The sequence below is a fragment of the Theobroma cacao genome, chromosome 3 (genome assembly GCF_000208745.1).
Source record: "Theobroma cacao cultivar B97-61/B2 chromosome 3, Criollo_cocoa_genome_V2, whole genome shotgun sequence".
NCBI classification, from domain to species: domain Eukaryota; kingdom Viridiplantae; phylum Streptophyta; class Magnoliopsida; order Malvales; family Malvaceae; genus Theobroma; species Theobroma cacao.
Genome location: NC_030852.1, coordinates 25896081 through 26004365, shown reverse-complemented (window position 1 = coordinate 26004365; position 108285 = coordinate 25896081). Strand labels below are relative to the sequence as shown.

The window sequence follows — 108285 nt, the reverse complement described above, 5'->3', positions numbered from 1 at the left end:
ACTTGGGAAGACAGGTGTCGATATGTCTCTTGCTGAAGGTCAATTTAAGCCAGAAATCTTCCAGTCTAGTGAAGCCCCCACTATTGTTTTTTATTGCTCAAAAGCCAAATACTATCATTTGATCATGTTCAACTCACCTTCACTTTAGCCTTTTAGGTCTTTGGTGTGTAGTTAAAACCTTTATAAAGTAATATGCACGAGCGACAATTAATTAATCATAATTAAGTTTTGCATCTCATATAAGGGATCTTATGCTGATCGTCGTAGAAAGAATGAAGAAGACTTGAAAGATCAACTGAACTCTCCTCATCACTTTTGACTTATCAGAAAGAAGAAAAACCGGAAAACCTCGATGGGGTTTGTAGGGGCACAGCAACTATTCGTGGATCCACCATTTGCGTTAGGGATATTGACAGGTGCGGTTGCTTAACCTCAATGTTTCCACTTTCAGTTTCAACCTCCGACAGCCCCCACACCCTGTGGACAAAGCCAAAATGCTGTGGTTCAGGACCATCTTGCCGATGTCACTTACAAACAAAAGGAAAAGTGGTTTATGATGAGATTATTTCTTTCTTTCTTTTTTTCTTTCTTTTTTTTTCCATGACCTTGTGTCCATGTATTAGGGGCCAGATAAGAGCTCAAGATTCGAATCATAAGTAGGGACGGGAACATGTATTTTATAATCAAGTACCTTATATCATTTGATTTGATTAAGTAAAATTAAGATATTTTATAATCAAATTTAAATAGTAAAAATATTATTTGTCACGAATTCGGGTAGGGTTTGGTTAGTAGTTTTAGGATACCTACAATTTGAACTTGATTATCAATAATAATTTTAATATTCAATTTGTTATGAAATATAATTTGAAAGAATAATTATAAAGAAAATATAAAATAAAATATTTAGAAAGAGTAAAAAGATCTTATTTTAGTGTTTATTTATAAATAAATTGAGAGGGCCTATTTATAGGTTAATAACCTCTTATCTAAGTAGAATTTGTAAAATGAAGATGATACTAAAAGATTAGATGGATAAATTAAATCTTAATCTTCATCCAAGCTAATCTACATTCAAATATATATANAAATATACTATATATATATATATATATAAAACCATAAAATAGATATTCACAAAAATAGTCATAACACTCCCTCTTAAATATCTATTGTATTAAAAATATGTTTATTAAAACTTTACAAAGAAAAAACCTCATGAGATAAAATCCAAGTGAAGGAAAAAAAATATATAATTATTTTCAAGAATACACTTTTAAAATATTGTCTCATTTAAAACCTTATCAAGAAAAATCTAATGGAGAAAATCTTGATGAAGGAAAAGAGTACCTTTAGTATTTTGCTCATCTGACGACTGCATTATTAAAGATATTTAAAACTACGCATTCCAATGTTTTTTATCAATTTTTCAAATATTATAGTAGAAAGGGTTGTGGTGAACAAATCTGCTAAATTGTCACTTGAACAAATTTGTTGAACATTACTATTACCATGTTCTTGGAGATCATAAAGAAGAATTTTTTAGTGAAATATGTTTTGTTCCATCGCCTTTAACATATCCTTCTTTTAACTTTGTTATGCAAACAATATTATTCTCATATAATGTTGTTAAAATTTCATTCTTAGTTGATAAGCCACATATTTCTTGAATATGTTGAGTTACAAATCTTAATCAGACACATTCACGACTTGCCTCATAAACTGCTAAAATTTCTACATGGTTAAAAGAAGTACTAACTATAATTTGTTTCACAGAACACCATGACATAGTCATAGCTCCACATATGAATAAGTAACATGTCTGGAATTAAGCTTTGTGTGGATCAAATAAATATTTTACATCTACATAACCAATTAAATTTAATTTTGATACATTTGAGTAATATAAGTCCATGTCTATTGTTCTTCAGAGATATCGAAGTATATGTTTAATTCCATTTCAATGTTTTTGAGTTGAAGAAGAATTATATCTTACTAATATTTACAACAAATGATATATCAAGTTGTGTATTACTGGTAAAATACATTAGTGCTCTAATATCACTAAGATATGGTACTTTATGACCAAAAAATTCTTCATGATCCTAACGAAGTTGGAAATGGTTTTTTTTTTTTCACATCTAGTGACCTAACAACTATTGGTAAACTCAATTGATGTGTTTTGTCCATATAAAACATTTTAGCACTTTTGCTATATAATTTGATTGATGGATAAAAATTTCATTTGTTAAGTGCTCAATCTAAAAACTCAAACAAAATTTTAGTTTTTTTTTTGTCAAGATCTTTTATGTCAAATTCTTTCCTTAAGTAATCCACGACTTTTGATAACTCTTCAGAACTTTCAAGAATGTTTAGGTTATCAATATAAAAAGCAATTATGACAAATTTATATTCGAATATTTTTATAAAAACACATAAGCATATAAGATCATTTTTATAGCCTTCTTTCAACAAATATTCACTAAATCGATTATACCACATGTGTACAGATTGCTTGAATCCATATATTTGATTTAATTAAATAAATTTCTCGATGATTCAAATTTTGTTGACCATTTTGAATATTTCTTCCTTTTCTTTTTTGAGGATTTTATTTTAGAACCGATTGATCTTCCACCGCTTCCTGTGTGCCTTGTCATATAGGGACATTAATTTTAATAAGAGCTTTTGCAGATAGTATATAAGATTTAGTTATTCTTTTTACCTCAATAAATACATCTTGCAACTAATTTGCTCTATTTTACAAATGAATTATATTTTGAATTTTAAGTTCAAATTGATTTGTGTGATGATCAAAATTAAATAATGATAATGTATTTCAAAATATTTCCTTTTTCAACTGCTTATTTTCTCTTAGTAATGTTAGAAAAATTATTTTATCAAAATGACAACTGACAAACTTTGTTATGAATAAATCTCCTGTCGAGGGTTTTAGATATTTAATTATAAATGGAGATTCATATCCAACATATATTCCTAACTTCCTTTGAGGACTCATCTTTGTGTGTTATGGTGGAGCAATTGGAACATATTCCAGCACTTTCAAAAATTCTTAGATGAGAAATATTTGGTTTTTGACCATAAACTGCTGAAAGGGAGAATTTATAATTACTCTTTGACCTCATGCATACAAGTGTTGTTGCATCCAAAATGACATGCCCCAAACAGAAATTAAGAGTTTAGATTCTATAAGCAATGGCCTTGCAATCAATTTGAGGCATTTAATAAATGATTATACTATACCATTTTGTATATAAATATGAGTAACAGATTGTTCAACAATTATTTCAACTAATATGCAATATTCAGTAAAAGCTTGAGACCTAAATTCATCAGCATTATCAAGAACAATTGTCTTAATTACATAATCAAAAAAATGTGCTTGCAAACAAATTATTTGTGCAAGTAATCTTGCAAATGCCAAACTGCAAGTTGACAATAAGCACGTATGTGACCAATTAGTCGATACATTGACTAAAATTGTAAAATATGTAAATGGTCCATATGATGGATGTATGAATCAACATATATCATCCTGAATATGTTTAAAAAATGTAGAGGATTCAATCTCAACTTTAGCTAGTAATGACCTTATAATTCATTTACATTCTAAGCAAACAACACATGAAAATTTATTAGATTGAAAAATCTTCTGATTTTTCAATGGATGATTACATGTATTTCAATAATTTTTCACATCATTATTGATCCGGGATGGTCTAACCGATCATACCAAATATTAAAATCATTAGTAAACTTCTGGTTTTCTATAGCATAAGTTTCAATCATTTTAGTATTCATGTAGTACAATCCATAGATCAAAATCAGGTAATTTTTTTTAATGTACACTTCTTACCTGAGATAATAATTATAATATAGAAGTATTAAGTATCTCTTTCATTCGTTGTTCAATATGATATCCATTCAGATAAATATCTTTAAAACTTAATAAATTTCTTTGAAGACATTAAAAATAATACATCCTCTATTATAAATTTTGTTCCTCAGGTAGTAAAATATTGACTCTTTTAGAACCTTCAATTAATCTTATACTACCAGATATTGTATTGACATTGGTTTTTTCTATTGTCAACTGAGAAAAATATTTATTATCTTTAAATATATGATGCATTGTAGCAATGTCTACTAGACATATATTTACATCATGGAACTTGGATCTAACAAAATGAATATCCATATTTTTCTTCAAAAAAATAAGATCTATACAATAAGAAGCTTATAACTTAACATGAAAGAACATTAAATATATAATTAAAATACATAATAAGAACATATCATTTAAATATAATGAGAAAATATTAAAATATCTTCATAATATAGTTATACTAAAATATACCAACTACTATTAAGAAATTTCATTCTTGGATATTTCCATTACCAACATCTTGATGTGTTATATCAACTTGGTCATGGTTAGCTTATAGTGATGCTTGATAAAATTCAAGACGAACAATAGGTATATGACCAACGGCTTTGACAAGATATCTTCTATATTTTTTTTTATTTTATACAACTTTGTCTTTTTCTTATATCTCTTTCACTATTCACTCACTTCTAGTGAGTTAAAAATATTCATCTATTCCTATTGAGTTAAAAGCATTCATCTACTCCTGATGGGTAAAGTTATACGTCCACTATTAAAGGGTAAAGTTATTCTAAAAATTAGAATAGTGATTAATATAAATTACTATAACGACATCTTTCATGTTCATAACCATAATTGTTAAATGATATTGCATTCATTTCAAGAAATGGATAAATTTATAATTTTTCATTAGTAGCTTGTTATTGTGCTCAATAATAAAAATATTACACAATAGTAAAATTTATATTAAGGTTGATTTTTAGAGAATGAAAACATCAAAAAGATATCAAGTCAATTACCGATTTGCTACAACTAAAAATTAAAAACTAACCATTTAAATCCTTTTAAAGCTTAAAAATGATAAAAACAAAATAATACCAATGATATACCTGATTTGCTAAAACCAAAAATCAAAACCTAATAATTGAAATTTTTTTTAAACTTGAAGATGATGAAAACAAAATAACACCAAAACTTGAGAGATTAGAAAATCATACTGATAACGTATTATGAAATATAACTTGAAAACCAACTATAAGAGAAATATGAGAAAAAGTATTTAGAGGGAGTAAGAATATCTTATTCAAGTGTGTATTTATGACTGAAGTAAAGATAAATAAGCTAATAACCTCTAATCTAGATAGAATTTATAAAATGAAAATAATACTAAAGGATTAAATGGATAGATTAAATCTTAATCTTCATCTAATTTAATTTACATTCAAATCTATATATAAACAAAAATATTCATAACAACATTTTAGTTTTTTATATATTATTTTTTTAAAATTTTTTATAATTTGTGTAATACTTACTAAAATTCATTGATTGTTATTAATATGATTTTAAATTTTAATTTATTTTTTTATAAATTTAATTTAATTTATTAATTTAATTTTTTGTTATTAATATATATAAATATTGATTTTAATGATATTTTAATCAAATATTTAATGGATAATATTTAAGATATTGGGTACGAGGTTGGATAATAATTTCAAAATTCAATCGGATATTTATAGAATTCAAAGATCTTATTAAAACATAGAGTTCATATTAAGATACCCAAAAAATAACAGATAACTTATCCCGTTAACATCCCTAATTCATAAGATACTTAGCAAGTTTGACCTACTTTTTAAACTATGAAAAAAAAGCCCAACAAGCTTGATTGCTCATTCTTCTAGCCTAAGTTTGAACAGAGCTTAATGCTTCTTACCTTTCATGTGGTCTAAATGTGAATCTTCTCTCGTGACTTGAGCTAATATGAGCTGAAAAACGAAAAGAAATCATTAGAGATGGAATTTCTTTATAAATTCCTAGTAGAGTCACAAAAGATTTTACTACCGACAAAGCTTCCAATGTATTAATATTACAGCTTACTTGCAAGTTGCCAAAGAAAGATCATGTGTTAGACTCATAAATGGACTTTGCCAGAGAAAGATTTTGAAATTTCAACTTTTGTTTGAAGCTTTGTTAAGGCCTAAGCCCAGTCACTGGAAGGCTTGCTCAACGAGAAGTGTTATCTCAGTCCAAGTTTTAATTAGTCAAACCCCAGCACCTCCCAACGCAAGTTGTTGGTGAGAGTGGTGGAGCAATCATATCCTCCTCCAAAGGCGGACAAACAAAGCAGATGGGAATGTGTCATGGTCACAAAACATAGCCTTGAAAAAGGCAGTAAATCAAGGGAAATGCAGTTGGACTGGATTCACATCTTTATCATGCATTCAATTATTAGTGGTAGTTCCTCTTGTCTGATTTTCATCTTTTAGTTACCGATCAAATCCCGCATTTTTCCATACAGAAATAAGATAAGCACCCATAACTTGGCAAAAATACAAATCACAAACTCCCAAATGAAAAATATGCTTCGTTTCTATTCAGTTACAAACCCAAAAACATTTCACAGATCAACCAAAAGAGAAAAAGGCTTAAACACTATATAACTTAAGACATCGCTTCCATGATTACAGATCGAGCAAAATCAAAACAACAAGAACATCAACATAAATAATAACAAAAAAAAAAACTATTAAAAATGAGAAACTAAGGGTACAAAATCAAAGATCATTGCGAAGCATAGATGTGAACTCCAATGGCAATACAAAAGACAGTAATGAGACCGAAGTAGATAATAGCGTGGACAAGAATGGAAGCTCCACTAGTTTGCATGTTCCCAAACTCGACAACCTTGTTTCTGCCAGGTATCTGAAACAATAGTCCAGGACTCAACAGAACGAACAGCACTGTTGCTACTAAGACAGGACCCCAATCTGCCATTTGCCCTCTCCCCTGTGGTTTTTGATTTTTGCCAGAAAGAATAAAGATTAAGAAGAGGAGAAAAAGTAAAGTACAACGAGAATGTGAAAAAGGTTTTGGAAAGAGGAAAGAAGAAAAGAGTGATGGCAGTGTAAAGGAGATGGGGCAGAGGATACAGACGAAGCGAGACGGGTTGCCTTCACATTGGATGCTTCTCGGGTGTCGTGACACGAGCGAGCGAACGTGTGAGGACTCTCCGCTGCTTGTGTTGTGATTCCAACGGCTGCGATTATCTTGGGTTGGGTCCTTTCGGATTTCGCTCCTTTTCATAAAATAAAATAAATAAGAAAGATTTTTACCTTGTTTAATTGAAATCTTAGACTTGATATTTAAAGATATTGAGAAAATTTGTGTGCTCATTTTCATTTTGTTTATTTAGATAAAAAATAAACAGTTATTAAAATATTAAAAGAGAGAAAAATGGGATCATAGTATTGGGCTAGTGGGTCAACTTGGTTAAGAAAGCCTTCAAGTTTAGGCCTTTATGTTAGCCTTAAACCGTGGTTGCGGCACATGCTTTTCACCAGATCTAGCTTGACTTTTAAGTCAACTTTTGTCAAGCCGAGTTCAAAGTCCACACAACAACTCAATGTGAGCTCGTGTGATGTTACTTGTCACTAACAATTTTTTTTCTTACCTCCAAAATTTACCATAATTAGAAGAATATTTATTTAGTGTTAATTAATTTAGATATTTACACTCAAATATTTAATTTATTAATTAATATAATTTTTTTATTTAAAAAGCAAAATCAATTCCAAAATTTTTACAAGTTTCATCCTTAATCAAGAAAGAAGGAAGCCCCTAACAACAGCTCAATGTGCAGACCAAACCAACATAGCCAAATACAAATAGAAAAAAAGCTAGAGTCTTAGGGAGGGACTAAAAACTGAAAATAATGTAAAAACTTAGCAAAACTCTTGAATTTTAAAAAATTCTCATAGTTATTAAATCAAGATATGTATCATATATTTAAATTTTATTTTTAAATATCGCATATCGTGTATCATAAAATATCGTAAAATATGATAAAAAATTAAAATTATTTTTAAATAACATGTAAAAGTATAAAATAAAAAAATAAATTTAAAAATGTTATATTTATTAATATGATTGAGGATTATATGACACAAATTAAAAAAAATTATTGTTTTAATTTAAACTTTCAACATGCTCTTTAATAATATATACTTTTAAATAAGACATGTATTTTTCATGTTAATTTATTAACTAAAAGTTAAAAAAATTAATTTGTGGAAATAGACAAGCTGAATCTATTTTTTTTCTTTTTATTTTAAGTCTAAATTATGAATTTTAAAATCCACAAAAATAATTTTTTATGTTTCAACTAAAAATAAATAAATAAAAAGCAGTTTTTTAGTAATTAAGTCGCATAAAAAATCCACAAGAAATATATTGTTCAATACTTGATCGATACACTTTTAACATATTGATTGATATTTTTTTTGTTAATATCATATCATACGTATCATGTTACATGTTTAATAAACATATCCTTATTTATATTTAGTATATGAATACTTTTAATTAATTATATTTTATTTATATCTATTCATATAATTATAAATATTTTATATTTATACCACACAATTAAAACACAGGAACATGAATTGTAAAATCTAAACAATACCAATGATAATGCTTAATTATAGCTGCATGACATGTCGCGCTAGGTCAAAATTATTGAGTAGCAATGAAGGTATACCTTCAGAAGTAATATTTTATAATCACCTACGAAAACAAACACTATCGACTAGACCTGACAAAATTACCATTTACTTGGAAAAAAGAGAAAAAAAATTGAGTGATTGTAATTAAGGGTAATAAGAAAAGTAAGAATGATTTTTCTTTGACCTTTTAAACGAGACATTAATTTAGGATAATAACTAAAGTATGCAAACAAGATGATATTCATGGGATGGGATGGAAGGAGTATTAAGTTTGGATCTTATTTTTAAACATTTATATAGTTTTTATTTACATAAATGTTTTTTTTCCACCAACATTGTTAAAAGAAAAATGGAGGCTAACAAGTTAGAAACCCAAGCCCACAAGATGGCCAAGCCCTAGAAAGGATGGGTGAACCAATGTGCCAAAATTCCGCACTCGTTTAGGCCTTTAGCTCTCAAAACGTATTTTCTGACAATGACAATCAAGGCGATATCAAGCATTACCAAAATTATTGTTAAAACCCAATACTAATTTTATCAACTTAACAAAGCCACGTCGCATATTCACCATTTATATGCTTCTATTAATTGGTCGGTTGGCTCATTTGATAAATAATCTCCTTAAGTTTTGAAACAAAGCTTAAAGAATTTGTTATAAATTATTTGATAACTAATTTCCTCAATTGTATTTTCTATCTGTATAATACATAAATCGATATATTTGCAGCTTTATTGCAGACTTAGTAACTGATAATTAAATCCCAATTTCATCTGCAACCCCTGTCAATTTCGATTGCCACAAATGGCAACTTTCACAAATTGAAAAAAAGAAAGAAGGAGAGAAATGTAGCATGACTATGACAAAATACCTTAATTTGGAGTCAACCATCAAGAAATGACACGACCAGTCAACCGCAAAAAAACAAAAGCCTCACACAATGAAAAACAGAGCAAAGAATTACTATGCAGTTTCTACAGGGGAGAGATGATGAAATCACATAGAAAACACAACCAAACTAAATAGAAAAGAATAAAAAAAAAAAAGTTAAAATTTAGTGCCAACCAGGTCTCATTGGATGATCCCTTCTGTTTCTGCGTACAAAAATTAGCCAGTGTAGATGCGGATGCCGACTGCCAAAATGAGGATAGTGAAGAGCCCAAAAAAGAGGATGGTGTGGATCACAATTGCTTTCCCGTTGGTTTTGAAGTTGCCAAATTCCACAGTCCGGGTGTTTCCTGGAAGCTGGAAGAGGAGGCCAGGTGAGAGAAGTATGAAGAGCAATAGCCCTATCACAATAGGCGCCCAATCCACCATTGCTGAGCCTTTGCTTTGCTGCAAGAGTGTCACTGGAACTGGAACAGTCAAAGCAACAACCAAGAATGCTTACAAGAATTGCAATGGAACATTATAAGCATATGGAGAAACAAAAAAGGTGAATTCGAGGGTATTGTAAGAGCTTGATGTCAGCTTGTTGCTATGTAAAAGTGACATGGGACCCGCTACACTAAGCCTGGTTCGATACTTTTGCTTTGGCATACTTTGAATATAGAAGTCTCAGAGAGAGCAAAGTTTCCTACACAGGGGAATGGCAGAGGCTGCTTATATGTTGAAATTCTTTCCTTTCAATGAAAGCATTATAGTATGGCATCCAACACCATTAGATTGACTAATTTATGAATGTAGTTTCTTGAGATTGTCTTCCTTTTTGTTTTTTTTTCCCTATCTTTTGTTCCAATAGAATACATAGGTAGGCATGCAGCAGCAGCACCACTAGTTTTTCCCCTACTTAAGTCTCCGAATCTCGCACGTTAGGACAAAATTCTTACGCAAAGGTCTCTTTCTTTCGTCCAAAGAAATGCATCCACGGGTTGGTGACAAAAGAAAGCTAACCCATTGGGTCACGCATCTCCCCCTTCTCTTAGTATCCAAAATAAACCGTTGGCATCAAAATTCAAAGCCAAGGCTTGACCATTAGCTTTAATGGGCTGTTTGTTATCCAGGAAACGGCAATATGGTAGTGAGAGAGTTATAGACCCGCTAACCTGGTAAGACTGGACATCCTATATATTTTTATTTCGCCACTTGCACTGTGGGTTGCTGTGGCAAAGGAAACGTTGTCAAGGCAACAGGTACCGGCAACATTGATGGTAGAGATAAGAAGCAAGGTATTGGTTGGACTAGTGTTATATGAGGAAAATGTCTCACCTAAATTAAATTGTTTTAGCCTCTTAAGGCTTTTTACATAGAAAATGATAAAAAAATAAAGGGGAAACTACAACAAATTGTTTTAGCAAGCTTGCTTACTGCTATAATAAAATATTCACTATGAAGGACCAAATGGCAATCAAGATTGCACTAGAAGGGTTAGTCACATGTAGTTGCCACAATGCTGCTTGGGCCTTGGAAAGGTACATCGCTCACAAGCGATGGGCTAGCCAAAATATTTTACCTTCAAGGTTCAAGGGACTTTTAGATGTATGAATCTATATAGGTATAATATTTTAAAAAATTTTAAAATTTTTTTATATTTTTTATATTTAATTGAGTTTTCATATTTTTATTTTGAATCAACTAAATTTTTATATAGTTAAATCTTTTTTATTAATAACTAACTTAATTAAAATATTATTTATTATTTTAATATGTATGACGTCAAAGTAATATTTTAATATATCATAATTAATAATGATGTGACATATTAATATATTGTAATTGATGACTTAATATATTAATTTGACATAATTACATAATTATGTAATTTTTTTATCTTTTACATCAACGTTATGTCAATATCATGTGGATATAAAATGACAAGTGATATTTTAACTAATAATAATTAATTAATTTTTTAAATAACGATGATAATTAGTAAATTATTAACTATAAAAATTTATTTAATCTAAAATAAAAATATAAAGATTTGATTGAACGTAATAAAAAATAATAATTTATTTAAATTTTATTAAATAATTTAAAGACTTATTTGAATATCATGTGAATTATGCATATGATCTTTTAAAATGTGAAACTAATATTATGTATTACAATATTTTTAAAGGGTTAATCAGACCAATATTATTATCATCGTGCTTTAATTAATTATTACCAAGTCAACTAAGATCCGCTCGCGTGATGTATGACCGTGGATTAAAATAATAAACATTCAATGATACGACTTGTCTGAAGTAAAGTCTCTTACATATTTTATTTCAATTTTAAGTAAAAAAAATGATAAAAATAATGAGAAAGAAATCTGAAGTGGACCATCCATTCTGTTCGTGCTAACTACCAAGTTTAGAAACAAAATTTCCCCAATAAGGTGTTTATGTTGTATTTTTCATCTCTATATTTTAATATTTAATATAATAATAAATAGACGTATTTATCATATTAAAAATTTAATTTTTTTCATGAAGTCAAGTTTTTCTTTTGGTTAAATTATATATTGATAAAACAATTTAAAAAGTAAAACATGTTAATTACTTAAAAATATATTAACATAGTAATAATGTTGGCAAAAAGTCTTTGTTTTACGATAAGTGACCACAATTAAATTTTATAATATATTAAGATTCAAATTTAACACCGGTAAATTACCTTTTACATAATAAATGAATTATTAAAATTAAATAATATATTACATATTTATATAAAAAATAAGATAAAATTTAAACAATACTATTAAAAACGTTTACTTTGAAATAGAGAAAATAATTTACTTGTAAATGGAAAAGCTCATTATTGATANATATATATATATATATATATATATATATATATATATATATATATATATATATGTAAACAAACCTTTTAAACCATTGCCAAAAGATTTGTAGTTTACCTTTTTAAAACAAAAAAGGAAAAAAAATAAAAGGTCGTTGGAACATAAAAAAACCGTTAAAAGGGTGTAATTACTGTAATTTACTTTGTTACTGCTACCTACGATTAATTACAATCGAAAATTCGAACTTCTTTCTCAAAAATTGGAAACCTCGCGAAATCCCGTCAAATTGGAGCAATTTCAGTTAAAAACCAGCCCACGTGCCAAAGTGTCATTGGCTCCCCTTTTCCAAATTATTATTACTCTTCCCATTTGTTAGGGCTTCGTTTCCATTCTTTCTTCTCTCACCTCTCTCCGGTCGGTGCATTTTCCCGGAAAATCCAAGTTTCCCGACGAAATTCCCGACCGACGATTTGTTCCTTTTTTCTCGAATCTCGAAAAATCTCCCGCTTTTTTGAGGCCAAAGAATCTTTACTTTTCTTTCCAATCGCTTCATTTTCCCGCTTCACCTGTCCTTATTTTGCTTTGTTAATAACTCGAGCTGTAATTTTAAGAGGATTTAGCGATTTGATTGGAATCTTTGTATTTGGCATAAAAATCAAATAAGTTTCAAATTCTGGTAAGTTGTTAATTCATTTTATTAATTTGTTTTTACTCGTTTCTTTCGTATGAGAAATTGGGAATTCTATACGTTTAGCAGGTATTGGAGATGGCAAGTCAAGGCGGTTCATCGAGACGAAGTTTATCAGTGGTAAACTCGGCGTCAGGGAGGAAAAAAACATCGGAGAATGTAGGTTCTGACTCTGGCCGAAAACTTTTACCATCTTCTCGTCCTATGTAAGTTTTTATTGCGAGAATTTTATTTTTTGCTTTTTCTCATCATTAAAATAATAGTAGTTTGTTTTGAAACTTGAAGAATTATTGAAGTTTTGGATAAAGAAAACTTTAAAGGTTTTCTTTCTTTCTTTCTTTCTTTCTTTTTTGTATGTGTGTGCGTGCGGGTGATGTGCAAACGGCACAATTTAGTTCTTGGAAGTTTTACTTAGAAAAAGAATTATTGAATTTGAAGGGATTAATAAAGGCTATTAATTATACTACTAGTGTTTATCAATTGTTGTTGAAAGAAAGTAATCTTTATTTTAATTGTTACTGTTTGTATAAGGTTAGCTGCTTTGAAACTACCCGTTCAGAGATGCATTACTGTAGTTGCATTTGTCAGTGCTTTTGGATAGTTCTTTTGATATCTTTCTGCTGATTATTCTTTAAAACTTGGTGTTAGCTCTTGAATATTGACTTGAAAGTGCAAGTGTGTGCCTATTTCGGGTGGCTGCCATTTGCATAAGGGAATGAGATGTGGACAGCTACATTCAACATGATAGGAGTTAAAAGGCATTAGCAACTATGATCTTTTTTTTCCTCTTTTTCTTGTATGTGTTGCCTATGTTGCTTGGTTTCATATCAAACATGGGAATGCGTCCAACATGGGAGCATTCATTTTTTCCCTTATATTTGGGGGGTCATATTCTCTATTGATAAGGATGTGCACACTTTGAGGGGTCGTTATGTGTCTGACACAGGTTTTGCTGTAAAGTTGAAGAATTGGTGCAATATGTGTTTTGCTGCTAGTTGCACTGCTATAAACATGAACGTTCATTTCTTCACTCTAAATATGCTCATCCTCTTGAGACTGGCTTCATTCTTTGAAATTTTTATTCTGGAAGAGTAGAAGCAGCTTGCGAAGACAGTGGACCTGTACATCTATTTTCTATTAACCATGCTACTTATCAAAAAGTCAAAGCAGTCATTAATAATTTGTGAAAGTTCATGTTTTAAATGTTTATATTCTGTCAAATCAGAGATGACAAATGGTTACTGATTCTAACTCATCTAAAATTTCAGCTTGAAAAATTAGTAATGGAACTTTTTGTTTTGACTTGTATATTAATAGGGGACTAGCTGGAGAACGTACTGTGAAGAGGTTGCGACTGTCAAAGGCCCTGACGGTACCTGAAAGTACAAGCATTTATGAGGCTTGCCGTAGGATGGCTGCTCGTAGGGTTGATGCTTTATTGCTTACTGACTCTAATGCATTACTTTGTGGGATCCTCACAGACAAGGTATGACTTATATCCTCATGGACAATTTCGAATTTCTATACACTTAAATCTCAAAATATAATGAGACAACTAAATGAAGCAAGAAGAATGTTCTTTCTTCTTAATTTATTCTTTTGATTATACGTTTGAAGGACATAGCAACAAGAGTGATTGCTCGGGAGCTTAATCTGGAGGAGACACCAGTTTCCAAAGTAATGACTAGGAACCCCGTATTTGTTCTTTCTGACACTCTTGCTGTAGAGGCACTCCAGAAGATGGTACAAGGTTGGCTTTTTGTGATGGATATCCACCTTACGTGATATGTTTTCTCATACCTTACTCTTTGAAATTGTATTGGTATTTTTCTGAACAGGAAAATTTAGACACTTGCCTGTTGTAGAGAATGGGGAAGTCATTGCTTTGCTCGACATAGCTAAGTGTTTGTATGATGCTATTGCTCGAATGGAAAGGGCAGCTGAAAAGGGAAAAGCTATTGCTGCAGCTGTTGAAGGTGTTGAAAAAAACTGGGGAACATCTTTCGCTGGTTGGTGGATAAAGTTATCTTTTGCCTTCAATGGAGTTGTTATGTGTGCCTTTTACTCTTTTACTTTTGGTCCTTGTATTATTCATTTTGTGGTTTTAGTTTAGCTATTAGCCGGCGTGTTTTGAGTCAATGCTATCTTTTGGGATGATATGCAGGTCAGAATACATTCATTGAGGCACTTCGAGAGCGTATGTTCAGGCCCTCACTGTCTACGATTATTTCAGACAATTCAAAGTAGGTAATACTTTCTTATATATATATATGTACGTATGTATGTGTATATATACATACACACATATATGTATGTATGTATTTATGTACATGTATATCTATTTGGTGCTTTATGCAACTTCTGTACATAATATTTTGTTCACACCTGATATTATGAGTAGCTTTGCTTAATAACATGATGCCCATCTTTCAGGATTGTAACAGTTTCACCAACTGACTCAGTTTTAGCGACTGCAAAAAAGATGCTTGAATCTCGATTAAGCTCTGCAGTTGTGACAGTTGAAAACAAACCACGAGGAATTCTAACGTGAGTCTCTTTTGAATCAAATTGTAATTCAACATTGTTCCATATATTGCTTAGGAAGAGAAGGAAGGAGCATTGCCAATTTGTTTTTATTATATCTAAATGTTACAGTTGTCAATGGTGTAAATTGTAATTTATGCCTTTGATACTTCCAGTTCGAAGGATATATTGATGCGGGTAATATCACAAAATCTGCCTCCAGAGTCGACACTAGTGGAGAAGGTATTTGCCTCTTTTGGATTTATTTCCTTTTATGTCCATAGAATTTTATTCTTATGACTTGACTTTATACACTTTGGTAGCAGATCATCGTTTTTAACCTCTATAATAAGCACATTCTTGAATTCTAATAATTTTGCCTTTGATTTAATGTACAGGTCATGACTCCTAACCCAGAATGTGCAACAGTTGACACACCAATTGTTGATGCCTTGCATACCATGCATGATGGGAAATTTTTACACCTTCCTGTGGTAGATAGAGGTGATATTATTTACTATCTTGCGAAGAATAGAGTGTTGTATGTACATTGAGCTAATTCTTTATAAGTTTGTGTGGTTGGATGCAGATGGAGAGATAGTTGCTGTTGTTGATGTACTCCACATTACTCATGCTGCTGTTGCCACAGTAAGTCAAGTCAGTATCGTTCTAAGACTCTGGTGTTCTTGAAGTAGTAGAATTACAGGATAAGTAACTGTAGTGTATGAACAATTATTCCAAAGCACCTAACAAACTTGTTTAAATATCTTTGTAGATGGATATGAGAATTCTAAGAAGTATATAATTGTTTTTTTTTGTTTTTGATAAGCATGATGTTTTTGTTATTGTCTCATCATTTTCTTCAATAACTAGGTTGGGAGTACTTCTGGAATCAATAATGAGGCTACCACAACAATGATGCAGAAGTTTTGGGATTCTGCAATGGCCTTACCTCCCAATGAAGATGATGATGAGACACGAAGGTTTGTTATTTTGATGTCTTTCTGATTATATAGTTGTGATTTGTGCCATCAGTGTTGATTGACATGTTGATAGTGATATTTCAGTGATAATTCCTTGAAGCTAGCTTCTGATGGAGGGGAGACAGCAAGATCTCTTCCCTATCCTTCGTCCAGTATGCCAAATACATTTGGTTTCAAAATACAAGATAAAAAGGGCCGAATGCACAGATTTACTTGTGGTATGCTACTAGCTCTATTCATGAGCTAGGCACCTCCATGAATATGTGGCTTTTGATTTGCATGTGGCACATGTGCATGTTTGTTTTTGCACTTGTCAAAACTTTGCAGCCTAACCAAAGCATTTCTTGGCCAAGTTAACTTATAATGACACTAGCTTCAAGAATTCATCCTTCATTTGGTCCAGGTTCTGATCTTATGGTTAATATCCGTGTATGATTTACAGTTCGTTAGTGGTGCTGCATTGATAGCACTTTTTAGTGGGATGATAGTCCAGTATGCCAAATACATTTGGTTTCAAAATACAAGATAAAAGGGGGCGAATGCATAGATTTACTTTGTGGTATGCTACTAGTGCTATTCATGAGCTAGGCACCTCCATGAATATATGGTGTTTTGATTTGCATGTGGCACATGTGGATGTTGTTTGTCTTTTCACTTGTCAAAACTGTGCAGCCTAAACATAACATTTCTTGGCCAAGTTAACTTATAGATGACACCAGCTTCAACAATTCATCCTTCATTTGGTCCAGGCTCTGATCTTTTGGTTAATATCTATGTATGATTAACAGTTGGTTAGTGGTGCTGCATTGATAGCACATTTTTAGTGGGAAGATCATGCCATTTGGCACCAAAGCTGAGCATTATGTTCAGGAGATATTATAGGAGAGATTTAATTCTTCATCAACTCCCGGCATTTGTACCTACCAATTGGTCTAGAAAAAGTGTATTTAATAGGTTTTTTGCTTCTTGCTTCTGGATACAGATACACGAAGTATGACAGATCTAATAACTGCAATCCTTCAGAGGCTGGAGGATGACATTGATAGGGACAGTGTGCCTCAAATTCTGGTATGATATAGGAAAAAATATTACTTTATGATGATTAATTTGGGTATTTAATTTTTTTCTCAGAAATTTATGCTAATTGGTGGGGTCACTCTGCAGTATGAAGATGAAGACCATGACAAAGTTGTATTGTCATCAGACAATGATCTTTCAGCGGCTGTGCAACATGCAAAATTAGTTGGTTGGAAGGTATGATTAGACTGTGTTTTTATATGGATGTACACCTGGTAGAGCATTTTACAGTGGACTTCACTCTGACTCTTCATTTCCCTAACAATAACATACAATTTATGATAAAAGTTTGACATGGATAGGACTATATGACTCTCTAACTATATGGAAAACTTGTAAAATTCAAATTAATAATGTTAGACAGATATACATGTCTGACAGACTGACTTGAACTCAAGTGTAAGCTATAGTGGATATTGGTGGCATTAGGCGTTAGTATATTTCATTTTTTTCTTCTCAATTGGAAACCTTGAAAGGTCTAATCCCTCTCGCAAATTTTACGTTTCCAAGTGTATCAAAGAGAGTTTTAGAATCAGCATCTAATTTATAGCAGCGACAACTTTTATCGAATTTGTCAGCTTAATGAAGTCATCTGATTGATGATTTTTGCAGGGTTTGAGATTGCATTTAGACTATTCGGGAAAACAAGGTCGTCGAAGGGGTTCCAGTTCGGGAAGTTTGGATTATGCTCATTCTGATGCTTGGGCTGCTGCATACAGTGCTGTTGCAGCGGGGGCTGCAGTAGCTGCTGGGTTGGGCTTGTTAGCATACTTGAGGAAAGCCGGCAATTAGCATTGTTAAATACTTTGCCATTTTATAAAATGAAATATGTCACGGGCAATGCAACTTTCTTTTGGACTGAATGGTCAACTTGGGTTTGGCTCGGAGGCAATCCTTGTGCTTGATTTCGTTTTCCCTTTCTTTTGAGTCAATACTCATGACTCAACAGTATACCAAATCAACAAATCATTTTTTTTCCTGGGTGCTGCATGTTGCATAGCTTGCAATGTTGAACTGCGGTTGTCTCCATTTTTTATCGCTACAAGTTTTGCAGCTGTAACGGTGGAATTACCGTGTATAAAAAATAAACAATGCCATTTTGATGAAATACAATTTGCTTCAGATTTTCCAAGTTTGGACTCCCTGGATTAGGAATGGCAACTTAAATACATTGCACCCGCAGACAAGGTCGAAACACTGGGAGGCAGTCTGAATTCCAAGCCATATAAACGGGGTTAATTACGCCAATAATTAATTGTATACAGTTTAGAATTTTGCACCATTGATGAGTAATTGATCAAGGAGTACATGTAGGCTCTACTCGGACTCATGCAGACCCCATATAATTCATGGTTAGGATTAGTAAAATTGATTGTAGTAGTTGACACGAATCTTATCAATGTTCATTAGGCGCCAGGAAGCTTGATGTAGATCACTGATTAAAGGTAGTAAAGCGTTGTGGGAATAACTTTTTGTCACTTAGCCTTGCCAGATGACAATCTTTAAGTCGAAGCCGTGGACGGAATTGGTTGAATTTCGTTGCTTCTTTAAAACGATCAGCCAAAACAAAGAGACGTACCAGTGTAGGATTGTAAAGTTTCACGTTTTCAAGCGATGACAGCTCTGGCAGGCAGCACGTTGGGTAAGTGTGAATTGAGGGAAAAAGAACGTTTCCTAGATGATAAACAACAAAAATTATGATTTAAAAGGTTGCTGTCTTAACACTAATTTATGGAGTGGAGTTCAAAGACCATGGACAGGTAGCTGCCCCATGGTCACTGTGACATAACTCTAACAAGCTCAAGAAGAAAGGTTACTGCCAGAAGTACAAGAAACCATCGTGTGGTCCAAAGGGTTCTCGAAATATCAATCTCTAATTTGTATTACGCACCCAGGAGGCAAGGACAGATCGCCATCGCCATAAATGGGTATCTGAAGAGAATCCAATTGGAGCAGCAAGTGATAGCCAAATTGTAAAAAATGAAGTTAAGGAATGGAACATGGACCGCAACATTTTTTTTTTTGTGGGTTTAATGAATGGTTAAAATGGTTGAAGCTTGGAGCCCTCCAAATCGCCTCTAGTTTCAACTGTCGGTTTGTGGGTCCAATCGCAGCCTATTCACGCGGTGGTTGCGCTGAGCTCGTCGCTCCCTTCAATGCCTGATTTGGGTCTCGTGGTACAATATTTTTGACTTCTTTATGCTTTTTTTTTTAAGTTCTTTTAGTCGGCTTCTTAGACCAAAAGAAGAATAACAATACAGTGATTTCCCACGTTCCTTGGTCTCTAAGCGAGACAGTAGCGCCAAAGAGCACATAATTTATTGGTCCTTTCCCTTTCTCTCTAAAGAGGTATGTGATGCAACAACGTCATCTGTTCACCGTAAAACATGGTTAGCCTAGTTAATGACTAGATTCCTGTCGGGGCCTCCGCCTCAGCCAATGGAAACGAGAAAGGCTGAAAGGTGCAGACACGCCTTCAACTTAACTGTCTCCAATTATTATTATCTAACTTTATTTTTAGGCCCTCCCATCAACGAGAGGAAAAGTTAAGAGTGGTGTTTGTTGCATCAAATCCGAGATTATTTAAAGCTCTAGGAGGATTATAACATGCATCACGTGTTTGGGGATGGAACACTAAACATACTAATTAATCTGAAATGGAGGTATTAAACCTTCTATTCTACTGCTACACCTTAATCATTAATTAATTTGTTAAACTTATTATTTATTAATACCCCCGCCTAATCTTGCCCAAGTTTTTCCCATCATTTCATGTTCTGTTAGTGGAAGGGATAAAGCAAAGCGGAGTAGTGTTTGTCCTATCTAAAGTAAAAGAAACGGAACTTTTTCAGTGAAAGAAAATGGATTAAAGTTAGGTCAGGTAGTGCACTTGCACTTGGTCGGGCCGGGATTCCAGGGTAGTGATGGTGTTATACCTTAATTGAACCTTTAGTTTGGTAAAATGGGTGGCCTTCACGGTGCACACCTTGGTCTCTCCGTCACTTTTCTTCTCAACTTTTTCTCTCCACTACTTCAATTTATACTCTTCTTTCCTGTGCTGCTGTCTGTTGGAACTTGAGAAGATAGGAGGATTAAGAATAGTTATAGTTTAATCTGAATCCATACCCATCTTCGAAATAACAAGTGTTGCCATTTATATTGTTCTACTTAAGGAAATGAGATTTAATATGAAAATTTTTCCAATCATACTGTTGCTGTATACTCTACTGTTTTTACTATACAAGGAGTAGTATATTACAACTGTCTAATCAATTTTGTATGATGTGGGAATTGATTATTTGATGGGGAAGGGGAGGGGAAAATCTTGGCGTTGCCAGCACAATGACCGCTGTCTCGCTCAAATAAATAACCAAATGGCGACTGTCATAGTCAAATACAGTTGACATTCTTGATTCTTGTCTTCATATTAGACAAAGTTTCTAACATTTTCTAATTGCTTATTTGCCCTTTCCCCGTAATTTGGTAATTAGCAAGTGTAATTTTAATAGTAGTTAATCTATTTTTAACTTGTTGCACTTTTTAATGGAAAGTGAGGATACATTTCTTTTGCTGTAATTAAATTATAATTAATCAATCAGGATTATAAATTGTACAAAAATTATTGAAAGATTAGGTGAAATTTATATTTATGAATAACGAAGTAAAGAATCTGTGTCACGAGAGTAACTGAAAATGCTACCAAAATGAGTGGGAATTTGACCAATGCTTAGTCCAAAATCCCAACCCACTTACCCATTTAAATCATAACTAACCTTTCTCCGGAGAAGAAAAGTTCTAAATCAACTTATACAAAAAGGAAAGAATCAAATTTAAATCCTTGATAAATGGAAGTGAAAAACATAACCGATTCCACATTCCAGATGTCGTTTTCTCAGTCTCTTTATTGCTTTTTTTTTCCTTTTTCTTTGAATATATTAAGGAAAAAAAGCATTCACCATTGTAATTTGTAAAGAGCACAAAACCAGAACCTTCTTTTCTTCGCTGTGGGTCTCTCCTTCTGTATCTGATGTCCTTGTATACTGATTTTCTCTCCTCCCTTCTCTACACTGAAAATATCTAGGCAAAGACACTGTCTCTGTGTAGTAGTTTTCTCTTTTTTTTTTTCTTTCATTTGTTACCATTATAGGATAAGTTTAGAGGTTCTTGGATTCCTGGAAGCCTACTATAGAAGCAAAGGGGTAGCTCCCTGAGTATCGAGATAGTAAAAGAACAATCTTTCCCACAGGTTTCAATGGGAGGATCCCAAACCAAGGCACCAACTTCATTTTCCTTCATTTTCTTGCTGTTTCTCACGGTGTCATGTCTCTTCACACCACTGGGAGCCCAGCAGCAGTCACCCATTAAGACCATAGTGGTGTTGGTGATGGAAAATAGATCCTTTGATCACATGGTTGGGTGGATGAAGAAATCCATTAATCCAGCAGTCAATGGGGTGACAGGGGATGAATGCAATCCCGTTTCGACAAAAAATCCAAACCCAGAATCCATTTGCTTCACTGATGATGCCGAGTTTGTGGATCCGGATCCAGGTCACTCTTTTGAAGCTGTGGAGCAACAGGTATTTGGCTCTGCCTCCATTCCTTCCATGTCTGGCTTTGTGGAGCAAGCATTGTCAATGTCTCAGAACCTCTCTGAGACTGTCATGAAAGGTTTTAGGCCTCAGGCTGTGCCAGTTTATGCTGCTCTTGTAAAGGAATTTGCACTCTTTGATAGGTGGTTTTCTTCAATTCCTGGCCCAACACAACCCAATAGGTTATTTGTGTATTCTGCTACTTCTCATGGCTCAACAAGTCATGTTAAGAAGCAGTTGGCTCACGGGTACCCCCAAAAAACCATCTTTGAATCACTTCATGAGAATGGTAAGGACTTTGGTATTTATTTCCAAAACATACCCACAACTTTGTTCTATAGAAATCTGAGAAAATTGAAGTATGTATTCAAATTTCATCAGTTTGATTTAAAATTTAAGAAAGATGCTAGGAAAGGTAAACTTCCGAGCTTAACTGTTATCGAGCCAAGATACTTTGATCTTAAGGGATTGCCTGCTAATGATGACCATCCATCTCATGATGTTGCCAATGGGCAAAAGCTTGTCAAGGAGGTGTATGAGACATTGAGAGCAAGTCCTCAATGGAATGAGACCCTTTTGGTTATTACTTATGATGAGCATGGTGGGTTCTATGATCATGTCAAGACTCCTTATGTCAATGTCCCCAACCCAGATGGAAACACTGGCCCTGCTCCTTCTTTCTTCAAGTTTGACAGGCTTGGTGTCCGTGTGCCGACAATCATGGTCTCTCCTTGGATCAAGAAAGGCACTGGTAAGTTGGATTTTCATCATTTATTTTCAGCTTGCCACTTCTAGGTTCTGCTATAAGCTTTGTTATTAGAATAGAATAGTTCTGTGAAAAAACTCATACCTGTTCATAAGAAGACATTAAGTTTTCCAAGCCCGTTTCTGTTTTTCCTGCATTGAGGGGTATTATAAGTTTATTTTGTCAAAAGGCGCTTAATTTTTGAGATTATATAGGATTTGATTTGGTTGATCTTCTTACTAAATAGCCTAATAAGTAAGACTCTGAATTAATTGATTGGGGTATGTTTAGGCAAGTGGTTATGGTTTTGACTCCACTGATTTTGACAATTGGGTGTAATCTTCAATTGCCACCTTAACTGAAGATGTATGTGGATTAGTTAATAATAATGTCTTTAGGCGCTTGCTGCTGTACCTTTCTAGTGATTTTAAATTAGAATGTTGATTCCGTAATTCTTCTTCTCTATGCTTGAATTTCTGCTGTTTCTTGTAGTGATAAGTGGTCCAAAGGGACCTACTCCAAACTCTGAATTTGAGCACTCATCCATCCCCGCAACAATAAAGAAAATGTTCAACCTGTCCTCCAACTTCTTGACTCACAGAGATGCTTGGGCTGGCACTTTTGAGGAGGTTGTTGCGGGGTTGACCTCTCCCAGAACTGATTGCCCAGGTATTTTTTCCGTTTCACGCAATTGGTGTGGCAAATTTAGGATCTTCTAGCTTGGCCTAGATGGGAAAAAGGGCAATGTATACTCAAAGTGAGATGAAAAAGGGAGAAACTGAGTGGAAAGAGAAATGAGCAGACTAATTAGGTAAAAATAAATTTAAAATAAATCATATGGATTTATTGGATCTTCTGATCATGTGGAAAGTAAAAAATCAATGGACAGATTGGTGACAAATATATGGAGCATCCATGATTGGCTTATGCTAATTTGAAAAGGGCAAAATATCATTCTAATAATTAGAGCATCAAAGTTTTGCATGATGAACTGAAAAGAAATTTATTAATTTATTTCCTTTGAATTAAATGCAGTGACATTGCCAGATGTAGCACCTTTGAGGACAACAGAAGCTAAAGAAGATGCTGGTCTCTCTGAATTTCAAAGTGAGGTAGTTCAACTAGCTGCGGTTCTTAACGGTGATCACTTCTTGAGTAGCTTCCCTGATGAGATGGGCAAGAAGATGAGCGTGAAAGAAGCTCACGAGTATGTGAAAGGAGCAGTTTCACGATTTATAAGAGCAAGCAAAGAGGCAATCAAGTTGGGAGCAGATGAATCTGCCATTGTAGATATGAGATCATCACTTACAACTAGATCTTCAATCCACAACTAGTTGAATCTTCTCCCCTCCATTAATATCTATCGACCTTTATATCTCTCACATGTTATAGAAATGTATTCTCTCATTAAATTTATCAAGTAATATGCTATAAAACTAGGTATTTCTGTGAAAAGAAGTGTGTCTGAATTATAAATGTGTGATGATATCTCCATATGCTGTGGAAGTGATGAAAGTGACAGTGTCAAAGTCCCTTCTGTAAATAACTGCTTAAGGGCTACTTCAATTTGTAGAAGTAAAATGGTTTGTGCCAAAATTATAGAATCCACCTATGCTCTTTGAGGAACTTGGTCTGGTACATTAAGAGCGCCGTCTTCCCATGCTTCACAAGTAACTAGTTAATTTGTTGCCATATGACCACCAGGCTTTTAATTCAGAACTGGCGTTTTGCCAACATCTGGTCGGCATCTCGACACGAGGATTGTGATAGCTGAAGATGGGTCCTAGGCTCTTGGCACCCTTACATTTTAGGTTTGCTTTGCTTGCGTGGTGGGAGAAGAGAAGAGGCAGACTGGGCTCCTTCACTCCCGCCTTGAGAACTAATGGCTACCAGCCTGCACGCCATCAAGCAAGCTCATAATTACCGGAAATATATATATATATATTGTCCACGATTCTAAGAACCTTCATCCAGCTATCCATTCCAATTGGGATTAGCCCTTAAAAACGCAAATTATTATTTTCACCCTTGGCCTTGTGGTTTGATGAAAATTGCAACTATTATTTTTTAGTTAATCTCTGGCCAATACAAAAATATATAGTCAATCACTTAAAATGTAAAATTATATAAGATAAGATCATAATTTTCATGAACCCCTAAAAAAAATTCATCAATTCACCCAATGGCTTCTGCTTTCTTCTACTTGAATTACAGTACAAATAACCATGAAGAAAATTTTGATCATTCAGTTAAATTTACCACTTGCTGGTAATAGGAGTGGCGAAAAACTTGACACCACATGGTTAACAAGGATTTGGTTTGTGTCTTTTCGATCAACGACAGGTTTGAATACGAGTTTAGAACATAATCCTCCCCATCAGTTTCACGTGAAATAAAATTTTGAAGATGCAGCAGAGTGGCGACCGACGATGACTGCGCTTGTAACAAGACAAGACAGCTAACAACTCCATGAAAATAACAAATAATGGGCTACTAGCCCCCAGTACTAACACCAAATAGCACAATAAACAGCATCCATATTGGCTTACAGTTGATGGGCCAAAAAGCAATTAGCTAACATCCTCGCACTAGCAAGAGAAACACGTCCAAAGCTACATACTAAATCAACTTCTCGCAGCTCATTTTGCTCAATTAGGAAGTGCCACTGGTTCAATAATCACGCAGGGCTTCTCCTTTGAGGAGCAGCTTAATGCGTGAGATACAGCCATGGTGAGCTCAAACTCATAATGAAAATGAAGTTATGCCTATATGTATTCAATCAAGTGATCACAACAATGAATCAAGCTACTTTGTACTTGATGGATGCTTGGTTCGAACTACACTTGTCTGTAATGTTAAACTGAATGCATACAAGGCAAAAAAAAAAAAAAAATTCTTGAAGGGCTCCTTTTCATTTTTCTTTTTGGTCATACCATTTTTCTGCCCTCCAATTGCTCAAAACCAAAGTGCCGCTCCATCCCAATGAAAGACGTATACATAGAAGTAATCCTGGCATTCCGTAGAATGAGTGATGGGAAGACAACAACATCATCATTCAAAGCAGACACCTGAGTTCATGTTCCTCTCCTAGAGCACCCTTTTCAGCAACCAAGATGCTTATCCAAACTTTAGATTGAACAAGGACTTTGCCAAGTAGATATGTCTTTAATAAGGTCCCGTAGCTGGTCTATTAGAAGCTTGAGGTATTCATTCTTGTTTGCAAGCTCCTACATAGAAAACCACCATTTTAGTTGCTCTTTTACAGACATTAAACATTGCTTCTTGATGAATCAAGACTCAAAATTAAACAGCATCAGAAAGAAAACAATCAGCTAAGAGCTCCCCATTTTAAGACTTCCAAGAATCCATGAACCATCACCAATTTATAGGCTTTGTAAACCTGATATAATCGAAGTAACAACACTACTTTAAAATTTGAAAATCCACAACAACCCAAATCCTGCCCCCTTCTAAAAGAGTGGGTGTCATTGCCACTAGTGTTTTAAGGGAATATGAACTGCATTACCTAAAGACTAAAATTATAAACATTTTCACTGCAAACTACCTTTCTTAGATTAGAGGCTTGGTCTTCCAACTTGTCAATTTCTGCTTCATCTGCAGGACTGCTTGCAGTTGAACCCGTTTCAAATGCCTTTGCCTATTTAAAGATTAAAAAAAATACACCAAATATAATTCAATTCTTATTCCTTGAGCTAATTGAAACACATTAAAAATCCAAATAATGAAAATAACTTTCCTAACAATGTAGCAATAAATATATTAAAATTTGTAGCATGATACTCATTCAAAGTAAAGCAGCATGAATATAGAATTTTTGACAAAAAGCCTAATTCCTAATTAACAATTTCAAAGACTGGCTCATTTGAATGATGAAATCAGGCTCTAAGTAAATTCCTAAATTGCCTAAATAATACTCATACTCCCCACCCCAGAAAAGTTCCTAACTTGAGCTGTAAAAGCCCTAACTTTCTCAATACCTTTTGAGAATTGGGAATAGCGGCAAGCACAGCGCGAAGAGAAGCGACGGAGTTCTTATACCTCAGGCGAGCCTCATCGAGAGCACCATTGCCGCTACCTCCGATTCCACCCATCTCCAAGTGATGGCCGCCATCGGATGCCGAATCACCGTTGGAGAGAGAAGAAGGGCCGTTGGGTGCAGCAGTGTTGGCAGTAGTAGTAGAAGAAGCGGTTGTAGAATTACTTGAAGAAGGGATGGTGGACCACAAGGCAGGGTTGCAAAGCTCGTCGTTCATGGAAGAGAGGATCTGGAAAGCTGCTTCGATGGTTTCTTCTAGATGTTTCAGGCCTTCTGCTGCTAGCTCCTGTGTCGTTTTGGTGTTGCTGCTTGTTGGTGTTGTCGCATTTAAGGGATTTTCTTCCATTTTCTTAAAAAGGGTTTTTCTTTTGTCTTACCACTTTTTCAGTTTGGTTGCCGAGAAAATTTAAAGTGGAGGATGTCCGGGTTTTTCAAGTTCCTAAACGAAATCAAATCTATGTGAGCCCTATCGTAACGTTGAATATGAAGCTAGTGATTGGGATAAAATCAGAGCACAAAAAATTTAAACAAATAAAAAGGAGCGTCGACAGCAGGGTTCGAACCTGCGCGGGCGAAACCCAACAGATTTCAAGTCTGTCTCCTTAACCACTCGGACATATCGACGTTGCTGCTCGTGTTGTGACGTATTTTTAATCATTGTTATAAAGATCAAATAATGCTTAATTGCCCAAAATCCAAATTAGATATGACAATTCGTGTTTTCGTGTCTTAAACGTGTCAGACACGAAATACGTTAAGGTTAAACACGACACGTTTAATATTCGTGTCTTAAATTTGAAACACGTACACGTACACGTTTAATACACGTGTAACACGACACGACATGATTAACACGTTTTACACGTTTATTAAACGTGTCAATATACAACACGACATGATTAATAACACGTTTAACACAATTAACACGATTAAATAAAAATATTTATAATTAAATATAATTTTATTATTTAAATTTAAAATCTATAATTATAAAAATAATTATAACAAAAAAATAATAATAATAACATCAAATATAATAAAATTTAATATAAATAACATACATAAAATTTATTATCATACATAAAGTTAAAATACACATTAAATAATTATTAAAAAATTATTTATATAAGGTTAAAATAGTTTTTAACTATTAATGTTTAATAGGTTAATAAACGTGTCATGTATATATGTTTAAATACGTATACACGTTTAAACACGATAACACGATTAAGTAAGCGTGTTTAAACGTGTTTGTCATGTCTGACAAGTTAAGACACGAAAATTTTTGTGTCTTAACGTGTCAAACACGATTAAACACGAAACACGTTAAGGGTAATCCCAAAATCTATTTAACCCGTATCTTCTCTTGTCATGCTAACGTGTCGCGTCCAAAATTACCAGGTCTAATCCAAATTATAACATTTCAACCGCCTGAATTCATTTCTTATTTAGAAGTAAATTGTTTCAGAATTTAGTTATGCCATGAAACTTAGCTATAAACTTCTTACTGGAAATGTGTATTTTGACAATCAAACAGTGTTAAAGTTAAGCAGGACTAGTATTTTTTCTTATTTTCTAATTGACTCTGCTTAAAAAAGTTAAAAAGTGTGAAACGGTGCTGTTTTATCCTGGTTGAGACACAGAACCAGAGAGAGAAACTTGGAGATGTGAGCGGAGGAGAAAAAGGATAACAGAAAGTAACAACCATGACCATTACTCTGATTCGTCAGCTCCTCCCTCTGCTTTCTTCACCTTCCAAACAACCAACACCCTCTGCAACATTTTCTCAACTGCAAATCTCAAAGAATCCTAACCCAAAACCCATTCTCTTCTCTAACTTGCTCTCTCTAGCCCTCACTTTAACCTTGAACTCCCCACTACCTTCCTTGGCCTTTCCTTCTGTTAACTCTCTGTCTTCCCCCAAACTTCCACCCACCACCCCTTTTACTGAGGCCAAGTTCTTGCAGCTTGGACTGGAAGATGGGTCTGTCTTGAAACTTTTTCATCTTTTTAATTGGTTTAAATTAAGCAAATATATTAAGTTTATTTTAGTGGTTTTTTATTGATAATAACGTTTTATAAGTTGGAAGGAAATGCTTTATCCCTTTGCAGGAAAATTAGGCCTTGCCCGTCCACAAATCCAGGTTGTGTGTCAACAAATGCAAAATCATCATCTTTTGCTTTCCCATGGATTATTCCCGAGAATTCTACAGAGAATGCGGTTCAGGTTTGAGAAATTTATTTTTATGCCTTTATTTCTGAATAATTTGTAATGTGAAATTGTCATATTGACTTACTTTTGAGCATGCTTCATTGCAGGAACTGCAAGAAGCAATCCTAAAAACTCAGAAGAATGCCAAGATTGAGGTTGTTGAAGATACCCCAAGTGGTAAGTAGACTGAAAGCCGTATACATGCAGACATGATGTTACAAATTGGCATTTGAAGTGGAATAATGGATATATCCAATGTGCATGAAGTTCAAGTGTGAATTAAAGGCTTTAAAGATAGTTTATATGGGGGAGAAAGGAAGAAGGACAATTGAACCAAATTGAGAATAAGCTAAGGCCTTGTAATCTTTTATGTTCATATATTTGAGTAGACTGAGATATCGAATAATTTACTGACAACTGTTAAACAAATGATCAGGCAAATATTTACTAGCCGAGGTTGATGGAGCGTTTGGCCGGGACGTGCTGGAGTTTTTAGTGAAGGGAGATGTTGTTACTTACAGGTCTATGGCCGAGAAAGTGACCTATATTTACCCTTTCACAACAGCAATTGGTGACTCAAAGGGTCAGGAAGAGAGGTTGAAGAAGATCATAGACCAATTAGGCTGGTATGTTCCAAGTTTTGATTCCATGGAATAGGCTTATGTCGTTTTCCCTTATCAATATATATCCACTACTTCAATTTCTTTTTCTTCTTCCTGGGAGAACAATTTTCATAAAAATTGGAAAAGCTATTAGGGGTATATATGGAAATGAATGGAGAATGGTGACTGTGGAAGTTCAGTTGTAATTTTATGGCATTTTAGTGCATAGAATTTGCAGTTTCACCTGCAAATTCATTGACGACTCACTGTTTTCATGACTTGTGAAATAATTGGTAAAACTAAAATGGTATCCAACTTAATATTCAACTGAAAGGAGTCATCGCTTGCAAGTCTTCAAAGTTGCCATAGTTTCAAGGTATAACACATGTACAAAAACAAATGGCAAGCTGTCATTACTTGGTGAAAACGATTTGTTCATCCACAAGATTTCCTAAGCAAAGTCTTGAAGAAAAATCTAGTCGACTTTTCGCCTTTCAATCAATCAACAAGTTGGTTATTGAGATACTACTTAACTAACATGTTTGAAAAATCGTATCTCCTTTCTCATATGGTGTAGGCTTACCCAGTAGGAAGCCAATGCAAGAAAAATAAAGAAAATTCTGTACCAATTGGCCAATAAGGAGTTAGGAAATATATAGCTATGAATTTTGTGATTCAACATTGATCTAAACAAAGACATTGAGATGATAATCCAAAAAATGTCTTTGGCATATTGGTTTCTTCACTCAATAGCCCAACTAATCAAGGTAGTGAAAGGGATGAAAAGCAAAAGGAAGAGTGGAAAGAGTAAAATAAAAGAAAGTCCACAGAAATTGGATGGCTTGGATAGATGATGCGTGTAGTGCATGCCCCGTGGAAATGGAGAATTGTAAATCGAATTGAGAAGACTGTTAGGAGGCCACCAGTTGGCCTTCATGTAAAATCCAAAAAATATTCTCCCAAAATACTTTAAAAAGGATATTTTAATCCTTCTTGTTTCAAAATTATGTTTTTTTATCTTTTATTATTTAAAAAAATTATATCAAATATTAAGTCCTAAAATACATATAATATCAGATTTAATTTTATTAATTGTTGATTAATGGAATTAATAGTAAAAGATTAAAAACATCATTTTGAAATAAAAATATTAAAATATCGTTTAAAATATTTTTAAAAACTTTTTAAATTTTACCCACCAACCTCCTGTCTCTTTCTTTTGTTCATAATGCAGTCAAGGAATGACGTACATCATAGTGGAGAATCATCCGTTCTCAAGCTCACTGTATAAAGATGGCTGAAATTCTGAAATTAAAATTCACGTTGGTGGATTAATTTGATTGGACCGTCCATCACATTAAGGTAGATAAAATATTGTACCAATTGAGCTGTTCTCGTCCCAAATCTGTACGTGGCAGAAAGGGGTCCCCACTCTAGGAAAGCTATAGTACAAAATTTGGCTTTTTTTTTTTTTTAATCTTCAATTTATTTATTGCCCCTAAATCGCCGTCCTCTCATCTACTGCTATTTGTTTAGGCTGTTTGAAAGTTATTAGGTGATGTTTAGTGCTTTACAATATAATGTATTATAGGTAATGTGGTTATAAGTAAAATGATTACAAAAAAAATAATATTATAGTATTTGATATATAAACAAAATAATGATTAAAATGTAGAAAATATAATATTATTTGGTTTACAAGTACTTTGCTAAAAATATAATGTTAATTTTTAAAATTATCCCTATTTATTAAAATACAAGCTTACTATACTTGTATTTTTTATTGTTAATTTTTATATAATATCATCTCTTAAATATATTTTTAATGTCATATATTTTATTTTTATTTTTTATAATAATATTATATATTTTATTTTCATTTCTTTAATCTAATTTTTTATATTATATATTATATTTTAATTTCTTTTACCTATATTATATAAATTTTAATTTCTTATATTTTATTTTATTTTAATTTTTAATTCTTATATTATATATTTTATTTTAATTATAACATTACAAAATGTTTTTAATAAAGTAATAAACTTGAAGGCTAAAAATGTCTTTAATAACATTGCAAATTGCAATGTAATGTGATTGCATTGGTTTTGAACTGCAATCACATTATATCCTTTGACTGTAATGTAATTGTATTGTAATCTTACATTACAGTGGTCTGTTGTAAAACAAACACTATAATATAATTTAATTAGACACATTGCAAGGAATGTGCTACTACTTTTCTCATACCAATTGCTACCTTATTGTAGGAAAATTGTGAGTCTTGAGACCAAGATATGAGAAACATTTTCAAGATGGGAACATTTGACACAACTTTTACTTCATAGCCTTCCAAAAACATAAAATGTAGGCATGAAAAGCTAATTCCAATGAGGTCTTGGCAATTATGATGCTACTAGTATTATTATTAGTCATATGGGAGACGTTACCATTATATATTTCCTTAGCACATGCTTGCCTCATATAATACTCTCTTGATGTGAAATATAATTTGAAAGGACATTAAGAAAATTTTATTTAAAAATATATATTTATAAATGAAGTAAGTGTCTTATTTATAGACTGATTATCCTATTTAGATAGAATTTACAAGATAAAGATAATGTTAAGAGATTTGATTTAGATGGATTAAATTTAAATTTTAATCTAATCTAATCTACATTCAAATTTAAATATATATAATCAAATATAAAAATTTAAAGCAAATTATACTCCTATGTTTGACCTGCGGGGCTATTTGGCCTATCTTGACTGCTTGGTCTAGTTTGGACTCTTGGGTGACGACATAATGGACATTCATACATATATTCATAACACTCTCCCTTAAATATCTATTATATTGAAAATATGCCTCGTCAAAATCTTACTAGGAAAAAATCTCTTGAAAAAAAATTTGAGTGAAGGAAAAATAATACATAATTATTTTTAAGAATACGCTTTTAAAATATTGCCTCATTAAAAATCTTATCAAGAAAAACTAGTGGGAAAAACCTTAATTAAGAAAAATAGTGCAGTGCATATTTTACTTTCTTTAATGGCTATATTATTTAAGATCTTTAAAACGACACATTCCAATACTTTATACCAACTTTTCAAATGTTGCAATACGAAGATCTTTCGTGAACAAATCTACTAGGTTGTCACTTGAATAAATTTGTTGAACACTAATATTACCTTTTTCTTGGAGATGATAAGTGAAGAAGATTTTTTTTGTGAAGTATGTTTTGTTCTATTGCTTTTAATGTATCATTCATTTAATTGAACCATACAAGCAGTATTATTCTCATATGACGTTGTCGAAATTTTTTTTCTTGGTTGACAAGTCACACTTTACACGAATATGTTGAGTTATAGATCTTAACTAAATACATTTTTGACTTGCCTCATAAATTGCTAAAATTTATGCACGATTAAAAGTAGTAACTATAGTTTGTTATACAGAACCCCATGAAATAACCGTATCTCCATATGTGAATAAGTAACTTATTTGAGATTGAGCTTTGTGTGGATCAAATAAATACTCTGCATCTGCATAACCAATTAAATTTGATTTTGAATACATGTGAGTAAAATAAACCCATGTCCATTGTTCTTCGAAGATATCGGAGTACATATTTAATTTCATTCCGATGCCTTCGAGTTGGAAAAGAACTATATCTTGCTAATAAATTTACAGCAAATAATATATCAGGTCATGTATTGCTAGCAAGATATGTTAATGCTATGATTGCACTAAGATATGGCACTTCAAGACCAAGAAATTCTTCATTATCTTCACGAGCTTAGAAAGGGTCCATTTTCACATTTAGTTACCTTACAACTATAGGTGAATTCAATGGATGCGCTTTATATAGAATCGTTTTAGCACTTTTACTATATAATTTGATTGAAAGACAAAAATTTCATTTGTCAAGTGCTCAATCAAAGGCCTAAACAAACTTTATTTTTCCAACGTCTTTCATTTGAAATTCTTTCTTTAAGTAACCTACAACTTTTGATAACTCTTCGAGAGTTTCAATAATATTCAAATCATCAATATAAACAATAATTATTACAAATTCATATCCAAATCTTTCTATAAAAATACACGGGCATATAAGATTATTTTTATAGCTTTCTTCAACAAATATTCACTAAGACGATTCATTAAGGCAATTATATCACATGTGTCCAGGTTGCTTTTAATCCATATAAATATTTATTTTATTTGATCGAATAAATTTCCTAAGAATTATGTGCTTCAAGCAACTTAAATTCTTTATGGATTTTCATGTGGATATTGATATTAAGTTAGCCATATATATAAGATGTAGCTATATTCATTAGATGCATTTCAATCTTTTCATGTATTACCAGACTAATTAAATACAGAAATGTAATTGCATCCACCACAAGAGAATATGTCTCTCCATAATCAATACCAAGTCTTTACGTAAAACCTTCTGCGACAAGCCGTACTTTATATCTCACAATCTCATTTTTCTCATTTCATTTTTACACAAATAGCCATTTAGATCCCACTAGTTTTACACCAATTGTTGTATGGACAATAGGTCCAAAATTTCATGTTTTGCAAGTGAGTTCAATTCCGCCTTAATTACGTCTTTCCACATTGATCAATCATTTCTATGTCTATATTCTTTAAAAGATGTAGGTTCAAGATCCTTATTTTTTTCATAATATTGAGCGCTATATTATATGTGAAAATATCGTCCATATTTATTTCATTCTAGTTTCATATTTTCCTGTCATGACATAATTTATTAAGATCTCTTCATTTTTAAAAATTTTAGGTGTTTGAATTTCTTTTGAAATTTTATCAATTATGTTAGGGGTTTCTTCTGGAGTTTTTGTTGTAACACACCCAACTTTGATAAACACTATTAATGGTTTGTGTTATGTTGCATGAGGAGTTAAGAACATGCATATGAGCATGATTATGTGGTTAAGGATCTTGAATGATGAAATGTTTGTTTTCGATGAAATTAAGATCTTGAGCTATGATAACTTTATGATATAGAGTTATTTGGACTTAATTTTTATAATAATTTAGCTTAATTTTTGTGGTAATGTATAGAAATTAGTAAGTTTTATTTAATTTATTTAAGTTAGTTAATTAGGTGAGTCAATTTAATCTTAGTTAATTTTGTGCTTAAATTGGTGTTAATGTGCCTAAGATATGTTATTATTGATTAATTTGTTTATTTTGTGGGTGTGCAATTAAAAGGGTGAAAAGTTGTCAAGTTAAGTGCTCATGAGATGTAGACTTCCACTACACATGTCTCGGTATTTTGATCATGACTTTCTATACAGAACTCCAAATGAAGTGATTCTTAGACCATTAGAAATTGAAGAGAAAAATATACAACTTTTATGTTTACTATTTTGCTTAGTTCGGCCTGAAAGGTGGTTAAAAACCTTGTCAAAATTAAAGCACTTCAGCAATCCTAGAGAGATCATGACTTTTGCAAATTAAATGGTCAAGGCTACGGCCTTGGTGGAGGTAGGCCACGGCTCGCGTAGTCTAATGAGGAAATCCTGGTTAGAATTGACTTTTTTCTTCACCCAACTTGACCCAACTTTAAAGCCTTATAAAAGTAACTTTTCGAAGGACTTTTAGAGACACGAAACACTTGATTTAGAGCTAAGAATTAAGTCATTGGAAAAAAAGGTCTCATTAAAGCTGAGAAGAAATCAGGGGGATTTAAGAAGATTTGGAGATCAATATTACAATTCATGGGTTTATTTTATCTTTTTGTTATTGTTTTATTTTCTTGGTTTGATTTTGATGTTTAAACTTAATTTGATGATAATGTGTGCCTTTATGGAGAACTAATTTATTTATCTAAAATTATGATTGAACTGATTACATAGTCTAAATTATTTATCTCTTTTTTGCCTATGTTTTGATGGTTTTTAAGTTATTTATTCTATTTTGTTTTTAATACTTCCAATTGCTTGATCACTAATTAGATTAATCTAAAAATCTAAGTTAAACCTTGACAAAAGAGATTTAGATAGACCTTGAATAGAATAGCATATGATCAATGCAATTAGTTGATTAGGTAGTTTAATTTGCATGTAGGATAGACATACACCTATAAGCCATGCATAATCAGAATTAAATCATGAACTTAATTAATCTTTCTTCAATTTATTTTGCATAGACATATAGTAAGTTAATTAGGAAAGTTATTTTTATAAGAACATCGACAAAGACTTGTAAATAAATTAGGACTCTAGGTTAGCAACATAATCCGTTAAACTAAGTTAAGAGAGAGAGAGANGTTAGCAACTTAATTCGTTAAACTAAGTTAAGAGAGAGAGAGAGAGAGAGAGAGAGAGAGAGAGAGAGAGAGAGAGAGAGAGAGAATATTCAGATGAAGTATTGAGGGAAATTATAATCTTAGGTCTAGTAATCAATCAAGTTTAATAAAATAATTTTGCTAGGTAATTTTAGATTAGATTTAGGTTTTAAGTTTGTTAAATTTGTTAAATTTAACTTTTTTTAACTTAATTTTTGTTATTTAAATAAAAGTAGAGTGTTTCAATTTTAGTAATTAACAAACAGGGATTAAAACAATTTTCTGTGGGAACTATACTTTACATCATCATTATATTACTTATTTGTGATACGTGCACTTACGTGAAAAATCAACAACAAGCTATGTTATGGCATATTTAGTTTGGATATTGGGTAATACGAAACATACTAGCTGCATTGAGATGAATGTTGAGACAGGAAATGATTTTATAAGTTTTGGCTTGCAGTCAAGCAGCTTAAAATGCTAGAAATTTACATTCTGGGAAAAATGCCTTAAGGAAACGTTTTGTAAAATTTCTATCGATACATTCAAGAATGTATCGATAAATTTAGGCTTGAAGGCATTTTGTTGAAAATCTATTAATAGAAGCACCTCACGTATTGATAGATTTGTGAAAAGAGACATTTTGTCAAAAATGTATTGTTAGATTTCCTCAATCTATCGATACATTTGAGGTAAAGACCATTCTGTTAAAATTGTATCGATACATTGACACATGTATCGATAGATTTGAGGGAATTTTGTAAAAATGTATCAATACATTTATAAAGGTATCAATACATCACTGTAAGTCAGTAAAAAATTGAAAAGGCTTTAGGCATTCCACCTATTTGAAAACACAAGGAAACAAAAGTTCTCCCTCTCTGCACTTACAAGCTTAGACCCCCTAGTAGATTGGAGCTAATTTGGAGTATTTGGAAGCTTGTAAATTCATACTTAAGGTAAGATCAAGCTTCCTAACACTTTGAACTACATTTTGATTGATTCAAAAAAAAAAGAATTTGGCTATGGTTTTAGCTCAATTGATTCCCTCTAGAGCTACTGAAATTTTGGAGTTCTTAGAAGGTTAAAATCAACTACAAAAGGTAATGTTCTAACTACCTTAGGCCTTGGAACCAAGAGGAAAATGTGAATTAAGATTTGGTAGTGAGACTTAGAAATTATCTAAGTTGTGAAATGCTAAAATGCTTTGAAGCTAAGAATTTAGCTTTAAAGCATTGTTGTTGAGCTGGAATCCAACTAGAATTAAGGATTTGTAAGCTATTGGTAAGCCATGTTGGTGAATTTTAAGTGAATGGGGCATTTATTTAAAAGCTAGGGATTATGTATGTAAATTGAAATAAATGAGTTATTATAGGAATGCCTAATGTTAATAGAGTGCCTAGATGAACTATACCTAGGTTGATGGTTCCTTATGAGCTACTGTGCAACTGTGCTTAATAACAATTTCTGTTTAATATAGGGTGAGCCATTTAGTGGTGAATGTGCTTGGCTAAAATTTTCTTTAAGGCTAAGGTCTATTGACTGTGCCATTGTGCTTGCTCAAGTTATGGTTCAATACTCTTATATTGTGATTGCATATGAGTATTGTTGATTTTACGAAATGAATATTACTTGTTAACTATAGAACTTGAACTATGAAAGATTATTGAATTGCATATAATGGCTATGCGTGTATAATGTCAAATGGCCAAGAAAAATAATTTATGCACATGTGATGGCAACAAATGCTAATGTTTATATGGTTTCGTTTGATGAATGTATTCCGGACGAGATGGTATAGTCTAGTTAGAAGGTGTCACGGCTCTTGTGGTTTGGTTTACCATTGATAGCTTAGGTTTCAGATGTGTCTTGTTACCCAAGAGGACCCTACGTTTGTTACCATCTTGATTACAATTTATGACTATCGAAAAGTATTGGTAAGTACACCACTCACTTGTAGACTTTGATGAGTCTTGATGAACGTGGTAAGTATGTGATAATATTGGACTATGGTTAACGGAGGGTAAGCCGATTAAACGTGCACTTACGTACTCTGAGAAGTCTTGATTAAATTTTATGTTATACATATTTATATTTATATTGGCATATCTTGTATTATTGGATATGAATAATATACCTCTATTATGCTTGTTTATTTTCTGCCCATTTATTGGTTAGTAAGAAACTCACTCAATGTTTGTTGCCATGTGCAGATAAATAGTTTATGGGGATTCTTGTGTGGGAAACAAGTGGCTAACGATTTTCAAATAGAATGACACTTTTGGCATCTAGTAGGAATCTAGATCTACAAGTCCACTCCGTTGGTTTTGGTATAAATGTTGGTTGTTTTAGTGATGGTGTTTATATTGCCTCTGTGATGTATAAACTATAGTTTATCTTGTATGCACTTGGACCCACCATGATAGCTAATGTAAGGCTATTGTAAATAGCACATGGATATACTCTTGATGATTAAATGTTAACAGCATCTTGTGAATCTTATGTTGAATATATGACATGAAATGCACTGTTTAAGTTTGTAAGCTATGGAAATGTCTATTGGTCTACTTAAACTATGTGAGGCTTATTCAAGAGTTGAAGGCGTTGCTTGCGAGACTTGAGCGCTAGTCACGGCCCTCGAGTTGGGTCGTGACATTTGTTTCCTCTTCCTGACCATTTTGTATATATGCTCTCTTTTTTTTTTAGAATTTTATATTTGAAATCGATTGGTTTCTCATGCTTCTAATGTGCCTTGTCTAATGAGGACAACAATTCTAATAGGAGCATTTGCAGTTGTTATACGAGATTTAGTTATTCTTTTTAGATCGGTAAATACATCTAGCAACTGATATGTCATATTTTGCAAATGAGTTATCTTTTAAGCTTCAAGTTCATATTGATTTGTACAATGATCAAAACTAAGTAATAATAATAATGCATTTCAAGAAATTTCTTTTTCTAGTTGCTTATTTTTCCTCCCTTAATATTGGAAAATTTGTTTCATCAAAATGACAATCAACAAACTTTACCGTGAATAAATTTTCTATTCATGATTCTATGTATTTAATTATAAATGGAGATTTGCATTCAACATATATTCCTAACCTCCTTTAAGGACCCATATTTGTGCATTGTGATGGAGCAATTGGGATATATGCTGCTTATCCAACAATTCTTAAATTGGACATATTTAGTTCCTAATCATAAACAAATTGCATATGAGAGAATTTATAATAACTTGTAGGCGTAATGGATACAAGTGTTACTATATGCAAAATGGCATGTCCCCGAGTAGAAATGAGGAGTTTAGTTTTTTCATAAGCAATGGTCTTACAATTAGGTAGAAGTGTTTAATAAACGATTCTACTGGACTATTTGTATATTAACATAACTAATAGAGTGTTCAATAGTTATTTCAACTAATATGCAATATTCATTAAAGGCTTGAAATGTAAATTCACCAACATCGTTAAGACAAATAGTCTTGATTGCATAATCAAGAAAATGTGCTCACAAATGAATGATTTGGGCGTGTAATCTTACAAATGCCAAATTACAAATTAATAATAAGCACACATGTAACGATCTAATTGATACGTTGATTAAAATTATAAAATATCTAAATGGTCTACATAGTGGATGTATGAGTCCACGTATATCACTCTTAATGCGTTTCAAAAATGTAGGGGATATAGTCCCAAGTTTAGCTAGTGATGGCCATATAATTAACTTGCCTTAAGAACAAGTAACACACGAGAATTCATTATATTAAATTTTTTTTATTATTTTTCAATGGATGATCACATGAATTTTTAATAATTTTTGGTATCATTATTGATCCGAGATGACCCAACCGGTCATGCCAATAGTAAAATCATTAGTAAATTTTTGGTTTACTATAGCATGAGTTTCAATCATTCTAATATTTTTGTAATATAATCTAGATAAATATCCATATTTTTCTTCAATAAAATAAACTACATTTATAATAAGAAACTTGCAAGTTAATATAAGATGCGATTAGATACATAATTTCACGTTTAAAAAAAAATAGATATATAATTTACTATGAAAACATATAATAAAAACATATTATTTACTTATAATGAGAACATATAAAAACGTTTTCATGATAAAATTATATTAAAACATATCAACACATTATTTAAGAAATTTCATTCTTATATATTTTAATCATCAATCACATGATTAATTCCTCCTTTAAGGTGGACAAGAAAAACAACATCTAAATGTGTTATATCAACTTGGTAATAGTTAAAATCATCTTGAACAAAATTTATTTTACTTTTTTTTCTTTGAGCTTTCACTAATACTTGATAAAGTTTAACAAAATATTTAAACATATGACAAGTACGCAACTAATGACCTTTCATGTCATATCAATAACAGACATTTTCTATATTCTTTTTATTTTGTCTACTTTTGTTTTTTATTTTTATATCTTTTCACTGTTCATCCCTTACTTCTGGTAGGTAAAAGTATCCATTCACTTTTGGTGGGTGAAGGTATTCATCTACTTCTCATGAGTAAAAGTATCCATCCACTTCTGGTGGGTAAATGTTTCCATTTACTTCTAATTGGTAAAGGTAAGCAGCCACTTTTGGTGGGTAAAGTTACCCATTCACTTCAAGTGGGAAAAGATATCCATCAACTTGCATCCATCCACTTCTAGTGGCTAGTGGCTAAATGTACATAACCACTCTTGATGGATAAAGGTATCCATTCACTTTTGGTGAGTAAAAGTATCCATCAACTTCTGGTGGCTAAAAGTATACAACCACTTCTTATGGGTAAAGTATTCATCTACTTCTGGTAGGTAAAGTATTCATCTACTTCTGGTGGGTAAAGGTATCTATCCACTCCTGGCGGGTAAAGGTATCCATCCACTTCTAATAGTTAAATGTATTCTTAAAGTAATGATTAGTGTAACCACCATGATTGCAATTTTTATGGTGACATTTTTCACGTCCATGATCATAATTGTTAAATTGTGTGGCACATTGCTGGAAATGGATGAAATTCATGATTTTTCATTAATAGCTCATTATTTTGCTTAAACACAAAAAGATATGAAATTCAAAACAAAACGTATTTCAAATTACCCAAAGTATAGTATTTTTCACTTGTTATAAAAATTAGATATCATACAAAGTCAATTTTATATATTCAGTTTAAAATGTCAAATGCAAAATCTCATGGTATTAAAGATAGATTTACACATGTTAAGTAAAATCATAGTCGAAATTCAACAAAAAAATTATATTGGGAAAATCATATTCCAAAATTAGAACAAAAAATCATATATATATTCATGCTCAAATTGATTTAATAAATTAATGGACAAAATATGATAAATACTATATGATAGCAAAATTCACATTAAGGTTGATTTTCACATAATGAAAACACTAAAGAGATATCAAGTCACTTACTTGATTTGTTAAAACCTAAAATCAAAAACCAACCATTGAAATCTTTTTGAAGCTTGAAGAAATGGAATTTTGACTTTGAGATGATGATGAAAACTAAATGATACCAAAACTTAAAGAGATTAGAGAATTGTGCTCATAACGTGTTGTGAAATATAGTCTGAAAGAACATCTATGAGAGAAAAGTATTAACAAAATAAGAAGATCTTATTCAAGAATATGTATTTACAAATGAAGTAAGATGCTTATTTATAGGCTAATAACCTTTACCTAGATACAATTTATAAGATAAAATAATGCTAAGAGATTTGATTTGAATAGATTAAATTCAAATTTTAATCCAATCAAATCTACATTCAAATCGAAATATACATAATCATATATTATAGTTCAAATCAAATTACACTCCTATGTTTGGCTTACTTGGCTATTTGGCTTATCTTGGCTACTTGGCCTGATTTGAGTTCCTAAATCGTGGCATAATGGACATTCATATATATATATTATCCTGTAAAATTTGAATGTAGATTGGATTAGATTAAAATTTGAATTTAATCCATTCAAATCAAACCTCTTAGCATTATTTTATCTTGTAAATTCTATCTAAGTAAGAGTTGTTAGCCTATAAATAAGCATCTTATTTCATTTGTAAATACATATTCTTATATAAGATATTCTTATTTTGTTAATATTTTTCTCTTATAGATGTTCTTTTAGGTTATATTTCACAATACGTTATTAGCACAATTATCTAATTTCTTTAAATTTTGGTATCATTGAGTTTTTGTCATCCAAAATTCCATTTCTTCATATTTCAAAAAGATTTCAACGGTTGGTCTTTGATTTTAGGTTTTAGTAAATTAAGTAAGTAACTTGATATCTTTTCAGTGTTTTCATTATGTGAAAATCAATTTTAATGTGAATTTTGCTATCATATAGTATTTATCATATTTTGTTCATTAATTTATTAAATCAAATTGAGCATGAATATATATATATATATATGATATTTTTGTTCTAATTTTGAAATATGATATTTTCAATATTTTTTTTTGTTGAATTTCAACTATGATTTTACTCAACAAATGTAAATCTATCTTTAATAATCAAATATTAAAATTCAAATCAAATTACACTCATATATTTGATTTATTGGATTATTTAACGTACCCTAACTACCTGACCTGATTTGAATTCTTAGATCGTAATATAATATATATTCATAACATCTTTGCCTATATGTAATGTTTTCAAGAAAAAAAGGAAAAAGCCATTGTGGTCGTTTCCCTTAGCCTCCAAAATTCAACTATCACGTGCAAAATGCTACTGATAAGCCCTTCAAACAAAAAGTCTTACGTAGAATAGTAGGATTCGTGTTGTATTCATATTAATTGAGGGCAAGTAGAAAACACCGAAACAGCACGTGTTCAATTATTATATGACAGCTTACGTATGTTGATTATAGTATGGTCATTTTTAAAAGCAGCAGGCATTCACGTTGCGATGTTCATAGGATTAACGGCTCACGTTTTCACTTAGTAAAGGATCTTTCCATTGACTATCATGATTCTTTGGAGATTTTTTGCCCTTTTTGTTTGGGTTACAAGTTACAAGAAAATAAGAGGGGAAAAGACAATCAAGCCCAATATGTATTTGCTGAATCAGGGTCAAAAGCTACTGTTATCACACCTTTCATCTTATTTCCAACAATAATTCTCATCTACTTTTCAAATGCTTATCTAATTAAAATCCAAATTGGAATATCATCCCATCTGTTTATCTTCTCAATCCAGCTGCTTTGACTAATTAATTAACCTCACAAGCTAGCTTTCATTAATATATGTGTATATACATATATATATATATATATATATGTATTCAACCATTATTATCCTAATAATGGTTGTTAGGAGCCTACATGGTTAGGCCATTGATCTACAAGGTTAGCATTTTTTTTACGAAAAACGACAAAGCACCGAAAGAATAAGTGAGCGATGGAAAAGCAAACTGATAAGCTATGTGATACGAGAACGTAAGAGAGAGAGAGAGAGAGAGTGCAGTTATAATGACCGTTGGTCAGACCATGAGCTATTGTCCTGTTTCGTAATTCTAGTTTCCACAAATCGTTGAAATAGAAGAAACGTTAGTGGCAAACCATTCAATCAACAAGTTACCCCTTCCGTCTCCACACAAACTGTGTCTGAACAAAGACTCCTTTATCATCAATCAACTTGAATCAATCCCAATCAAAACTCTCTTTGGGTCAGTTTTACCTTTTTTTTTCTTTTGTGTTTTGCTGCTGACAGAGAGAGAGAGAGAGAGAGGTTATGGAACAGATACGTGAAAAACTCAAGGCCTTTGTCAACAACAGATGGCTGGTGTTTGTGTGTGCAATGTGGGTTCAGTCATGTGCTGGAGTTGGCTACTTGTTTGGAAGCATTTCGCCGGTGATCAAAAGTGCCATGGGCTACAACCAGAGGCAGATAGCTATCTTGGGTGTGGCTAAAGACTTGGGTGATAGTATTGGCTTTGTAGCTGGAAGCTTCTGTGAGATCTTGCCTATGTGGGTGATTTTGCTCATTGGGGTTGTCCAGAATTTTGTTGGCTATGGTCTGGTTTGGCTTGTTATTGCTAATATACTGCCTGATTTGCCTCTCTGGGTGGTGAGTTTTATTCAGTTTTCACTTATCTTTGGATTTTAAATGACAAAGTTTGGTTGTTTGCTCTCTGCTAGGAAACAAGTTTGACTTTTTCTCTCTTTGGTTGAGAAGCATTTTTGGATTAATTTTTGTGGGTTTTAAGAAATTTGATTTCTCTTCTGGGATAAGAAAATCTAGTGATCTTTGTCATTCATGTTGAATTATTGATGGTGATGATAATCTAGTTGCTCGCAAGAAGGTATCCTTCTGTGTTTTAGGGTGGAGTATGTGTGGTTGGTATCTGATTTGATTGTTTAATTAACTGAGAGCCTTAAGCTTGGCAATTGAGCTTATAGTTGTAAACCGTGATATGGTAAATTTTGTAACCTTTTCCCCTAAATTAATAGTTTATCTCAAGATTAATGGGTTAATCTAATTGACAGAAGGATCACTAACAAGAATTGGGTTTCAGTTGATAAAGCTCCTGAAATTTCACAAAAGTTGTTAGTCCATAATGTGAAAAAATTCTAATACCATCCATAACAGATTCAACTGTATTTTGAATTACTCCTGCAATTTAGAGTCAATTCTTCAACAAACTGATGGCAGATTGGGTGTATGATTGTCTGGATGCACTCGTGAATCATGGACTTACATTAAAATCATATCTATGTTGCTTTTAATTTTTGTTGATCATGTTCCTCAATTCTGTTCTGATTCTGATTGTTAATATTGATATTGTTTATCTGATTTTTCTTTTCATTTGTTTTCAACAAAAAGAACTTCATAATTTTTCTCTTCATCATATCTCTATTTAACAGAAAGGCTTTGGGCTTATCCTGCATTAGTTTTAAAATTTAAGGGTACAGCCACAGCAACTTAATCAATCTCATACTCATTTTTTGCTGCAGTGTCTCATTACTAATGATGGTCAAAAACATATTGAGTGAAAGACTCTTGAAAATGAATAAACTTGATTAATTGATTTCCTTTTTTTTTTCTCCACACTAACTTGAGACATGTCTTAGGCCTCTAAGTTATGAACTATTTATCCTGTCTTAGCTGTTGCCTATTGAGATGTCCGTGCAAGCCTGTCAAGTTGAGGCTAAATCTTTCGAGTATATAGACTTGTGTTAGTAGAGAAAGTTGGTTATATAAAATGAAGGGACTGAATTAATGACAAGTTTATCCAAGAGTTGTTCTTTTTTCTGGTGGAGAAAAGCAGTTAAGAATATGCTTCTTTTCTATACTATGTGTTCCAGGACAGTATAGTCAAGCACCATACCCTGAGATTATAATTGTTAAAATGAATCTCGTTTTATTTGTTGAGACCTAAATATCTAACTGAGGAAATACATCCTTTTTTCATACTTTAGTTAAAAATCTGTGGACCATCTTTTGCTGTTTCCAAGTTGAAAAATGTTAATCAAGTTTTGCTTTGCAGCTGTGTGTCGCTATATTTGTGGGAACAAATGGTGAGACATACTACAACACAGCAGCTCTAGTTTCATGCGTGCAGAACTTTCCCAAAAGTCGGGGTCCTGTTGTGGGGATACTTAAAGGATTTGCTGGCTTAAGTGGTGCAATTTTGACCCAAGTTTATACCATGATTAATTTTCCTAATGAAGCGGCACTCATCTTCATGGTTGCGGTTGGGCCATCAATAGTTGTTATTGCTTTGATGTTCATTGTTAGACCTGTAGGGGGACACAAACAAGTCAGGCCTTCTGATGGTTCAAGCTTCCTCTTTACATATAGTGTTTGCCTTATTCTGGCAGCTTATTTGTTGGGAGTATTGGTGCTCGAGGATATAGTTGGCATAAATCAAACTCTGGTCACATTGCTTGGAGTGCTTTTAATCATTCTTATATTGCTTCCAGTTATAATTCCTATTTTATTGGTTTTTGCATCGGAACCAAGCCCTCCAGTAGAGGAGAATCTTCTTCCCAAGCCAGAGAAACAAGAATCAGGTAGGTTTGAGCAGAATGAAAATGAGGTCATTCTGAGTGAGGTTGAAGATGAGAAGCCTCCAGAAGTGGACTCTCTTCCATTGTTAGAAAGACAAAAACGAATTGCACACTTGCAAGCAAAACTGTTCCAAGCAGCTGCAGAAGGAGCAGTGCGGGTCAAGAGAAAAAGAGGGCCACGTAGAGGAGAGGATTTCACCTTATTACAAGCACTGATAAAAGCAGATTTTTGGCTAATGTTCTTTTCCCTTGTACTGGCTGCTGGATCTGGTTTGACAGTTATCGATAACCTGGGTCAAATTTGCCAGTCTTTGGGGTACAGCGATACGAGCATATTTGTATCCATGGTCAGTATTTTTAACTTTCTTGGTCGTGTTGGTGGTGGATACTTTTCTGAGACTATTATCAGGTGAAAACAAATTACATTTCATCCAAATGTGCCACTTCAGTAATTCTCCTTCAGCAGATACTGGCAAATGATATGCTAATCCTTGTTTTTATGTTTTATATTTTACCAGGAAATATGCTTTCCCCAGACCAGTTGCCATGGCTGTGGTTCAGGTTATAATGGCATTTGGACTTCTCTACTATGCTCTAGGCGGGCCTGGGCAAATATATGTCACAACTGTGTTAACAGGACTAGGATATGGTGCCCACTGGGCTGTTGTGCCAGCCTCAGCTTCCGAGCTATTTGGATTGAAGTCTTTTGGTGCCTTGTATAATTTTCTCGCACTGGCAAGTCCTGCTGGTTCTCTAATATTTTCTGGTGCCATTGCTAGTGGTATATATGACTATTATGCAGAGAAACAAGCTAGCCTTCGACAGCCAGTTTCAGGATCTCTGCTCACTATTCCTCTTCGGGATGATGATTCACTAACTTGTGAGGGTTCCATATGCTACTCTCTCACTTGTGCATTAATGTCAGGAGTTTGTATGGTTGCAATGGTGTTAAGCTTGATCGTTGTTTATCGGACTAGAAGTGTGTATGCTCAACTCTATGGGAAGTCTTGCAATTGAGTTGCAAGGAGGAGCCACTATAGCTTGTTTTTCTTTACTGTCAACCTGAAGAATTTGTCCTTATCTATGTGATCGGATATGTTGCAGAGGGAAGAAAAGTGGGCAAACATTTCCTTTTCAAGCAACTGCAAACAAGCAACCGGAGATGTTTATAAGGTTTTCAAAATGAGCTCTGCAAGTTGTTTTAATGTTGGATGTATATGGTTCAGAAGGCATAGTTGATTCTTAAACAAGAATTAGAGGATTTTGGTCAAGAGGTGCAGGTTATTTCTTTCACCCGTAGACCATAACCAGGATCTGCTCAGCCAACTTATGTTTGTAATGTAGCCACCATGCCTTATAGATGGTAGAGTTAGAATATTTTTCTTAAGTCTTCATTTCTTATTATCCTCTGTTTTACAGAGGACAGTTAGAAAGGCAAGTTAAATGTGACTGGGCCTGCAGTTTGCTCATAGTGACTCCTCATTTTACAATGTTGTCATAATTTAAATTGAATCTTGTTTTTCTTAATGGCAGTATAATTAGAAAGAGGGAGAAAATGTTATAAATGATGTACATACAATTAAATATACTTTGTAAAGATTCTGTGTCTATCAACTAACAAGCGTCAATGGCAATTAGAAGAGAAGTTGAATGCAAAATACATTGTCAAGGTAGTTTAAGGTGTTAATTAATAGTATTTGATCACATTGCTATAATAGTAAACTAAAAATTTTAATCCATTTCTAATTTTTACTATTATTAAAACTATAATCTTTGTGCCTGCATCTGCTGCTCAAGCTAAAGGTAAACCATCCAAGCCAACACACGTTAGAAAATCAAGAGAGAGCATGAACTGTGAAGAGAGGGAAGCCTTGAGATGAAAATTCATGGTTCTAAGAGAACAGTGCTGCTTCTTGTTCTGCAGTAAAAGGCATGGGACTAAGAGACAGAGGCATAGATGAAAAAATGTGGCTGGCATTGCACTCTAGATGTAATCTGTGGTTTGTTACATCTAGGTGACGGTTCAACAAGAAAGATATTGTCTACTTCATCAAATTTTGGGTTCATACTTTTGCTTTTTCATCATTTTGCTCTCATCCCAAAATATGTTGTGAAATCAACGTCTCCAAAAACAGTTTGCTTAATGAAGAACAGGATGCTTGTATGAGATATATCTGCAAAGAGATATATGCTGAACTGAAAGCAATGGTTTTCTCTGATATTTTCTGCAGATATTTTCCGTTAGAATTCATTGAAGATATACCAGTTTGCACTAGGAAACAAAAAAGGCCAAATTTACATTAATTAGAATCTCATCTGGCATCTGTTCATGGTGTTTAGCCAGGCCATGCCAGTATATTGTTCATTCAAATTTCACCCAAAAGATTACATGTCGAGGTTTCACATAAATTACATCGTACAAGGAAGTTAATGTAAACGGCGAATGCAAGGCAGCTCTCTCTGTATGAGTAGGGCAAATATCCTTGGTGCAATCTTTTGCATGAACATTAATGGCGACCATAGCCAAACTAAGTAACCCAATTACATATTTGGCAAACAACTCAGATATGAATAAACTCCCAATCATATTATGTCAGAATAGGATTTACAGTTCCAACAAAATCCTAAGAATTCCAATAATAAATGGTAAGATCATTAACTTTTATATATGGACGCTAGCTCTTTCCAATAAAGTCATGATGAAGCTCATTTATGCAACGGTAACTGCTCTGCGTTATAGTCTCTGGAGAAAATTCATGTCCCTTACAACCAGAACACAACACCGCACACTTTTTGTTACTAGACTAAAAGGTGTGAAGAAAATTTGAACCTCTGCCCTGTTTTCTTCCATGAAAAGGCACTTTCTTAGTTGTGGGATGTAAAATTCTGCTCATTGTAAACAGTGATCTTCTTCTGTTGTTTCCAGTTTGTTTTGCACTGGTAATGAACTCAGAAGAAATCCCATGTCAGTGAAAGAAAGAGCAAAACCTATTGTATTCAGTATCTGATCTTACAGCTAGGCATACAGCTTAAGCAGGACATCTTAGTTGTATTTTTCATCCAAATAGCAGTAACAGCAAAGAATTCCATATCTGGTGTATTGAGTCAAATTGCAGGATTAAATGGAAAGTAAAAGGAAAATGTAACCGTCTAAGGAGCATGTATGCAATGTAAGGCAACCTTCCATCTGTGGATAGGATGCATTTTGGTGACATGGTGATGAGTCATCCTGTTCCGCACCTCCATTCTTGGCAACCATAGCCATAATTTGGTAACTGCAAACATTTTTTTGGTAACCCACTCAAATGTGATTCCACTACCAATCATTAAGCAGCAGTTGGATTCTTCCTTTAAACCAAAAATCCTAAGAATTCAGTCATACAAGGGAAGATTATAAATGGTAAAGAAAATGCTTGCTAGCTCTGACCATTGAATTCATGAACAAAGCTCAATTATGACACAGCAAACACTGCTTTTATTTGGCTTGTACAATAATATGAAGGAAGGCGCATTCCTTGAATTGACTAGATACATGATAAGTATTGGGATGTTAATATGGAAATTGTCAATTAATTTGCTCAAAATTAACAAAAAGGTAAATTGAGGCTATTGCTTAGTATGGCAACTTGGCAATGTCTAACAGACTTGACCCTGGTAAGGAAAAATTCCATTGCTACATTGAATTGAGAATGATCAGCCACCTATTCATTTCAAAAGTTCTATATACAAAAAAGGCAAAAAAAAAAACACCAATCATAGAGAAAAACAATTCCATTAAATGTAGATAAGTTCTAATTAAATTTGCCTTCTGTTTCTAGCCAAATGGCAATGTATCCATTAGCCAGAGTTAAAAGTTAACCATGGTTAGGGTTTTACCATATACAAAACGGTCAGGTTTATGCCTATATAAATGAATAGAAAATGTTTTTTTTTTCATATACCCAGTAATTATATAGTGTATTATGCCTATTGTCTTATATGCATTCTCGAAATTCAGGTTTTTACACTTTTTATCTTTCAGGTAAAAAAAGTCTGCAAAAATAAAAATTTGGGTGGGAATTCTTCAATGCCGCCTCTGAGATTGAATTCTCTGTAAATAGGTGATTTTCCTTCCCCTTTTTTATATTCTCTGCAAGCTAAAGTATACTCCTTTTATTTTGCTTTGCATGCAATTCTTTTAGAACAAAAAAAAAAATCATTCTTATAGCCATTGATTGTGAACTTGTGATACAGGTTTTTTGGGGTTTTAATCGGAATAATAATTACTGAAATGAGGCGAATTTGAATGTGGAATGTGTAGCTATTGATTAAAGCTTTTGGCAATCTCAAATACTCTGTTGAATTGTCGGTTTTTTGTTTTAGCCAATATTCAAGTCGATTGGTGTACTGGATTTTTTTTCATTGCTTTTTGTTGTTGTTTGCTATTTAAATTGTATTCATTCATTCAATTTGAATTTGGTTCTAAAAAGGGTGTTTAGTTTCGATGTTTGAAGTGAAAGTTGACAACTGAGAATTCAGTTTCCAGGAGGCAAAACTGAATTATGATCTGTTTTAGTTATTGAGGAGAAGTTTGTATTGTTAAAATGAAGAAAAAGACTTTGCAGATGGCCATTTGTTTTTGTAACTTGATACATTCCATGTCTGCATTGTGATCATATTTTTAGCAAGGTGTTTTTTTTAAATCCATTATGATTAGTTTGAAAGTTCGGTATTCAAGTTCGTTGAAGTTTAAAAGGATTAACTTCCCGCGCATTTTTTTGTTATTTCAATTAATAAATTCTCAGATAACGAAATTTTGTGCGACATGTTGTTTCCAAATTTGTTGCTTATTTGAAAGTTCGGTAATATAGTTTGTGTAGTTTTAAATGAATGACCTTCCCGCGCATTATTCGTTATTTCCGTTGATAGATTCTTGGAGAAAGACATTTTTGGCAATTTTTTTTTTGGTGAAAGGATATTATGCAATGTTGAGTACAACCACTTGGTGTCTTGCACAATTAATTGCAGTCTTGTAATGCTTGCAAAAAAATTTTGAACCTTGGATTTAGATTTTATATTTTTAAAGTGAGAATCTTTTCTGATATTGTGTTGGCTGACAAATGCAGATAATGAACTGAAGAAGGAAATAGCTAGCAGTTAGAGGCAGGCAGAGAGTCACTAGCATAACTATAATGGATTCTAACAAAGACGAGGCCATCAGAGCTAAAGAGCTCGCTGAGGAAAAACTTAGGGAGATGGATGCTGCTGGGGCCAAAAGATTTGCTTTGAAGGCTCAAAACATGTATCCCGAGCTTGATGGTCTTCCTCAGTTGCTTGCAACTATTGATGTGTACATATCTGCAGATATGAAGATCAGTGGAGAAGTGGACTGCTACCGTGTGCTTGGTGTTCAACCATCTGCCGATGAGGACACAATTCGGAAACATTTCAGGAAGCTGGCTCTTATTCTTCATCCTGACAAAAATAAATCTGTAGGTGCAGATGGGGCTTTCCATATTCTGTCTGAAGCTTGGAATTTGTTATCTGATAAAGCGAAGAGAATTGCTTATGACCAGAAGCGTAACTTATGGTGCAGTCATACAAGTGTTTTATGTGGGAAGTCATCTTCATTGGCACCAACCAGTCATGAGGGTTTCCATAATTTCAACAACACTAGTGATCAGAACAATGCTACTTATTCCAGACCTGCTCCTCCTCACTCAGCAAGAAATGATACCTTTTGGACAACCTGCAATACCTGTAGGATGAATTTTGAGTACCATAGAGTTTATGTCAACTTGAATCTTACTTGTCCCAACTGTAGCACTCCCTTTAGAGCTGTTATGAAGCCAGCTGCACCTGTAAATGGTAGTTGGCCGTATACTCCATCAACGGACTGTGTTCAGCGACAGACATATCCTCAGGTTCATAATACAGGTCCGGGGATATTTTCTGGCTTGCATTCATTTACAAATATTTCTCTGAATAGATCAGGAAGTAACATAAACATGGCTCCACCGGCTTATTTCACTGCTCAAGTTGCTAATTTTACTCTTTCAGCCAGTGAAACATTAAAGAGTGGGCACAAAGGGTCACAGTCACAGACAGTCACCATGGGAGAGGGAAGCCTGCCAATGAAGTTTCATCCTTCTCAGAAGCTAGATGAAGGTTTAGGTACTGGGTCCTTAGATTATATTTCCAGTTTTGCAGCAAAAAGCCACAGAAGTAAGAACAGGAGGCCCTTCGATCAAAGTGAAATGGGGAATCAACCCATGGGAAAGGAGCTCTCGAAGCAGGATATTCACAATATGCTGACGAAGATCGCTAAGAAAGAAATCTGCAAGAAGCTAAATTCATGGCACCCAGCTTCTCTATCAAATGCTTCAAATAAACCAAAGGCTTTTCATAAGGGGATGGATGAGAAGGATGAAGGAAATGGGAAAGATGCTCTAAATATGAAATCGGATGCACAAAAATCCATGGAGTTTGTGGATATCAAGTCTAGCATTCAGCCCAAAAAGTCTTACCCTGTCGATGCTGATGTTGAGCCTGCTACAAAGGAACCTGATCCAATGTCAATGAATGTTCCAGATCCAGATTTTCATGATTTTGACAAGGATCGTGCAGAAAGATCATTCGGTCAGAAGCAGGTTTGGGCTGCTTATGATGATGATGATGGGATGCCTCGTCTTTATGCAATGATTCATGATGTGATATCATTAAAACCATTCAAAATGCGGATGAGTTGGCTTAATTCTAAAAGGAATGTGGAACTGGCTCCACTAAATTGGATTGGTTCTGGCTTTTACAAAACTAGTGGAGATTTCCGGATTGGCAAACATAAAGTTAATAGGACTCTTAATTCTTTCTCACACAAGGTGAAGTGGTCAAAAGGCAGAAAAGGAGCAATTCAAATATATCCTAGAAAGGGAGATGTTTGGGCTCTATACAGGAACTGGTCCTCTGATTGGAATGAGCTGACACCTAATGAAGTGATACACAAATATGACATGGTTGAGGTGCTTGAAGATTACAATGAGCAAAATGGTGTTGCTGTTGCCCCACTTGTTAAGGTGCCTGGCTTCAAGACAGTGTTTCAGAAGCATTCCATGCCAAGTAAAACCTGGATGATTCCAAGAGAAGAGTTGTTTCGGTTCTCTCATCAGGTCCCTTCTTATTTGCTCACAGGTCAGGAAGGTCATAATGCTCCGAATGGTTGCTTGGAGCTTGATCCAGCAGCTACTCCTTTGGAACTTCTTCAGGTATTAAGTGAAGCTCAGGTGATAGAAATGGAGGAGCTTACTGAAAGAGGTCGGGAAGAAACTGTTTTGGGGGATTTGAAAAGATCTAAAGAAAAAGAGCTGGTGGAGAATGACCAAGAAATGAAACCAAATATTGGTGTAGAAGGTGTTGGACAAGCCGTCATGGAAGAAGAGGAAAATAAGAAACCTGGGATGCTTGTTTATGGTAGAAGACAGCAAAGAAAACTGGAATGCCAGAGGAATCTGGGTGATTAGGGATTTGTTAAGGTGAAAATCCAGGAATTTAGAATGTTCATAGTTTTTTCTCTGAGTCTCCTCAGCAGTCAAATGCAGCTCTGCAGAATTCAGCAAGCTGCATACAGGGGGGACAACAAAATCACATCAAAGTTATAGGGTCTTCTTCAAAACTGAGTTTAGGTATATCTGTTAACCTGAAGAACGTTTTGAAGATCAACATAGGTTTTGTTCTTTCTTTTTTCTTTTTTTTTTCTTTATGGGTCAATACACATTCCAAAAGGAACTCATTGTTTGCACCTGGTCAAAAAAACAAACAAACAAACCCTCCAGGAGCTGCCCTTCTCTTTTTTTTTTCATGGAAAACTACAGTTGTGGTTCATGTAGGCTTTTATTTCTCCTTAATATAGCAATTTGGAAAATGTTTCAGCTTGTACATGGTGATTCTCTTCAACTTTTCCTGAATCCTCCTCCTTGATTGTCTTGCTGTTTCTGTTACCATGCCTGCCTGTCGGTTGCCTTAAAAGCACCCTTAACATAGCTGGTTATATTCTAATGTTTTGCTAACATTTATTAAGACTTTAAAATCCAATCGTAACTGATGATGTGGCATATGAATTATTATTCTTTTGACATGCTAACCACATGAATACTTAAAATATTATCTTATTCTTACATGCTATTTCCTCAAAATGCTCACAAGGTTTAAATGAGTGTCCAAGTCTAATAAATAAATAAATAAAAAATACACTATAAGTTGACAAAAAAAGTAATATAATTTTATAAATAACATAATAGTCGAATTCCAGATGTAGACATTGGCTTCAATAATTTATACATATCCAATGGAAGGCATTTTCAATATTTAAATATTAAACTATAATTGATCAATTTCATAGTAATTAACAATATATATTAGAAACTGGTAAGGATGTTCGACCCCATTCTTTGTGGTTGTGCATGGGGACCCATAACAAGCACATGAAAGGGACACCACCATTTTTATATATATTTTAAACTATGTTTTGGTCAAGTATGCTATGCTTGGATGAGAGGAACACTTGACCTGAAATTGGAAATATATATATATATATATATGTATATGTAGGCCCTTCAATCTCTTTTCCTATAATGCAAATGCCCTTCCAGGTTTTGCCAAAGCTAAGCTAAAAGATTCACTAATTATAATACAATATGAACGGTAATAAAGATCCTTTTTCCTCCCCACCTCCAAAGAAACAAAACCCACTCTTTTGCCAGGCGCCACAGATATCATATTCCTTCATTTGACTAAAGAGGACTAAATAATAGGCGACTCAGAAGTCATACCTCTACTTTCAACTCTTCAACCATAAATGTAAACATCATAAGGGTTTATTTTAATCTACGTTCATTGCCCTTATCATTTGCTCATCTTCCACAAAGAGTCCAAAGTAAAAGCGTAACAACTAAGTCGCCGACTTGTATGATTATGGACCGACTCTTTTTTTTGTCTCAATTCATTCATTTAAGTTAAATAATAATAAGTTGATTCTTTCGCTTTTCTTTTGCTTAGATTTTCTTATCCTTGGTTAAAATAAAATAAAATCATATATTTTTTCATACAACTATTACAAAATTAATAGAAAAATATATTTAATTGCTATCAATTACGAGATACTCAAATAATCAAGATTGGTTGCCCACCAGACTGACGGTCTCTTCCGTATAAATTAATAGCTACAACATTAGCCTACCCGTTTTCATTACAATGACATATGAGGCAAGTTTAAAATGGGACTAAAGTCTCCATCTCCGTACAACTTGTTTTGTCCGAAATCCAAAAATAAAATCTATCTGTCTAAAATATATTATTTTACATTTTGATCCATAAATTTATACACTTAATTGATCCATCTAAATAAAAGGGATCAATTAATATTAAATTAACATATTTAGTTAAATAAAAACGTAACAAACATATAAACTTTAGTTGTAAAATTTAGAGACTCTAACTTTGATTTATATATCATTTAATAATCCACAACCCAATTATTAAAGGCCATTTCTTTTTTTTTTTAATGTAGACTAATAAATAAGATAAAAGACGTTGTTCCTTTTTTCTTTTTTTTTGAAACGAAAAAAAAAACAAAGAAAAGAAAAAGCAAAGAAGAAATAACATAAAAAGAATCAGCTGCAGTGGCTGTACCTTATCCCATACATCTCTGACCCTTGACAAAATCCAGCACCACCATCCTCATCTCCCACCCTATCCCTCCGATCAACCCATTCCATCCCATCTCCCCACCCAGCGCAAAAAAAAGTGAAAAGAAAAAAAAAAAAAAGGGGGAAAAAAAAAAAAGAAAAGGAAATTCAAAACTTGTGATTTTCCCCCATTTGCCCCAAAATCTCTCCCTTGCTCTTCAGCCAATGGACAGCAACCAGCAAGCTCAGTCCTCTTACCCACCTCAGCCTCCCACTGCAGCTATCACCCCTACTCCTTCCACCACCACCTCCGCCACCCCTCCCCCTCCTTTCCACCACCTCCTCCAACAGCAGCAGCAGCAACTGCAAATGTTCTGGTCTTACCAACGCCAAGAAATCGAGCAAGTCAACGACTTCAAGAACCACCAACTCCCTCTTGCCCGCATCAAGAAGATCATGAAAGCCGATGAGGACGTCCGCATGATCTCCGCCGAGGCTCCCATTCTCTTCGCCAAGGCCTGCGAGCTTTTCATTCTCGAACTTACCATCCGCTCTTGGCTTCACGCCGAGGAGAACAAGCGGCGGACGCTTCAGAAAAACGACATCGCAGCGGCGATTACGAGGACCGACATTTTCGATTTTTTGGTGGATATTGTGCCCAGGGACGAGATCAAGGACGAAGCTGGATTGGGTGGGATGGTGGGGGCCACGGCAAGTGGGGTGCCGTACTATTATCCTCCGATAGGTCAGCCTGCGGGGGGTCCTGCTGGACCTGGTGGGATGATAATTGGGAGGCCTGCCGTCGATCCCACCGGTGGTGTTTATGTTCAGCCTCCTTCACAAGCTTGGCAGAGTGTTTGGCAGACTGCAGGGGCTGAGGATGGCTCGTATGGCAGTGGAGGTAGCAGTGGTCAGGGGAATCTTGACGGCCAAGGGTATGTGGAAGGCTTTTTTTTTTTTCTTTGGTGATTTTGAGATTTTTCACGTTCTGGGGTTTTTCTTTTTGTTAAAGTTTTGTTTTTTTTTTTTGTTCTTTTATTTATTGATTCCATCCAAAATTTCTGTTTTGCGTAAACTCTTATCTTATTGTAGAATAAGAAACATTTGCTAGAGTGATGTTTAACTTGTTTTGTTTGAGATTCTAGCCTATTGGATAGGGGCTGTAGTTCTATAAAACTATTTCCTATGCTTTGAACTTTGGTTGCTGCCTTTTAGTTTAATTGAGCATAATCATTGCAGTTCTAGTGGTGGAAAATTAGATGGTTGGCGTGTATTGTTGATATGTCTTGCTTAGGCATTGTGTTTCCCTTGCCAAGGGCTGGTTAATGACATCAGTGGATTTTGTTTATTGGTTAGGGTATGAAGATCCCATTTGGTGGATTGAAGTTGCTAGATCTACAGTTTAAATTACAATTTTTTGTCAATTTATTTCTTTGATTTTGAGACAAATTTGGCTTTAAGATAAGTGATTGTTTATATTATGGCTAAGCAGTGATGGACTGATGGTAGTGATGATATTGCTGATATTTCATTGTAGAACACTACATGGATGCTACGAGTAACTTGAGCAGGCATCCTTTGGATGCTTTATTTAGTTATATAAGATGAAACATAATTAGTTTTGATTCAATCACTTATGGAGATGGTTTCTATCTAGGAAAGCTTGAGAAAAGAACAAGAAGAGCTTGCTTAGAATGAGAAATTATGTTAGTTAAATCATTAATTAGGTGGTTGTCACTCAGGAAAGCTTGAGAACAAAGTAAGGAGAGTTTACTTGGAAGAAGATGGTTGAGACATTTTCTAGGAAATGTTGAATATTGTCCGATGACAGCGAACAACCTTCAATTTTCCATTTCGATTTATATTCAGTGTAATTTAGTTCCACTTCACTCATTTAGTTCCTAGCAAAAATTGGTAGGCAATAACTTCTTGAGATTGTTGGTAAACTTAAAGGGGGTATGGACAAGAAGAGTAAAGAGGGGGGAGGGGTGGGGGTGGGGGTGGCGTGCATGTCTTAGCCATTCTTCATTGCTGTTTTTTTTTGGGGGGGGCATGGTTTCTTTTTTAGTTTTTTATTAGCAATTCAGCAACATGGTTGCTGACTTGATTCCTTAAACTAACATTAGACTTTTTTCCTTAACCATTTCGCAACTATGATACATATAGGTAATCTCAATGGCATGATTGGTTTTAGCACGTTGCGTTCTTAGCACTTTCATTTTGTATTATACTGTCTGACTTTTCTTTTAATTTTTGCATTGTTGTTAAATTATCATTTTGCATTTTAAAAATGCTTGTATTCTTGACTGTGGTTTGATTATATATAAGAGGTTGTGGATCATGACTGCCTTTTGATTATATATAAGAGGTTGGTTTGGGTGTAAAGCACCATCAAAACATGATTTGACTTAAAACCTTGAACAAAAAAGGGGGAGAATCTCAACTGTTCTTTTTCATCTGTAGAACTTATTTTACCTAGGACAAATTCTAAAACCTGCCAACCAGCATTCGCCTTTTCCTGGCTGTGGTTTTATTTTCATTTCCATATAGAAGGTTGCAAACACCTTGCCCTGCTCCCATATTGGGGGTGTGTCTTTTGAGATAAAAGCTAGGACAGGAGAAGTTGAATAGTTATGATACAATTTGAAATGTCAACATATAAATAGTTAAATGGTGATTCTACTAGTCTTTAAGCCATTTGGATGGATGTTCTCTTTTCATGTATCGAATAATGCCTTTTTTAAAGTATGTTGCTCTGCTGTTGTAAGTTATGGTCTTGATGTTATATTTTGTTTGGACCGTTAATTGTCGTGTTGTCTATTGAAGGAAAGAGGATTGCTTTATTGAATCATTCTTCCTCTTTTGCATTATGACCTGTTAATTTATCATGGTTTCACACTGGCCATTGTCTAAAGTTATTTTTGTTGTTTCCTGCAGCTAAGCATTTCATTGGTCCAATATGGTGCTCAATGGTGTGGCAAACGTGTGCAGCTCGGCTGATGCTACTAGGAATTTTGCTTGCGTATGATTTATGAATGCACTTGTCTGCTATTGTTTATGGAAAGCTTCCTTTAATGTAATGACTTGTTTAGAAACTTCTCAAGACCTTAACTCATTTAGTGCAGCAAAACAATTGCTTGTTGCTATGACTTGCCTAATCATATCTAATGTGCAGTTCTGGGTTAATTATCCCCTTGTTGTGTTCTAAAGGATTCTGTTTATCTTATATCTTCATGTGAATGGACATCTTAAATTTTCTCATCCTTCTTTTTGGAGAATGATTAATGGGAACAACTTTCTTTTTCTTTGTGCTCTTTGTAAGCTTGAGTAGAACCCTCCCAGGGGTATCCCTTTGGTCTTTAGGTGTTCACTATGATCAACAAAACAGGGGATGAGGATTTAAGAATCATTAGCCCATAAATGTTGCAATAGTTGTAAGAAAATTATCATAAAAAAGCTACTAATATTTATCTGTATGTAAGATCATTTGACCAGGATCTGAATTCTACTGGTTACTTTTGCATTCTGGGGGCGGCTTTGAGTATCGCGTCTTATCAGAGCAGTAGTCATAGTACATGTATTTCGTTCTGACATGATCATATGCTTTTTGATCTCTGGGTTTTAGCTTCCAAAACTCCTCCCTGTTCCACCAAAAGTGTGAAGAATAACATTTCTCAACGGCATAGTCATGTAAAACGCAACCATCTGCATTGAATTCTTGGAGGTAGGCTTTGAAAGGTGCTTGATTCCAGTCAGTTCTCTTTCCACCGGATGCCCACCCTTCAGCATTCCATACACTTCCCTCTATTTGCATTGGCTGGTTTGGATAATTTACTCCCACTTTCCTGTTGTTCTTGAAAACCCTGATTGGCACATTGTCAACATAAAACCTGAAAGTTGAACATTATTTGTTATGCCGTTTGATGTTTGTTATGGAGTGAAAAGAAGATATTTAATCGTACACTATTTGATACTGGTTCCAAAGAATCTTGTAAGAATGGAAATCTTTAGTGGGATCAAACCAAAGATGAATTCTTTGCTCGCGACCTCCTTGACCGTTTGCAAACACGTTTGTCTGTAATGTATATGGTGCAGTATCGTTTCCCAAGAGCTCAAAGTCCAGTTCATCGTGATCACTTGAACGTGAATGAAGTTAGCTGAAACCACACCAGCATGTTACCATCACGATCAAGAATATCATAATGATTCAATGGAAAGAAATACATATATAGTTACATAGAATGCTGTAAGAACCCCTGTTGAATTCTTGTCTGGTATTTTCATTCTGATGTGAAAGAACCCTGATCCGTATCTCCACTTGGTCTCAAAGCCAGACCCTAAAGCACAGAAAACACCATTAAATTAACAGAAAACACTCTATCAGTGATGAAGGCAACAGAACAAGTTAAGAACATGAACCAGAAGTTTGGTCCAATGTAAGCTGGATTTCTGTTTCATTGTTAATAATTAAGGCATGATCAAATCCCCAGGTGACATAGTAGTTGGAGTAAAAGCTAGCACTGTTACGAGCTTTGCTTGTTTTTGCTGATGCAAGAAATAGAAAAACGAAGAGACCCAGAATCCAGGATTCCATCGAGAATTGTGAAAGTCTGAATTACAAAAGTGTCCTATATTTATTCAGCCATGTTTGCAATTTTAGTTTAATACGTTTGAACACATGCCAGAAATATGGGCACGCCTAATATAACTGAATGGACAATGCAATTAATAACAAGCACATGAAAGTTTTGCATTTACTTTTGTCTTAAACCTAGGATAAACAAAATGTTTTGTCCTTTAATCCCATAGAGATTTTAATTAGCATGCCTCACAAATCTCTTTTAATGAAAATTTTCATGTTTACATGATATTTTTTATATTTTTAATAACATATAAAATCAATATACTAACAATATATCAAATATAAATCTTTATAAAAGACAAGTTATGCATGACCTCATGAGCAAATTATATAACCTAAACAACATTACCAACAATGAGAGAAATAAGAAAAAGCAAAATAGGGATCCATATGTAAAGGGGTACAGAAAATATTGTCCTTTTACCCATAGTCTAAAATATGCAAAAGTTTAAGTTAATGCATTTATTGGGTATCAAAGCCAGGCCTAATGCTGGTCCAGAAATAAGAAAAGGTGTGTAAGCCTCTAAAATTGTGGGCGGCCCAGAGGCCCATGGGCAACTATCCTGTGGACTTGTTCTTTGTTCATGGAGAAGAAGGCCAAAACTGGCTTCCCAAATTTGACTCGAAAAAGCCTCCTACTACTACCCAACAAAACTGCCTCGACGTTTCTATGAGTTGCGTTCACATTAGGCAATCGCCTCATAAAAGATCTCCATATTTTTCTCTTTTAAGATTTCATCTCGTTGCTAGGTGTTGAGAGAGAGAGAGAGAGAGAGAGAGAAATGGACGCCCTTGACTCCGTCGTCGATCCTTTGAGAGACTTTGCCAAGGACAGCGTCCGCCTCGTCAAGCGCTGTCACAAGCCCGATCGCAAAGGTATCCCCTTTTTCTTTGCTTATGTTTTTCTTTAGATCTGTTAAATTAGGGTTTATTAAGTATCTGATTTTCGGAGAATGCTGATTCTTTGCATGCAGAGTTCACGAAGGTGGCGTTCCGTACTGCGATCGGTTTTGTAGTGATGGGATTCGTCGGATTCTTCGTTAAGCTTATCTTTATTCCTATTAACAACATCATTGTTGGCTCCGCTTAGGTAATTATCCAGTTCTATCTTGTTTTTAATGCTTGATTTGTTTACTCGGTTTTTGGATGCTTGTCGTATCTGATTTTGCATATGGATGATTGCAATACTAGTTTTATGGTTCTTCTCATTTGCATGACTCTGAATTAGGGGTTTCTTCTTGTATTTATGGAAAAAAAAATATAGTCAATTTGCGAAAGGTCTAATTTTGAAGCAGATGCATTTTTCAGAAGCATCATTAGCTGCTACTATGTTCTGCTTTTTACGAACAATATATTGGTTTTTAAGCCTAACCCGTTTGGTTTATGGGATATGGCATCTACTGCTCTGGAATGTTAAAAGATGTGGCAGGCTTATTGTTTCTCCAGGACCTTTTGGTGGGTTTGTGCAAATGCCATGTCTTTTGTTCTATATGCATGGCAACTTCATTTTCTCTCATAAACTAGCAGTTTCACCCTGATTCTTCGTTGGGTTTGAAGATTAAGACTATTTCTAATTTCATCATTTATTTTTTGTTGATCTGGACTAGTGATGCTATGTTGGATCTGAATTTATTTTTTGTTGATCTGATTAGTGATGCTATGTTGAATCTTGGATCTCAAAACTACCCAATCCTCCCTGGTTTCTATAGATAAATAGAAGAGTGTGCTTTGGTTAGGATAAATGAGTTTATAGTTTACCTTTTTCCCTCACTGATGATGAATTTTGGGAATACTGCTTCTATTTTTATTTATTTATGGAAATACTGCCTCTATTTTTATTTATTTATGGGAATACTGCTTCTGAGGGTCAAATGGTGTTATGTTTTTTTCCCTAATTTAAAACAATAGTTGCTATGGTCCTTGTGTATTTTTCATTTTCGGCCCCCAGGAATAGATATGAAATTTGATCTCAGACTTCAGTTTTCCTGCTGTAGTCTTTGATATAATTAGGCATTTGGCAGTCTTTGTCATCATGGTGTGGGTAAAAATTCTGAGATTAGTGAATCATATAACAATCGATGTTTCATTGCATTATTTGAGCATTTACTTGAATATTAATGTTTTAGACCGAAGTTACATGTAAAATGAATGACAGAGTTGAACTACAATTTGGTATATAAGGTGTTGTATAACCTTTGGCATATGCAAGAATCAATATGAAATTGATAGTATAGCTGCTCTTTATACTGTAATATCCTTAAGTTTTCTTTAGCTCATACAGGTCAACATTCTTGGTGATCAATTTTGCTGAATATTTATGTTTTGTTGTTCTATAATTGTAAGGGATTGATTTGGTTTAAATATATAATTGCAGGTTTGTAGACATTGCTGGAGGATGTGACCATTATGATTGGTTGCAACTTGTCATCAAAGAGGAATGTTAGAATACAGCGTTTAGCGAACAGCCCCTTCCCTTCCTTATAAATGTATTGAGTTGAAATAGAAACCTTGAATCTGAAGTCAATTGGAATTTCTTTGAGCCTCTGTAATAGATTCTGATTAATTTTGCCTTTGACTTCAGAGTGTTTCTTATTGTGCTATTTCGAGAAAAAGAAACAAATGATGAGGAAATTCCTCCTTAACAAACAGTAAGTGCTTTGCAGTCTTTCACATGAATCAAATGGAAAATAATTTTGCCTTGTGAGAACCCAAAATTTGGTAAACCAATATTCATATTACGTAATTATGCATAGACATCGTCCTAATGAATCGTTGTTGAAATGAAACACCAATTTTCACCATAAAAACTCGAGCTTAGTTCGAGACCCTAACGTCAAACAAATTGAATCTAAAATCCTGAACGGTGCCGGTCACCTCCCTTGGATTTTCACCTCTCAATGTATTGAAAGTAGAGGCAATGAATTGCCAACCCAGAAACCGAGGAACAAAGGAGGAATTGTTCTAATTAATTTATTCCTTGAAAGACTGTGACCTGCAAATCCAGAAGCAAGTAACTTGATCGGAATTGCCACTTGGGTATGGTAATGCTCTCTTGTTAAAGAATTGTTCCTTTTAATTGATTAGTGACTGTTAACTGCAATGCCATTTTGGACTAATTGCCTGTAATGAGTAGAAATAGAACTTGTCTAGTTTTTCACCCAAGAAACTTGATTAATGCATGAAAGTCCACCTGGTACAGCGGAGAGCGGAAACATGCCCTCACTTATTACTTACATTTGCAACAATTCCAAATTCCCAAGTTAGAGAGAAACCTAACTCTTTATGCCTTCTTTTGTGTGTCTATGTGTGTGTGTATTAGTTTGAAAGGCTTTCTTTGTCGAATTGGTAGCATGAAGGTTATGCTTTATAATTGCATCGATCCTGTGCAAGAAATTTACACTGGAAAGAGAAGCCAAAATAATATTCAATGCTTCTTGGAATGATATCCGAAACTGCAACCAAGCTTTAAACAACGTTTAGAAACTTACCACAATTGTGATCTTTCATGCAATAATTCAATCATAGTTATTTCATATATGGGGAGCATCAACTAGACAGGTTTTGCCTGATCCCTGACCCAACTCCTTTTATTTGTTCGAAATTTCCCAAGTCCAAAATAGGTATAGATATGGCTCAACTAATTTAAACATATGACGTATTCACATAAGCTAATCCCGCTTTTCACTCGGTGACCTGAGATGAAGATGTCGTAGTATCAAAAGATTTCTTCCTGACCAGAAGACAAGTTATCCTTGATGGTTGAGCGTGTGTATTCTCCAGACTACACAAAACAAAGTCAGGCCTATGAAGTGCAAGATTCAGTCGATCCTGTCCCACAACTAAGGCAGTTGCATCGAGTAGAACGTGCCATGAATTCCTGTGAGCTTCTGAAATCCAATGCATCGAGTAACGCATTCCATTTACATCAGCTGGATAAGAGAACAAACCCTTCGGGCTGTGCTTACACTTCCTCCTAAAGTACTGGCTAAGTTGTGATCCCTTGATTCTCAGATCCAACCATGATTCAGGGGCCAGGATCGCTTTTGCTTCCTTATAAATGGCAAACTCCCGTATGTAATCCATCTCTTCACCAATGATTGTCATGTAGAAGTTCCCTCGGAAAAAAGGGTAGCTTTCTCCTACTAGCATCATCGCATCCTTGTAGTTTGGAGTAAACAGAACAAGATAGTCATCATCTCGTAACCCGCAGTGCCTCAAAACTTTGTTTCGAGCCTGGATTTCAGGAATTGAAATGAAACTTCCAGGAAAGGAAGATTTCTTGGTCAGGATATCGAGCAGTCTTGATGCCTCCAATTGGATCCTGTCCAGGTCGGGAAGATTGCTTCCAAAGGAAGGTGTGGAGGACTCCCTAAAATTACTTTTAGGTGATTTTCTTTTATCATCAGGTGCAGGCTCAGAGGACTCCTCATTGATACAAAGACTAGAGAGATCCATATTTTCTATTTCAACTTGTCCTGCATACTGTGGGTATTTTGCCAAGACATACTGTTCAACATATACCCTTTCAGTGTTTGTGATGGGACCTGACCATCTGAGATCAAGACCGTGGAGTGTTGATATGGCCTCAGCTACGATATGCGCTGGAATAACAGTATGTGCTTTCTGTTTTTGTCGCATTTTAAAAAAAAAAAAAGTCAAATATTCGATATACAGATTTGCAGAAACTTGTAAGTCAAGAAAATGGAGGGCAAAGTAAAGTATTTTACCTTGACAACCATGCTGCTTGGTCTGCTACTTTGTATGGGTGATTTTGGTATCGATGCAAAAGGGGATTCTTTGTGTTCACTTTCCATCATGTCCTAAATTTGTTGTCAGATACTTCAATGAGAATCTTGGAAGCTTTTGCTATAGACAGTTTGCCGGGTAACTTGTTGAATCATTAACAGTACTTACCTTAGATCCTGCATGTGAAACCACCTGATCTTTGTTGCTACAGCCCATAGTACCTTGTCTCTTCTCCACTCTCCAGCATTCAAAGATTTGTCTTCAGGCCAATAAACAGCAGTTGTCAAGATTGAGGAACACACAAAAAGCGAGAGTGACAATAGAGGCGTGAACCAAAACTGCTCTTGAAGAATAAGGAGTTATTGTCCTCAAAAATTAAAGATGCAGAGTGAGGAGGGAAAAGATGGGGGAAGAAAACGAAGAAAAGTAGGTTTGAATAGAATACCAAGCCAAACTAAAACATTTCTTGCTGCAGTTGCAAGTCCATAGCTAAGGGTAAAAAAAAAATTAAAAGTAGTAGTTTTGAATAAACATATGCCGACAATGACAACAGCAATCCTCCATAACAGGGGAACTCAGGAGGTAGATGAGCAGACAATATTTTACTGCCAGAACCGTGGTTCAGCTAAATATTCCTTAGCACTAACACGTGTTCTGCGATCATTAGTCGAGTTCAGGACTCTGGCTCAAGTTTTTTCCTTAATCAAACAGCCCAAGGATGGATATCGAAATGGAGTTGAAATTCCTCGCATGATATTCCGGAATGACAACAAACAAGAAAAATGGATTCAATTATAGAGGAAACGTCACCTTGGGAATTTTAAAATCTTGAATGGAGAGTGACCATTTGAAGTATTGTTTATCTAACAAAGTTGGTGGGAAGGGAATCCTGGGGCTGAGGAGACCAGCGGGATGGGAGTCAGCCTGTTAAAATTCATTAAGGTAAAATGTGAAAGTGGTGACTTGAGCCTCCTGAGATGTAAATATTTATGGATCTAAATTATCAAATACAACATAGGCATCACTACACTACAGCATCCTAAAAGGCCATTCAATTCCCTTAGCAAACAAGTTAAGCAGTCATCAAGATGCTTACGTACATGCATGGAATGGAAAATTTGTTATATACCTGACACTGTTCTTTGAATTTTGTTATATTTTACTTAAGAAGAACCAGTCAATCTCCCAAACTTGTAACAAGGGAGCCTCATGTCATCCATTGAGAGAGGGCCATCCTTACTTATAGGTTTTGATGCAAATTTCAAGGAACAGGAAAATGAAGCTATCATATTTCCAGATGTGATATCATTTTAACCTATTCTAACATTCATGAGAAATTATGGCACAAAGTAGAAAAATAATTCAAACCAATTCCAAGACTTCAGCATTGAATTGACATGAGCAGAGATTTCTTAAGCACCCCAAACAATATTACTTCAGTTTGCCCTTACCTTACAAAGATTATGTTCATGGGGCAAAATAACAAGTTATTCCAGGGTGGTTTCGATATTTCCTTGATCTTGTTTCTCACTAGAGAAGGTACCGAGAGAACATGTCATTCAGTTCGTTAGAAACAATGATCAGGCAGACAGTCAGCAGAAGAAAGAAATTATGCTCCTCGTAGAGATACCTTGGATGAGAGCTTACAAAGAGACAAGGCTATAATAAAAAGCTTATTTTATGTGCAAATTGGCATTTAGAGTAATCAGTGGGAAATGTTAAGCTTCCAGGCTAGAACAAACTTATTTAAACACCTATATTTCAGTTGAACCCAACTGCTCAGATGCATTAATTTACTCATATTTGTAATTAAGAGCATAATCTAATTATTCTTTTAAACCAAGTCTTTAAACAAATCTGTCCCTTGGTTGAAGTTTTCGTTATGTGACTTTCCCTGAAGCTTCTATTGAAAAGGACAACAAGGCTTTAAATCCACACTTTTGACTCTCTTTCTCTCTCCCTCTCACTATCATTCATCAAATATTCTTCTATTTTTATGATCATTAGTTTGATGATTTCTTTTACTTGTTGCCTAGAGAATTACAGCAACACTGATTTTGACTCTGATAAATTAATCATCAACCTTTTATGAGCTGTCAATAAAAATTTTGGGCAAATTTCTGAGAAACCAAATAATATAAATAAACAACTACTGGTTTGAATGTGCCACAGAAAAGAACAAGACAAGTTTGAAGAGATTGCTTAAGCAACCACAAAATTCCCTACTCTTTTGAAGTCTGTTTCACCTTTACCACTTGAAATTTTGCTTTGGTTTAAATGTTTGGGTTTTCTTCATCTTCTAGGTAAATTGGACTGTTGAAAGTACCACTGCACCTACTTATTAACAGTTTTAACAACCAAAAAGATTAGAAAAATTTTTGATCAAGTATTTCTTCTTTCTTTTTTTGGAAAGGTGGCCATTGGCTAATAAAAAAACAGAGGAGGTTTGATGTCTTTATGCAGCAGTGGGGGCATAATGAATTCAAACCTCTAGGCAATACTCTGCTGAAAAATACCCGGCAAACTACACGAGCCCTTGGAATCCCAAAGACAACAAAAATAACTCAAACACAGCATGTTATCAATCACTTCCCTATCCAAACACATAACATAACTAACAAAAATACAGGACACAGACAAAAACATGGACTCCTTACTAGGACCTCTCACCTTATCAATACAACCAGAACATATCAATTGGAACAGTAATTCATATAAGATCAAGAATGCAACTTCCTCCACTAACTCTTTTGATCAAGTATTTCTAATATAATTTAGTCAATAGTTAAGTCTCTAAAAGGAAAAGGTCATAAGGTTTAATCCCATGCTCCCTAAACTTTATTGCAAACAATTATTGATAATTCTCCCCAAAGCTGTTAATCTTATTCACTGCCATCACCTTTGGACATTACGATGCATATTCTCTTATACACTCCTATTTTGAGGGGATTGTAGGACTTTGACTTGACCGTAAACCTGCAGAGTAATTCCCACCCTTCAAGTGGGGCAAATACTATGAACCAAACAGCTTATGGTTTTGGACCACACATGATTGGATCCATTCAGACTTTCCTGAAGTTCCAAAGCCGAAAGAAGCATGCCAATAGCATGTATGAAATATCACAATCCTCCAGCAAACAGATGGAAAGGTTCATTTTTGCACATCTTGGTTGGGACTTGGGAAGATGGTTTGCAAATTGCAATGCATAATCCGGAGCTGGGCTGGAAATCTGCATGCGCAAGTCTCTGGCTCCTGATCTTCTCTCTGTATGAGCCTAGCTAGGACCCCAACCATGGCTGGGCCTTAGCCAACAAAACAACAAACCTTACAATTTCGCATGCACCATGCTACTGTACTAAAATAAGAAAGTAAAAAATGATTGAAAGAGATGGAGCAACAAACTGGAGGAGCCTCCTTCAGCATCACGCATACCCACCAAACAAGCTGAAAACAGTTAAGATACAAAGATGAACCAATCAAACAATGCCCTAAACGTGCCTATGCTTGTGCCGGATCCTGCAAAATGATAGAAACACCAAACCTTAATTATTCTTTTTCTTTACGGGTAGTAGCTTTAATTGCTAAAACGCAACGTGGCAACCGATGCAACTAGGTGACTGGCTGACAGTTGATAATAAAGGAAAGGTTTAACACTTGAAACAAAAGCAAAAACCATTTCTTCTTCCTCACTCAAGATGATACGAAGATTGATAACATAATAACAACCCATGCCATCAAAAACCCACAATTACCCTGTGAGGAGGATGTGATAGTAGTGCCCGTAAGGTGCTGGAAAAGGAAAAAAGCCAAGGAAGAAAATGCCTCCTGAAGTTTCTCATTTCCGTGCCCCTCAGATCACTCCTTCGGTTCAGTTTTCTATTACTGCAGCCTCAGGTTCAAGCCCCAAATTTTGCAGAGCAGCTAGAAGGATGAAATTCTCTGGAAAGACACTACTCCCGGTGCTTATTTTCATCCTCTCATGCCTTTCCATTCTCAGACTTCTTAAAATCGCAATTACTACTTCACATTCCACATCTCCAGCTTCTGCTTTGTCGTCGACTCTTCAACAGGAGTGTTCATCTCCTTCTGAATGCAGTGAGGTTACATCAAATGCACCGGGGGTCTCCCGTCCGCACAAATCCTCCGCCAATGCAACCCTTCTCACCCCAAAAGAATTCAAGCTTCTTTCAAATCTCATTACCCGTAAAGCACCCTGTAACCTCCTAGTTTTCGGGCTTCAATCGCAGTACCTCAACCTCTCATCAATAAATGCAGGAGGCGTCACTCTTTTTCTCGAGGATGACCCTTACAAGATAAGTGAAATCAAAGCTGATTCTAATGGAACTCGAATTCATAAGGTTAAGTACCAGGTACCAGCTAAGAAGGCATACAGCCTGCTCAAGCATGCCAGGGGAAATCCTGCCTGCGCACCAAGCACAAGTCTGCTCCAACAATCAACTTGCAAATTGGCATTGAGAAATTTACCAAAAGAAGTTTATCAGCTTAAATGGGATGTCGTGGTGGTGGACGGGCCAATTGGGGACGGACCAGAAGCACCAGGCAGGATGTCAACTATCTACACTGCTAGTATGTTAGCCAGGGTTGGGAGGACGACTGATGTTGTAGTACACGACGTTCATCGGACGGTAGAAAAATGGTTTTCTTGGGAATTCCTGTGTGAAGAGAACTTGGTTTCTGCTAAAGGAAAATTCTGGAACTTTAGGATCCCCGGTCAATCAAATTCTACAAGGTTTTGCTCTCCCGAGACAGTTCGGATAGAGTAATAGCCTTCTTTTTCTGCAGCAACAGAACAATCAGTGGCACCATTGCTACAGGTCGTGCGTCCTAGAATTTGTGAGTAAGATACCATCACATTTCGCGTTATAAAAGATATATCACCAAAATTGGAGTGCCACATCCAGGATATATTAGGTCTGGTATCATATATAAGTGGCACGATTATCCCCTACATTGTTGACGACGGAATTCCGGCTCAGGAAGGCAGATATGTGAGTATCTGGAATTGCATATTTTATTCATATGCGTGTAAATGAAGAAACATCAGAGATTTGTGAGTATCGGGAATGCATATTTTATTCATATGCGTGTATATGAAGAAACATCAGATGGACTCGGTCAGTCAGAGTACGAGTGTGACTGCCTTGTTGCATATTTTGCTCATATGCGTGTAAATTTAGAAACAATAGATGCACTTGGTTGTTACTAACAGCTTCTTTCATAATATCGTGTATGACCCGAAATATTGTAATAAGTTAAGGTAAAGTGGCCATTGTTCAGGTTGCTAATTGTATGAATAATCTGGGTGCCATTGCTCAGAAATCCATGGTTCAAATTCAAAACAGCACATCTGCTTGCTATAGAAAGAACGAAACACAGCCAATGGTACATTTTGTGAGGAAAGTAAAAGATCCGGGAGGGAAGATAATTTGTATTTCTTATGCTGTACAATGTGCACAACTTTGAGAGGTAGGATAAGAATCCAGGTGTAACACATTTAAGGATCTCAACATTTCCTAAATATCTTAGGGTGAAATCACCATGACCCACTGCCCCTTCTCCTGAAAATTTCTCCCTGTGAATCTTTAGATTCACCATGGGAGGGGAAAAACAAAAGAATGCTACTTGATTCTTTGAGCATCAGCTTCACCAGAGTTTCTTTTCTTTGCATGGTCACTAGTTATCATTCACCAAAATCTCTTCGCTGCCAAAAAGGGGGGAAAGGTTAGGAACATAAACATACAATCTGCTTTCAACATAATGCAGTATAAACTTATAAGCTAATGCCAATAATGCCAGAGCTAGACAGTTAGATCGATTATCTTTTCAAGAAGCAGCAAGTTTCTTCCTGGAAAATACTCAAACTAAAGTGAATCTACTCAAGACGCAGTTGATTAGTTGCATTTTGAAGCAAAGTAATGAGATTCTACGAACATGCCCTTTACTGCTAAGAAGATAACTCAAAGACCAGCTTGGCTAACTTTTGAATTGCCATTATAAGTTCTGCATTATAATACATAGACACGTCACCTTACCCAAATGACAGCCATACAAGCTGATGCCTTAAGTGAGCATGGAATAGAGCACATGTTTGTCATTCCACTTCTACCTCTTGAGAAACTAGCCTTCAGAATGATGTGGTATATGAAAATGTGATGCTTACCATTCGCTTGCTGATATAAGGCTGTATCTTAATTGGCATCTCAGAATGACTTTCAACCTTGAGGAACTTCTGTTTCTCGATCTCAAATTCTTTTCTAGATTCCTTCCTGCTACCTGACTGCCAAACTCTACCAAAATTAGGAAGCCAGTTAGCATCACAATCACTCTTGACAATCTCCCCTCTCTTCTCCTTCTCCAGCTCCATCTTTCGCTTCTCAGCCCAAGCAGCTCCCACCCTTTTTGGATTCAACTTAGAGGATTTCTGTGACTTATTTGATGAAATAAAGCTACTTAAAGCTGGTTTTGCTTCAAACCAGGGAGGGGGTGCTCCAGAATGCACATTTCCTCCAGCATCTACTGTTGACAGGGAAGCAACTTCAGTTAGGCTCAGCAAACCTGAAGAAAAAATATGGTCATAAGATGATGAATACAAATTAGCATTCTCAAAAGCATCCCTCCACTTTGCTACAAGGCAACTATAAGCAAATTTTTTAGCACACTGTTTTTTTACATTTTAGAGTGACTTGGAATGAAAATAGAATTATATGAAAGCAAAATCTAATTAGAGCATTACCCTGAGAACTGCTTTCTCTATTCACCATGCTTCCACCCTGATACACTTGGCACACCTGTATGAGACATAATATATATTCGCGAAAAACATAACTGTAATTTCATGTATGAAGAAACTAGTCTGTGAAATCCTAGAAAACAGCAGAACTTCATAGAAAAAAAATCATGAGAAGGAATCCAGATGATGGGCTTGTTGCATACCAGGCATACAGTACTATATTCAAAGTTCAAGCACATGATATAATTAGCACCGGTGAAATTTTAAACAGTAAAGATATGGCATAAAGAAGCGAGCATTTAAATAGAAAATAATGAGCAGGCACTTCAATGGCAAATAACGGTAATAGCAATTGTCGCCTATGCAACTTAACTCCAAACCAAAATCCTGAGAATCCAACTGCAAGTAAGTACTAATGGAAACTAGTAAAGACCCTTAACAGTAAGATCACATGTGAGATGGTAAAGCTGGGTTTAAAGAGAGGAAGCTTCAGTCGAATACAAAAGAGCAAGCTCTCCAATCCAGCAATGCACTTTACTATGGGAGGCAGTTTCAAGGTGTCCATCAAGGTGAAGAGTCTCAAGTGTGCACCTCATGATTTAACTACTTACATGATCAACTTCCTCAAGAGCCTGAGGGAAAGTGGCATGGCAAAATAAGGATGGACAAGGCTCTGCATTCAACTCTAGGAACAAAGCCAGGTACTAAATACCATATCCCAATAAGCATATAATATTGTTATGGGATGGCTTCAAATTTTAGCATAATAAGAACAGTCACAAGATTCTTTCTCAGAAACAATTAAATGAAATTAGCTCCATAGGCAAAACGCATGGATGAATAAACTTACCCCAATATGACTCAGGTAAGCATTGGCTGAGCATATTCCATTCTTGTAAAGAAGATCATGTTGGCTTATGCTGTTAGCTGGCAATTCAAGCACAGAGAACATAAAAACAAAACTAATAAGTGTATTCTCATTTTTTATGTAAGAAACCCTCACTGAGATATCAGTGAAACAACTAGAACTAGATTAAATGAGAAAAATATCAAATAACCAGACATGCATACCTGTCAAATCATTCGAGTTCCACAAACTAATATTGGAACATGCAGCCGCAGGCAAAGAAAAGTTAACATCATGCAAATTTGAACCAAAGTTTGCAACTTCGGAGAATCTTGAATTAGATATCTGAGACTCATTCGTATGGTACTGTAAAGGCGTAACAACATTTGAATAACTTGATTTGAGAGGGTTAATATCATTCTGTTCAAGATTATTTATTTTGTCAAAGTTGACATTATTTTGGATATCATAAGAAGTTCCATATACAACTCCACAAGATCCTTCACCAAGGGCAGCCACAGCTTCACTCTTCAATGACTTGCACTTCTTCTGCCACTACAATGACCAAAAATGAACTCTTTAACACAATTAATATCATTCCAAGCTTTCTTTGGAGATCTTTTACTAACAATCTAATGGCCATACCTTAGTTAGATCAGTTTCCAATATCCTATACATGTCCAAACAGTCCATCTTACCACCATATTGCCAGAGAAAATGCTTCAAATTCTTCAGGTGATGCGCGCTCACCAAGTGATTAATAGCATTTTCACTTTGCAAAGAACCAAAAACACGAACACCATCAAAATTCAGTCACTGAGATATTGTAGGCAACGCAAAGCAATCTTGTTTATTTTGATAAATTTCACTCATTAAATCCAAACTTTTAGTTTCCGATTTTCCCTTTGCTTTCTAAGTAACTAATCTAAAATGGCTGTAAATTCCAAACTATTTAACTAAGTTGAGCCAAGCTTCAAAGTTTCTGTGTTCAGATGAATTTTAGACTTAAATTAAAAAAAAATGAAACCGCTTCAAAATTAAAAAGCTTACCAAGCGAAAGAGCTATCGAGCTCGTCGACATCAGCATCGCAGAAGACGCACCAAAATCGGTTGCGTTCGGCGTGTTCAGGTCGAATAATGGTGGGGTTTTTCAAGAAGAAGCGAATGTCGTTAATTTTGTTCTGAATCCGAGAAAGGAAAGCGGAGAGGGAGTTTTTGTGGTTAGGGAAATATTTATGACGTGGCCCTTGGTTGTGATTCAGCTTACAAACCTTGCAAAACTCAAATTCGCTCTTCTTCTTCTGCTTCTTCTCCCCCTTTGTATTGTCGTAATTTTGGTTCTTGAAGTGCGATTTAGGGTTAGGGTTTGGTTTCTCCGAACGATCCTCCATTGTTGTACGGAGAAAATTGGTCCCAAACTCCCAATCTCAAATTCTAAAACGTTAGCGCGGTTTTGCGTATACCTTCTTTCTTTGGTTCGATGAAAAAAAAAAACCCCCCTTTTTTGAGTTACTTGATCAAACGCACCGTTTTGTCCATGTAACGAACTCCCGCCAAGTTACCGCCAGTGGCAGTGTTACCTTACTATTGGAGAAACAAAAGAAATGCAAAGAAATTGTGTTTTTTTTTTAAAGATCCCAAAGAAATTGTTATTTAAAACCCGAAAGAAGGAAATAAAAAACAAAGAAAGAAATCCCAATCTCTTTTCTTTTTTCCTTTTGTCACTTTTATAATCCCTCATGTGAGTATGTATTTTATATTATTTTATGATTTTTAACATAATATTTTTAAAAAATTTAAATGATTTAAAAATTTTAAATACATTTTATTTTTCTATTATATTAAATTAAATTTTTATATTTTTATTTTGAATCAAACAAGTTTTTATAACTAACAATTGACTAACTCACATTAATCAAAACATCACTTGTAATTTTTTATGTCATGTGACGTTTACATGGAAAATAAAAATATCATGTGATCATATCATATATCACATTAACACATCATATCATCATCTACTATAATATATGAACATACTATATCAATATTATGTGATATAAAATGATAAGTAATATTTTGATTAATAACAATTAATGATCTAAAATTATCCTAAATAGATTAAGAATCGATTTAAGTATTAGTCCATGATTTTTTGGCATCCAACTTTTCGATAATTAGTCTTTTTAGCTACAGGGCAGATTTGGAAGGAAAAACAAGATAAAGCTTTAAGGGGTAATTTAAACATATAAAAAAGCATGATTAGATATGGCATTTCAACGACATCCTTCAGCCGAAAGGTAAATGAAATTTGGGTCAATGTGAAGGACCTAAAAAGATTCTGGTTGTAGTACCATGTTCCCACGCTTTGATAGATAGTATTTAACTTTTTTGTATTACAAGTCATAATTAGCAGATGGGGGGGACATTGGAATTTTTTTGGCTTATGATGAGTATAAGTCTTCCCTGCAGGTCCATCGTTTGATGTCAATGACTCAATGCAGCCCCTTGAGTACTTTGTTAGGAAGCTCGCTGCAACATCTTTATCTCTTTAGCTTTTGTAAGAGATAAAGTTCTTATATCTTCAGACCGATTGGTGTATAGCCCAGTTTTTTTTTTACTATTATTATTTTTCTTTCTTTCTTTCTTTCTTTCTAATTTGGTGGGAAGGATTCACGTTTGCACATGTTTCGACTATGATTTTTGAGTCCCACCATGATCTCTGAAGGACTGAAACTTTCTAAATTTCAAAAAGTTGCCTTTTTTACTTTCTTTTTTTCACTCAAGATTTGTTCATAAACGACTCGACTAGAAGTCTAAACGATCTTGTACATTTATGATCATCCTGCTCTCTCATTACCACTATTGGCGCCAACACCTATAGTTTGAAGGAAAATTCACCTTCCCTTTGCCAAATATTTCTGATTTCTCACATGACGCCATATGTAATGTACATCTAGTTCTGACAGTGCCAGTCAAATTTTGAACTTTCAAAAGATTCAAACTGCCTTCTCTACTAGACTGCAGATGTTCAATTTTGGATAAAATTAGCAGGGTTTATACTTTACAGGGAAATCAGAAATAGCAGTTCAGTATAGTTGAGCTATGTTAACTCATACAAAATGCTTATATACTACATGGCATAGATGGTGATATGCTTTCCATTATCCCTGAGCACTGGGACGAAAAGCTTGTTTGGTTTTGGTAGCAAGGACTGGACAGGTGCATTAAGATAAATCTGGTCTTCGAAACTGTTCTGTTTCATACCATTGGTGTAAGGAGATAAGGATGATCGCTTCTTTACAATTCATCTTAATAAGGGTCGGTCTTATGATTAACCATATCTACATCAAACTTTAATAAACAAACAGTATCACTTCATCATAATATGTGGACAAACGTGAAAAGACAAATGTTAAGGTTTTGTCATAATGACTAGTTTGATTGTTTGGCTAGCATGTCCTACATCTTTATCCTGCACTTCAACTTTATGGAAGAATTGATGGCTGTTGCAATTCTATGATTGTAACCAAATAAGCAATACAAGACAAGGAACCTATAATGCAAGTGGTCATGTGTCAGCATACGGTCTCCCATCAATATGATTGTTAGGTGATTATGCAACTCAAACTAGGACACAACCATTGAGCATTTCCTTGTGATTTCTTAACTCCCCAAGGTCGTGAATTTCCATCACTGGAATCCATTTCCAAGTAGCCTTGTCTTTTTTCTCCCTTATCTCTGAACTTGCAGTTGTTTACAGCAGTACCATCAGGTTTCATCGCCATAAATCATGATTGCTGCTGTTTTATATAGTAGTGCATAGTTTTATGGTAAGAGGAAAAATTAAAAAAGCTGCTTGGTTCCAATGAATTCTTGCATGTTATGTTCTTATTTCTTAGTTGCAGAAGGCTGCCCTCTTGCTAGTTCCAAAGAGGAGCAGTGATTTTGTTCGAACTACAAGCCTTAAAACAACCAAAGAATTGCTTTTGAAGTTGCGTTTCTGATATAGTTGGTTGAGGAAACAAGAACACCAGAGTGGTTAGTGGCGAAAAAGCAAATTATGCTTTAGATCCTGAATTAGGTTAGTCTCTTAGAAGATTCTTGCAACCAAATAAAGAAATATTAAACTAATAATTAAGTTAATCATAGGTACTTTCTTAGTTCACATCCTTTTTCTTTATATGTATTTGAAAAATGTGCTTTTCATGAGGGCCTAATTTTGAAACTTCATGATCCTTTGCCCCCACTAGATTATGTCTAGACTCTTGAGTCTTGACCTCATCAAAGAATCAAATCGGTGTATTATTGAAGCTACTCCCTAACAGATAAATGGTACATGAGTAATGTGTTCGGAGGTTGCTGACAAATCAAGCTAACTCCATTGTCACAACATCTTGAAAGCTTCACTATTATCTACTCTGACTGATGCTTTAGTAGAGTCATCCTATCCAAAAATGTCTCTTTTGTGTTGGATCCCGGACATGGGTAGTGGGTGTTTGGTTTCTGGTGAGCAAAAGTTAAGAAGTTGAATACAAGTGGATACAGCTATTCTGTCTTCTTGTTGATGAATTACTTACTTTTTGTTCTGATTCATTTCGCCCTTCTATCAAAATCAAGGTTCTGAATTTGACTCTCGAGGTGGCAGGTTTGACTCATCAAGGGCAAATTACGAGTTTCCTGAGTTTCAACAGTATGCAATTATGAGCATGTGTGCTTGGCTAATTAATGCCCAAGATATCACCAACTAAGCTGAGACCAATTCAATTCGATATCGAATTTGATTTTCGTTGAATAACTATTAACTTTCCATAATCTGTGTGCTTCTTGCTGATGGAGATCCTGGCTCGAACTCTTTAGCACTGTTATAATCCCACCTGTTGAGGACCGCAGACCATTTTGGAAATAACTTGAAACTTGGTTTGTTTTGCTGGGGTGAGCAAGTTATGCAGCAGGCTGCAAACTTATACTTGATAATGGGAATAGCATTTGATCACTGGATGTTACATTTTTCTTCACAACTGATCACTAAATTGTATCCCTTCAGAAGCCAGATGTTTGATCTGTATATTTTATGTTGTGGGTTAGGATTTTTCATCCATACACCTTACTCTTGATAGTGGGAATAGCATCAGTGAGACACATGATGATTCAATCTTACAAATATTAGCAGATAAGACATCCCTGCCAATCTGCTTCTCTAGTACTTTTGCATTCTCAAAAGCTAAAATGCATATCCATTTATCTGATATTTGTGTGAAGTTGTGCTAGAAAAGCGTGTTAGCAATTAGGACAATAATGTATCACCAACCGAAAGAATTAGGACAATAATGCACCAAGTTAATTGATTCTAGCTGTGTGCATCATGACAGTAAAGTAAAAGATAAATTCATCTGGAAACTTTCATGATCTCATAAGAATGCCAGGAAAACTATTAGGAGGCTCTCATTTACAAATGATCTATCTAAAATTCAATTTGTGCTTCATGATCTCTAAGTACACTCATAACTCCTGTCAGGTTGTCACCAAAACAATAAATCAAATTTCCTGCTGTAGACAGGCACAGGCCATTGTTATTATCCTCTTTGTTCTCCTGGTAAAATTTGAACTTGGAACATATCTAAGTTTGCCGTTTGATAGTATAGTTTATCCGTAATTGTTCATTCATGAAAACCAAGCTGATCAGGACATTAACAACACAAACTCAAACAGAAAACTGAATTTGGGACTCAAATTTCTTGGCAACATGTAGTCATCATATATATATATATATATATATATATATTCTCATTTCAGTTTATCATTTGGTTAATTATTCATCATAAACACCAATTGCAATGAATTAAAAATAGACATTGCATAGTTTTCGTGCTGCTTTTATTGTGTTCTTTTGGGTTATTTCCTTCTTCTATGCTGAAGGAAGTTGCATAAATCCAATGCCCAAATTTTCAAACCCCAATAACAAACTCGGTTATGGAACAAAAACTCAGCTATATCTTAAACAAGGGTTTATATGAAAGCATCAAGGCCTGAACCTTTGCCTGCAAGACTGGCAAGTAATCTCCATGCACGTAGAATCTATCTTCCTTGTTGCTCTCTCCTTCATTCTCTCAGCTTTTTCCACTTCCTCCATAGCTCTTTGCCACATATGCCTAGCCCTCGCAAATTCAGATTGTGCCAACTCCCTTTCCCTCTTTGTAAGGTCCCTCAGTCTCTCTGCATAAGCCTTTTCGATAGCTGCCAATCGAATTTGCTCCGCCGCCTGCCATTTCAAGGACTCAACGCAGCTTGTGTCAGCCTTAACATCACCGAAGTCACAAATGGGTCCTGCAATAACACAATTCGATGGTTGCTGGATTGGCCGGAGGCTGATCGATAGTTGCAAGTCGAGTGATGGCCCTTCGTATTGATCACTCGTCGTCGTCGATCGATATCTTAGTGAAGAATCAGACGCCCGAGATGACATCTGGGATGATGACGCTATGGAGAGAGAAGTGGGGAGCAGCTGCAGTTCTTTTTGATCTTCCTCTTCCATATAGAAAAGAGGTTTAAGCAAAGAAGAGACCGAGGGAGGGAGAGATAGTGGGGTGACAGAAACTGCTCCTTTATATAAACAACTCAGCACATGCCCTAATTACCTTACTACCCATATTTCCCATGCAAAATGACTTAACCAACTTCAATGCTTGGAATGACCAATCCACCCTCGTTGTCCTCCTCATATTACTCCCTGCTTCCATTAAGAAAAATCTTAATAGGTGTCCAATAATTTTAAATCCGAAATTACTTTTGAATTAACGTTTCATTGCATCCAATGGCATTGCATCTATTCATACTCAATTTCGATTTAAACTCCCAGTCCTATCAGCATTACGCTTTGGGGTAAATATAATGGAGAGTAAAGGATATTGTGATCAAATCACTGTTAAAGGAACAGCGAGAGTTCCGTTATAGAAGAGCCAAAGCATGGGAAATAACGGATCACGTTATTGGGCTATGAGTATCCTTTTTGAGCTTTCCTTTTTTTTTAATCTTTTTAGTATTATCTTAATATTTTACTGCTACCAATTTTCAATATTTTAATGAAAGCTTTTTCTTCCCTTTTGAGAGATGAGGACGGAGGGGGGGTGGAAGGGTAATAATTAGAGTCGCACGTGCGTTTGGGGGGTGAGTAGGGGGGGGGGGGGGGTGCGGATTAGGGGACCTTTTATTTCCAAATAAAATTTATTTTCCAATCTTTTTACTTTCTGAGTAAATAAGTAAGTATGATATTTGGAGATGGATTATTGCTTTGATGGTAGGCCTGGGGATGTCGGCCCTCAGTACAAAAAGGTCTCAACTTTCAAACTCAGCAGGGCAGGGGGCCACGCCCCCCGGGGCAGATCGGCACGTGGGATGGACACACTGGTGAGCCTGACCATGATTGTGAATACTGACTCTACCACTTGGACCGTTCATCCGGTGGGCCCTATTCCCCTAGACCTTTCTCCACTCTACATCAGGTGGGCTGGAACAACCTCATCTGCATCTCTGATTGGAGTTGGGTACCCTTTGCTGTTTAGGCTGTGTTTGGGCATACTTGGCTTCATTTCCTTCACAACAATCAAAAAATGTCATCGTTTTTTGTAGCATACATCAAAATCCTCATCATGATCATAAATAGGAGAAATTCGTTTGTCAAAGCACCAAATCTGTTGGTTCAGATCGCTTGCTGTTCCAGCTTTCCAATTCCCACCATTAGGATTTAAGAGTTTTAAGTTATGATAAAAACAAATCCTAAACAATTTTCAAATAATGCATCTCTTTTTTGTGTTTTTTTACTCAAAAAGAATGTTGAGTTTGTACTTGAAGTGAAGATAATTTAAAGATCAACCCATGTGCAAGCTTTTTATTTAATCGTCTATTATTATGATTTTGTGAACAAGTTGCATGCATTCATGTTATAACTTTCAGCAAAAAAGTAAATATAAATATATATAATATAATATTCTTTCTTGTATTTGAGAGATGGAACATTCAAGATATAAGTGCAATTTATTATTGAACAAAAGCAACAGCAAACCATTGTAAAGTTGACAATTTGAATTTAATACTATTACTTCTTTAGAATTTATCATTTCGTTAATAAACAAATTTAAAAATTAATTTTTTTAAAATATATGCTCATAGTTTAAAAAAATTTAATAAAATTTTATTTATATAGATTATAAAAATGATTTTGTAATAAAATGATTATATATAAATATTATATACTAAACACGCATCAAATATAAATTATTATTTTTTTAACATTGTCACTTTAGAGCAACTCACCTTTCGACAAAGAGTTGTTTTAAGAAGGTTATTATAAACCATCTAGTCCTATTGTCGTACAAAATATAGCTTAAACAAAGGAGACAAGGATGTACGTAAATGATTCCAATGTAAACCTAGCGTTTACATGAGATCATTTTTTTTAAATCAAAACATTTAAAAAATTTTAAGGGTAAATTCGATCACTTAACTTTTGCTAATTTTTCAATTAATTTTTGTACTAATTCCTAATCTCTCAATTGTTATATTTAAATACCAAATTTTCTATAAATTATTAGTACAACTTATCAAGCTTTCATCAAAAATAGACAAAAATTGCTTAAATGGAAAATTACCTTGTTGACATTACAATAAAATTACAAGCATTGTAATAATACAAATAGTTTTTTTTTTTGTTTTATTGGATTTGAAATGCAAATGGAATAATGGCGAGGTGAAAATTTAAGATAATGATTGGTATTTTTATAAGAATGTGATTGTTGGGTATATGATAACTAAAAAAATAATTTTATAACGTTTAATATATGGGAAAGTAATTAGTGTAGGGAACGTAATTATTGAGAAGATTATATTGTAATGTTTGATTTAACAAGCATTTTATAGGGAGCATAATGTAAATTTAGAATATTACCTTTATGTATGAAAGTTGAATAAACTTTTATCTTTTTTTATTTAAATTTTAACTTTTCAACTTTATTATTTAAAATAATAAATAATAACATGACAAAAATAATATAATATTTTAATATTAATTATTAAAATATGTAAAATTATTAAATATTTATTTTTATCCTAAATTTGTAAATATTAAAAATAATAATACCTAGAATTATTATATGAATAAAAAAATATTATTCAAAATTTTTTTATTTTTTTATTCTTTGAACTTCTTTAACTAATGATTTCTTTTTTTTTTTTAAATAAATAACAATTGATCATTCACTTTGATTTTTTTTTTTTTTTGTTGTGTGATTGGATTTCTTTGGTGGATTCTGCTTCTACCCCCGCTTTAATTGCTGCAATTTTTGGTACCCTAGTCTCGTCTCTGCAGCACCTGATGTTGGAGAATGAAAAAGAAAAAAAAATATTAACTGAAAAAAGTAACCCCTGATGCTGGTGACAGGGAGAGGAAGAGTTGACCGAGGAAGAAAAAGAAGAAGAGTTGATCAAAATGTGCAGGTGAGTGGGGGAAGGAGGAAGAAGAATAAGATAACATAGGAAGAGAAGTGTCAAGGATAAGTAGGGAAATTTTTTTTTTTTTTACTTTCTCTTTGTCGGGTGAAAATTACTTTCACTTCATGAACTAAGGGGGTGTTTGTTACACTGTAAATAGGGAAGATTTCTTACATTTTAATTGGCTATGAAATGTTTACGGTGTTTGATTTGTAAAAAAGACGTGAAAAAATATATATTTTTTTTTATGGAGAGAAAGTTATTTTTCTTTTATAATATTTTTGTCAAATTATCCTCACCATAATCTAATCCTCTCTCTTCTTTTTTCAAAAACGATCTTCCACGCGTGGCCATTAGCTTTTTTTTTTCCACCAAACTTGAGATTATACAAAATAGTAGTTTTACTAGCAACATCAAGACCCACCATTAAAATAAGCATCTCCTTCTTGGCAAAAAGTCAGTCAGCTTTGTAAATATCAACCACATCTCTATTCTTCTCTTTCAAGCTCAAAGCAGTTTGTAGTGTACTTGGAAAAGGGATACGATCTTTTTACTTGACAGCGTCATAGTTTACTGAGTTATTTTTGCTTTGTCAAAAGCAAAACAAAGTAAAATGAATAGAAAGAAAAATCCCCGCAACAATCTATTTCATTACCTTTCGTCTTTTATTTGGTATTTTCGTTTCTTATATTTTTATTCATCATTTAAAAAATAATTTTATATACTTTTTACTTTAATCAATTTTTATAAAAAAAATAAATTTAAAAATTTATTACATACTTTAAAAAAAATTTCTTAAAAACTTCCTCGCTTAATCACGTATAAGTTCAAAGAACGACATGTCAAGTCTTCAAACAAGAGGGTTTTCAATGATTATAGTAGGCTTCAATTAGTAATGATATGATAGTGACTCCTAATAGTAGGCTTCAATAAACCCTTTTGAAATAAATATTAATATTTTAATATATATTATTTTAATTATAATATTACAAAATATATTTAAAAAAAAAAAAGCAAAAAGAGATTTCATTAAAAATCAGGAGAAAAGACTCCCCCTTACAAGAGCCATGGCGGACAGCCATAGCTAAGCATCAAGAATGTTGGTAAGAATGCCCGTATCCCGTAAAGGTATACTCTCCCAATACTCCTGTACAAAAGAAGGTCCCTCTCATCACAATACAAAAAATCTTTGTTGAGCTTACAAAAAGAAACAGCAAAAAACCTGACCTTCCAATCACCATTCGGAACAGAAAAAAAACAGAAACATGAGACAGACCCAAGAAGAAACAGAAAGACAATAAGATGCAACGCTAATACGGTTAGCAAAAACCTTCCTCTCCTCTTTCCAGAGATACCATGAGCTGAGTCAAAACCCAAATCCTCCATCGTCAAGTTCCCACCCACATATCCTTCTGGAAACTGAAACCTCAGAATTGCCTTCAGGCTCAACTTGCTCGGTATTATTATGATATTTAAAATATTATTTTGTAATTTAATTTTAATTTTTTTAAATATTTAAAAAATGAAATATTAATAAAAATCATTTAATTTAAATGAAGAAGTTGGATCATGTGTAACGGCATTATATTTTTAATTTAAAAGACATATTTGATAAATAAAAAAAAATCATGTTTATATACTCAAGACACATTTTATTTATTTTTGATGTAAAATTTATAATATTTTACCCAATTAATTATACAACGAGTGACTTTTTACTCATAAAAGATAAAGACCTTTACATTGATTTAAGTTTATTTCGAACTTTACATTTATAATGAGAATATCATATCAATGAAAATTTAGATCAATTCTAATATTACTTGTTATAAATTTATATTTTTAATTTAAAAAATATATTTAATAAATAAAAAAATTATATTTATATATCAAAATTCGTCTAATTTATTATTGATATAAGATGATATTAGATCCGTAACACTAAAACCGAGCTTAGTTAGGTGGACGTCTTCTTTTTAATTGTTCAATGAAAAAGAAAAAGAGAAATCATTAAAATGAGAAAATTTTGAAACTCGGACGCGCTGAGAAGAGCCCGTGTGCTTCACTCTCCCCGCTTTCTCAACTTTCCCGCTCCTTTTCTGGGCGGCTCAGCTTAAGAAAAAATATTTTCTCGCGGAAGAAAATATTTCTCGCCATTTTTTCTCCAGCAGTAAACCACCTCACCCTCCGTCGCTGGACCCATGAATAGTCGAGAGGTCGCTCTGGTCTCTACGGCCACTTTCGTTGGTGCTTTAGCCTCCGCTTTTGCTTATCATTTATTCTTATCCAGTCCTAAAAAACAATCCTCTCGAGCCGATTCGTCAAGAAACGGCGTCGTTTCCAAGAATCGCCCCTGTCAGGATCCTTTCGATACCTCCAAACGCAAAGGGTCAGTAAAATATGTTGCTCTTTTGTTTTTGGAATTATATTTCGTATTTTTAGTAATGCATTTACAATCTTGAGTTAATTCGCTTTGGTTTGGGTGCAGATATTTGTCATGGGATGATTATTTTATGGCAATTGCATTTTTATCCGCTGAGAGGTCCAAAGACCCAAACAGGCAGGTCATGATTTTAGTTTAGAGGTTATAATTTACTTATTAGATTATGACAATTATACTTTCCAAAGTGCTTAATTTTGGCAACTGATATGTGTAACTAATTGGAGATGGGTTGAAATTCAGACCTCTGACTTTTATACTGATTTTAGGTTGGTGCATGCTTGGTGAGCGAAAATGGTATAATACTTGGTAAGATTGATAGCAGCTAAATTTCTATCGGAAAAAGAACTTTTTTGCTTAAAGTTTCAATCTTAAGTCACCAAAACCAAGCATTCATTACTTATGGATGGTAACCTTTTTCTTGGATAGGCATTGGGTATAATGGATTTCCAAGAGGTTGTTCAGATGACAAGCTTCCTTGGGCAAAGGTTTGTACGTGTTAATATAAGCTTCCAACATTGTTAAGGAAAATCTTGCTAATAAATATCTGCATTTATGTCTCAGATGTCAAAATCTGGGAATCCATTGGAGACAAAGTATCCGTGAGTACTGTATTTTCCTCAACTCTAACTCTTGATTTGTGGCTGATGACTTAATAGTATTCCTTATGTTTCTGCGTAAATGTATGTTTCCTTCTTTGGTTTAGTTTGTATATACTTGACTTGTTATTAATGGTCTTCAGACTAGTGCATTAATCAAATTTTGTGCTCTGCACCTTCAGCATGATTTAGTTGCTTATACATATGCCTGACTTTAGCAAATTGATTGACTCACCTCGCAGATCATCTCTTGTAGGTATGTTTGTCATGCTGAAGTCAATGCTATCCTGAATACGAATCATGCATCTGCAGTTGGACAGGTCAGTTACACTCAAATTTCCCTGTAGCCGTCTGCCAGGCAAACATAGTGAACTGGGAATGCTTCATATTTTTTCATATGAACTTAACATATATGATTCAACCTTCAATGAACCCCAAGCTAAACAAGGATCAAAACTCTGTCTTCTGTAGTATGATTTGTATTTTCTGCTCATTTCCTGTTACCATTGTCGGTTATCCTTTAATAGTAATGGCACTGAGAGGATCTTTCATCTCATTGTAATCTTTACAGAGGCTGTATGTAACCATGTTTCCTTGCAATGAATGTGCAAAGATAATCATTCAGGTTTGGTGCCATGTTCCCTCTAATACTTCTTGAAAAAAAAAAGGTCAATTCTATTTCTATGCTTGCTAAGCATGTCACATACCAAATAATCTGTCATCCACATAGTGGTGACTCTTAATGTGGATTTGGCTTTTCCTTCTTGCAGTCAGGCGTCTCGGAAGTCATATATTTTGTAGAGAAGAGACTGAATACGGACACTACATATGTTGCTTCGCACAAGCTGTTATCAATGGCTGGTGTTAAAGTAAGCCTTGGTCCACAGTTATACAGTACATGGTTTTTCTGCATAAAAATGTGCCAATGTGTTCTACGTCCGGTTTGTCATAAGGAGGTGCCTGTCATCTTTCCTCATGGATATGTAGGTTTTATGATGTAGTGAGTCTAATAATGGGAATATGCTTGTTCGCCAAGTTCATATTAGTGTTATTTCCATCCATGAATAGGATCTAGAGTTCTTTATTTGCATTTGCCTCTAGTTTCTCACATGAATCTCTATTCTCTGCAGGTTAGGAAACATCAACCACAGATGGACCAAATTTTGCTGAAGTTCAAAGAGCCCTAGACTTGGATTCTTGTACCATTTTTCATTTTGTCAGACGGAAAATTACTAGCTCTCTTATAACTTGCGGACTGGACTTTAAGATATTCAGTGTTGTGCAAGTATCAGTTTGAGGCTCCCGACTCAAAGAGTCTGCATTGTGTGCTTTGATTTGTTTTTTTTTTGTCTGTCATTTAACGGTTGTGCTGATCAACCTGATTAGTTCAAGTCATGTCCTATATTCTAGAATTTAAGCTTTCGGAATTGGACCTTGGATGCATGATTTGCGAAAGCTGGGGAGTTCTATTGTGAATTATTACTTTGCTTTCTAAACTATCTAAAGACGTTCTACAAAATTGGCGTAAATCACGATACACAAGCCATTGGGCCAATGGTTGAGTAACACCTTAGCACATAACATAGGATGCCGATTACCTGAGAGTTGAGACTGGAACAATTGATCCACTGAAGCACAGAATGCTTTGGGGCAAGCCTCGCATTAATTCAAATATAAATTATATTGTATGAAAATGAAAATTTCTTAGTTAACCCTACGAAGTATACATATTTCTGAATGGCTGGATCATTTGCTTGAATATTGGACCCCAAGAACTGCTTTATTTCCCTTCCCCCCCCCCAAAAAAAAAGGGCATTGGTTATGATGGACTCTTAAAATGTTCCTAATTTGCAAAAACAAAAGCTGTATTGGGACATTAATCAGCATTCAGGGCTTCAAGTTGCCTCCGTAGATCTTCAAGGTCAACAATACCAGTATCCAAGGCTTCAGATGCAGGGGGCTTTTGAAATTCATCTGCACTTGGGAGCTCATGAATGAGACCTTCTGGAAGAGCATCTGAAAGCATAGAGAGGAAAATAGATTAGGCAAATGAAATATTGAGATCAAACAGGAGTGGTTCACAAATGGGACAGTTAAAAACTTTCACATAACAGTGACTCTGCATCAATGATCAAATGAAAGCATACCAGAATGGAAAAAGGAACAGATCATGAAATCAATTTATGGGGCACCAGAGTGCTGTGGTTGCAGTTTTGTATAAAATGGCCCCGCAACAATGCTGTCTAAAAGGTCGAAGAAAAACAGTATGCAATGAGGTTCTGGTAGAGATGTAATCCTTATAAATCGGTTGAGAACTGCAAGCGTGCACTATTCGCTGCACTCAAATGAGCAACTAAGACAGCTACAGTTTTTAATTCCGTATGCAAACTTTATCCTTTGAACAGCCCAAATTCCAATGTTCTGTTGGTGAATTAAATGGGAAGTAACAGGAATAACATAGTAATTCTCTCAAATTTTTGTTTAGAAGACCTCTATTCATATATTAACCAGAACTTTATGAGAAAATAATGCAATCAGATATGAAAGGAAAATCAGTAATTCACAACTAGAGGAATTGTCAATCAAGAGTATAAAACAAAAGGACACCTGAACTTGTGCCACCTGTGCTCTCCAGCCCACTATCATCGACAACGCTGCAAAAACAAAACAAAAGATGCATAAACTGGCTAATTTCCCAAAGTAAAACTATATAATGATATGATTCAGGATAACAACATATGCCAACACCGATGACATGTTTTAACATTGGAGAAAGTGGTTCCTTTTGACCTAAATGTCAGTCAATCATTATATAATTTGCAAATTTTATTGAATGTCAATATAAATATAACTACACCAACCAAAAAAAAATGGGAAAAAAAGAGTGTACTGCTTTTCAGAGTTTGAGTCCAAGACTATGATAACATGCACCAGTCCCTCTCCCAGAGTTGCAGTTTGTACCTTATGTTCCATTCATTATCAGCATGAAGTGGCAAATCTGCTGCTGCGGTTGATGCTTCAGCCTCCATCTTGGCTTTAGCCTCAGCATCCCTAGCTGGCTTTGCAAGAATGTATTCTTTCTGCAAAGCAACAATCCATTCTAGCATTAGAAGAAAAACCAAATGACCTGAATGACAGACAAAAAAATATCTCTTACCTGCCGCTCCAGACAGGCAGCATTTGAACATTGGGGATTTGGCTTCATTGCCATAGTTGGGAAGTAATCTTTAAGAGAACTGTATCCCTACGATCAAGCAAGAAAGCCAAACTCTATCAAAAACCAAGTATAAACACATGAAGCCATTAATTTCACAAGAAGTCTGCGTAAGTACACATCACAAGCAACCTTCTAATAGAATTAGTTAGGTCTATCTTCCCTCGGGCTATTATAGAGGAACACAAAGCAAGGATTACACTACAGACACCCATACAGAGATGGAAAGAGGGAGGAAGAGTTGATGTAGGACTTACCAAGTAGGGAGAAACGTGTCCAAATTTCAATAAGAACTTAAGCGTATTTTGGACAAGAAGCCCAGCAACAACTCCCTGAAAAGTTAGTTCATATACTCCATGTTAGGAAAAGCAGGAAAAAAAATATTTTAATGTACCAAACAGTGTATTGAGAACTTAATGGTTCTTGGTAATACACAAGCTAAAATACAATTTAATGATTTAAGTACCAAATAGTACATGCTGAAAGGACACACCATCACATGTGCAGTCACATATTCATGCATACACATAAAGAATTATACATGCACATGCACACAGGTATTCATGCAAGCATGGATGCATCCGTGTATGTATGCATGTGTGTGTGTGTGTGTGTGTTATGTAAGATGGATGCATTCATGTCTGTATGTTTGTATGTGGATGCATGCATCCTAGAGACGAGAAAAAGCTAAAGGAACTAGAAAGAACAAAAGCTTACCATGGTAGTTGGCAAAGATGCGGCACAAACCCCTTCACGTTTGAGTGTTCGTTCATCCACTCCAGATGCCACAACCTACAAAAGAATAAAATGCAATATTCCTATTTCACATTCTTGATTATATAACTTAACTGTACACAAACATGCACTAGAGATTTTACATCTATATTAAGCTAATATCATAGATTAATGGATGAATATACCAAAGGAGGTGCACATGCAAAACAAGCAGTTTCTCCAGGAATCAGCAACTGTATATGACCTGAAACTGCATCCTCAGATACACCTGTCCCAAATTTTCCTCTTTTTAGTAATCAGAAGCAACGGAGGGGCAAACCAAGCACAGTTTTATAACTTTACTTGGTATCTTCTCAGCATATTTTTGGCTGAAGTGCAACATAGCTATAATTATGCAGTGGCATGCAAACCACTAAAAGTTAAATGGACACATGAAGAGGTATCCCACCATAGTCATCATACATTAGCTTAAGTGCCAGTGATAAGTCAAAGCCTACTAATAATTTTAATGCCATTATAAGACTATCGAATCAATGTAGTACTCAACACTCCATATGATTCCTTAAACATCTCGTAGTTTAATCAATTACAGTGGAAGTGCATGAGATCAAGCTTCTTGAGGCTTTGGATCAAGGTAACAAGGCTATTAATTTCACAGGATTATCAGGCATCTCAAAAGGAATATTGTGCATCTTATTGAAACATAAAAATAATAGAAGGCACTTCTTACAATATTGTACTTCTACCAATGTGTTCAATTAACTCGGTTACTAGTGAAGTAATGAAAACTAAGTTGCTTACCAGACTCCATCCATGTTTGATTCAACTCATTGCATGCCTGTACATACACAAAAAAATCAGATACAGAATCCAATATTGAAAATGGTAAACAGTTCATATACAAGAAGGTCATCAAACTCGGCATCTATCAACTTAGGCCTCTAGGAAAAATATGCGTGTCAGATGTAAAAGTCAAGTTACCTGGTTGACCACCATCCTTGCTTCGTAATTGTCTACACAGCTTAAAACAAGATCCACTCCGCTACCTTCTTTACTTGGGCAAAATGTTTTATTTCTTAAGCTTGACATGAATGTTTCAAAGCCTTGTACAGTTGTGATGTTCAGTGTATAGCTCTGAAAAAATGAATTAATAAATGTGATAAGTTCTAAAAATGCTCAGTGATGATCTAATTTGATTGTTTACAATTATAAAATTGTTTGCAATTATAAAAATATCATAATGTTTTCATCATTTAAAAAAATTCTGGAATGGATATCAGATTAGACACCAAATAGTACTATAAAGAAAAGATAAAGCCTGTAAGATGATATGAGGATTATGAAGTTATGTCTTTCATTTCACTATAAATACAAAAGGATTATGAAGGTTATGACATCTCTTCCCTCTAAACCAATTTAGCATGTATAAGAATCAAGAACGCAACAAAGCAGGTCAGCCCCTTTAAAAAGTAGTCAACAAACTCTAGACAAGGACCAACTTCACATATGTAATGAAGATACAGGAAAATAAAATTTATGTGAAACACTCCAACTTCACACCACCTCAACTTTGTTTTTTTTTTCTTTTTCTGTAAGACTTGAAACATATGATCTACTCGAAAACCCACTCACGCCTTAACCTTTTGAGAAAAATCAAAGGGTGCGTTCATGAAAAATGCTTACCTCAAGCACAACATCAGGATTTATGTCTAACAGGGTCTGAACAGCAGCATCAGTCTTTGTCATACCAACCTTGATCGAAAAAGAAAATTTGAAAGTCAAGTTATTCAAATTAAGGCAGAAATCCAAGCTTCTGCTTTATATCAATGCAAAAACTGCAGTTGCGGAGAAAAATATAGTGACACTTCAATAACATTGTTTACTTTAAAGAAATACTTGACTTACTGTTTGACGAAAACATGTCATTTTCCAGCTAGTAGTCAACACGAAATAATATAGAAAAGCGTATGAATACTCACCTGCTCTGGGCGAAAGAATAGCCTATTCATGTTAGCTAACTCCACTTTATCATAATCATATAACAAAAGGCGACCTATGCCACACCTTGTTAGCATCTCAGCTGCAACACTGCCAACACCACCAATACCCTGCAAGTTCAAGAAGATTACCAATGAGGACTGAATCAGGATAATAAGAATTATCAATCTACAGCAAAGTTATGGAACTAATAGCATGTGCTCGGCAAGGCTTTGCTGAAAAGAGATCTAGAAAGCAGGAGACAAATACAGACAACAATGGCAACTGAGAACTCCCGGATCCTTTCATAGTTCTCCACGATACCCATTCGTTGAAGTGCCATAAGCCTACTGTAAGGATTGCTGTCAACCACCTCAGCACTCATATCCTGCCATGAGATTATTTAAACATGCATTAGTATTACAATCACAAACATAACCAGAAGAATGCAGATAAGAAACTGGAAAAATAAAAGGCAAGAAAAAAGTACATGAGAACAAAAACCTTGACTTTTGATCGTCGAACAGGTACAGATTTAGCTAGATGAGTAAGATGGTCAACACGCGATTGCAACTGAAAAACATATGAAACAAGTTATAACCAAAGTACAAGGCCTCATATATGTTAAAAACGAATTTCTCTATCCTCATAACTAAAACATTTGCTATTGTCCTTTATTCCAAAATTTTAATCTTTTCCGGTATGTTAAAATAAGTTACATTTCACAGAAACATTAATTTGAACTATACGCTAACAGAATCTAGTCATTGGCTAAAGGAACATAGATACACTACCAATTTTCACTGGAAGATAATACTATTAAAATAAAAGAAAAAAGGCATTCAAATGCAAAAATTAGCAAATTAACTCGACAACTTTCTCTTCACGACCCAATTAATACATAAAAATAGCAAACTAGGCAACTGATAGATCAACAAAGATCAACCCGGAATCCAAATGAATCTTATTTTTCATAATTCAACAAGTACAAAACACAATAAAGCTACAAACTTTCTAGATCCCCCAATTGTCTAAAAAGCATCGTATAAACCCGTCTATATAGTATTAAACATGAATGCAAGTATTCTCAGATTGAAAAGAGTACCTTGTCAATTGAAGCATGAAGAGTAGGATCAGATAATGATTGTCTTAAAGACTGGAGATCGTCAAGCATCTCTTTCAATTCCACCTCCATTGTTGCTCTTACTGTCCCTCTCTAAAGACCCAAAACTTAGTTTTCCTGTCTGAATCTACGAAAACGTGCAAAACCACTGTGGCAGTGCTTCTGCTCCCCTTTTTTGCAAGCGTTATGGGGTCTTTGTTTCGGTTGTAAGAATCTGCTTTCTATATTTCCTTTGGGCTTTAACAGAGTCCAAATTATAGATATATTGGGCTTAGAGAAGAGACCAAATCAAAACTTTGGGCTTCAAATATTTGTGTTGTCTGGGAATTGGCCCAACATTAGGGTTTCTGGGTTTAACAATCTCAAGCTCCAAAATGACCCAACAAAAAGTAGCCCATAATGAGCCTGGGATTTACTCTGTTGCCATTTTCATTTTTTATTTTTTACTTTTAAAATATTATTTTAAATGATAAATATTAAACTAAGATTTTTATTTTAAAAAAAAATTTGAAAAAGGTATAAATAATTGAAAGTAAAAAGCAAGTTATAAAGGTTTTATCCAAATTTAACTATGGGAAAAAAAACATATATAATTTTCTACTAATATATATGTCCAAAAAATTCATGAATAATAGTATGGTGAGCCTCTCTTTTCTTTTGAAAAAAGATCAAGATTTTTTAAAGTTATTTTCTTTTTTCTTATTATTTGATTATTAAAGATATTTTCCACTGACTTTTTCAACTTGTTGTGGAGTCTTAACTCTTCAATAGATGGAATAGCCATTGGACCAAAAGGGGAAAAGTTATGCGGGTTCTTTGGCGGACAAGAATTCTTTTGTTTTATATGATGAATATATATGGAAAGAAATAGAATTATAATCCTTTGCCATATCAATTATGGGTTTTGTTAGAGGTGCTAATTCTAGCTGTGCAGGTTACCTATCTCATTTGGAAACAACACTATAAGCGGAAGTGGGGGCAAAAGGCCTGTCATTATATATTCCAAGATATAGTCTGCCCACAAAGACTTTTTGTGTACTTTTTGTAGTTAAATTTGCATTTAATTTAACTTATTTTGATAAAAATGAAAAAGAATATATGAATGCTCCAATCAAAAATGTCTAGAGCTTTGATCCCTCCAATCACTTTAAGACTGGGGGATTTGCTTACCCTAACTTCCAATCATAGCAATAGGGGTAAAGATTTTAGTTTGGTTTGGTCTAAATTATTGGTGGCAACCATTACTCCAAATGCAAAGCCCTCTGGTCAAAAAAGTGTAAGATTGGGGAAAGTTGGATTTAGTTGCCAGTGTGAAACTAAAACTCAAAAATGGCAACAAAAAAAAAAGAATAAAAGAAGGCCCAAAGAATGGCCCATGTGGAGCCCCATGGATATCTACCACACCAACTTGATCAAACCATGTGGGCGAGGAATGGATATGCATCCCCCTTTTATCCCTTTCACCACATTCAACCTTATCTAAATTTACATTCCTTTTTTTTTTTGCAAATCTAAATCAAAAATTCTTTTTTTTATTAATTTTTATTTTCTCTTAATGGAGCCCACGAATGGTGGGGAAATTCAAATCATATCATTATCCATCACAACTTGCTCTCTCCATGAAAGCATAGATAATTTCACAAAAAGAATAAAAGAGTTTGATACGCCACCCAACTCCAGTACCAGCGGTTGATTAAGGTTCACAGGATTTTGTCAAACCCTACATGACCATGTTAGTGGCTGTCAGCCTCTTTTATTTTATTAATGACAATGCAGAAAAAAAACACACTACTTTTTTAGATTTAGAAATTCATATTTTTTGATTTGATCTTTCGACGATGATATTTATTAATACGATGTTGCAAATAATTCAAAAAGTATTTCAGTTTCTTATTATATGCCGTGTCCTATATATCATGCATAATTACTATGGACAAAATAAGATGACAGCCAACCAAAACATTAAGGATGATCTATACGAAATCAGAAGGTGTGGGTCAGGTTCACGTTTTGGTTTAATTAACAAATATTACTTGCTTTGACTTAGTGTTACAAGTCGCTCTATGTCATGATAATATATATTTTCCATGCAGATGCTAAGGACAAGGATAGTCCTTTCTTTTTCTACAGTGCTTGGCAGATTTAATAAGATGAAGGAGAAGAAGAAGTAGAGGAGTTACAGAGGGAAGGGTGATGATGCCGCTAATAATGATGAATTTGAAAGCTTTGGGGGGGTTGCGTGTATGGGGCCTTTTGAAAACGCTTTAGAATTGTGGAAGCCAAATCCATATTAAAAAATTGTATCGTGATGAGGGCCCTTTTGCTTTTTCAGTAATGGTTACATTGAGCAGTGATAAATCATTTTTTGTATGAAAAGCACCATTCGCCGATATGGGTGCTGCAAAATTAGTTCGAATGTGCATTTCGATGACATCTAAAGCTTGAAACCATCTGTTGTTAGTCCACCTGATAGAAATGTCTCGGGATATATGCTTGGAAAAACTTGTCCACAATCTGCCAAATTAAAAGATCATATTGGTTCGAAAGGACCTATCGAGAAAATGAAACAAGAATCGGATAAGCACGGTGATCAGAACGATATTCCTTTCTTGGCCATGCCAACCAATCGATTTCCAAGTACTCAAGTTCAAATTATGGGAAAGGCACCAAACAAGTTTTAACTTGATCAGTTCTTGTTAATTTGATAAAACCTTCTTTTCAAATATTATTATTGTTATAGAGTGAATTAAGGAGGGTTCATCGAGGAGAAAAGATCCCACATCTTTATATAGTTAACGATTTCGTTTATTAAGAGATTTAAGAGTGTACTAGTTGATCAGTGCAACACAGAGTAGCCGCCTCGTAGGGAAACGATCCAACTTATAAGGTTTTACAAAATGACAATGAAGTCCTTAAATTCGATAGCCCTAGCTGTAGTTAGTCCGTCTGCAAAGGAGTTGACTTTTGAAAACACGTGCTTGAAAGCAATCCCTATACGTATGTGCTTAAGATTTCAATATGATTTGGGATTTGTTTCATTCCTTAAGGAACCATATAGCAATTTGTGGCCTAAATTTATATTGCATTACTCAAATCGTTTTCGATAATGATAGAATGGGACAAGGCTCAGGGGAGATAAGATAATGAAGAAATGCAGACCTTCTTTGATTGCTGTAATTAAGCTCGACAATGTTAGAATCTTCCACACTTGTAGATTTATAGTAAAAAATTGCATTGAAACGTATAAGTAAAAGATGATTTTTCCTCTATGAGATTTTTTTTTAAGAAAAAAAAAGGATAAAATTGCGAACATAAACTCTAAAACGAACAATATTTATATCACACCAATTCTTTGTATTAATAAACTTAATAATTAGGATTAGCTTCTTCACCTTTCAAGTGCATATTTTTTAAACTTGCAAGGCGATGCATGCATCTAGATGGTATTGACAAATAACACCTCAATTCTTTAAATTGAAACCAGGGAAAAAAGTAATTAGTTCTTAAGTTAGTGATCATGTCACCAACTTCATTGCTTGTAAAGTTTTTCTTCTTTTTAATTTGTTAATTGTTGGCCAAGTTTCACCAAAAAAATATTGTTTGCATGATGCAAACTGTTTTCATGCAAGCCATGTGTGTTTGTAGAGTAGTATAGGACGACATCATCACTCATCTGATTCAAACAACTCAGACATTCAAGGCCATATTAATTTGGCAAAAGAATTTTCATTCATCAATGTTTAGTTTTGGCATGCAAGCTAGCTTTTGCCTCGGCACGGCACAGCATGGGGGTGGGGCGGCAGTAAGTGCACCCCTTCCCCTGGTATCAATATAAAGCCCAATAATAGCAATCAAAGTACCCCTTCATGCATTTCTACTTCTGGTAGAGGTATAATTCCTCCTTAAAAAGTGAGCCATGAATGTTTTCCCCCAAACCCATCTCTGGAACTAACATTTCCATCCTCGCCTCGAGCCGAACAGCACCCACAAAAAAGCTGTTTTGCTCGATTCGGGAATCCTTGAACTGTGAGCATTCCCCCCCTTGCAAATTATTTCCCCCACTCTTTTTTTTCCAAAGCTAACACGCTTTCTTTTTATTTACACAATTCAAGTTTCATCACCATGTGTGGGCATGCCATTGGTGCTAGCCGTAATTATGTGACAGAAGAGTAATATCATGCTCGGCTCTCATAACTTTCTTCGCCGGGAGTTGCCATGTTACTCTCACTGCTCTTCCTCTCTTTACAAGAACGTAGCTATATTTGTTAACTTTATTGTCATTATTTTTTGAAAAATGAATACAAATATTGTAAAAGATTACGTCTTAATTTGAACAAAATAATAAATTTTTCAATATTTAAATAAAAATTTGATAAACCTCGTAACTTAAAAATAATGAGTCATTAGCCGAGATTATAAAAGAATTAATTCAAATTAAAATTAAAGAAAAAATAACCTCAACAAACCGAAGTTCTAAAAAAAGGTTAGATAAATCCATCATATCAAAATTTAAAAGAGAACGAACCGATCCCAAAATAAATTTAGTTGCGTTAAATGGCAACAACTTCAGCACACGTGTCAATATTTGGACTCGGATGGATTCATTCATAGCTGATAGTGTCTGCGTCAGTATAAATAGTCTGCCATTTGTGGGGTTGATAAGATCAATCAAACAGACACAGCACGCAGCACTTCGCACATAACAATTCAAGTCATTTTCACTCTTTTGGCTAATCAGTTGCGAGGTCAACAAGCGAAGCTATGTGAGTTGTGAACTCCTCCTTCGTTGCATTATTGACTCGCTTAGAGGCATTAAGAAACACCCCCCCAAATAGCTAGGCCGGCAATCATACAGGATATTCTATATTTATTAATTTACTAGGGGCAAACGGACCGACCAAACCCTCGAAGGGGATGCCCCCCGAAATAAACATGTTTGATGATGCAAACCTGTTGCTTGTTGCTTGCTTTGCCCTCTTCAAAATAAAGATTATAAGTAACCAGCATGTTTGTCTCTTTCAGAACAGTGAGAACATGGATTGTCATAATGTTCTCCACGTCTGATTTGAAATGTCATCTTATTTTATTCGATTTATGGTTGAGAAAACCTTATTTGCATTCATGCATATGCTTCTACCTGTATGGATTTGAGTCCTTATAAAATTGATCATATTTGATTGAGGTCAATGGCCGAGGAATAACGGCAGTAAATGTATATTAATGTTTATTAATTAATAGTAATAATATATAAAGATTTTATGTCTCTAGCTTGAGGATAGCCAAGATTAACACTAAAAGACCAAAGTTGCACGCAATTAGATAATTAATAGGCAATCACTAGCTTGCAAGAAATTAACGTTATGCATTTGTCTTTATGCTTTTTGGTAAGTTGTTATGGAAACAAATGGCTTAATCTCGTTTCTCTGCCTGTACAGTTTTAGGTAACTAGATGGTAGCGGAATTACTTTTTTATTTTTTACCTTTCATTCATAATACATGAAAATAATTTATCTGTCTTGAATTATATAATGAGAAGTAATATATAGTACTTTTTAATCTTATAAATTATTCTTCTTTAATTTGTTTACATGATACTTTTTGTAGCCCAGCTCTTTTTCTAACTTTCTCCGTCATTTTTTTTTTCTCAAACTTTTAATTTGTTGTAAATAATTTGAAAGAATGATATTTTTTTTCATATCCAAATGTGTGAAATTTTCTGAAATTGATTTATTAAAATTGAATTTAAGCTACAAATTGATTTAAATCTTTGGATTAAAATTAAGACTGATATTTCATTTCAAATTGAACCTTGTAGGGAATGTCTTGATAGGTGTTTGATCTTGTGCTCGTTAATGGCCATCTGGAAAATTAAAGAGGACCGACTAGGTTTGAGACTTGAGATCAGAAAAAGGAGGTAGTCGATGGGAAGTGGGATTCAATCGTATGGGTCTATGGGACCTAGAGAGAGAGTATTTAAGAACAATGTGGTTTAATGAGGAAGGGCATGTAGCATTGCTACTTTGGAATTAACTTCTTTTTATAAGTCTTGGAGTTTTTTTTTTTAAACATAACGTTTGAAAAAAATTTTAATTATTTAAAAAAATTTTAATTTTTATTATTATTATGTTCAATCAAGTTTTTATATTTTTTAACTTAATAAGCCCTTATTACTAATTATTAATTAATTACCATTAGTTAAAATATCATATGTTATTTTATATCCACATAACGTTGATATAAAATGTAAAAAATATCACATAATTATGTTATCGTACCATATTAATATGTCACATCATCTCAATTATAATATGTCAACATATCACATTATTATCAATTATGATATATTAATATGTCACGTTAACACTATTTGATATAAAATAACAAATGGTATTTTTACTAAGTCAATTATTAATCATAAGAGTTTTTTTTACTCAAAATAAAAATATAAAAATTTATTTAATTTAAAATAAAAATATAAAAATTTAATTGATCACAATAAAAATATATGAATTTATTTGAATTTTCCTCAAAGTTTAATGATTTTTTAAATATTATATCTATTTTTACTTTTTTTTCTCTAACATAAGAGAGACTACGACTCTGTGTTCTAATCTCACCTTATCTTTATTACTTAAGTTAAGTTCAAATGACTTAATAAATTTTAATTCTATGTAGATTTAAATTTTTTTTTATAAGTGATGCAGAATTATTTTTTTTACAAGTCTCAATAATTGAGCCTTCTTTTCTTCTTAGTGATTTTTTTATATATAAAAGAAGAATATTACTCAAATTTAAAATTTTTATCTCAATTTTACTTTATTCTTATTTTTAAAAAAAATTACTTTATTCTTATCAATTGAGTTAAGTTCAATTAATTTAACAAATTCTAATTCTATACATAATTAAATTTCAATAAAAATGGAATAACTAAAATGACTCTTACAAAAAACAATAACAAAGGTTAAGAAATCTTGTTTAGTTAAAAATTAATTATCATTGAATTTGTTAAGGGCAAGGAAGGAAAAACTAAATTATATAATTGAAAATATAAGTAAAAAATAAAAACATCTGTTCAACTAAATTTTTATTATTTCTACTTTCTTAAATGCCATAACAAGTACCAACACATCGCATATAATTTAATAGAGGCAGAAAAATCACAAATTTTTATTTAGTGGTCTCAGACACCTGATGTCATATCATATCGCCTACTCGTTAACTAGGAGGGAGAGAGAGAGTTTATGTTTCCAGATAGTTCTTTTGTCTATGTTACAGCATGGTCTTAACAAAAAGCTACATCACACCTAAACTTCTTTGTTGACCAAAAACATTAACAAGCCGACTCGAATCACACCTCATCTCTTTTTTCAATTCAGGAGAGCCTCCAAAGCTTCTCTTTCAATTTCAGCCACCCATGAGAAATCACCTTAATACCATAAAGTAATCATGCACTCGATGCTTTGCTTAGGTAGCAGTCATCTTTTTAACACGTACACACTTTTTTTCAAATTTCCCATCTCATTGTTGTACCCAAGATTAACAACTTGCATCATTCTTTTTTAATTTTACAAATCAATTTGTTCTTTCCAAACTAAGATTTTAAAGAAAAAGAAAAACAAAAAAGAAGAATTAATGATTACAATTTTACAAGGTCGAGCATGAGGCATTGAGGCCTCGGAGGCCACTGTGTCAGCTGCTAGCGCAGTAATCATTCTCTACCAACCCATAGGATTCATCTCTTTTTGGTGGTAATGAAAGGGATTTGTGTTCCACCAACTCCACATCTTCAGACCTTATCCAGAGCCAAACGTTTTTCAGTTTTTAAAATTTCCCTTCATATCTGATTCTAAGAAGTGGGGGCAAAACATTTGGTTTGAATACCATTATTTTAATGTCCCCACACTGAAACATATCGGAGCTTTAACGTGAGTTGCAAAACTCTTTTCGCTCTTATCAACTTGTGCTCCAACTTGGATTATGCGTAGAGCTTGAAATGATAACGAAGTACACACATTGATATACGGAGAAGAAGATTCTAATATTTTACTCACAAGGCAATGAAAATGTGTCTCAGTGTTCCTAACCAAACTTGCAAGTTAGCGATTATTAGTAATTTTTTGACTCTGGTTTATCTAGATGAGGCCAGGGTTTGAAGATTGAATTTGACAACACTTTCTTTATGGTTACTCTACGAAACCCAACTTTATTTATCTTTAGTCATGAGGTTTATCGATAGTATAAGTTGAAATAAGGATCTTTAAATTTGAACAAAAAAAAAAAAGTCTGGTCTTCTTAGATAAAGACAACAAAAACAAACAGTATAAAGCAAAGCTAAAACTTTCATTATTTTGTAGTTTAATCTAGTTCACATCATATGAATAATATGCTTTAATCAAAGTCTTTGCTTCAAAGCTTTGTCATAAGTAAACTAATAAAGATCAAATGGTCATGTGAACCAAGTTTAAAGAGATCATTTCGATTTCTTGCCAACCTTTTAAAATTGATGAGTTTTTCAATAGAAAATCATGCCGCTGATTTCTATTTATTATGTTTCTGTGTTTATTCAAAAACAAAAAAAAAAAGTCAGAATGTTAGCAAAGTTGTAACCTTAGCGCGTAGATTTTTATTACTATTTTTTTTTCATAACTACACAAAATCAAGAGGCAAAAGTATAAGTTAAGAAAATTAAATTTCATATTGCATGACTTTTCTGTGTGCTAACAAAAACTTATTGTCATTAAAGCTGCCTTTGAATCAGTCACATGCCAATTATGACACCTAGCAATTAAGGAATTAATAGAGTAATTTATGAAACAAAGATTTCAAGAATCCATAGTTTCTACATCTAAACCAGATTTCCCAAAAAAGCACATTGAAAGAAGAAAAACATTAGGGGATAAAAGATACTCTGCCCTGTTCCTAAAACTAGACAAATCCCCTTCCCTTCCCTTCCAACATCCCAAGATCTTGATTTGGTACTCTCTTGTCATTTTGCTCAACTAAATGCACTGATTGTGCTGCCTTTAACCCTGGGGCCCCTTTGACCAGCGACCTTCCCATACTAAAATTCACTTGATTACGAGAAGATCGGTAAACTACTGAAATTTTACACACACACACACATAAAAGAGGGGTAAATCCGAAAAAATTCGACCTATATTTTTTTTTATTAATTATACTGCTAACTCCGACCCAACAGTTACTTGTAATCAACCTGTCTCTCTCTCCCTTCCCATCCCTGTATATATAACCTCTCCTTTGATTTTGCTGGTTGAAAAGAAAGCGAATAAAAAAACAAAACACGAACTTCATATAAGTACGAAGATGGGAAGATGAAAAGGTAAGTTGTAATTGCGTTACAGCCTCTTCTCTTTCTCTTGTTCGAAAGAAAAAAAAGGAAAAAAAGAAACTGAAGAATGTTGCAGAAAAAAAAGCAGAGAACTACTCGTAAAATCACCGACAAATCTGATCTCTTCGATGGAGTACCTGACGATCTCGTTGTTTCCATCCTTTGCAAGCTCAGTTCTTCCGTTTCTTGCCCTACTGATTTCGTCAACATTCTCTTAACGTACGTTAAATTTACTTTCTTCTGAAGCTTCTCACTTCTTTGTTATTTTCAGTTTTGGGGTGTTAGGATAGTAATAATGGAAAATTCCAAATTTTATTCGACAGATGCAAAAGATTAAACCGTTTAGGCCTCCACCCGCTCGTCTTATCGAAAGCTGGTTCAAAAGCGTTGGCCGTGAAAGCCAAGAACTGGTCCGATTCCGCTCACCGTTTTCTTAAACACTGCGTTAGCGCCGGTAACATTGAAGCTTGTTACACTCTCGGCATGGTACGCACAAATTATTATTCTCTATTTTCATTTTCAATTTGTCGTTTTTAATAAAATTTACTTTGGAATTAACGTAGCTGCCGTTACAGATCCGATTTTACTGTTTACAAAACCGAGGAAGCGGGGCGTCGTTAATGGCCAAGGCAGCAATGAAGTCACACGCGCCGGCTCTCTACTCGCTCGCAGTCATCCAATTCAACGGAAGCGGTGGCTCTAAAAACAACAAGGATCTGCGAGCCGGAGTAGCTCTATGCGCACGAGCCGCTTTCCTTGGCCACGTGGACGCGCTCCGTGAGCTAGGCCATTGCCTGCAAGACGGTTACGGCGTGCGCCAAAACATAACCGAAGGACGCCGGCTACTCATCCAAGCCAACGCGCGGGAACTCGCGTCGTCCTTAAACACCGTAGTCAAACGACAACTAAAGCAACAGCACCAACGTCGTCTAAACTATCAACATTATGCTTACATGACGGGTTCGGGATGTCCGTTGTTAAGTGATTTCGGGTGCAATGTGCCGGTACCGGAGGGGCACCCGGTGAATGTGTTCTTAAAAGAGTGGTTCGAGTCAGGGTTAGGTGAGTTAGGTCAGGGGCTAAGGCTTTGCTCCCATAAAGGCTGCGGGAGGCCTGAGACCAGGGCTCATGAGTTTAGGAGGTGCTCAGTTTGTGGCACCGTGAATTATTGCTCGCGTGGATGCCAAGCGCTTGATTGGAAGTTGAGACATAAGGTGGAATGTGGACCGATGGAGAGGTGGCAGGAGGAAGGCGGTAATGGGAATGGCGGCGACGGCGGCGCTGGAGGAATGGAGGAGGTTGGGGAAGCTGAAGACCTAGCTATTGGATGATAGAGGGTAAAATCGTAAATGCAAAATGGTTATTTGTTTTTTCTTCTTAATGTCTGGGATGTTTTCATTTTATGTATATATAGAGAAAGGTTTTGGGGACTTCAATTGTGTATCAATTGTAAGAAAGAAAAAAAAAAAGGGCGGGATTAGTTCTTTCAAGAACATTTTTTTACTTCTTTGATTATTTGCTTTACGGATGCCTAAGAATAGGGGAAAAAGGCTTTATTCGCTTGAGAAAAGGAATGGTGAGCACCATTTTTAGGGAGAATCTAGTGTTTCTAAAACCCAGCAAATAAGAAATTTTCTAACTTTGTATACCAAAAAAAAAAAAGGTACAATCTGGAAGAATCTGAACAATTAGTTGTAAAATTTATGTTGTCGAAGGAGGCCGGCACAAGATGCTAATCGTAGGAGAGAGAGGGACATGGCGGTCTAACGAAGGGCCCGAAGTCGTTTGAAGTTTGAACTTTGCAAGGGGTGCGAGTGAACTAACCATGGGGGATGGTGAGGGGTCCCAGTAACGTATGACTTTGTTGGAGTAATCAAAAGGATTCTTGACGGCAACTGTTCCCAAACGTTGACAGCTTTTACTTTTTCTCGGTGGAAAATCAACGGGGCAAATTTAGGTACAGTGACAAAGAAATTTCGCATTAAACTAAAAATAATAATAATAAGAAAAATGATTTGATCAGCAAAATCTCTCCACTTGGAATTTGGATACCTCCCTAGAACTGTCTTCCTTACTACTTACTTAAAAAGATAAAAACACACAAAGCAGGCATGATTTCGCTAAATTCCTCTAGATGGTGCCACGGCAGGGCGCACTAAAAATATAAATGCATGGAGTACGCCTATCCATGCAGGCAGCAGGCAGCAGACAGCCTAAGCAGATGTCATTTTAAAAGGTAATATTATATTTAGAGTGCTAATATTTTAGTAACAAGTTTCCCCACGCATCGTCTTGAAGAATTGGTTCCAACTACTCCAATCCATATCAAACGCGGTTACAAATTACTAGAAGTTATAGAACAGACCAAGTCTCTCCCTTACTTTCTGGATGCATGGCCCAGCTAGCTTTGTTCGTAGTATCTCACCTACATAAATTTTGCATCTAGTTTTCAACTTATTTTTTCCACCTATCACGACCCTAAATGAGATTTTTAGAGTTTGCTATGCCAAACATTCAAACCTGGTTTGATTTTAGTCCATTGACTAAATTAATTTAAGTTTATAAAAAACTACTACCATTGTTTTATCATTTGACTGTTATTGGTTCTGGTTAGTTTGGTGAAACAGTAAAATTTATATTTTTTTATAATGTTTGATATTTGATTCAAACTCTAATTAGGAATCAATTTAGATTTCGACAAAATTCTCGAAATCAATTTGGATTTCAATGGAATTTTATTTATTTGGTGATTAAGTTTATTTAAAAGATAAACATACTTAATGAGTAGGAGCTTTTAATGGGTAGGAATTCTTGGTGATCAAGTAGTAGAACTCTATAACTCTCTAGAACTTATGAGAGAGATGTAATTTCTATGTGAGAGATTAGGTTTTTGTAAAGATCTCACAAAGTTGTAGGGTTGTGAGAAAAAGTAAGAGAAACACTGGAGCTTCATGGAAACCAAGTTTGTTTCAAGACTTTAAGTTTAGTGTTTGTTTTTAATTGTTTTGTAATTTCTCTTCTCATTTGTAAATGTAGGTAATGAGTGTCGAACCAAATTAAATGTGAACTTCTATGTGTTGATCTCGATATTGAATATAATATTTCTACTTGAAAATCATGGCAGATGACATCAAAGCTATAGTTGAAGAATCATCATGATCAGATCATGAAGCACAAGTAGTGATGTAGAAATGATGGTTTGGGAGATTTGTGGCTGCAAATTGTGTTTGTGAGATCGAAGAAATGCAAGAAGAGATTTGTCTCAACAAGGTGTCAATTACAAAGGGTAGTTGGTGCAAATTTTGGGTTAATGGAAATAAGGGCGAGTAAAATTAGACTGGTCAAATTGAACTGAATATAATTTGAATAAAATAATTTGATCCAATTGATCCATTGAGTCTATTGATTCAAAAAATTTGGTCTAATTAATTTGTTTAGTCGGTTATTGGTTCTAAAATTTTTGAATCAAATTGACCAAAATGTCAAATTAATATAATATATATTAATATTTTTTTATATTTTTTAAATTTATATAAACTATATATTTTCCTATTACTAAGTTGATAATGTGTGATAGTTGATTATCTTGTATTAGATGGTAATTTTATTATCTTCGTTGTGTTGAATTTTGAATGTTAAAACTTGGAGGTTAAAACTATTAAATGTTAATTTGATGAATTGAGAAATGACATAATTAAATGAGTGAAAGGACAAATGTTATGTTTTTTTAGGATAAAATACCCTCACCTTTCTAATTTTTAATTATAATTTCATGCAGGTCTATTAGTTTTTAAAATAGACAATCTGTCTCAAAAGTATTTTCCGTTGGACATATAAATTCAACCATCCATTAATCCACCGTTAATATTTTCGTTAGTTTGATGATATAGTAATATTGAAAAGATAATTTTACTTTTCGTCAATTTTTAAAAGAAGATAAGGACATTTTAGATATTTCAATTTAAATATTAACACCGTTTAGCTGTTTGGGGCGAAATGTCAAATTAGTGGACCTATGTGTAATTATGATTAAAAGTTAAGAATGATAGAGTATTTTACTTTTTTTATTATATTAGATTATTTGTATATTTTATAATTATAGATAAAATTTATAAATTTTAATATTGTAATTTACAGAGACAAAAGTGGTAAAAATTTTTACTTTTTAGTTCAAAATCGAATTGATCAAACTTATTCGATGTTTGGTTGGTTTGATCCTTCTTTAAGTTTGGTCGATTTTCTAAAATATTTAGTCTATTATCTAACTAATTGAATTGATCAATTGTTTACCCTTAAATGCAACAGAGCACACCAAATACCTTAAAAGATTTAATTTGTCATTACCATTGAGGTACTACCACTTTTTTTGTGATATTATACTCTTACCCATGGTGAGTGGTAAATAATTTTTATATGGTGTGACATGTCAAAAAATATGTGCAGTATAATATTGGTATGCTAAGAAAATCACATATGATAAGGTGGCCTTGACGAGAAAAAGAGTGTGGCAATTTCATCTGTGGGAGATTGGTAAAAGAAAGAAAAGATCTTGATGGTGCCGCTAATATAGATAGTCTCGCCACAAGTGAAAAGCAATTGTTGCTGAGAGGTGTTAGATCGAGGATCCTCTCCAAAATCAACAAGGGTGAGTTGGCTTGGTATCTACACATGGTTATTGGTCATGTTGAATGAATAAGGTGGAGTTAGGATTAATTCGTGTATGTGCAATCGAGAATTTGTTAATAGGTTAAATTCTAATTTGTTAGATATTTGACTCAAATTCTAATTAAAAATTAATTCGGATTCTAGTAGAATTCTATTGGTAGAGAATTATTTGCTGACTAAATTCATAATTTAAAGAGCAAATACACTTGGGTAACAGTTCTTAATGGTTAGGAATTGTGATAAAGTAATAGTATTCTATAAAATATGAAGCAGGCTTACGAGAGATGTAATCTCTATGTGAGGTATGATTTTTGTATAAAAGTTTCATACAGTTGTAGGGATGTTAAAAATAGCGGAAGAGACATCGGGCTATATGGGATAAGAGGGTATTCCATGAGAGAGCATAGAAATTGAGTTTGTTTTGAGATTTGTATTTAATGTTTGTTTTTTGGTGTTTTGTATTCTTCGTAATCACTACATTTATGGTGGATTTTTCTATCTCATCTATAGATGTAGACAATGAGTATTGAATCACATTAAATATTATCTCCTATAAGATTTATTTGTGTATTGATCTCAGGTACATTTCCACTTGACATTTCTAACACTTTAAGTATTATTTTATCAAGCTTTAGTATCTCAACTTTTTTAACTCTAACCTAAAAATTAAGTTGAGCCTTTTTTTTTTTGGACAAGTGTTCAGCTAAAAAAAATTTAATTTTCCAATACAATACTGTTTTTTATATAAACTAAAGTTAGAGACCTCGAGGACTCCATGTAACCATCTTCACTTTTCTTTTTCCAAATAGTATTACATAATTTTCTTTTTCCAATTAGTATTACATAACCACTTGTTCATGATATATATTTCACTTTTATCTTGGAAATTCTCTCACTCTTCTGAATTTTTTTCTTACCAAAGCTTACACGCACTTTTGTGTCTTCAATTTTAGTCTACACGGGCTAATGATGGTTTTCTTAGCGATTTACCAAATTGACGGAGATCGATTCCATCGATGATTTCAATAAAAAATAAAATAAAAGATATCATGTGAAACTTATATATATATATATATTTAATATGCATATATGCATAATATCTAAAAAAATCTCTAATTATTTGAAATTTTTTCTAATATTAGTTTTTGAATTTTTTTAATACTAATTTTTTTGAAAATTTTATTATTTTTCATTTCAGTTTTTTAGCTTAAAAATTTTAACATAACAAAAGGAAAATTATAAAATGATTAAACAAAAGTCCGTTGGGTTTCATGGGTCCTGAGAAGAAGAAAATGGAACTTAAGTCCAATCTAAAGAAAGAAGAAATCGAAATTGGATCAAAAAATTAATTTGTAATTCAGACCCAATCTAATTCAAGTTAAAAAAAAAAAAAAAGCAAGACAAGCAGGCCCAAAATTATTTAAGCATCAACAAAATGAATAAAATAAAAATAAAAATAAAACAAATGAAATAAAAAAATAATAAATTCACCCGACAAAATTAGATGTCTACAAGCAGCTTGCTATTATTTCAATATTTCTTTTCTGCTTAGGCTAAGAATATTCGTAAAAACATTATTTTCTTATGTGTTTAGCAACTTATATAATTAGCTCACTATTTTAGTGGGTTGTATTATTATAGGGTCTTTTCCAGTGGTTTTCAGCCCTCGTTTTATTGTGTTCCTATCATCAGTGGTCCCAGAAGTTTTTTTTATACCTTTTTTTTTAAAAAAAATATGAATTGATGGTTTCCTTCAATTATCTGATGACAAAATTGAAGGCTTGTGGGCAAGTGACTAAAGATGAAAGGGCTTGATCAGGTTT

The 108285-nt window shown here is 34.1% G+C and overlaps 18 protein-coding genes and 1 non-coding gene across 25 annotated transcripts; 10 read left to right on the top strand and 9 right to left on the bottom strand.

Annotated features, from left to right (window-relative positions):
* Positions 6485–7242, bottom strand: LOC18605121. Its single transcript, XM_007037943.2, has one exon. It carries the CDS (start codon positions 7214–7216, stop codon positions 6695–6697), a length of 522 nt encoding a protein of 173 aa, XP_007038005.2. The 5' UTR covers positions 7217–7242; the 3' UTR covers positions 6485–6694.
* LOC18605120 lies at positions 9356–10176 on the bottom strand. Its single transcript, XM_007037942.2, has one exon. The coding sequence runs from the start codon at positions 9950–9952 to the stop codon at positions 9743–9745; it is 210 nt and encodes a 69-aa protein (XP_007038004.1). The 5' UTR covers positions 9953–10176; the 3' UTR covers positions 9356–9742.
* On the top strand, positions 12705–18768 carry LOC18605119 (CBS domain-containing protein CBSCBSPB5). Of its 4 annotated transcripts, none has more exons than XM_007037938.2 (15): positions 12705–13041; positions 13123–13259; positions 14371–14539; positions 14671–14803; positions 14892–15062; positions 15218–15296; positions 15487–15600; positions 15753–15819; positions 15975–16080; positions 16166–16224; positions 16450–16559; positions 16644–16777; positions 17542–17627; positions 17724–17813; positions 18249–18768. In XM_007037938.2, the coding sequence occupies exons 2-15, from the start codon at positions 13132–13134 to the stop codon at positions 18426–18428; spliced, it is 1626 nt and encodes a 541-aa protein (XP_007038000.2). In that variant the 5' UTR covers positions 12705–13041; positions 13123–13131; the 3' UTR covers positions 18429–18768. The 4 variants fall into 4 exon arrangements, with proteins under 4 accessions (XP_007038000.2, XP_007038001.2, XP_017973733.1 ...); XM_007037939.2 differs by having other exon boundaries at positions 16166–16233; XM_018118244.1 differs by having other exon boundaries at positions 13120–13259; positions 16166–16233.
* LOC18605118 (non-specific phospholipase C6) lies at positions 21595–24598 on the top strand. Its single transcript, XM_007037937.2, has 3 exons — positions 21595–22978; positions 23465–23641; positions 24008–24598. The coding sequence occupies exons 1-3, from the start codon at positions 21889–21891 to the stop codon at positions 24304–24306; spliced, it is 1566 nt and encodes a 521-aa protein (XP_007037999.2). The 5' UTR covers positions 21595–21888; the 3' UTR covers positions 24307–24598.
* On the bottom strand, positions 25715–27609 carry LOC18605117 (mediator of RNA polymerase II transcription subunit 30). Of its 2 annotated transcripts, XM_007037934.2 has the most exons (3): positions 26971–27577; positions 26538–26630; positions 25715–26199 (listed from the first exon to the last, which is right to left on the bottom strand). In XM_007037934.2, exons 1-3 carry the CDS (start codon positions 27373–27375, stop codon positions 26101–26103), a joined length of 597 nt encoding a protein of 198 aa, XP_007037996.2. In that variant the 5' UTR covers positions 27376–27577; the 3' UTR covers positions 25715–26100. The 2 variants fall into 2 exon arrangements, with proteins under 2 accessions (XP_007037996.2, XP_007037997.2); XM_007037935.2 differs by lacking the exon at positions 26538–26630 and having other exon boundaries at positions 26971–27609.
* On the bottom strand, positions 27572–27653 carry TRNAS-UGA. The gene has a single exon. It is a non-coding gene; the product is annotated as a tRNA-Ser (tRNA).
* LOC18605116 (thylakoid lumenal 17.9 kDa protein, chloroplastic) lies at positions 28636–30105 on the top strand. The gene is made up of 4 exons (XM_007037933.2): positions 28636–29013; positions 29142–29256; positions 29349–29418; positions 29678–30105. Exons 1-4 carry the CDS (start codon positions 28736–28738, stop codon positions 29896–29898), a joined length of 684 nt encoding a protein of 227 aa, XP_007037995.2. The 5' UTR covers positions 28636–28735; the 3' UTR covers positions 29899–30105.
* LOC18605115 (protein NUCLEAR FUSION DEFECTIVE 4) lies at positions 43678–47796 on the top strand. The gene is made up of 3 exons (XM_007037932.2): positions 43678–44285; positions 45706–46637; positions 46747–47796. Exons 1-3 carry the CDS (start codon positions 43950–43952, stop codon positions 47243–47245), a joined length of 1767 nt encoding a protein of 588 aa, XP_007037994.2. The 5' UTR covers positions 43678–43949; the 3' UTR covers positions 47246–47796.
* On the top strand, positions 50201–54139 carry LOC18605114. The gene is made up of 2 exons (XM_007037931.2): positions 50201–50328; positions 51334–54139. Exon 2 carries the CDS (start codon positions 51400–51402, stop codon positions 53722–53724), a length of 2325 nt encoding a protein of 774 aa, XP_007037993.2. The 5' UTR covers positions 50201–50328; positions 51334–51399; the 3' UTR covers positions 53725–54139.
* LOC18605113 (nuclear transcription factor Y subunit C-1) lies at positions 55894–59096 on the top strand. The gene is made up of 2 exons (XM_007037930.2): positions 55894–56822; positions 58825–59096. The coding sequence occupies exons 1-2, from the start codon at positions 56113–56115 to the stop codon at positions 58826–58828; spliced, it is 714 nt and encodes a 237-aa protein (XP_007037992.2). The 5' UTR covers positions 55894–56112; the 3' UTR covers positions 58829–59096.
* LOC18605112 (putative xyloglucan endotransglucosylase/hydrolase protein 1) lies at positions 59032–60040 on the bottom strand (the record flags this gene model as incomplete). Its single annotated transcript, XM_018117092.1, has 2 exons — positions 59032–59777; positions 59850–60040. Coding segments are annotated over 2 exons (576 nt in total), but the record flags the coding sequence as incomplete, so codon positions are not given.
* On the top strand, positions 61149–63197 carry LOC18605111 (protein transport protein Sec61 subunit gamma-1). Its single transcript, XM_018116721.1, has 3 exons — positions 61149–61405; positions 61504–61619; positions 62904–63197. Exons 1-2 carry the CDS (start codon positions 61312–61314, stop codon positions 61617–61619), a joined length of 210 nt encoding a protein of 69 aa, XP_017972210.1. The 5' UTR covers positions 61149–61311; the 3' UTR covers positions 62904–63197.
* On the bottom strand, positions 63926–65728 carry LOC18605110. The gene is made up of 3 exons (XM_018118047.1): positions 65444–65728; positions 65257–65349; positions 63926–65152 (listed from the first exon to the last, which is right to left on the bottom strand). The coding sequence occupies exons 1-3, from the start codon at positions 65489–65491 to the stop codon at positions 64211–64213; spliced, it is 1083 nt and encodes a 360-aa protein (XP_017973536.1). The 5' UTR covers positions 65492–65728; the 3' UTR covers positions 63926–64210.
* On the top strand, positions 68935–70515 carry LOC18605109 (glucuronoxylan 4-O-methyltransferase 1). The gene has a single exon (XM_007037926.2). The coding sequence runs from the start codon at positions 69095–69097 to the stop codon at positions 70058–70060; it is 966 nt and encodes a 321-aa protein (XP_007037988.2). The 5' UTR covers positions 68935–69094; the 3' UTR covers positions 70061–70515.
* Positions 70624–74349, bottom strand: LOC18605108 (TITAN-like protein). 2 transcript variants are annotated; one of them, XM_018118046.1, is made up of 7 exons: positions 73925–74349; positions 73520–73646; positions 73099–73429; positions 72878–72954; positions 72031–72085; positions 71458–71852; positions 70624–70998 (listed from the first exon to the last, which is right to left on the bottom strand). In XM_018118046.1, exons 1-7 carry the CDS (start codon positions 74263–74265, stop codon positions 70978–70980), a joined length of 1347 nt encoding a protein of 448 aa, XP_017973535.1. In that variant the 5' UTR covers positions 74266–74349; the 3' UTR covers positions 70624–70977. The 2 variants fall into 2 exon arrangements, with proteins under 2 accessions (XP_017973535.1, XP_007037987.2); XM_007037925.2 differs by having other exon boundaries at positions 72031–72067.
* Positions 78653–79449, bottom strand: LOC18605107 (protein SHOOT GRAVITROPISM 5). The gene has a single exon (XM_007037923.2). The coding sequence runs from the start codon at positions 79407–79409 to the stop codon at positions 78897–78899; it is 513 nt and encodes a 170-aa protein (XP_007037985.2). The 5' UTR covers positions 79410–79449; the 3' UTR covers positions 78653–78896.
* Positions 84403–86928, top strand: LOC18605106 (deoxycytidylate deaminase). Its single transcript, XM_018118296.1, has 9 exons — positions 84403–84749; positions 84849–84924; positions 85070–85109; positions 85230–85288; positions 85365–85402; positions 85656–85719; positions 85971–86024; positions 86170–86268; positions 86530–86928. The coding sequence occupies exons 1-9, from the start codon at positions 84562–84564 to the stop codon at positions 86584–86586; spliced, it is 675 nt and encodes a 224-aa protein (XP_017973785.1). The 5' UTR covers positions 84403–84561; the 3' UTR covers positions 86587–86928.
* On the bottom strand, positions 87024–92635 carry LOC18605105 (ubiquitin-like modifier-activating enzyme 5). 2 transcript variants are annotated; one of them, XM_007037921.2, is made up of 14 exons: positions 92431–92635; positions 91830–91898; positions 91600–91713; positions 91328–91456; positions 91032–91100; positions 90330–90482; positions 90150–90186; positions 89534–89616; positions 89331–89405; positions 88871–88945; positions 88557–88643; positions 88361–88479; positions 88007–88053; positions 87024–87415 (listed from the first exon to the last, which is right to left on the bottom strand). In XM_007037921.2, exons 1-14 carry the CDS (start codon positions 92518–92520, stop codon positions 87276–87278), a joined length of 1287 nt encoding a protein of 428 aa, XP_007037983.2. In that variant the 5' UTR covers positions 92521–92635; the 3' UTR covers positions 87024–87275. The 2 variants fall into 2 exon arrangements, with proteins under 2 accessions (XP_007037983.2, XP_017973784.1); XM_018118295.1 differs by lacking the exon at positions 92431–92635 and having other exon boundaries at positions 91816–91900.
* LOC18605104 (F-box protein At1g67340) lies at positions 101674–103300 on the top strand. The gene is made up of 3 exons (XM_007037920.2): positions 101674–102016; positions 102121–102283; positions 102373–103300. Exons 1-3 carry the CDS (start codon positions 101865–101867, stop codon positions 103126–103128), a joined length of 1071 nt encoding a protein of 356 aa, XP_007037982.2. The 5' UTR covers positions 101674–101864; the 3' UTR covers positions 103129–103300.

Excerpts from the sequence above, each read along its gene's own strand:
- LOC18605121 (XM_007037943.2), bottom strand. The coding sequence starts at position 7,216 with ATGAAAAGGAGCGAAATCCGAAAGGACCCAACCCAAGATAATCGCAGC.
- LOC18605120 (XM_007037942.2), bottom strand. The coding sequence starts at position 9,952 with ATGGTGGATTGGGCGCCTATTGTGATAGGGCTATTGCTCTTCATACTT.
- LOC18605119 (XM_007037939.2), top strand. The coding sequence starts at position 13,132 with ATGGCAAGTCAAGGCGGTTCATCGAGACGAAGTTTATCAGTGGTAAAC. Across the intron at positions 15,820-15,974 it reads AGTCGACACTAGTGGAGAAG|GTCATGACTCCTAACCCAGA; the intron begins GTATTTGCCTCT and ends TTTAATGTACAG. Across the intron at positions 17,628-17,723 it reads ACAGTGTGCCTCAAATTCTG|TATGAAGATGAAGACCATGA; the intron begins GTATGATATAGG and ends GTCACTCTGCAG.
- LOC18605118 (XM_007037937.2), top strand. The coding sequence starts at position 21,889 with ATGGGAGGATCCCAAACCAAGGCACCAACTTCATTTTCCTTCATTTTC. Across the intron at positions 22,979-23,464 it reads TTGGATCAAGAAAGGCACTG|TGATAAGTGGTCCAAAGGGA; the intron begins GTAAGTTGGATT and ends TGTTTCTTGTAG. Across the intron at positions 23,642-24,007 it reads TCCCAGAACTGATTGCCCAG|TGACATTGCCAGATGTAGCA; the intron begins GTATTTTTTCCG and ends AATTAAATGCAG.
- LOC18605117 (XM_007037934.2), bottom strand. The coding sequence starts at position 27,375 with ATGGAAGAAAATCCCTTAAATGCGACAACACCAACAAGCAGCAACACC. Across the intron at positions 26,631-26,970 it reads CTATTCCCAATTCTCAAAAG|GCAAAGGCATTTGAAACGGG; the intron begins GTATTGAGAAAG and ends ATCTTTAAATAG. Across the intron at positions 26,200-26,537 it reads AAGCCTCTAATCTAAGAAAG|GAGCTTGCAAACAAGAATGA; the intron begins GTAGTTTGCAGT and ends TTTTCTATGTAG.
- LOC18605116 (XM_007037933.2), top strand. The coding sequence starts at position 28,736 with ATGACCATTACTCTGATTCGTCAGCTCCTCCCTCTGCTTTCTTCACCT. Across the intron at positions 29,014-29,141 it reads CAGCTTGGACTGGAAGATGG|GAAAATTAGGCCTTGCCCGT; the intron begins GTCTGTCTTGAA and ends ATCCCTTTGCAG. Across the intron at positions 29,257-29,348 it reads CTACAGAGAATGCGGTTCAG|GAACTGCAAGAAGCAATCCT; the intron begins GTTTGAGAAATT and ends GCTTCATTGCAG.
- LOC18605115 (XM_007037932.2), top strand. The coding sequence starts at position 43,950 with ATGGAACAGATACGTGAAAAACTCAAGGCCTTTGTCAACAACAGATGG. Across the intron at positions 44,286-45,705 it reads CTGATTTGCCTCTCTGGGTG|CTGTGTGTCGCTATATTTGT; the intron begins GTGAGTTTTATT and ends TTTGCTTTGCAG. Across the intron at positions 46,638-46,746 it reads TTTTCTGAGACTATTATCAG|GAAATATGCTTTCCCCAGAC; the intron begins GTGAAAACAAAT and ends ATATTTTACCAG.
- LOC18605114 (XM_007037931.2), top strand. The coding sequence starts at position 51,400 with ATGGATTCTAACAAAGACGAGGCCATCAGAGCTAAAGAGCTCGCTGAG.
- LOC18605113 (XM_007037930.2), top strand. The coding sequence starts at position 56,113 with ATGGACAGCAACCAGCAAGCTCAGTCCTCTTACCCACCTCAGCCTCCC.
- LOC18605111 (XM_018116721.1), top strand. The coding sequence starts at position 61,312 with ATGGACGCCCTTGACTCCGTCGTCGATCCTTTGAGAGACTTTGCCAAG. Across the intron at positions 61,406-61,503 it reads TCACAAGCCCGATCGCAAAG|AGTTCACGAAGGTGGCGTTC; the intron begins GTATCCCCTTTT and ends CTTTGCATGCAG.
- LOC18605110 (XM_018118047.1), bottom strand. The coding sequence starts at position 65,491 with ATGGGCTGTAGCAACAAAGATCAGGTGGTTTCACATGCAGGATCTAAG. Across the intron at positions 65,350-65,443 it reads TTTCACATGCAGGATCTAAG|GACATGATGGAAAGTGAACA; the intron begins GTAAGTACTGTT and ends CAACAAATTTAG. Across the intron at positions 65,153-65,256 it reads CAAGCAGCATGGTTGTCAAG|AAAGCACATACTGTTATTCC; the intron begins GTAAAATACTTT and ends CGACAAAAACAG.
- LOC18605109 (XM_007037926.2), top strand. The coding sequence starts at position 69,095 with ATGCCTCCTGAAGTTTCTCATTTCCGTGCCCCTCAGATCACTCCTTCG.
- LOC18605108 (XM_018118046.1), bottom strand. The coding sequence starts at position 74,265 with ATGGAGGATCGTTCGGAGAAACCAAACCCTAACCCTAAATCGCACTTC. Across the intron at positions 72,955-73,098 it reads GAACTCGAATGATTTGACAG|CTAACAGCATAAGCCAACAT; the intron begins GTATGCATGTCT and ends TTGAATTGCCAG. Across the intron at positions 71,853-72,030 it reads TAGAGAAAGCAGTTCTCAGG|GTTTGCTGAGCCTAACTGAA; the intron begins GTAATGCTCTAA and ends TTTTTTCTTCAG.
- LOC18605107 (XM_007037923.2), bottom strand. The coding sequence starts at position 79,409 with ATGGAAGAGGAAGATCAAAAAGAACTGCAGCTGCTCCCCACTTCTCTC.
- LOC18605106 (XM_018118296.1), top strand. The coding sequence starts at position 84,562 with ATGAATAGTCGAGAGGTCGCTCTGGTCTCTACGGCCACTTTCGTTGGT. Across the intron at positions 84,750-84,848 it reads GATACCTCCAAACGCAAAGG|ATATTTGTCATGGGATGATT; the intron begins GTCAGTAAAATA and ends GTTTGGGTGCAG. Across the intron at positions 85,403-85,655 it reads CCATTGGAGACAAAGTATCC|GTATGTTTGTCATGCTGAAG; the intron begins GTGAGTACTGTA and ends CATCTCTTGTAG.
- LOC18605105 (XM_007037921.2), bottom strand. The coding sequence starts at position 92,520 with ATGGAGGTGGAATTGAAAGAGATGCTTGACGATCTCCAGTCTTTAAGA. Across the intron at positions 91,101-91,327 it reads TATTCTTTCGCCCAGAGCAG|GTTGGTATGACAAAGACTGA; the intron begins GTGAGTATTCAT and ends TTTTCGATCAAG. Across the intron at positions 89,617-90,149 it reads TCAAACATGGATGGAGTCTG|GTGTATCTGAGGATGCAGTT; the intron begins GTAAGCAACTTA and ends AATTTGGGACAG.
- LOC18605104 (XM_007037920.2), top strand. The coding sequence starts at position 101,865 with ATGTTGCAGAAAAAAAAGCAGAGAACTACTCGTAAAATCACCGACAAA. Across the intron at positions 102,017-102,120 it reads TTCGTCAACATTCTCTTAAC|ATGCAAAAGATTAAACCGTT; the intron begins GTACGTTAAATT and ends TTTATTCGACAG. Across the intron at positions 102,284-102,372 it reads CTTGTTACACTCTCGGCATG|ATCCGATTTTACTGTTTACA; the intron begins GTACGCACAAAT and ends CTGCCGTTACAG.